Source organism: Podarcis liolepis (genome assembly GCF_965112155.1).
Source record: "Podarcis liolepis genome assembly, chromosome: 1".
Classification (NCBI taxonomy): Eukaryota; Metazoa; Chordata; class Lepidosauria; order Squamata; family Lacertidae; genus Podarcis; species Podarcis liolepis.
The window spans coordinates 94255286-94399464 of NC_139554.1; the positions used below are offsets into that span (position 1 = coordinate 94255286).

A 144179-nucleotide genomic window follows, 5' to 3' on the forward strand; every position below is an offset into this window, starting at 1 on the left:
AATGCTTGGCACGCCCTTGGCTTTCGATCCGCTAAAGCATTTTGGTAATGTGGAAATTATCAACACATTCAACAATAACAGTGGAATGTTATCAGACTATTCAGTTTAAGTTCCCTGCCTTGAGGTGGCATCCTGTCTACAGAGCTAAGCCTCTGAGCTTCTGCCCTAGCCTTTCCCCACCAGCATTATTGACACGATAGCTCACTTAATTCTTTCTGAAGATCTAAATGACATTATTCCGCAAACTATCACATTCCTGTGGAGGGAGAGGGTAGTGTTTTGGCATGAACCAGTTGGGGGACCATCTATGCAAACTCTTTCAACAAGTTAAAATATCCATGGAATCATAGAATCGTAGAATTGTAGAGGAAAGGACCCCCAAAGGCTAAAAAAAAAATCTGGATTTTCACTTTTTGAAATATGGCAATCCTATAGGATACACACATTCGTTTTGGAAGGAAGGGAATCAATACACCTTCCTGCATCTAGCACAATGATGGCGGTGACAGGGGAAAGGACTGGATGGCCTCAGGGTACCATGGGAATTGCTATGTCATTTGCAGAGGAGCTAGAGAATGCCAAACAGATTGCCAAACAGAGTTAGCACAGCAGAACATTAGATCAGTCAACAATAATCAAATAAATGTGTTCTTTTGGTGTCATCTGAAAATACCTTGAGACTGGAAAACTGTTGGCTATTAATATTAAGGGTTTAATAAGAAGTTGCCTTGTACTGTCTGATCCTTGCTCTATCTAGATAAGTATAGTCTACAGAGACTGGCAGCAGCTTTTCAGGCTGAAGTCTCTTTGTTCTCCTTGAATATACCAGGGATTGAACCTGGAACTTCCTGCATGCAAAGCAGATGGTCTACCAAAACATCCACTCCCAATGGTATAAAGGTAAAGGTAAAGGGACCCCTGACCAGTAGGTCCAGTCATGGCTGACTCTGGGGTTGCGGCGCTCATCTCGCTTTATTGGCTGAGGGAGCCGGCATGCAGCTTCCGGGTCATGTGGCCAGAATGACTAAGCCGCTTCTGGCGAACCAGAGCAGTGCACGGAAACGCCGTTTACCTTCCTGCTGGAGCGGTACCTATTTATCTACTTGCACTTTGATGCGGTTTTGAACTGCTAGGTTAGCAGGAGCAGGGACCGAGCAACATGAGCTCACCCCGTTGCAGGGATTCGAACCGCTGACCTTCTGATCCACAAGTCCTAGGCTCTGTGGTTTAACCCACAGTGCCACCTGCATCCCTACTCCCAATGGTACATATGTACAAAATGCTTAATTCCATGTTCCCACAATCCTGTGCTGCTGACCTGTGCAGGGTGAGGATTCTAGATACGTAGCTAGCTTCCAGCTCTAAGTGAAAGACCTCAACGTAGGATGAGAGAGACTTGGCCTTTTCTAAGAAGACTCTTGTGCTTTCCAGTTGCATGCTACAGTCAGGAAGTGCTGCAAATTCCCATGTGGGACATGTGGTTGGAGTTGTTCTGCAGAAGTTCTGACCAAGCTTGAGGCCGAGAGAAGGAAATTTATGCTATGCATGTGTAAAAGACAGACTTTACGTGCCATTAGGTTTCTGTGCATCACAGAGAATCATTGCAACCACATGCGGTGATGGTCTTAGATGGGTTAGGTAAATTCATGGAGGTTGGGATAACTATGGGTTGGTCCACCCTTCTGCTTTCCCCACTGCCTTCCCCTGGTCTACCTAGTCCAGCAAGGCATTTCTTAGGTGCTCATCATGAAGCATGTATGTGTGTGTGTGTGAGAGAGAGAGGGGGGGGGGGGGATGGGGGAGAGAAACACATATAAAGGCCTATCATTTCCATAAATTCTCTGGGCCTCCAAGTCCTAAACATTTAGCATGAATCACTTAGCCATGTCATAGTGCAAAAGCAAAAATAAGCAAAAAAAAAATTGTTACCCACAGGATGTGTTTAGGAAGAGTAAACAAACATCAGCTTCAACAGAAATGTAGTGTCATGATCAAGGGAAATAATAGTACCACTCTGTTCTGTCTTGGTCAGACCAATACTGTGACCAGTTCTGGGTGCCACAATTTAAGAAAGATCATGACATACTGAAACAGAGGAGGGCAACCAAGGTGATCAAAGGTCTGGAAACCTTATGAGGAACAGCTGAGGAAACTACCGGTATGTATGTTTAGCCTGGAAAAGAGGAGATGGAGAGGAGATATGATAGCCATCTTCAACTATCTGAAGGGCTGTCACACGGAAGATGGAGCAAGCTTGTTTTCACTTGGTCTGGAGGGTAGAACTCAAACCAGTGGATTCAAGTTGCAGGAAAGGAGATTCAAACTAACCATCAGGAATAGCTTTCAGGTGGTAACAGCTGTTTGACAGTGGGACGGGCTCCCTCGGGGGTTGGTGGACTCTCCTTTTGTGGAGGTTTGTAAACAGAGGTTGGATGGCCATCTGTCATGGATACTTTAGCTGAGATTCCTGCATTGCAGGGGGTTGGAATAGATGACCCTCAAGGTCCCTTCCAACTCTACAGTCCTACAATTCTGTCTCAAGCAGCAGAAAGTATGTGTTACCAAGAACAACAATAACAAACATGTGAACATTATTTCCCAATGCCAAACCCAGATACTGGGTTATATTTTATTTTCTTTCAAATGCATGCACAATTGTTATTAATATTTACCAAGAATGGATTTCTGTTTTCAAGCCCAAACTCAGTTGCTTTTTTTTCAAAGGCTCCTTCATTTGCTTAACTCCAGCGCCATCTGTTGTTAACTCGGGGAAAATAATGGCCAAATCCAAAGGGAAGCCACACCAATAGATAATGAAATATTAATTTTAACTTTCTGTTGTGAACATAAATGGTGGCACAGAAAACCATGTTTCTCGGGGGTGGAGGTGAAGGAACTCCCTTAAGTGGGAAGACATCTGCTTTGCATGAGAATGTCCCAGGTTCAATCCTGGCATCTTCAGGTAGGGCTAGGTGAGACCCCCATCTGAAACTCTGGATAGATACTGCCATTCTGTATAGAGAATACTGAACTCGATAGAAAAATCCTCAGACTTGGCTGAAGGCAGCTTCCTATGTTCCTAAAGTGAATGGAGTTGTCACCTTTTTTAAGCAGTGCTGTGTTTTTAACAGCGGACTGACCCACAAATATTTGGCAGGTGAAACGTTTCACCAGTTTGATTTGTGTGTGCCAGGCTACAGTGAAAAAGTCACAAGAACATCATAAAATCCTGCTGGATCAAGCCAATGGCCCACCTAACCCAGCCCCCTGTTGCCACAGGCAAATGGAATCCAAGCACAAGAGTCCTCTCCCCTCCTGGGGAGCAACTAGCATTCAGAGAAGCATTGCTGCTTCTGACCATGGAAGCAGAACATAGCCGTTATGGCTAGTAGCTACTGATAGCCTTATCCTTTGTGAGACAGGGTTGGAGTCCGTAAGCAAAAATGCCAACCCTTAAAAAAAAGCTTCAGGAAACCGTCATGCAATGTTCATGCCATTCACCATCATGTGAAGCCAGTGTGGTGCAGTGGTTAAGAGCGTAATCTGGGGAACCGGGTTCACGTCTCCGCTCCTCCCCATGCAGCTGCTGGGGGACCTTGCTGGGAGACACTTCTCTGAAGTCTCTCAGCCTCACTCACCTCACAGAGTGTTAGTTGTGGGGGAGGAAGGGAAAGGAAAATGTCAGCCGCTTTGAGACTCCTTTGGGTAGTGATAAAGCAGGATATCAAATCCAAACTCTTTAAACTCTTCTTCTTCATGTGGGCAATGGTAGCTGATCCATTAAGGCCCTTCTGCACCAACCTCAGTCTCCAGCTAGCTTCCACCTGCCTGCCTTTTAACCAGTCCAGGGGGGTGGCACCGCCTGTCAATTCTTCCTCCTTAGGCTCAGTGTTGCTCTTTAAGAACTCATCAGGGTGCAGGATGGGGACAAAATTGGGGAAAGTGGCTGTCATTCTCTGGCTCTATCTACTCTTGGTCTCTGAGCTGCTTTCTGCCCTGCCGGTCCCAATGGGCTCTGGCTGCCATTTGCCTCTTCACTGCCCCCTCCAAATCCAAAATTTACTTGCCAATACAAAACACATTCTGAAGCTTGGCAACCAGCTGATAGTTCTACATGAGGTGCTGTAAAGATTCCACCCCTCAAAGAATTCTGGGCACTGTAGTTAATTAGAGGTTGCTGAGAATTCTAATTCTATGAAGGGTAAACTGCCCAGAATTCTTTGAGAGAAAGAATATGCTTTGAATGTGCTTTAAAGGTGTGGCGTACCCTACACAGCCAAAGTTTATGTTTCTATGAAAGTTTCCTTTCTATGAAAAGGGGGGAAAATGGTATCTGTACATGCAATTGAGAAATAATGTAACTTCAATGTCAGCAAGATAATTTGAGTCTGCACCAATTTACCATTAATAATAATAATCGTAATAATAATAATTTTATTATTTATACCCTGCCCATCTGTCTGGATTTCCCTAGCCACTCTGGGCAGCTTACAGTACATATAAAAACATAGGAAAACGTCAAACATTAAAAGTTTGAGTCATTTACATTTGAGTATCTATCTGTGAAGGCACCCAGATATTCTACCTGCAGTCAAAATAGCTGATGCTGCTGTTACCCAAGATTACAGCACCTGAGGTTACAACCCTCAAAGGGAAACCCATGTGTGAACAAGTCTTACATTTGTTATGTGTGTTGTTTTGCTTGCCTGTTTTCCTTTGAAATGTCAGGTATCAACTGTTGCCAGGTGCAAGAGATGTTAGGTGGATCTGGCAGAACAGTTCGTGCTACCTGCTTGGCTTACTAACAAGTAATTATTATTACCAAAGAGAACACAAGTCAGCATCATTGCAGAAGAGTGGGAGATATTTTATCATGCCTCTTCCATACGCCAACAAGGAAAGTGCTATCGTGCTGCTGATTTTCAAATCAGAATTACAGGTGCCGCTGATAGCGAGCACTGAGCCATGAAGCTGCAAGAACATGGCTCGATTCTCAGATACCAAGCTGAGTTCTGCTTCTGGTGTCATTAGAAATAATCTTACAAAATGAGCAAATGTGAATATGGAGCATAACTATGGGAAGCAGAAATGATATTCAGCTGCTTTCAGATAAGCCTAGTACCCAAGTAGAAATTTCTGTACTGATAAAGCTAAGCAACATTCCGATTTGGTTTGATTCCTTTCCCCACTTTCCTTTTGCAAAGGAAAAACATTGCAACCTTCGCATCCTAACAGTGCAATCTTTTACATATTTACTCAGAAATAAATCCCAACATGGTCAATGGGTCCAGAGAAGAGTGTGTAGGATTGCAACCCAAATAAAGGACTCAGCTACATTAGTAAAAATAAAATGTTATAAATGCGTTATAACACTGTGATGCCAGATGGCGTTGTAGAGCTGAAATCAGAACTCTGTGAAATTTTCCATTGTGAGCTTTAAAGCAGTTTTTTTCCAGAGGATTTTTTTACAGCTGTGTAGATGCAGCCTAATAATCTGATACTAATTCAGAGAATAAAACATCTCTTTCTTTCTTTCTTTCTTTCTTTCTTTCTTTCTTTCTTTCTTTCCTTCTTTCCCAGTTCTATAACGTATGTAAGAACTTGCACTCAATATGACAGTGCAGGTTTACTAACACCTGAAGCTCACTACTTCTCTTGTTGAAATCGCCACCAGCATGGTTAGAATGTGGGAAAGAGTACACATTGTCACCCCACTTCTTTCCATAGGGATGAAATGAGGGGTCTAATCTTCACCAGTGATCTTGACTAAGGATCCAGGCAATGAATCCCATTCTGCATGCATTAATACAAGGTGTGATTTTGTGTACATGGCCATGACCCATACACCATTTGCATCATAGGTTATGCAGCAACTTAAACAGCAACAAGGTCATTTCTGCACACACAAACACAGCTGTGTTTCAAATTGCATCTTTACATTGCTATACACACCATGGGGGGGATATTTAGGAAGTTTTTAATGTCTGATGCTTTTAATGTATTTTTAATCTTTTGTTGGAAGCCACCCAAAGTGGCGGGGGAAACCCAGCCAGATGGGTGGGTATAAATAATAAAATTATTATTATTATTATTATTATTATTATTATTATTATTATTATTCACCCAATGCCCATGACCTGATTTGTTTCCCCGCATCTGAAACCTTCCCAACTTCTATTCAAAGAAGCTGTAACCTGCACAAACGTGATGGATGTCTTACATGTACACAGGTTTTTAAGTGAGATGGAAGCTGGTTTGAATGGGACTGCATCACAGGATGTTTTCAGATTTGGTTTATCTGTAAATGAATTAAGAGAAAAGTCCTCTGAAACCTAAGGCAGTGCTCCCAGCAACGCTTGAAAATGATGTTCCATTGAAATCAGTGGGACTCAGAACAGAGTCACAAATGCAAGCTTGCCATACAATGGCTCGCCACTGGATTAATCCACAGCATACATTGACTTGCAGTGGATGTATGAACTGCCTCAAGTTAAGTGTGTTCTTTCAAGTGGTCTGCCTCTTTGGCAGCACAGTCTGTTGTAGGGAAAAGAGAAAATAAAGCTCCATCCTCCCAAAACATATCTAGCTTGTTCCACTATCAGTATATACATTTTATGGTATTCTGCATGGTTACATGTGATGGCTGTTTCAGACATAAAAGTTACCACTTGACATCACAGTCATGAACTGTGAGCTCAGTTTCCTTAGCAATTGTGTTTAGGATTTATAGTGAAAATACTTTCATTCTTTTACACCACGTACTGTATTGGAAAGGAAATGTTGCAAAAAAGGGTCAGATTCCCTCTCTTTGCAGCAGATGGGCCTGATGCCTGCAAACTGTTTTTGCCATCATGAACAATGGACCCAGAGCTATTCTGAAGAAATGAAGACGATAGGTGACTCCTGCCTCATCCAGCACCTTGCCTAAGAGTGCAAGGCAGCATGGGGTAAGGGCACCATCAAACCTGGCTTTTTGACCCTGAAAAAACAACAACACTGCTCCCTCAAAGTGCTCCATGGATACCAAAACTGTGCACATGTTGCCATTTAGTCTGGCTCAAATGCACTCTCACCACTGGTGTTTAAAGCCAGAATTACAGGTGACGTTAGTCACAATCTATAGGTATCTTCTTGTTTCTTGAGAAATTCTGATGTTTTATGCAGTGCTTTTTTCCCCTTAAAAAATATTTAGGGGTACTCTCATTTTGACTCAAGAAAATCACCATTTTATAGTGCAAATTGGGAAAAATACAGTAAATGGACAAAAGTACAAAGATCTACAAATTGTTTAGGGGTATGCGGACCCCTGCGGACCCCCCCCCCAAAAAAAACCCACATTGGTTTTATGTGTTCTCCCTGCTGCGCCTCCACCAGCCCGAGGAGCAGTAGCCAGACCACCTGCAAAACAGCTGAAACTTTTGCTACCATCTTCCTGCTTTGCCTTGCTATTGCTTCCCCCACACCATCCGCCCAGAGACAGAATTTTTTTAAAGGAAAATTCCCTTATTCCGAATAGGATTCCTCGCAAGAAAAGGGGAAAGTTGACTGCTATGTGGAGGATACTAGACCCACCCGCTGATTTACTACAGCTGGCCTTGACACCAGACTGCGGGGGGGGGGGGGATTAGAATGCTACTTAGCGGGCTAATTGTTTATTATTTGAGAATCATCAGTGTTGTTTGTTATTTATATTGTGTGTTGTTTTTATTTTTTCATGTTAGGTTAGACAATATACTGATGATCCCCCTTTCCCCCTATGGAGGTGGGTGGGTGGGGGTGTTGCTGTAAGTGGCTTGGAGACCTTTGGGTGACAAGCGACTAACAAATTTAATAAACCAATTCCTTCAAACGTTATCCAATGGACACATCTCAGCTTCACCGTGGCTTAACGTTTTCAAATGCAGTGCACGGAAGCATTATGCCGCAATGCTTCTTGCTGAAATCAGGGGCGCCTCGCTCTGCAGTGACACCCGCAGAGCTCCATACAGACGATCACTTCCCGGGAATGCTGCTCGGAGACCAGCCCCGCTCGGATGAACCGCGACGCCGCCCGCTCCGCGTCTTCCGTTCCAGGCAAGTCACATGAGTGGTCTGTGCTCGCTCCCCCCATTCCCCCCCTTTTTTTACAAAATGGAACGGTCCGCGTTATGTGGCGTGCCGTAGTACGGATAAGGGGCGGAGCTGGGTTGCTGGCGGAACAAACCAATGAGCGGGAAAGGGGAGAGGGCAAGTTTGCGGAAGGAGAAACGCGTTTTGTAGCCTTTGCGCGCGGCGGGATATTAGCGAGCTGGGAGTCGAGAACCTGGCATGGGCGCCGTCAGAGTGCAGGAGCACCAGCCTCCTCAGGAGGTAAGGCTGAAGCGGCGGGGCTGCGTTTCCCTCTCGCAGGGCAGGCTGGCCTTTCCCTTGCGGGGGGCGCTTCCCTGCCCCGCTTTTGTCTATGGGCTGCAGTTCCCCATAGCGCTCTTGGGGGTGGGAGCTTTCCGGGCAGCGCTTGCTTTGCAAAGCGAGCCCGCAAGTCCTGTTGCCTTGCAAGAAACGCGCCCCGAACCCGTCGAGGTTCGCTTCTGCGGAAGGAAGCGTGTGTATAGGATAAGCGCAGCCAGGGGCGCAGGCTTCTCCAGGAAACGTTAGTCCTGGGGCCCGCGTTTGTTTGTATGACGGGGAGGAGAACTCAGCGAGGGGATAAATTGCCGGGCCAGTGTCACACTCTGCACATGCTCAAGGCGCTCATCATTGCTATTACCTCAGATGTCTTCCTGGGCGGGTGCTTAGTTCAGTAAGCCCTCAATTTACGCGAGGGATCACGCCTAAAGTCAAAATCGCATATGGGTTCAGTGGAGGGTGGGATTACCAAAGTAAATTTCCCCTGAATGCCCCGTCCCCTTTGTGCCCTTTTTATTCATTTATATATTTTTTTACCACATGCATAAAGCAGAATGCAGTGGTTCCCAGCGTGGGGCACACGCCCCACAGGGGGCAATTCGATTTTTAAGGGGGGCAATTTGAGAATGAGTTGCTAACAGTGAATTTTTTTGCATTGTGGTTCTAGGGGCCTCATATACAGTATATAAATATATACAGTGGTACCTCGGGTTCCATACGCTTCAGGTTACATACGCTTCAGGTTACAGACTCCGCTAACCCAGAAATATTACCTCGGGTTAAGAACTTTGCTTCAGGGTGAGAACAGAAATCGTGCGGCGGCAGCGGGAGGCCCCATTAGCTAGTGGTGCTTCAGGTTAAGAACAGTTTCAGGTTAAGAATGGACCTCCGGAATGAATTAAGTACTTAACCCGAGTTACTACTGTATTGTGACATACACATTTTAAAAATTAAAATCAGAATGCACACAGCGGTGACAATGGAGAGGTTATCTAAACAGAAAAGTTTGTCTAAACAGAAAATACACTGGGCACATTCAGGGGTAGTAGTGCTCGGGGGGGGGGGGCAATCAGGTTTTTAGAGATGCTTAGGTGGGGCATGGCCAAAAAAAGGTTGGGAAGAAACTAGTGGCTGAAGGCGAGCAAGTTAAATGCATGTAAGTTTGTGGGCTTACTGTATTGACAGGCAGTACATCAGCTTCATTTGGGTGAGTGCAGACTGAATTAAAGCTCTCCTTCCAAACTCCCATGGTGTAACTGGAGGATAGGAGGCTGCTTGGAGTTGCATATTATCTGTTCCAGAGAGTATTTCCCTGAGTGTCATGTCTTGCGCTTGAAATACCCTGTGGATCCTTTGGAGGTGGGAGTGGGGGAATGAAATACCACATTTCCTTTGCTGTTCAGAAATCGGTAATGGTAAATGTTTGTCACAGAGAACTGGATAGCTGTGTTTATTTTCTGTGAGCATTTTCTATAGAGCAGTTATATGTCGTACTGTGAATGGACAGTCCACAATGTCGCACCACATCTAGAAGGCAAAAGTTATTATAACAAATTTATTGGTACTCTGATGCGACTCAAGGCAGCTTACATATAAAATGAGAACTGATGAAAACCATAGAAAAACATTAATTAAAAACAGTAAATTATTGTTAGAAGTAAAGTTCTGCGTTTTGTCTAGCAGAGCAACCCTATGCGTGGTTTCTGAGAAATAAGGCCCACTGTGTTCAGTAGTTACTTGGTCCCAGGACTGTAGTTGCTTGTCATCCTTTTGAAGAACATCTCACAGGTTCTGGGTGATGCGGGGAGTGGCAGCAGAGAGACCCATTCTCTAGCAGTTTACTCCCATAATGTGCTTTAGTACCAGCATACATATACCAACGTCGAGCTGCATGTCTACCAACATACACATTTTTTTAACTCTGTCAAAATGTCAAAATACTCTGTCAAAATACAGCTCTGTACTGTAATACAGAGGAAGTCACTGTGGAGCTCTACAGATTTTCTTCCTCTTCTAAGACAGTTCCCATCATCCTTGACCATTGAATGTCCTGGCTGGGACTGATGGGACTCGTCATTCAACAACATCTGGAGGGCTGTCTGTTATGATGTATGAATAACATGGCTTTGTGACTTTTGCAAGCATCCAGCTTGTACGCAAGTATAGACCAACTTGTAACATCAGCACCGGTTTGAAGTGGATATGATGTTTACTACATGCATTTTTTCTCTACGACTGCTACAACTAATAATATTTATATGCCATCTATATATATGCCATCTATATATATAAATATATATATATTTATATGCCCTAACCTATTGGTATTGGGGGACTTCAACATCCATGCTGATTCCACTCCCTCCTCACAGGCTCTGGACCTGGTGTCTTCCATGGCGACACTAGGGCTCTCCCAGTTTGTTTCGGGCCCCACACATCAAGCAGGCCACACGCTGGATTTGATCTTTGGCGTCGGTATAGATGTGATCATGTCTCCTTCGACGAAGGTGCCATGGTCTGATCACTACGCTCTGAAAGCCAGGATTGACTTTCCACCCCCACCCTGCTTAGGTGGCGAGCCAATTTGGGCTCGCCCGCAGAGGCTGATGGACCCTGAGAGATTCCGCCAAGCCTTGCGGGACCTTGCTCCCCCTGGCGACTCATTGACTGAGCTTGTTGAGGGCTGGAATACCCAGCTCCTGGCAGCCATCGATGAGATTGCACCTAAGCGCCCTCTGCGACCCCGCAGAAACCGGGCTCCCTGGTTTACCGAGGAGCTCCGGAAAATGAAGCGGGACCTCAGACGGCTAGAGCGAGTATGGCGGGGTGCCCGTGACGGAGCCTCAAGAACATCTTATAGGGCTTTTATGAAAACCTACGAGATGGCGGTGAAGGCTGCTAAGAAGTCATACTTCTCGGCCTCCATTGCATCCGCTAGCTCTCGCCCAGCGCAATTATTTAGCATAATCAGGTCCTTAACGTCCCTTGAGGGACAGCCAAATTTAAATAACAAATTGACACACGGCTGTGAGGCATTTGCGAGCTTTTTTGCGGAGAAGGTCTTGTCGCTCCGCCATGACCTCCCTGCCAATTTGGATACAATAAAGGAACTGGAGGCCCCTCGACTGTCCTCAGGTCCAGTATTGGACCACTTCGACCAGATATCCCCAGCCGATGTGGACAGACTCCTCCGAGCTGGAAAGCCCACCACTTGTCCTCTCGACCCGTGCCCGTCTTGGCTGATTAGAGCGTGTCCAGACGAGGTGCGGGCCCTCCTGGGGGATATCATCAATTTGTCCCTTGGCACGGGGACATTCCCAGGGGAACTGAAGGAGGCAGTGGTGCGCCCGCTCTTAAAGAAAACATCATTAGATCCTTTAGATCTATCCAATTACCGCCCGGTTTCGAATCTTCCGTTCCTGGGTAAGGTGATTGAGAGAGCGGTTGCTGAACAGCTTGGTGGGTTTCTGGATGAAACATCGGCTCTGGATCCATTCCAGTCCGGCTTCCGCGCTGGTCATGGGACCGAGACGGCTCTGGTCGCCCTAACAGATGACCTTCGTAGACAGCTGGATCGAGGCGGGTCGGGGCTGCTGATTCTTCTAGATCTATCAGCAGCTTTCGACATGGTCGATCACGAACTTCTGGACCACCGCCTTGCCGACGTGGGGATCCAGGGCACAGTCCTTCAATGGCTGCGCTCGTTTCTCTCTGGTCGGGGACAGAGGGTGGCGCTTGGGGGGGAACTGTCATCGCGCCACTCCTTGGTGTGTGGAGTACCTCAGGGTGCGATACTCTCCCCGATGCTTTTCAACATCTTTATGCGCCCCCTCGCCCAGCTTGTTCGGAGTTTTGGGCTGGGTTGTCATCAGTATGCCGATGACACCCAACTCTATCTGTTGATGGATGGCCATCCTGACTCTGCCCCAGACACACTGACCAGATGTTTGGAAGCTGTGGCTGGATGGTTACGTGGGAGCCGGTTGAAGCTAAATCCTTCGAAGACAGAGGTCCTGTGGCTGGGACGGGGCGATATGGGATTGGGGGGGCAACTCCCATCTCTTGCGGGGGCGCAATTAGTGCCAGCACCGTCCGTTAAGAGTTTGGGTGTAATCTTCGACACCTCCCTTTCCATGGAGGCGCAGATTGCAGCTATAACAAAGGCGGCATTTTTCCATCTCCGCCAAGCTAAGCAGTTGGCTCCTTACCTCTCTCGCCCTGACCTAGCCACTGTGATCCACGCGACGGTCACCTCCAGACTGGATTATTGTAACTCGCTCTACGTGGGGCTGCCCTTGAGACTGACCCAGAAACTCCAGCGGGTGCAGAATGCTGCAGCGAGACTCCTTACGAGGTCTTCGCTGCGAGATCACATTCACCCGGTGCTATACCAGCTGCACTGGCTCCCGGTGGAGTACAGGATCAGGTTTAAGGTGCTGGTTTTAACCTTTAAAGCCCTATATGGCCTAGGACCCTCGTACCTACGGGACCGCCTCTCCTGGTATGCCCCACAGAGAAACCTACGGTCTTCAAATAAAAACATCTTGAAGGTCCCAGGCCACAGAGAAGTTAGGCTGGCCTCAACTAGAGCCAGGGCTTTTTCGGCTGTGGCTCCGATCTGGTGGAACACTCTGTCACAAGAGACCAGGGCCCTGCGGGACTTGACATCCTTCCGCAGGGCCTGCAAGACAGAGCTGTTCCACCAGGCCTTTGGCCAGGGCACAGCCTGACTCCCTCCCTCGGCAATCTTCGCAGAGCTCTGGCCCAATGGTTGCTAGTGGCTTGAATTAATTAATTTTTATAATGAATGATTTTAGAATGTTGTCTATGTTGTACTTTTGTACTGTTTTATTGTTGTTAGCCGCCCTGAGCCCAGCTTCGGCTGGGGAGGGCGGGATATAAATAAAATTTATTATTATTATTATTATTATCAATCTGACTTGGTTGCCCCAGCCACTCTGAGCACCTCCCAACAGAATATTAAAAACACAATAAAACTTTCATGAATTGCACATAATTTTGTGTTTTAAGATGGTATTTCCCTCTCTCTCCAAATGACATGGCTGTTTTATCAGCCAAATTCATCTGATCATTAGTGCAAGGGCTTCTGTCAGAAGTGCCTCAAAACACATGATAATAACAACTTTGGTGCAAACTTTACATTTCCTAGAGCTGGTGAGCTAGCAGAAGCTGGTGCAAGGACTCTTATTAGTTCAGTGGAACTTTCCCTCAAGTGCCAAGATTCAGGACTCTGAAAAAATACCAAATAGCTCAAGAGATATAAAACATTGTAAACATCAGTAACGCCACACTGCAATGGTGGTATTAGAAATGTAACGGTTGGGCTAAGCTGTAGAAGTTTTAGAATGTTTTATTAAAGAATTTGGGAACTTGGTTGTATTGTCGTTATAAGTGACAAATGTGCCTGTCTTCCTTGAGTTGAGGAACATTGGTTACTTCATTATTCTTCTGTCTGACAGAATCAGAAATCTCAGCATATGCTACTGGAGGAAAAACCTGTGCAATAGTTGAACAGTTCTCATAAGCCGGACTTTCACCATCTTGTTTTTGCAGGATTCTTTGGGGCTATGTGCATTGATATTTTTATAGCCAGTTCCACAGGATGGAACCGGCTATAAAAGTATTAAAACTGTTTTACAATGTAGTCAACAGTATGTCTACTAAAAGGAAATATTTTGCAGGAAATTTGTAGTATGTACACTTAGAAGAACATGGTTTTGTTTTTTTGAACATAGAATCAGTTTATTATCTCTTCTAGGTTGAAACCCGTGAAGATGAAGAGCAAAGTATTAAGCTGAGTGAAATCTTAGAGCTGCTGGTGGCAGCTGGATACTTCAGGGCAAGAATTAAAGGGCTGTCCCCCTTTGACAAGGTGAGAGTGTAACAAATTATGCACAAGGCATGCTTTAATTGGTTAAAAATATATATATCAGCAAGGGCTAATTTGTACAGATGAGTACAAATGTTATCTAGATGGCTGTGAATTAAGAGTGCAATTTTAAAGGTTTTGTTTTTTTTAAACAAATCTCTTTTTATGTGTCTCAATGCAGTTTGCAAAGATACCATGAAAACAGCTAAAATAGTTCAAAAACGGACAGAATGTGCAATCAGGATAAGCATTGTTGCTTGCCGGAGGGAATAAACCTCCCTCTCCTCCAGACGTTTACTGTTTTGGAGGTTCCCCTGACCACCCCAAGCCGATTTTGTGGGGTTCTGTGGGCGATGGAGAGGAATGCCCCGTGTGAGTGGAAGCCATTATACAGTGCCCAAGAGCACTGCCAGGAACTGGTATTCAGAAGCAATACTGCCTCCAACTGACACTGGAGGCAGAACATAGCCATCGTGAAAATGTGACATTGGGGGGCTGTCTTTTGTGTTTCATTTTTAAATAAATGCACAAGATGCTTCTGTGTAACTTCTGTGTTCTTCCACCAAACATCTGCACGGGATAAAACGAGTGTGCTTGCCTTGTTCTAGGTGGTAGGCGGCATGACGTGGTGCATCACAACATGCAGTTTCGACATTGATGTGGACTTACTGTTTCAGGAAAACTCTACCATCGGCCAAAAAATGTAAGTGGGAGGTGCCAGAAAGAGGTCTTACTTTCCAGTTGTGTGATGTGTTCAGTACCAGTCATATTTGTAATTGAAGCTTGCATAAGTGGTCACCTAAGCCTTAAGAATTATTATTATGTATTGAATTTCTATACCACCCTTCATCACAGGGTGGTTTACAATATAAAAACACAAAACTTGCATACCATTATAACTAACAATAAACTGCAATTTAAAAGGCCGTTGTTTGTTTAATTAGCCAAAGGCCTGGGAGAAGAGGAATGTTTTTGCCTGGTGCCTAAAGATATGTAATGAAGGAACCAGCCAAAGCTCCCTGGAAAGAGCATTCCACAAGCATGAAGCCACTGCAGAAAAGGCCTGTTCTCATGTTGCCACTCTCCTGACATCTTATGAAGGAGGCACACAAAGAAGGGCCTCAGAGAAAGCTTGCAGGGTCTGGTTTAGCTCATATGGGGAGAGGCGGTCCTTCAAATCTGTTGTGCTCTCTATTTTTTGGTCTTACTGCCCCTGATGTGCCCTCCCAGTAATAAAATCTCTTCTCATCCTAAGCCTGAAAGCAGCCATGAAAATAAAGTGAAATGTTTAAGTACAGCAGGAACATGTAGAAGCCCACACTTACTTTCTTCTGCCTCCTCCTTCTTTTTGCACTATTTAAATGTTAGGACTTTTAAATAAAACAGTGACAGTTACAGTCGTACCTTGGAAGTAGAATGGAATCAGTTCTAGAAGTCCATTCGACTTCCAAAACGTTCGGAAACCAAAGTGCAACTTCTGATTCGCTGCAGGAAGCTCCTGCAGCCAATCGGAAGCCCTGCTGGACGTTCAGCTTCCAAAAATAGTTTGCAAACCAGAACAGTCACTTCCGGGTTTGCAGTGTTCGGGAGCCAAAACGTTTGGGAACTAAGCTGTTCCAAAACCAAGGTACGGCTGTAGAGTGTTTCTATTAACACATGAATGTCTTAAACTGTTGTTACTTTACCGTGCGCTACCTTGGGAAGCTCGGAACTGATTAGATTTGTGTCCCATTGGTGCACTGGATCAAATTCACACTTGCTTAGCTTCATTCTAGAATAAGGTAATCACAGACCATTCCCTGGACTGAAACTGAAAACATTTTATGAAGTAAAGATTGATTGTTTGATAAGAAGCTTTTAACAACAGGTTTAAAAAAGAAACAACAACCTTGATTCCCCCCCTCAGTATATGTTTTTAATAAGAGTTTGCAAGCTTGTCTAAAGATGTTTAAAAAAGAAGTGCCTCCAGTCCTACAGATCAGCATTTATCAGGACAGTTCTAAATTGCTTTGTGTATTCACTTTTTAAAATCTACTATTTGATTTCAGCCACTAGAGGGCAGTTTCAGGCTAGTTAAGGCTTTCCTTCCACCCAGTTTCACCTTAAGCTCTGTCATCCTTCACCTTCTTTCCAGTGCCTTGACTGAGAAAATTGTATCCGTCTTGCCGAGAATGAAATGCCCTCATCGCTTGGAGCCTCATCAAATACAGGGATTGGATTTCATCCACATATTTCCTGTTGTGCAGGTAGGTGCTCCTTGAAAAGTTGCTCCCCCCAACACCTCCGTATAGTAGGCCTGCTGATGAAAAACCATATTGTAACCCTCTTTCTCTCTCCCCTGCAACTCTAATAGCCACTGGGGCATGGTTTTGATCAGGAAACAACCAAGTCGAATGTGTGTTCCTAATCACAAACAAATGCTGTGGGGCTCAAAACTCCCTTCAGCCCTAGCTAGTGTAACCATTGGTCAGGAATGATGGGAGTCTAGCAACATCTAGGTGGCTACCCATTCCCCATCCCTGCACCATTGATTAATCCCTTTTGTAGCCTTGCAGCATTTCCTGTAACCAAAAAGTGTATGGAAAGAGCTACTGCATCGCTGTTGCTTGCAGAGACTGTATTGGAAGTATAGTTCCGTCTCTGATTAGATCCTGAACAAGGAGCAAGTTAGAGGCATCTTTGAAACCTAGTCTTTAACTTGGGATCTCAGAGTCTTTTATGTAATCGTTTCTATACCATCTTCTGTGAAATAAAAATAATTCAAAGCATTTAACCCATTTCCAAATTTGAGTCAATTATTAGCAAGACTCGGAGTGTTCAAATGGTTTGCTATTGCCCATGTAAATGGGAATACTGTTGCTTTATAGTTTTATATGTGCTTGCTTTTCTCTGTCCTGGAACGTCATTTGCAAAATTGACGTTTCAGCCAAACCAAGCCAGGAGGGTGTATCTGTGGCAAGTGAACAGGGATGAGTTCTTTGCCTGGAAAGCTGGTTGCTTAAATAGAGAGCATGGGTCCCATCCCCCCCACCAAAGCAGAGTAAAGCATTGAGAGCTGCAGATGTAAGAGCAAGTCAGCAACTATTTTTGCCTGGTTGTCAGTTTGACAAAGTGGGGAGAAGTAGGTTGACAGCCAGAATGAGACCAGCACCTGCTACTCTTCCATGGCCCTTGTTTGTTTCTGCATTTTTCAACTAAGTGCAGTGACGACCTGGTTGCACCAAATAGGAGCTGAACTTAGCCTGAGATTTCTAGTTGCCGACTCCTGATCTACAATGACAACATGAGTTAAGATTTTCCTTTAGGTCACACGTCCCAAGCCTTGTGCCTGTGCACCAGTAGTGTGTTAATGTCCATTGGCATGCTAAGTCTTGGGGCAACCTGATAAGCAAGTGACACATCCAAACTGGGCCTGCAGATTGTCGTTCGTGACTACTCAGGTTTTGCTGCTATGCACTTTTGCGATATGGTCATGGAAAAGCAGGACTTGGAGTTTCATACAGCCCAGTCCAGGTGTCTCCAGATGTTGCTGGACTACAGCTCACGTCATCCTAGAGTATTGAGCATACTGGCTGACAATGTTGGGAGTTGGAGTCCAACAGCATCAGAAGGACGGCATGTTGGCCACTCCTGCCTCTAGTCCCTGTGAGGCAGAGTTGGCCTCATCAAGAACAGATTAACTCACACTGTTCAGAGGAAAAGCACAGCAAAGGCTGAGTGAAACATGCCAGAAATATCTACAAGTGAGAAAAACAAGGGCCTAACCTGTCTTCCATCATATTTGTGTCCTTTCAACATTTTTAGCCTCCTAATAACCCTGTGGAGGGACGCAGGTGGCGCTGTGGGTTAAACCATAGAGCCTAGGACTTGCAGATCAGAAGGTTGGCGGTTCGAATCCCACGACAGGGTGAGCTCCTGTTGCTCGGTCCCTGCTCCTGCCAACCTAGCAGTTCGAAAGCATGTCAAAGTGCAAGTAGATAAATAGGTACCACTCTGGCGGGAAGGTAAAGGACGTTTCTGTGCGCTGCTCTGGTTCGTCAGAAGCGGCTTAGTTAATGCTGGCCACATGACCTCAGCCAATAAAGCGAGATGAGCACCGCAACCCCAGAGTCGGTCACGACTGGACCTAATGGTCAGGGGTCCCTTTACCTTACTAATAACCCTGTGAGGTAGGCTGAGTTGAAAGGGAGTGGCTGGGTCAACATCAGCCACAACAGCTGGTCAGAAATTTAAATCCTGGGTTGGTATTCAACTGAGTTTTACTTTAATTAGACCTATTGAAATTAATGGACCTAACATACCTATGCCATTTAATTTCAGTGGTTTTATTCTGTGTAACGCTTAGCTGAATCTAGTCTCAGTCAGACACACTAATCTTTTATGTCAACTGAGACTCAGTGGGTTTTCTGTGATGAACATGCACTGATGGCCATGTTCAGTGTCTAAATGTTTCAAAATATGAAAGGTAAGTAGCTGTAATAAGTGTAACCCTTTGTTTATAGAGTGTTGATTTTCCTTATTTTTCAGTCCCTTTTTGATATCCAAGTCTGTCCTGAGTATATATATCCATCCAAGGCGTTGCTTTAATGCCGATGGTTTCCCTTTTTCTTTTCTCCCAGTGGCTTGTGAAACGTGCAATAGAAACCCGTGAAGAAATGGGAGATTACATCCGCTCATATTCTATATCTCAGTTTCAGAAGACACACAGTCTGCCAGAGGTAAATGTTTGGCTGCGTCTTTTGTAATTCAGAACTAGAAGTGATTCTTTTAACCGTCTCTAAAACGGATAGGATTGATGCAAACCTGCCCCAGCTGATTTGGCTCATAGGTTTTAGGACATAAGCGGATAGATCACACGTTATGAGCTGGCATTGGAGCAGAAAATATGAGTAGAGTAATTCAGTCCAACTCCTTAAGTATTAAATGCCCAGTTGCGCATCAAAAAGGTAGATGAATTTGCAGTGCATCCAAGTGCATTCATCGGATGCTCTGGGAAGCTGTTCTTGACACAAGTCACTTTTTTCTTGTAAGATCTTTTTCACAAAATTGTATTTGAATATGTTTGTGCAGTGGCAACACAGACCTACACTATGCAAGCACCAAAATGTTTTCCATTCTTAAAAATACATTGCCCACCTCTTCTTAGTGTAGAATGAGCCATTCCTTGAAAAGGAAAGTCCAGGTGTATTGTTTCTCTGTGATTAAAAGGTGACTGGCAGTTGATAATGCTATACCTTAACATGACAGCTGCCCACTGGAATAAAATAGTTCAATTTTTTTTTAAGGCTGTGTTTTGGGGGTTTTCACTCACGTTGTCGAAAGTTCAACTTACGGTTCTTGCATCTCCCTGTGTCTGTTGGTGCCTTTCATTATTTGTGCAGCTGCAAACTAGTGAGCATCTTTCGCTGCCTCATTTGTCAATAAATGGAAAGTGATGTTAAAGGTGTCAGTGCGGGAAGATACTCTGAATTTTTCTATTTGATGGGCCAAGTTCCTGCTAATGTTTTACTATTAACACCATATGTCTAAGATGTAAATTGCATTGTGGAGCTTAGTCCTAGGTAAAGTAGGAGGATCGCAGCTTCAGTGTGGTTTATGTAGCCTGAGACTATTCCTGGTTCCCACCTTTAAAAGTTGCTGCGGAGGTGCAGAGTACCTATTTCCAGCGCTGGTTGGTTCTTCAGACACAGCCATTCCTGGATTGAAGTAATCTGACCACAGTAATCCATGCTTTAGTAATTTCCCAATTAGACTTTTGTAATATGGTCTACATGGGGCTGTCCTTGAAGGCAGTTCAGAGATTATAGCGGGTGCAAAATGTGGCAACTGGGTATTGATTGCCACAGAAAGGTCTGCACTGATTATTTGCTACCATGTCCAATTCAAAGTGCTGTCCATGGAGGCGCAGGTCAATTCTGTGTCCAGGGCAGCTGTCTACCAGATCCACCTGGTATACAGGCTGAGACCCTGCCTGCCCATGGACTGTCTCTCCAGAGTAGTGCATGCCCTGGTTATCTCCTGTTTGGACTACTGCAATGTGCTCTAGGTTGGTCTACCTTTAAAGGTGACTCAGAAACTACAATTAATCCAGAGTGTGTCAGCTAGACTGGTGACTGGGAGAGGCCGCCGGGACCATATAACACCAGTCCTAAAGGCTCTTCACTGGTTCCCAGTACGTTTCTGAACACAATTCAAAGCGTTGGTGCTGACCTTTAAATTTCTAAACAGCCTTGGCCCAGTATTCCTGAAGGAGCATCTCCAGCCCCGAGGTCCTATTCCAAGCATCTTCTGCTGGTTCTCTCATTGCGAGAAGCGAAGTTACAGGGAACCAGGCAGAGGGCCTTCACAGTAGTAGCACCCTCCCTGTGGAACGTACTCCCTTAAGATGTCAAGGTGATAAAGATTTACACAACTTTTAGAAAACATCTGAAGACAGCCCTGTATCAGGAGGTTTTTAATGCTTGATGTTTTTCTTATGTTTTTAGATATGCTGTAAGTCACCCAGAGTGGCTGGGGAAACCCAGCCAGATGGATAGGGTATAAATAAAATAATATTGATGATGATATTGTAAATATGTAAACAAATTAATACCCAGCTACCTGAAGGTGTGTGCCTCCTGATATATTCCTCCCTGTTATCTGAAGTCTGCCAGGTAAGCTTGGTATGGTCATCAAACAAAGCCTTGAGTTCCCAAACTTGGAATAGGACTTTGTCATTGGTAGTTTCCTAGCTGTGTAACATGAGATTAGGCTGGAACCTACATTAGTCAGTTTTCTTCACCAGCTTAAAACTTATTTTTAAAAATCTGTCGGGCCTTCTGAAGTGTGTACATGACCCTTGATTACTTGTATTCTGCTGAAGGATTGGTTGTATTTTTTGGTACATTTTAACATCACAGCTTTGGACAAGTTGACACAACAACTTGCCAATCTTTGTTGACACTGTTGAGGTTAAATCTGTTTGTATGTTGGTATTTAAAGCTATCTAAATTGCTTTGCAGGATGATGACTTCATGCAAAGAAAAGAAAAGTCTGTGAAAGCAGTTAGTGAAATCTCTGTAAGTGTGACATTCAGCAGTGTGGGTTTTCAGATTACAAATAAATAATAATTGGATTTAGCGTCATTTTGATTATGCATATCTTTTGGCTTTAATTTACTCCCCCTTCCCTTTTAAAGATGCATAGACCATGTTTGTATGATACATCTGCATACCTGCTTCCTGGGGATAGTAACTTTTCTTCAAATGAATTGCAACTTCAAAGGTGCTCAGTTTTATCCATTGTGGTATCCATTCACTACATTCCTAGTTAGTTTTTATAAAAGAATGCATTTTTAGAAATTGATCTCCCCTGGGGTTCATGGCGGTGGGGAGGGGGCTAGAAAATGTTTCATCCCACATCATTGGTAGCACACTAAATGAGAATTTTCTGGTCAAGTTGTGGAATGCCAACAACAATCCCAGCACTTTGGCATATACAGCCCTCAAATGACTCTCTCTGCTCGGTTAGTACAAGTGGCAGCCCTAGTTAGAGTCTGTATTTGAATTGGGTGCAAGCTGAGTCAGACACACAAGATTTTAAAGCTGCATTCCTGGATAAGCCCCATTGAATATATGTATAAATACGTGTGTTTATTTATGTAAAAAAAACCTGCCGAAATAATCATTGCAACTCTACCGCATAAGAAAATGTGTACACTGTTGTGCAATAAATCAGCTCCTTTCCAACCTGCAGAGGGTTTACTGTGACAGGATTTTATTTCTCTGTTCCTTTAGATTTCATTGCTCCATTATAATACCATATTAATTTTAGTTAGAGTTGACATGTGGCTCTTGGAGGCTTGATAGATTGATATCCCATTGTGCTCATCTTTTGAATACCAGCTCTGTGTATTCCTTCCCTTGTCTCTCTTTGTCCGGTGCAATGTCACTTTTAAAACGCCACACAAAACAGAACGTTGCGCTGCTGTGAATTCGGAAACGCGGGAGTTTGAATGGATTCCGTTGCATCTCAACTGATGTTCTATAGTTGAAAAAGATTTCCCACTTGCAAAACTGCCAACATTGATCAAAACATTTTTAAAAGAAAAAAGGAAGGAGGGTAAAAAGCTCTTGACATATCTTCCTCTGGCAGAGTCAACAGAGTAGAGAAGCCAAGTCGTGGAAACAATGATCTCGTTTGTCATTGTATCTCAGGGAGAGTAAACTGCCTTTGTCATTGTGTCTGGAAGAAAGTGTGGAATGTCATCTGAAGGCACTGCTTTTTCTGAGAGTTCTTCTTAACAAAGAGTGTCTGGCATTGATGCTTCTTTCTTTTTAACTGTAGCCGTGTACAAGAACAACTTGGCTGTATTGAAGCATTGCTTTTTTAAAAAGGGGGGAGGGGATTTCCTTGAACTTAGTTCAGCAACTTTTTTCCTTGCACATTCTTACCACCACCCCAATTATGTTAAATCGATTTTCTTTTCCTATGTGACTGGCTAAAGTAGCCATAATGAAGAGAGTAGTAATTAAGCATAATTATTAAATAAGAGGCTAGAAGTGGAATGCATGAACACTAACCGCAGTGACTCGGAATTAATCATCTCTTTAATTATGCATAGTATTTTTTTCCCTTACTTTGTTTAAGATGTTTTGCAGATATGTCTGAGATCAGGTTGAATAGATTCATATGTTCTGGAGTAGCCATGTTCTTAATAATAGTAATAATAAGCTAGGAAAGTGCAAAAGGGAGGGTGAGGGGTGAGTCTAGGTCAATGAGCAGCCAGTGAAGGATATTATGTTATGACAGACTGTGTTGTGTTGTATTATGGAGCCACAAAAGCCCTGAGAAGGTCCAGGTAGGAGGTTTCTATGGAGAAAGAATGTTGACATTGGATTGCTTACTGACCATTTGTAGTTTGACACATGTTTATGCTCATTTTGTTGGCTTTCAGGAAGTTTACAAGCCACAAAGGAAATACCAGCGACGAGTAGGAGCAGAAAAGTTAGTCGACGAGGAGTCTAAAGTTCATGCTACGCTTCTGGAATATGGCAGGTATATTCATTTTGTTAAAGTGTGTTCCAGGGAACCCAGGATTTCTTGGGGGCATCTGAAGGATTCCAATAATGGCAGACAAAAGATCTGAAAGACAGCATGCTGTGGCTCTCTCTTCCCTGTAGGCAGATGCAGGAGAACCTTAAATGTCTTCTAGGGGCCAACTAAGAAGGGATGCTAATAGTGTAGCTTTGCTGTTGCTGCTGTTTCTCTTTTTTTGCAAATTATCAGGCTAGGGGACCCATTCCTGAACTGTACAGTGAGGGGTAGGGGAGCTTTTAATCTTTTGCCACCCATTCTCACTAGCTGCAGTTTGCACCACCAGCAAAGGCCCCATATGTTTAGATGGAGCCTTTGTTGGCTATGGAGTTGCAGGGGCCCTGATCCTGATTGGGAAGGAAAAGGCTAAAGCCCTCTATGCTCCATGCTAGGTTCATGATGGGGTTGGGGGGTGCTAATCACGTATTCCATCTTGAGCTTGGAAGAAAGACAGGATGGTAATGTAATTAATCATGCCGTCTGCTCAAGTTCTTGGGGGGAAATGTTGCTCCACAACACATTTAAGTGTCAAAAGACTCTGGGTTAGTGACAGCAGATTTCCATAGCTACTCTCCTGGAATAATCTTAAGTGTGTACAGAGCACAAAAGCAATGTGTTGCTTGCCACAAATAACTGGTGAAATGGTTATAATATAAAATGTATTGACATTTTGATTCACTAGCTTTTCCACTGCAGTTCTTTAGTCATACAGGTGGTTTGCACACTTACAATAAGCCTAAGTGTGTTTGAAACTGTGGCCTAAGTGTGTCTTCTACTCCCTATGGCAAGCCAGATCACTTTTTCAAGTTCTTCATCTTTTTGTTTTCATATTCCCCCCTCTTTAGTATCACTGGTTATTTCTTGTGAGTATTTTTCCTCCTGTGTACATGTGGTGTGGATCCCCCCCCCCTTTCCCAGTTGGCTCTTGGCACTTGAATTTGCATCTTTCACATTAACATGTCTTCCACATTTGGTATTTAACAGCATTGTTAAATTAATGTTCACGGGGACTGTCTTTTTTTCTCAGCGCAAAAGTCACAGTTTTCTCTAGGGGCTAAGGGGTGAGAGAGAAGAGTGCATAGGAAAAAAATCCCAACTTCCACTCTTTTCGCATACTCCCCAGGAAAATAGGTTCCTAGCTGTTACCTCCCTGATCTGCTGCTCCTTTATATGTAAATATTTTTAAGGACTCCTTTATCACATGAACCCAGCTGATCTCAGACGGCAGTGATTAAACACAGCAGTATCATGGAGCCTAGAGTGATTTTACGTGGCTTCGTTAGTTACAACAAATATAGCAGCCATTGGTATATAGCAGTCTACAGAACATAAGGCTAATCCCCTTTCAAAGCCATCAAAGTTGGTAGCCACAGTTTATAACTGCACTGTGAAGGACTTTCTGTAGACCATCCATCAGTTAGCTTCAATGGACAACCTTGGGGTCTAGTCTTATATGAGAGAGGGGAACACTCACTCTATCACCATGCCCACTTTTGCCACATTGTGCATGGTGTTCGAACCCTCATATCAGTTCCTGCCCTGCCCTGCCCCTTACTTAGCTTTTTCCCTGATCTAAAAAGCTCCAAATGTTGTGAACTTTTCTCATGGGAAAGAAAATTTCTCCAGCCAGCCCCTTTTCCTGCAACTTTCCCTTTTGCTGGGAATGGCTGTTCAGGTTTTCAGACTGGGTCCCCTGCACCAGATCAACCTGGAGATGACCAGGACTGAACCTGGGACCTTACGGCATGCACAGCGTGCCTTCCTCAGTATCCTCTGCTTTATGGGTTGTGTAGCAGCATATTAAAACCTGGTTGCCTGAGTGCAGTGGAACTACTCCCTAGTGGGAGAGTGAAATACAGCTGTAGCAGAAGGAGATGTTTAAACTAGAACTTCAGTGGAAAGGGCATATTCAGAGAAAGCAAATAAAGCTAGGGAGGGCTGGCAGATTAATGCCTTGGGGGGCAAAAGTGAAATGTTCTTGGAATGAAAACGGGCTTTCATTAGCAATTCAGTGACAAGCCTCGGAGCACCACTGTCATTAACGATAAGGCAACCCCCCTCCTTCCCCCCTTTCAGCCCCCCTGGAACCTGCTGTACTGCAGAGGTTTAGAATGCACTGGGAAGACTTTGATGATGAATTGCAGTGTTGCAACAGGAAAAATGGTTTACTTGTTAATGGCATATAAATTACAAAATGTACACTCAGAATAAAATGGTGAATATAACTAACCCCAAACTGCTGCTGCGGCTGCTGTTGTTTTTCTAAAAAGCACTGAGAGCTGGTCTTGGCATGTTTGCAAAAGCACATCTTCTGCAATGAAAGTGAATCCAGCTGCATATTCTGATTTGTTTCCCCCTCCCTTTTTACTTTTTCTAGGAGGTATGGTTTCAGCAGACAAGGGAAAATTGAGAAGGTAAGCTTGTTTCCTCATCTGGAATCCAGCTGAAAAAGTATGTGTTGGACAAAAATACTAGACACCAAAGCAGATTTTTATATATATATAGAAGTGTGATGCAGCAATTGATTATTATTTTTCATAATATTGAAAACTACTTGTTTGCTTGTTCTTTCTAGGCCACCCAATCTTACTGTGTTGTGGTCACCACCCTGATGCTGCTGTATTCAACACATTGTGGGGAAACATTGCTAGAATTGTTCATGATCCTTTTCACTGTGGGTTAAGTTCAGAGCCAGTTTGACTTTAGTCACTGCCTGTTCCAGACAAAGGGGCTCGGCAGTCTTCATTTTTGTTTGCTTTTATTTTTCAGTGTTTGTAATTAGCCCTGCATGCAAGGATCCCAGGGTGGCACACTGTAAACATTAAAACCATTGCTAACAATAAAACTAAAACAAAAGTAACTCAGCATAATGCAGTTTAGCAATTCACAGGCAACAGAAAGCAAACAAAGAAAACCCCTCTGTTATTGTTATTTTCTTGGGAACTGCTAGCAAGCATGATGTAGCCCAGTGGCGCCCTGCAAAGCAGTTTCAGATTGGCAGACTTTCAGCACACACTGTTGGAAAGAAATGTTTCCTAACATTTCAAGCTACACTCTGGTTGGTGGGGGATGTGAGTTAAATTAGTATTAGAGAATGAAGAGCACTTTACCCAAGAAAGTTGCCAGTGAAGTTAATTAAGCCGATAGAGCTTATTTTCCACTTGCAGAAATGTACATGCATTGCAATGTTGTGGAAGGCCCCAAAGTTCCATGCAGCAAGAATACTATTCCTAAAACTGCATCTCACTCCCTTTGTTGACTTCTACAAAATATGGCTGCAATGCTTCATCATATCTTATTGACCTTGCATGCTTTTAGCCTAAGACTGTCAAATGCTTTTGTTAAAATTTAGCCACTGTGATGAAAAGGAGGTCCTGTTCAGGACACTGTTTCCACTGTGTGCTTCTTCGGGGCTTCATCCGATTCTATGCAAAAGGAGTTCTGCTCATGTGGCAATACTTCCTCCATCCTCTCAGCTCCTGCGCATGCCCAAAATCTGCTCTCAAAGTCCTCCAGCCCCCTGGAGCAGATTTTGTGGGTGCTGGAGGGGCTGCAGGGGAGAGGAGGTGGGAAGCTAAATTGTACAAGCAGAGGTCTGCTGCATGAACAGAGCAGCAGTGTTGGATACATACCTGTGTGTGAATTATTACTGTAGTATGGTTTTAATGTGTCCATGAAAGGCTCTCTGGAGCCTTACCTTAATATATTCTGAAAGCATATGTTGTTCATTTCCTTTTTTTTTTTAATTCTCCCCACCCTCCCCGCCTTGTGATTTTGTAGATGCACCCTTTCCTCTTAATGTTAGACAACATCCTTTTCTTTAATAGGTTGAAGACAAGAAAATGGTGCTGCCTGCTGGGCTTCCATCATCTGGGAAAGCTGATGCCTACACTGAAGATGACCTCCAAGCTGCAGAAGAGGTGGAATTATCTGATAATTTGTGACAAGGCTCAGTTCAGGGTTGCTACTTCCTACTACACGAAATGAAACAAAGCTGGTGGTATAGAGGTTTCCCCCACTTCCCTTTTTGTATCTGTAGATTTTGCATTCTCAGAACCAACATGCACTCTTACTTGAAATTGAGTTTGGTGCTACAAAATGCATGTGGTAGGGCTTTAGTGGTGCACTTGCTTTTCAGTGGATAGCTTTATTTTATGTATTGCATTTGTGTCCTGCGGTCCTCTAAATGTCTTGTGGTGCCTTAAAATGGGATTAACCCTGTGTCAAATACGGAAACTTAGCCATTCAAATGTGTGAGTGCTGTTGACAGCTGGTGCACCACATGTATATAAACTTGGGTATATGCACATGTTTTCAAATAAAGTAAAGCGTGACTGTTCCAAGAAGAATGATGCTGTGAGGGCCTAAAGAAAATGATGTTTTCTTTTGCTTTGAGTTTCACCAAAGTAGAGGAGCAGAGACTTCAGATTATTACACAGCATTTTGTGTTATGTTTGTTTGTGAATAAACAAGTGAGCAAAAAGGGGGGGTGTATATCCATTGCTTTCTTACTAAGGAGCCATGTCTGCAGTAGCTCCCAGGCTGCCATCACAGTGTTGAGAAGGAATTTTGTATGAAAAGGGGAGGGAAAGTGTGTGTATTTGTTTTGTTTTGCTAACCTCCAAGCCTTGTCACATTTTTTCTATAAATAAAAATTAAAACGTGTGCTACATGTTTTGAAACAACTGTTCTGATCTCAGCACTTTTATTTTTTATCAGCTTCGTATTAAAACATTGATGACTGAGATGGCTGCAATGGGAACAGAAGAGGTAAGCAGTTCTGTTTGTTAGTCAAGGTTTTTTTTGGGGAAAAATATTATTTCAACCACTACTCTGGTATTATTAACAGGGTAGCACAGGCCAAAAAAAAATTCTTTCCAGATATCACTCCAACTTGATTTCTCATATCTGAAAGTTCCGTTCTTCATGGGGCTATGAATTGAAACTGGAGCAAACTGCAGTTCAGTAGAGAAAGAAAGGAAAGGATGCATATTTCTCATTGCCTAGCTGTACTCTGTACCTATCAAGCAAACTCTGCAGTATGTACAACTAAAGTTATTCACATCCCTGTTCTTTCCTCCTGCACCTGCAGATTGACTTGAAAGCTATCACAACCCGTGAAATAGGGTTAAATGGAGTCAGGCTGCCTGAGGCCTTACATTTTGCAGTGTAAATTGACACAAGGAAAAGACTACTAAGCTTGAAAGGTGGTCTTTTTCAAAAGGTGTTTAGCCTTTGTTGGTTGTGTCCTTGCCTACAAAAAGCATAAGGAGAGTTATCTCTGCTTATTAAGCAAAGATACGGCAGCTCACAGCCTTTTCACTCCTCGCTTTGTGAAAAGAAGAAACAAATGAGGAAACTTCCAAAACTCCCAGTTCCCTTTTTTGTCTAAACCACAAAACTATGGTTTAACGCAGGGGTCCCGACCTAAGGCCCGCGGGCCAGATAAGGCCCGAGGGACTCGTTTATCTGGCCCTCTGCCGCCGCCTGCTCTTACTGGCACTGCACTGTGCGGCTGCCGACTTCCTGGTCAGAGGAGCACCGGAAATAGCTTGTGCGCATGCGCAAGCATTATTTCTGGTGCACATCCGGTCAGGGGAGGCCCGTGCACATGTGCACAAGCTATTTCCAGTGCTCCTCCGACCCGGAAGTGCGCCGGAAATAGCGTGTGCGCACGCGTCCGAGCCCTCCGGCCTGCCGCGCGATTGGCTCTGGAGACACCACCCCGAGGTGTGGTAAGTTTGCTGAACCCTGGTTTAACAGCTTCTGAACAAACCAGGCTGTTAACACATAACTTAATATCTTTGCTGAAGACTTTCTGATTCATTTGCTCACCAGCAGTAAGAGAAAAGTACTTCTTGCACATCTTTTCTGTCTCCCAAGACTGAGGAACCTTTGAAGAGCCTTCTCATTTGGCTAGGTTCTAATGGAGTCCACTATCATCCTGTACACATTTTTTTTCTGCTCCCCTGCCCCACAGCACACATACCTCAGCAAAGCCAAGGTCTTCGTTCACTCATAGTAATGATTATCCCTTCTATGCACACATGCAATCTTTCTGCTGCTGCTACCTACATTCAGTGACCAGCAGATGTCACCCAAATTCTCTTCCCACCTGGCTCATGTGCATGGTGCCTCATCTACAGACACAGCCCTTTCTTCCATTCTTGGGATATGAGTCCAAAATGCTCCTTATCTCTCAAATATACTTTAAGCAAGGAACCTTCATAGCAAGGCAGCAGCAATTCCTGTGCTCTGACTTGATGTAACTGAGCCATTGCCATGGAAGCCTTGCTAAGGTAGCAAATGTTGTCCTGTTCCCATTCCTGTAGATGGATTTTATGATGAGATAAAAAGGCTTGCTAGCTGATGCCCACTCTTCCAAGTATCTCCCCACTGCCCCGGCCAGCTCTGCTTGCTTATTCTCCATCCAAGCCTTGCTGCTTTCATGGAGGACAGTGGCACTTCTTCATGGAAACAGACATTGCATTTACATCAATTCAAACTGCCCTGCTTTTTCAGAAAGCTGTCTCATGTGCCTTCATAAGACTTGTGTTCTACTTTCAGGGCAGACTGACCGCAAGCACTGTAGGGCAGATAGTTGGACTTCAGTCTGATGAGATCAAGCAGATAGTATCAGAATATGCTGAAAAGGTAGGTGATTTTTTAAAACTGTTTTAAGAAAATCATACCTGAGCAATTGTCTATTAAGTCTTCAAATTTCGAAGCGTCAGCTCCTGGTTTAAAATATATATTCTTTAGAACAATATCTACAATAATGATGCTAGCTGGTGTGCCAATGCTTCTTTGTGAAGGCATACAAATCTGTGCTCTCGTCAATAAAAATCAGTTAGATTCCTGTGTCTCTGTGTCTTCTAAACAAGTGGCTAAAAGTTGCATATGACTTTGTAGAGGAGTAGTTTCTCCCATGTCCTTGTGCGCGTGCCATGAAACAGTTTGTGAAGTTTTACAGCTGTATTATATGGAGCTATTTGATGTTGTATTATGTTGCTCATTCAGTCAGACCAGATGGAGCAATTCTCCCTCTCCTTCCCCCCACCAGGGAGCTGTTTTGGGGGTCCTCCTGACACCCACCCACACCCAGGCCAGTTGTGAGGGAGCAGAGGAGGATAAACCCCATTGCTCAGGTGGAGGACCTTGCCTGGGCTTCCACTGATGGGGTGCATTATTTGAATTTCACCCATAGTTGTTGGAGTCAAGCTGTGTTTTGTTTGCAAGAAGACAAACCCTCCCATCCTGATTTCTTCCTCTTTATCTATTTCCTCAGCCCATTCCTCTTACCTTTCTGCTAGTTGTAGGGTTTTTTTGAAAATCTGGCTTGGCTATTTTGGGCTTCTATAATAGATTTCCTGTCAGTGCACAATGAAGATTGCTTAAAGCAATGGTGTGTGTTTGTGTGCCCTTGAGTTTAGTGGTTACTATAGAGCAGTCACTTAATTACGTCTTAAATTCAGGAAGGTCAGGCTTTCCTGGTTGTACTTGGGTCTAAAGAGATGAGTGATGTGTTTAGGAGGAAAAGGAGAAAGATGCACATAGCCTTGCATGAATTGAGAGGGAATTATGCAGTTGCAGTGTTTAGGCTTAGAATCTGGAATCTGTGCCTGAATCGAGAGGCTCTTAGGGAAAAGAATATAGTTTCTAACTTTGGTAGCAGTTTTAAAATGTTCAAAGTGCTTTACCATTCTCATCTTGGCTATTTCCCCTGATTTAAATATACCAACTACTTGGGGACTCCTTCTGGGATTCTTTTTGACAGTATATAACTAATAAGTTAACTGTGTTAACTTTAACAGTGTTATGGGAATGGAAAGAGTTTCATGCATGGGGATGTTGTTGAACAGTTGTGAGAGCAAATAAGGGCAGGGGGTCAAGTGCCTTGCACATAAAGTACCTTACAAATTGCAGAACCACCTGCTCCCACAAAAATTAAATAGTCTTTTTTCCATTTTGGAAATAAATGTCCACCCTGAGATCTTCAGATGAAGGGTGGTATATAAGTTTAAAAAATAAAATTAAAGTGCTTATTTTTCTGAAATAGAGATAACTTTGTTTCTATTTTCTGGCACCTCATTGATCTGCTACTTTTTCTCTTCAGTTGACAAATGAATGGCAAGTTTAAAAGAACTTAGGTGGGTGTTCATAGCAACTGCTGAATGTTTTAATTGACAAATTTAAAAACAATTCCTGGGTTTTGCCATCCATCTGTGAATGCAATTTTGTAGTATGCAAGAGAATTTTCAACTAAATGTTTATGATCTGAAGGTAACGGAATGTGTCGGCTCTCACTTAAAACTGCTACACGTCTAGTGTGGTTTTGAAAATAAATTACTTTAGTAGAAACCTTTTGGACTTCAATTTCAAGCAAGAGCCAAGAAGCTTCAGTTGTGTTATAACATATGTCTTCCATAGCCCTACTTGCTATACCTCATGTTTCAGTTCGTAAATAGCACAAATAGATGATATTGTTCAAAACTTTGTTTTAACAGGTCAGATGTTATATCCTTCTTTCAACAGAATGTTTTTTATGAGTACAAAGGAAAAATAAATCACGGAGCAGTGGCTTGCAGCAAAAACTGCAAAGAAGTTGTTGTTATTTTTAAATGGATAACTGTTGTATTTTACTGGCTGGACTTAACCGTCCAGGGGTCCTTTACCTTTACCTTTTACCATACCAGACTGCTCTGGACTCCTGCGGGTGAAGGAGCATTACAGAAAGAATAATCATAATCATATTAATCATGATCAAAATGATCTTGATTGCTGCCTTCCACATTTGTTGTATTTTTCCATGAACATAAAACACAGAATGAGGAAGCAGCTAAATACAGTAATTAAATTCCAGTCAATCTATGTGTGCGGGGAGAATTAGTCTTGCAGCATAGTCTATCTGTGTTTACTTTGAAGTCAGTCTAGTGGCAATCAGTGGCAGGGGAGATTCCCAGTGCCGGGCGAACATTGCTCCCAGTTACGAAGAGGGTGAGAGACAAAGAGGTAGGAAACTTGGCATGGTGCTCGGCGTCGGTAAGCGCCCACTACAGAGTCAGCCCCATTGGTTTCAATGGAACTTAAGTACACTTAACATTGCAGTCCAGTCCTGGGAAGTTGGTGCTGAAATTCAAAGTAATGCTGCGAATTCTCACCCCATCCCCATATAATGATGTGCTGTTGAATTTTAACAGCATTATCCACCTGCCCTTTGCTCCCAGCACCGTATCTCTTTCTAGGATGGAGGAAATGTGTTGAGTCAGCCTTGCAGGTCAAAGTGGAACATGCCCAGTTCCCCTCACATTTCTGCCTCCAGAAGAGCTCTGCCAACTTCCACACTTGCTTACTCCCTGTAATGCAGGACATGCAAGCATCCAGACCTCTGCACACTTGTATGCGGCTGCCCAGTGGTTTATGGAGCAGTCTTAATGCACAGATTAGACAAGTAATGATTCCTGTGCGTCTGACAAAGTGCTGAGGGGGTGTTCCATTCATTGTGTCCTCTCCCCGCCCCATCTTTTTCTAGCAATCAGGACTTTCTGCAGAGGAGCGTCCAGAGAGACTTGGAGCTGCCCAGCAGCACAGAAGGAAGGTGGCATCTTTAAACAAACAGATCTTACAGAAAACCAAGCAGCTGGATGAAGTATGTGGGGATTTGTTGTTTTTGTTCCCTTATTTTGAGGGTTTGTAAACCACTTTGCCACTCTGCACTTATGGAGAAGATTATAACTTCAGCATCCATTTAGGAGAATTACAATATGAGTAACCTGGGTCTTAATAAGCATTGGTTACGTGGATTTTTTGCACATAAGTTGTAGGGTTTGTACATAAGTTTGCACACTTTCCTTGATTGTCTCTACGGAAGCAACAGGTGCTTACTGACTGCCAGCAATTCCGAATTAAAGCTGTGAGCTGTGTTTATGTACAGGCAAAGGCAGCATTTAAATTCTCCACTGTCAGAATATCAAATGTTGAGGTCAGACAGGTGCCCTCCCTGTTCTACTCCCAGTGCCTACTAGGGATTCTTAATTCCAGCAGGTTTTTTAAATTACATTCTGATATTATAGTTTTAACTCATTTTAGACTTACTGTATTGTACTGGATCTCCTGCACACTGCTCAGAGACAACCGTGATTAAGTGTACTATAAATTGCTGAAATAAATAAATAAAAATAGTTGGCATTTAAAGCTGCACAGAATTGCATCGTTAACAGAATCTTTCAAAGGAGTTGTGATTCTTTTTCTTTTTCTTTTCCAAATGCTGGAAGGTCCACAAATCATAGAATCAAAAGAGTTGGAAGGGGGACCATCAGGATCCTCTAGTCCAGTGGTTCTCAACCCGTGGGTCCCCAGATGTTGTTGAACTACAACTCCCATCATCCCTGAGCTCTGGCCTTGCTAGCTAGGGGTGATGGGAGTTGTAGTTCAACAACATCTGGGGGCCCACAGGTTGAGAAAGGCTGCTCTAGTCCAACCCCCTGCAGTGCAGGAATATGCAACTGTCCCATGTGGGGATTGAACCTGAGAATTTGGTGGCACCATGCTCTTACCAACTGAGCTATCCAGTCCTTAGCTCCTGTAAACATTACATTGGTGCTCACTTGGCTGCTGCTAACATTATTGTTTTGCCTGTCAAAATCTTTGCGGATTCGCTGATTTAATTACCTTCTGTTCCGTTCTATCTGCCATTCCTCCCCACCCCCTTTTGTACTTTAAGGAAGCCAAATGGAATACAATTTCCTAGAATCAACCTGGTTTTTTCTAATATACGTGTTCTCCTGAGTTATATTTCCTGATGCTTTTCCAATATTTGTGCATCATGTCAGTGAATTTTATTTAAAGATGAACTGCGGTGTCAGCTACGATCCAGTAAAGGCTCCCACCAAAGAAGGGTGGGGGGATGATTTTCACTTGATTTCCACCAACTGTCCCAAGTGCCACCTTCCATATTGTTGACGAGAGTCCCCTAAAGCCCAGAACAGTTTTTGGAGGGTACAGGCCTGTTGCAGGAAGTGAAAGCCAGCAAAAAAGGCCTATCTCATGCACAAATTTCCTCCAGTGGAGCATTCTGTAAATAGAGTTCCTCCCACAGTATAATTCATCTGTTGTTGTTCTTCTAAATCCAGATGTTTTGATCAAAAAGGGTATCCTGGAACTGCTACATTCCGTTCTTGTTCAGCTGATAGCTGTCCAGAGAACTTTGTTGATATACACATAAATACATGGGTGTAAACTTTATCTCTCACACATTACTTGCTTCTAAAACCTTCCAGGCTCTCAAAGTGGAAATTTACTGTAAGTTTAGACCTCAGGAGAATCAGTGCCTTTGTTTTTTCTTTCTGTCCATGGATAAGCAACCGAAGGAAGCTATAAGAGACACTTACAATAATATACTGCAAGAGAAAATAGTTAAAATTATGGCCCTGTTCACGCTTAATGCTGAAACAGGAAACATTTCATCCATCTTGGAAGCACTGACACCTTGTGGACACCAGCCCTGCCTTATTTCTTCCAAATTTTCCTGTGTTGAGTGGGGGAAGTCTGAAGGGAGCTTCTACCCATGTTTGCTTGAAACCTCCTTGTGATCAGAAACTCTTACAAAGCACCGCACTGTAGAGAAGAAAGAAGGACAGGAATAAATTTGCCAGTGCAGGGACAAGCAAAGAACCTCAAAGGTGCACAAAATTAAGATTGATTCAGCCCAACATGTTTAGGTTTAAAGAATTTGCCTGGGGCATTGTAAAACAAATGTTATCCACCTGCTGCATTGCTAATTGATTCCTCGGGACATAAAACATGAATCTGGGAAGTGGGCATGAAATGTTTTTGGTAAAGAGGTTGTAAAATATTGTCCTTTTTATTATGAATAGCTACAGTTCACCATGCAGTGTATATGGTTTGCATAGACCTATTTCTCAGATGGGGTGTTTCATAAGCAAAAGCCTCGTTTCTGAGGTTTCTCACTGCTACTTTTATAAATTTTCTTTACAATCCAGCCTGAGCAATGCTTCTGTAGATATTAGAAGAACCATTAAGTATAGTTCCAGCATGTTTCTTGGTGTGTATGTGTGTATAGGCAGTCCATTGTTAGGAAATGTTGCTGCCTTTGATTAAAATACCAGATTGGTGATCACTTAACTTGACTTTCCCCCTGTGTTCTTCTTTTGAAAACAGTTGCAGGCAAAATGTGCTGACCTGCAAGCAGGATGTAGTGAGGCTAAGAAGAAATTGAATGAGGTAAGCTCGTTCTTCCCTTTGTCCTCCCCTCTTCTACTTAGACTGGTCTCTGTCAACTCTGTGTTGGCCAGATGCAAAAGAGGCCTCTACATCTAATTGTTGTGTAGAAGAGAATTTTGGGATGTAATGCAAGCTACACCTGCTGAAATTCATTCTTCTGCTCAGTTGCATAAGAGCCCTGTCACCTTCTTCATTTGACCACCTGGACCGAAATGAACTTGAATAATTATTGTAATAATTGTAACAATGTGCACCCGCACCTATGCAAATAAGAGTAAGAGGCAGCCCGGAATATCACATTTTCCATTGTTGCTTGTTAGGGAAGGTTCTGCTACGTTAGTAAAAGCTGCCTCCTGCTGGTTATCCAAATCTGTCCCAGACAAGCATAATGCCATATTGACTTTTGTCTTGTAATGATACTGCAGCAAGAAATAGGAAAGATGAAAGAAACTTGTGCACAAGGTGTACCAGTGTTTTATCCCTTGCAAAAAAAAGGGGGGGCGGAGACCTTAACAAATCCTGTACAAGTTGGTATGAGAGGGGACCATGCACTATCCTGGTAGGCAAGTGTGCAATCCAGTACTCACCTCTGTAGGCAGCTGGAGGAGACAGCGCTGGTACAGCAGAACTGTACCGAGCCTAGGCTCACATCTCCACACTAATGCCAAGGGTTACATCCAATTGTGACGGTCAAGGGCCCTGTGAGCTACTCCTGGTGCCTTTATGAGAACAACTGGTCATGCTCTTTGAGGAAACAATAGGTAGAGCTTGCCAGAGTTTTAAATAGAACCCTATCCTTCTTAGAGGGCTTTGCTTAAAGCTTTGTTTTTGGGTTAAATTGGTTTTTATTACATTTTCACACCATGTGTTATTAATTCCAATCCTTTAGGTTAAGAATCACAGTGAAAAATTGGACAAGGAGCTGGCAGCCTTAGAAACAGTGGAATCCCAAGCAGATTCAAAGTATGTGTCTAGTTCCTCTCCATCCTTCCCTGTCCCCTTTGCAATGAATTGTGTTAATTCAGCAGTAGTCCCTGTTGGTGGTGGTGGGGTCTTTGTATCTATAGTTTATAGTGTGTGTGTGTGTGTGTGTGTGTGTGTGCACGCGCGCGCGCACACACACACACACACACACACATGCACACATTCTAGTCCAAATGTTTCCTTTCATGGCAGAATGTTCTTTATGCTGGAAACTCTGTCAGCCTTCCTCAGCTTGGTGACCCTGTATGGTTTTGGCTATAACTGATCAGCCGAACCAACAGTCAGGGCTGGTTGAAGTCTCACGTTAATTCTTGACATGGTGCAGTCACTGCAAAATGATGGTTAAACATCATTTTCAAATTAAGACTTGCATTGATTTTCAAGGATTAGGGGCTGGGAAAAACATGTGGCACTTCTTGAATGTTCAAAAACACCCAGCATCAAAAAAGGTTATTTTAAGAATTACTGTTTGCTCACTGAGCCTTAAAATAACCCTATTAAGGAAAGTCAGCGTATTTTCTTCCAGATGGGAGACTTAGCAGCACAGTCCTGTGCAGGTCTACTTGGAAGTAAGCCTCATTAGGTTCAATAGGCCTTACTCCCAGCAGTGTACTGGAAGGGAGAGCAAGTAGCAATGCTTGCACTGACAGAACGATCTCCTTAGTACAACACTGAAATCCACCTGTGTGTTTTATTGTTTTAATGTACTGGCTTTTATGTAGATGCTGTAATGAGCTGGAATTTTTCATTATGATGAGCAGTAGAAAAATGTTTCTGCCTTTTAAATCAGTGGGTATTAAGAAATGTTTAAGTTTGATTGAATCCTGTCCATTGTATCCTTCCATGAAAATGGTATATATTCAAACTGGAAGACCCTGAGATTTGCCGGTCTCTCTTTTTTCCTTCAAAATTAACCCATGAGAAACAGGTGCACTCGATTGATAATGGAGTCATCCAAACTGTGAGCAGCAATATAGGAGAACGTTTCTTCTGTGAGATTCTACCTTTCTGTTTTATTCAGCTCTGTTGCTGCCCTAAATTGCTTCTTTAAGATATTTTGTTTTCCCCACTCCCCAATGCTTCATTTTTCTTAGAATAAATGTCTCTAAATGCTCGAGAATAAATAATGTGTTGTTGTTGTTGTTTTAATTTAGTGTATTGCAGAAGCTTCGGGCACTGGTGGCAATGAATGAGAACCTCAAAAGCCAAGAGCAAGAATTTAGAGCACATTGCAGAGTAAGTTTTTTAGATGCTTCATTCCAAGTCAGTGCCTGCACACAATTCTTTTTAAGGATCCAGATTGAGGATCCATAATCCAGAAGTACTCCTGTCCTTCTTTGTATATGCAGCAGAATATATGTATGGACCATGTTTACTAATTCCTGTTGCTTAGGAATGCTTTTGCAACGCAGTAACTGGGAAAACTACTTCCATGTGGTTAGGGGCTCCGTGTCAACATGAGGACCAGAGGTGTAGTGGGGGACGCACTAAACACCACTAAACACCACGACAACGCACTAAACACCACATCATGGGAGGGGAACCCACGCTTACCACGGGGCGTGGCCTACAGTGCACCTAAGCCATATCTCCTGGGAGTGACACAGTGGCTCGGGTGCCTGCAGGCTCCCTGCTGCCCGAAACAGCAGCATGGGGCTGGCATCTGCCAACCGACTCCCCCTCAGGCTCAGCTGCCCTACAGCTGAGGCCCCAGCTCACCCCGCCCCCAGGTGCAGGGCGCATGTGATGCCCCAGACGTCTAGCTAAGCCGCTGTTGGGTACCTTGTAGTAAAGCAGAATATAATCTTTTTTTAAAAAAAAATCCATTTGCCTTGGTCACCTGGCTGGTTCCCATTCCACAGTTCCCAGGTGGACGTGTGCAGTGGGAAGCTATGAACACTGCAGTGTCTTAACACTGACATCTGTTAAGATTGCTGTGTGGAGCTCCCACCACCTAGGTGCCAAGGTAATGTATGAATTGGACTGAAACCATAATCAGTGGTTGTTGCGAGGTACCTTGAAAAAGTGATCAATATCAGGAGTTATAAAATGTGTAAACTGTATGAGAAAGGAGGAAAGAAATGGAATGGGGCAAGAATACAAATTGAATTTTAAACCCCTGTAACTTAATATTTTGGGGTGGCTATTTTCATTATAGGATGCAGTGTACTCAGTGTTGCTTCTGCAAAAGCACTTTCGAAATGGTTAGGGACAGTAGGGCTTGTGCAAGATGCTGTAGTCATGGTGGTGCTTGTATTTTGATTTTTAAAAAAACTCGAACTTATTCCCTTGCCCTTCTGACTTGGGTTCATTTGCATAAGAGTCAGACTGTGTGTTTTCCCCTCTCTCCCCCCCACCCCCTTGACAATAGAGTGTGCTACTTTACATAATGCAGAACATTCACCTCCTCTGGAGCCCTAAGCACAGAATGTCTATACGTTTTTTGGGCTCTTTCTGATGCATATTTTACGAAAAGAAAACACTGTCTCTGGCTTCTGTTTCTATAAAGAGCACACGTTGATTGCTAATGAAAAGAAACAATTATTATTTTCTTGCTGTTCTAGGAAGAGATGGCACGCCTCCAGGAAAACATTGAAAGTTTGAAAACAGAAGCAGCTGAAAATGGAGAAGAGAAGGTAAACAGAAAATATTTAAGCATTCTTACTGAGCTTTGGAATCTTCTTCCCATATATATTTTTTAAGAATTTTAAAATGCTTGCGGTCCCTTTGCTCCATTTAGAAGTGTTTGCCCTCATTTGGAATGCTGCCTGAATTTTTTGTTTTGCCAGTCTGTTAATTAAAGGTGCTAACGTGTGTGTGTGTGTGTGTGTGTGTGTGTGTGTGTGTGTGTGTCTTTTGATGTGATTCACTTTCTCTGGTTACTTAAAATGAACACTTCATTTCACTTTAACAAAACTTTATATATTTGAACTCATGTGTTTCTTATCGAAGGCAATTTCTTATACACAAGAATTGGGACTTGGAACACTGGAATACAGTCAGTTCCCAAAAGTGTATTTTTTGGAGGGGGTAGTTTGTTCTTTTATGTACACTGAATAGCAAATCTGATTCTGTTTGCCTGTGTATTTTAATAAAAGAAACATCAGGACACATGGCGGACATTTAACAATGGATGTGGCATGCAGGTGTTTTCCATTAGAGGACCTCTAAATTGTTGCCCAATTTAAAAGTACATGAGGCTTGAGTTTGGACTCCACCTTCAAGAAGATTGCTCAATTCAGATGATTCTTGAAACCTTGCAGTCCATCCTCTCTTCCAGAAAACTTCTCTTTTGTTTTGCACTAATCATAGTTGGTTGTAGTGTCCAAATCAAACTGCAGAGTTCTTGCACTCCAAGAAAAACCCACTTCAGACCTTGGCTTCTAATTTCTGGTTTGGAGGACAAGCCTTAACCATGGCAAACTGGGGTTAGTATTAAACAGGAAAAAGCAAGCCATCTGTAAACTTGCAGCTCATTACTGAATGTCCAAATAATGAACAAAAAGATACTTTGAGCTTTCCTGGAGCAAATCAGAACTCCAGGATAGCTTACCCAGGATTTTATTCTCCACAAGGAGGACTATGTTGAATAGGCTTCTGATAATCTGACTGGTGTGCTTCCCCAAACCCCACTGTCCTTCCACCTGCTAGTGTGCGTTTTTAACAGCTGTACAACAAGCAGAGCCCGAACAGATTCAACTTTACCCAGGATGGACTCGTGATGGGGAATGTTCTTCTGCTTCTCTGGGCAGCTTGCTTTTAGGTGAATACGCTATATATGTAGTTGCACAAGTCAACATGTTTGGTTGGATCCAGTAAAATATGACAGAACATAGCTTTCTTGAACCCCTTCCCCTCAGTATGTTTTTAACTTTGGTGCAGAACCAGTATAAACCCTGGGCCCGGTATGAATAAGTGACCCTTTGTCATCATAGTCTTGACTGAATTTGGTCAGCTGGAAATCAGTTTTATTTTATGTCTCCAATGTTAGGAACCCGCTAAAATTATAGACCAGCAGTACAAAACCGAGAGAGAGAAGCTGCAGAAGATCAGACTGCTTCTGGTGAGTTTTCCAAACCGTAAGTCTAGCTGGGTTGGCAGATGTATTTGCTAAATGTGTTCCTGTCCTGTGCAATGTAAATTTCTGGTTCACGCGAGACTCCCAGATTCTTCTGTAATGGATGTTTTAAAAGTTGGAAATACCAGTTTGGGGGGAATTATTTGGAAAACGTCACCTTTCGCAGTGGAGCCAAGAGGGCAGGGGTTCCACATGGCAGCAATTGATTCCGTTATCAGGTTGTTTCTAAATGTCAGTTTGTTTTTTAGAAACCTAGTCACAGTTTTTGTTTTGTATATTGTTTTCAACTCCCCTCAGGCCCGACGAAACAGAGAAATAGCAATTTTACAACGCAAGATTGATGAGGTTCCCAGCAGAGCTGAGTTAACACAGTACCAGAAAAGATTTATTGAACTTTACGGGCAGGGTACGTATATCAGGCAGAAATGCATTCCTCACAGCTAAGCACTATAAACCTATGGAGCATGGCAACCACTTCTTGTTTAATGTTGTTGTATCACTGGCTGTTTGACATTCACATCGTACGCCTTCGCAGACAAGGCAGGGTTTTTCCAAAACATGGATTTTAAAATGCCCTCAGGGCCAAAGATTTGGCGCTTTGGGGGTAGGTTCTTGAATGTCCGTAGCTGGTTCTGCCACTTAGTTCCACAGTCTATATATTAAGACACTGTTCCTTATGTCACTAGGCAGGGGGGAAAGCAATAGCAACAACCAACTCACTACATGCAATGGGTACGTCAGGGCTGCCCTCCCCACTAATACACCAGTTAATATGTGTGATGTACAGCATTCATATTTGTTTCCAATCCCTGCTGTTCTTCCACTTCAGAAACAATGTGTGTGGGGCCTGTGCACGCACACAAATAGGTGCACGCTCGTACATACGCATGCAGTGCAAGGTGAGGAAGCCTTCTCCAGGGCCATGATCCCAGTGCACTTGTAACGCGGTTGCTGCAAACTAGTCTTCATCTGCTTGTTAGTGGCTGACTACTTCAGTGGAAACCCCTTCAGCAGCAACAGCTGCTGGCTAGGGGTTTAAGTAAGCCTAAGGAAGAAGAGGAGGAGGAGGAGTTTGGATTTGATATCCTGCTTTATCACTACCCTAAGGAGTCTCAAAGTGGCTCACAGTCTCCTTTCGCTGCCTCCCCCACAACTAACACTCTGTGAGGTGAGTGAGGCTGAGATACTTCAGAGAAGATAGGTAGCCGTGTTGGTCTGCCATAGTCAAAATAAAAAAATTCCTTCCAGTAGCACCTTAAAGACCAACTAAGTATCTGAAGAAGTGTGTATCTGAAGAAGTGTGCATGCACACGAAAGCTCATACCAAGAACTAACTTAGTTGGTCTTTAAGGTGCTACTGGAAGGAATTTTTTTATTTATACTTCAGAGAAGCGTGACTAGCCCAAGTTCACCCAGCAGATGCATGTGGAGGAGCGGGGACGCGAACCCAGTTCACCAGATTACAAGTCCACCAACGAAAGCCTGCTTGTTTCCCAAATGCTCGTCCTCTGGTGAAATTCTTTGTTCTTGGAGAAATGGGGTGGGCTGTCCAAAAAAACGAGGGGGGAAAGACAAAGGTGACAGAAGAAGAAAATCAGAGGTACTGCGTTCCATAGGAACCTGTCGTTTTCTGGTACCCAGAGGTAAACTCCTCCTATTGCCCTTGGCCCTCATTTTCTGTCTGCCCCAGTTGTTCACTTAGTTTTTTCCACACACCTCCCTTAATGGAACTTTCTGCTCTGGATCCTCTATGTATGCCTGGCTCTCTGCCATTTCCAGAGATCGTGGGGAAAGTGTTCCTTTACAGTAGGTGAAATCTGCAGGGCAGGACATGTCTACCTGCTGCACCCTCTTTGGGGAGATAGGTTAAGGTTAGGGGGGTCCACTGGTAAGCAAGCCCACATGGGCATTTGACAATTTGACTCAGACTGTAGATAATTCAAGGGCTTGAATTTCTTACTCCCAGAGGTAGGCATATTTCTTGCCATATGGAACATGTTGTGATTGTTGTATCCCACCCACCTCCCCCCAAAATTGCTCAAACCATGGTGAGGGGTTTTTAATTGTCTCTGTAAAAACAGATGTCTAGTTCTTATAGTTACAGGGATGTCAAATTTGTGCTCGTCAAGATTAGCAATGTGATCTTTTATATTGAACAAGTGGTTTCCATGGCTGCTTATTATACTTCTGAATTTTTCCCGGAATAGGGTACTCATCTGCAATGTCATTTCTCATTGGCCTTTCTCCAAAACATCTGTTGGGGGGGTGCACATACATGCACGCGCACTGAAGCTTTATCAGCAGCCAAAGCAAAATAATATATGGGTTTTACCGCTCTGCCTCTTCAGGCTATTCAGTACCATTAATGGCTATAAAGAGTGTTCTGTGTCAGAAAGTACATTACCTCTCCTTAGACCGGAACCATCGTTGTATCACTGTCCCAGCCACACTTAATGTAGTGAATTGATGATTTAGGAGAATTCTACCTTTTGCCTGCCTGATCTACGCTAAATGAGCATTGCAAATCATTTAGAATAACCCTTTTTGCTTTACAAGCTGAAATACTGTCACTCCCAATAAATTTATGTGAGCTACAATTCACAGAATGTTGGTTTTATGTTAAGATATATTGCCAGCCTTTTATAGGTTGGCTGAGTACTTGGGAGTGTGTTCTTTCCCTCCTTGGATTTCTATGACAATGTTGAAAAGTTGAAAAGAATGTTTGCAAAATTGTATTTCTAGGTTTTAGCTGGGATCCAAATAGGCTCATGGAGGAGTCCTAAAGGGTTTCCCTACCCTTGGAGGATGTTTGAGACAGTTGTTTTTTCCATGAAATGGCAGCTCAAAAGGTCCTCTGGGTTTTGGGGGTGGTTTTACAGGAAGGGGAGTATGGTGTGTAGGGAAGGGTGTGAGAAAGCTACTGTGCACAAATGGAAGTCTTATCCTTCTGTTAGCTTTCAGGCCTTTACATTTCTTCCTACAGAGCTAATAGGAGCCATGGAGAGATTCTGCTCCTTAATAGGTGGAGAACCAGCCTTACATATGACAGCAGGTTCACCTTTTAACCTTTAACGTTGTACACCTTTCATGCTGTGCAATGTTCACTTATTTAAGTTAAAAATTATCATGAAAGCCAGCTTTCTCAGTCACCCAATTTTGAGTGCAGGTGACACTGGGACTTCTTCTCCAGAAGCTTCTGTTTAGGAGTGCAGCCTAAGGTTGCAACCTTATACTCACTTAACCAGAGTAAGTCTTACTGGACTCTCTTGTACTTACTTAAGAAGGCATGTCTGGGATCACGCTATAAGAATCTTCCCTTCGTTTGCAGTTTCGGCAACACACAAAGAAACGAAGCAGTTCTTTACCCTCTACAACACACTGGATGATAAGAAGGTGTATTTGGAAAAAGAGGTAAGCTGCTTGATCAGATGTTCTAGCTGACCACAAAGCCCCACCCGCAGTATAAGCCGTTATTTTTGCAATAAGGGGAACTATGGTGAATATATTTGGGTTCCTGTTTGGTTTCTTCTGTCTGTTCTGTAAAAGGTTTTTCCTTAAGGCAGGAGTGGATGGGGAACCCATGGCGCTCCTTGATGTTGCTGGACCACAGGTCCCATCTCCCCTGACCACTAGCCATGATGGCTGGGGTTGGTGGGAATTGGAGTCCAACGACATCTGGAGGGCAGCAGGTTCTTAGTGGGGGGAAATCATTAGTGGGAGACATCACTTCACAGGATTATTATTTTTTAAGAATTGCACAATGCTTTTGTGTGCCATATAGCGTTAATTAGTTCTAATGTAACTCAGCGTGGGTAGAATGTCTCCTCCACATAGGAGTTCTTGCCAAAAATTTAAATGGCAAGGTGTAATTATATTACTCTCACCCTCCACTGATGAGAGCGAAACCAGACATAAATTCAGAGATGCCTCTTAATGAGAGGCATTATTTCTATAACCGATGTGCAGTTAAAATATTCATTATCTTTTCCTTTCCTTGACGTGATTATGACAGCGCTGAGAATGTAGTTATTTTAAAAGTCGTCTTTTAAAATGCCAAGTGTTAAATTGATAAATACTGCCTGACTGTGTATCAAGAGCTCAGTGGTATCGAGCATGTGCTCTGCATGCAGAAGATCACAGAATGCAGCAGCTCAGTCCCTCCTAACATCACCAGGAAGGGCAGAGAGAAAACCCTGCCTACAGTCCTAGCGAGCCCCCTGCCAGTTGGTGACCATACTGAGCTGGATAGACCAATTGTCTGACTGTAGTAGTCTGACTCTTAAGGCAGCTTCCTCTGTCCCCAATGGTGAATTGAGATGTCATGGAATTGTGGGCCAGCTAGATTCTGCTAAATTTGCTTATTGACGCCTGATTACACAAAAAGTTGTGGTCTTCAAAGGCTAAAGCAAACATGGAGAAAAACAAGTGAACTGGAGGAATGTGTGTGCTTTTGTGTGAATGCATGGACAAGGAAGCCATATTCCTGTAACCCACTTAAATTTTTTTTGTTAAGTGGTGTACATAAATCTTGTCAAATAAATAAAAACAACCCCAGGTTGACTCCTGAATGGGATTCTCCTAGCCAAAGAGGATTTTCCCATTTCCTGCTTCAGCCCTCCAAGAAGGCCAGCAGATCCTAATTAATGGTATGGGATGAGCTGAGGAGAATTCAGTGGGGATGGAGGTCACAGAGATTGATTAAAGGGGGCTGGTCTGAAGTGCATGGATTAAATCAAGCAGTGGAGTCTAATGCGGGCCTCCTCAGGTAATCGTGTCAGAATGCAACTGCTTCAAGGCTTTTGCTAAAAAGAGGTCAATACATTATGAACCTTCCTTCAAACTGACTTGAGACAATTGGTCCATCTATCCTGATTTTGATTCTTCTGACAGGCAGCAGTTCTGCAGGGTTTTGCTTTGAATAAAGTGAAGCATGTGATTGATTGCCCTGTTGAATTTGGCAATGTGTTGTCTCGTGTCAAGTGTTATTTATAAAGGGGCGGGGTGGAGGGGGAGACCCATGGTTTCTTGGAAGACCTGCTGTGGTTTGCATTGTTATGCTGCACAAATAGGAAACTGATTGTGTTCTTTTCAGCAGCTAATGCAAGGCAAGGAAAATGCTAGCAGAGCAAAAAATGTGCAATAGCACTCTGTGAGGCAAGGAGAAGTTTTGTCTACAGCTTAGTCCAGGGTTGTCACCCTTTTTCAAATAGCGGATGCCATGGGGTGTGTGGCAAAACACAAAATAAAGAGTACAGTCATTGCTGCCCAGAATTCACTGGGGTTTTGTAACTCTGTGGTTGCATATCCCTTTGTACATGGTACTTCAATTTCTTATGAGATGGCTTTGATAATGTTTTGATAAATAGGATAGCAGCAGTCCAATATTTATTTGAACACACATGCTAGCTGTGAGGAGCACAAAACATTGAATATATGCTCCTGAAAAGATAAAAGTTAATAGGCACTTAATTTGTCTGAAGTCATCTAAATTCCCTACCAACACATGTTTGTGTGTAATGCTCTGAATACCCTCACACTGTTGTATTTCAAGTACCGTATTTTTCGCCCCATAAGACGCACTTTTTCCTCTCCAAAAATGAAGAGGAAATCGGGGGTGCGTCTTATGGGGCGAATGCCTGCAAGCCTCGCGCCCTCGGCAGGAGGTCCCACCGGGTGCGCGAGGCTTGGGGCGGCAGCCTGTCGCCCGAAGCACGGGGAGCCCTCGGGAGGGCTCCCCCTGCTTCGGGCGAGTGTCTGCAAGCCTGGCGCACCCGGCAGGAGGTCCCACCGGGTGCGCCAGGCTTGGGGCGGCAGCGGACTTCTAGCTTCTAGGTGCGCGCAAGCAGTCCGCTGCCGCCCCAAGCCTGGCGCACCCGGCAGGAGGTCCCACCGGGTGCGCGAGGCTTGGGGCGGCAGCGGACTGCTTGCGCGCACCTAGAAGCTAGCAGTCCGCTGCCGCCCCAAGCCTGGCGCACCCGGCAGGAGGTCCCACCGGGCGCGCCAGGCGTGGGGCGGCAGCGGACTGCTAGCTTCTAGGTGCGCGCAAGCAGTCCGCTGCCGCCCCAAGCCTGGCGCACCCGGCAGGGGGTGCGCGAGGCTTGGGGCGGCAGCGGACTGCTTGCGCGCACCTAGAAGCTAGCAGTCCGCTGCCGCCCCAAGCCTGGCGCACCCGCAGGAGGTCCCACCGGGTGCGCCAGGCTTGGGGCGGCAGCGGACTGCTAGCTTCTAGGTGCGCGCAAGCAGTCCGCTGCCGCCCCAAGCCTGGCGCACCCGGCAGGGGGTGCGCGAGGCTTGGGGCGGCAGCGGACTGCTTGCGCGCACCAAGAAGCTAGCAGTCCGCTGCCACCCCAAGCCTGGCGCACCCGGCAGGAGGTCCCACCGGGTGCGCCAGGCTTGGGGCGGCAGCGGACTGCTAGCTTCTAGGTGCGCGCAAGCAGTCCGCTGCCGCCCCAAGCCTGGCGCACCCGGCAGGGGGTGCGCGAGGCTTGGGGCGGCAGCGGACTGCTTGCGCGCACCAAGAAGCTAGCAGTCCGCTGCCGCCCCAAGCCTGGCGCACCCGGCAGGAGGTCCCACCGGGTGCGCCAGGCTTGGGGCGGCAGCGGACTGCTTGCGCGCACCTAGAAGCTAGCAGTCCGCTGCCGCCCCAAGCCTGGCGCACCCGGCAGGAGGTCCCACCGGGCGCGCCAGACTTGGGGCGGCAGCGGACTGCTAGCTTCTAGGTGCGCGCAAGCAGTCCGCTGCCGCCCCAAGCCTGGCGCACCCGGCAGGGGGTGCGCGAGGCTTGGGGCGGCAGCGGACTGCTTGCGCGCACCAAGAAGCTAGCAGTCCGCTGCCGCCCCAAGCCTGGCGCACCCGGCAGGAGGTCCCACCGGGCGCGCCAGGCTTGGGGCGGCAGCGGACTGCTAGCTTCTAGGTGCGCGCAAGCAGTCCGCTGCCGCCCCAAGCCTGGCGCACCCGGCAGGGGGTGCGCGAGGCTTGGGGCGGCAGCGGACTGCTTGCGCGCACCAAGAAGCTAGCAGTCCGCTGCCGCCCCAAGCCTGGCGCACCCGGCAGGAGGTCCCACCGGGTGCGCCAGGCTTGGGGCGGCAGCGGACTGCTAGCTTCTAGGTGCGCGCAAGCAGTCCGCTGCCGCCCCAAGCCTCGCGCACCCGGTGGGACCTCCTGCCGGGTGCGCGAGGCTTGGGGCGGCAGCGGACTGCTTGCGCGCACCTAGAAGCTAGCAGTCCGCTGCCGCCCCAAGCCTGGCGCACCCGGCAGGAGGTCCCACCGGGCGCGCCAGGCTTGGGGCGGCAGCGGACTGCTAGCTTCTAGGTGCGCGCAAGCAGTCCGCTGCCGCCCCAAGCCTGGCGCACCCGGCAGGGGGTGCGCGAGGCTTGGGGCGGCAGCGGACTGCTTGCGCGCACCAAGAAGCTAGCAGTCCGCTGCCGCCCCAAGCCTGGCGCACCCGGCAGGAGGTCCCACCGGGTGCGCCAGGCTTGGGGCGGCAGCGGACTGCTAGCTTCTAGGTGCGCGCAAGCAGTCCGCTGCCGCCCCAAGCCTCGCGCACCCGGTGGGACCTCCTGCCGGGTGCGCCAGGCTTGGGGCGGCAGCGGACTGCTTGCGCGCACCTAGAAGCTTGGGGCGCACTGAGCTCAGCACGCCCCAAGCTCCTGGTATAGCGCAGCGATCCGCTAGCCCTGGGAGAGCCCCGCGGCTCTCCCAGGGCTAGCGGACTGCTTGCCGGCACGCAGAAGCTTGGGGCGCGCTGACCTCAGCTTGCCCCAAGCTTCTGGATTAGCGCAGGAGTCCGCTAGCCCTGGGAGAGGCGCCCGGCTCTCCCACGCTAGCGGAGACCTTGCCTGCACGCAGAAGCTTGGGGCGCGCTGAGCTCCGCACGCCCCAAGCTCCTGGTGTAGCGCAGCGCACCTGGGGGGGAAATAATTTTTTTTTCCTTTATTTCCCCCCCAAAAATCTAGGTGCGTCTTATGGGCCGGTGCGTCTTATGGGGCGAAAAATACGGTACTGTTCTTAGGGTAACATATTACTGGTTCATTAAATGCATGTTCATTACTTCATGTCTGAAAGTATGTGTGAATACAATGAGAAATTTGTGGTAACCCAGTGAGGCCTCAGATTCAATGTTTTTGAACGAGTTGGTTCACACACATTAAACTGCAAATCAAGTAATTTAGTGCAGCAAAGCCTGTATGATCATGCATTAGCCAAGCCGCATCATTTTCTGAACCAGCCCTATTGCTTAAAAGGCATTTGCTTTTTTAAATGGAAAACTTTGCATTAAAAATGCATCCTTGTGTTTGTCTTTCCCAGGTTAACTTGTTGAATTCAATTCATGACAACTTCCAGCAGTAAGTAGTCCTTTCTTTTTTGTGGGTACAGCCTTTACTAACACAGCTTGGCCATTTCACCTCCCTTACGATGACCAGCCCTTGATTTAAAGAAACAGTCACATGTCTTTACACTCTTCCCTTTTACAATCTTCTTTCAATGGTCTATACTCTTAAGAAAAAAATTAAAGTCATGTATCCCATTCAAGAAATTATGCATGTCACATTATGCTCCTAAATAGTTCATGTAATACTTGTTTCAGTGCCTTTTCTCTGAAACTATGACAGTATGCTGCTTCTTGTTTTTGAAGGGGAAATATAGAAAACAGTCCTAAATTATTATTTCTTTTGTCAGACAAAGGCACACTTTAATAGGCTAGCCCTAAGAATTCTGTCAAAATCCGTGGGAATTGAATAAGCATCACTGGATCCAAAGAGGCCAAGTTTGTCTTTTCTGTCAACTGCAAGCAAAGTTTGACTTCCATGATTTACCATGCAGACATATTGTGTGGACTCTCACTCTTTCCTCAAGTGACTTTGGTACCCATTCTCCTTTGTCTAATGCCCTCGTGCCATGTGCACCCTATTCTCATTTCAGAGCCATGGCTTCTTCTGGTGCTCGAGACCAGTTTCTGCGGCAAATGGAACAAATCGTAGAAGGAATTAAACAGAATCGAATGAAGGTTAGTTTATTATTTTCACATAAGTTTTGGTGGTGTTTCTTCTTAGACCTCAATATAACCTTTATGATTTGTGCAATGAAATACAAACCTACAGAACATCTGGAATATGCTTTCATTCCTGCGCTGCTACAATATGCTCATTATTACCCTGTGAGCATACTGCAACATTCTAGCAATTGAAATAGAACACACAGGTTGAAGATGCATCTCTATGCCAAGCACAATGGAAATGATTTGGATTCATAGACTTGGTCCTGAAAGCAATTGCCTTGGAACATAATCAAGTGTGTGTTGTGTTCCTCCATCATGCAGCCTTCACCCGTTAAAACACATGCACAGTTCTTATCCCAGATCACATATCTGCCAAAATTCCCTTGCATTATTCTTTAAATTACTCCCTTTTCTTTCATTCACAGAGATCCTTCTTTCAAATAAATGGCCATTCTCAGTTTTTAGATTTAATGATTTGTAACTAAGATGTGCTGAATAGAACAAGGGATAACCTAAGGTGTAGGAAAGTCACTATTATTTAGGGTAGGCAGTACTACTGCACTTGATAATTGGCTTGACTCTGGCAAAGGCAGTTCAATATCTGAGCACAGAGCATCTCCGACTAAAGATTAAACTTGGATTTAAATTAATTAGTCAAGCTTATAAAGTTTCTCTAGTCTAATGGATGACATAGCAAAAGGAAAAATAAACCCAAGGGAAGTTTGATCTTCTTGCTATCTCTGCATTGAAAGGACCCCTTGTAGATGTTCTCCTGTGGAAAATGCTGAACCTTTTTTTTAAAAACCCAACAAGCTTCTTTGCTACAGCCACTCTCACTCAACAAAGTAGAAGGTGTTTCCTTCCTGCTTGCCATTTTTTAAACTCATCCCATTGGGGTGAGACGAGCACTTCTAGCACAAAGCACCAGTGTGGGCCATATACAGTGGGTTGTCCAGTAGGGAGTCAGTACACCTGTTGAAACCACAATGCAGGTATCCTTGAACAAGGTAGTGTAGGAAAGAAACATCCCATGAGCAGAAAGGCAAATTTTCACTTGGTCATGATTTTCATTTATGAATGCAAACCATGAAGGTGGGGCCTCATGAGTTACCTTACTTTTGAGATTTTAAGCAAAGGGGTGTTGGAAAAACTTCACCACAAGATAACTGACTTGTGGCACTAAAGGTTTCATAGTGATTTCACTTTTTAATCCTTTGCTATATTTCTGCTCTTTCCTAGTTGTAAACTACCAAATGTTTCTATTGTTGGAACAAGTGCAGATGCAGGGAGCACTTTTTGTTTATCTGGTGTTTTGTTTTTTTAAGAAAGAAGGGGGCGGAAATGCTGGAGGATTTCGTTTTTGGTCTTGCGCGTTCCAAGGTACCATAATACTTTCCCCTTGTTACCAACAGATGGAAAAGAAAAAGCAAGAAAACAAAATGAGAAGGGACCAGCTAAATGACGAATATCTGGAGCTACTGGAGAAACAAAGACTCTACTTCAAAACGGTCAAAGAATTTAAAGAGGTAAATGGGACAGTGGTGGTTGGGGGAAGAGAGAGAGAGAAAACACGCACACAGAGATGCTTTGTCTCAAAAGCTCTGACCATGACATGGTGGCTTCATAACACACACACTGATTCAGCACTACTTTGTGATGCCACAGTGTCCCGTCCCCCGTCCCCCCCAGTCATCTAGCGCTGTACGTTTGTGGGCAGAATGCAGATTAGCTGTTCACAACCTGGTACCCTGCAGATGTTTGGTGCTACAACTCACATAATCTCTGTTAGCCACAGGGCTGAAGAGTTAGTCCTAAACACAGAGGGCATGAGGTTCAGAAGGGCTGGTGTGAATGATTCTAGGTAATATAGTTGGTAGCAGAAGGCTAAGAACAATCAGATGCATTCGTCTGGTTTTTTCAGATATTCTTATTTTCCAGCATAATTCATACGGACCAATCTCATCCAGCACCTTTTCACTTTAACAGTAAATTCCACCTGCCTTGCCTTCCGTATTACCTACAGCATGTGTTAAAAGACAGACAGCTGATTTGGGCTGTAATCCTATATGTTTAGTTGGAAATAAGATCCATTGAATTTAATTACCCTTGCTTCTTTGTAGCCATGCAGGTTTGCACTGTTAGTATCATCATTTAACTGACATGTCTTGTTTAATATTTTAAATCTTCCTTCTCTTTGTTTTATCAACAGGAATGCCGCAAAAATGAAATGCTTTTATCCAAGCTGAAAGACAAGTGTTCTTGAAGAACTTCAGACAGCAATTCATTTATATGATTGAATTCATTTTCATTCTGATCCAGCCCAATGACTAGATGTATTCCTTTTTGAGATTTAATGCAGTATAGCAGTTCAGAAATATTATTTGTCTTTTTATATATGCACACACATAGAAAGTAAAGTGACACTGTTTTGTAAATGATTTACCTTTGCACTAGTTAACATTTCATGTGCACTAGAAAACATATATTATGTGTTAAACAATAAATATGTATAAATCAAAAGCTCCAAATTTGTTTGGCTGACTAACTTGCTTTCTAAGCTTTTTTCTTCTTCTATTCATGATAAAAAACCTTCTTCACTAACAGGGATGAGTGCAGATATTGATGTTTGCCCATTTCTCTGACAAGCTACAACATTGGCATCTGAAATTCTGCCCAAAGCATAGAAACCTTCAGCACAAATGACAGAACCTGATAGCTCTTTTAGAATTTTCTAAATCCTGAGTTCACTCTAGAAACAACACGTGTGCTAGCTGAAGACTGAAAGGGGTCACAGACTGCAGAGGTAAATGGGCTGAAAAAAGTGCAAATGCCTTTACTGAATCCAAGCGCCCCTGCTTCCAAAGTTGGCAGTAGGGCTCCTTTTGCAATGGGCTGGTGGTGTATGTGGGGTACGAAACAATACAAGCAAGGGAATCAGACGTTCCCTCTGAACAAGCAGACAGCACTTCTAGTCACATAATAGATCTCTGTGTTTCTTTGTATTCTTCATACGATAGGGACACACCTGCCTGCAGTCCCCTACATTGCGTAATATGCCTTTTTGAAGGGTTGTCTGACCAACAAGCAGCTTAATACGTGTGGATATTGAGAGTCTGCAGCAGGTAATGGTGGGAGGACTTGATATAGGCATAGTTTTCAAACCAAGCTGATGCAGATGTTTCTTCCTGTACCAGTAAATGGATTTAAAACAAACAAAACAAAAACCTCCCAGTCTCTGCTCCTGGAGAGACTAGGATCTTGAGGTAGCCTGGAACCTCTAGGCAATAGTTCAAAGCTTGAGAATTCGGTCTGCATTGATGTCACCAAAGTATATATTGCATGCTGTTGTTGTTTAAAATATATTTGACAATTAAGTTATTTTATACTGACGAAGCTATCAGACTCATTTTAAAGAGCCTGATGCCAACTTTGCATTGATCTTAAAACTGAGGTAATAGCTGAACATGCAGCTGAGTAAAAGAGCGTTACCACATTTATCCCAGCATAGTAAAACATATGTGTGATGCTGCAAGAAAAGATTGCACTTATTGTTAATTAAATACACATTAATATTTTTCTGGAAGAAAAGAACACCAAGAGTTTGCCAAAGTATGGTGGTAACCACTAAATGACTCTGAAGGAAATCAGTTGATGCAATATGTTTTCCGCTCTTTGCAGAGCGATACGCTGTCCTCCCCAGTTACCATTCAATGTTCAGAGTTATGATTTTCCCCATAAAATGCATTTAGCACTATGGTAACAGGGCTAAGACATAAAACACATGCTGGCTGCATGTAGGCAAATCCAGTCCAGTTAATAGGGTCATTTGCAGCTACTAAAGGAAAGTTTCCACATATCTATATTTTCCCCAAAACCACTGATTTGAATGGAAGGCTCTGGACTTGCTGGCTGGGAATTTAGTTTCAATGCTCCCCTGCTGTAGTCTTCAGAAAATTCCCTCCATCCTCTACCTTAACCCAACACTTCCTTGTGCCATTTCACATAATTGTTTTTGCTCAGTTTTGCTGCGATTAAAAGTTTTAAAAGTTCAGCCACCCAAGTTCAATGATTCTTGTATCTTAGCAGTCAATGATCTTTATCCTGATTCATATCTGAAGAATTACTAAAGCAAACAAATACTGTTAGGGGTTTTATTTGTTGCTGACACTTTACTTACCTCCAGGCTCTGTGTATTGTAGTGCCTTGTAACTCTTGGAATTCTTGTTTTTGGTGCCTTACTACGCCCGCCATAAATGTTTCATAGTAAAAGTTATTGATGACACTAAAACTGGCCGTTGGCAAATGAGCAGAACAACTTTAAAAATACGGTCTAGCCTTTACAAGGCAACACAGGACAGCTTGTTGCACAGGCTTAATTGTGATCGGAGTGGGGTTCTTGAAATTATTTGCTGCCTTTCATATAGGGAGCTGCAGCCAACTGGGCAGGAGGACTTTTGCAATGGTTAGAGATTTATTCTCTAGAAAACTGGGCTGCATTGCAATGGAGGGTGTGTAATGGGCTATGTTTCTGATATATCACTCGTTCTTATTGCTTAACTCCCACAGTCAAGAAAAATATGCAAACGGGATTACCTAGCAAACAAAATTTGCGTAAATGAGCTTAGTACAATCCAATAGGTCTGGCAGCCATGCCCCCCCCAATTGCTATTTTTACCTCTGCCTCACAAAAAGGTTCTTGAATGCATTGTTGTAGTTTTTGTTAAAAGCTGTATAAATCAGAGGGTTGAAGAAGGAGTTGGAGTAACCAAGCCAGAGGAAGATGCTTTTCCAGACTGGTGCTATGGTGCAGGAGCAGAGGGGGCTTATTAGTTCTGTGACAAAGAAGGGAATCCAGCAAAGTACAAACACACCAATTAAAATGCCAACCATCATAGCCGCTTTCTTCTCTTTCTGTTCTCTCCATGTTTCTCCATCTGTCTGGAAAGTGACAGTCGCATGACGAGCTGTAAACACCATCTGCGGCTGATGAGAAGCTTCTTTCACCTTGACATAAAAGCAAACAGGAATTATTACCAAGACAGTTTTGTTTAAGTAAAGGATTTCTACACACACACACCCCTTCACTGCTTTTCAAATGACAGACCAGCTGTGCCCAAGCCCAAACTCTAGACTTCAATGTGTGTGTGTGTGTGTGTGTGTGTGTGTGTGTGTATGTTGCAAGACTTCTGCTAGGGTGGAGGGAGGCAAGAAAAATAAAGATCAGGACAGAACTACGTTGCCCCGTTATTCACTCCTGCAACATACAGCACAAACTACTGCTCAAATAAGTCACTACCTCAAATAAGTCAGAATCCAAAGGCTGGTGAGGTCTTGTGCATGGATTTATGCCTTTCAAGCCATTCTGCCCTAAACCTATTCCCCTTGCTCTCAAGCAGTGCAAAGTAACATCTGATGCAGCACAAGGAAAGCAAAAATGGCAATGTCTCCAGGTGAACATCTGCACATAAATGGGCTTTTTAAAATCCTAGTCATACTGTTTGGCACTTTTGTTAAGAGTGATCCAACGTTTGGCTAGATGGGAGAGCCAAAGGAAAACTGACCCTCTCGCCTCTAACCTATAGAAATGTATCCCCCTGTCCAAAGCACACACACACACACACACACACACAGAGGGCACTACAGCAGCATCAATAACTAATGGAATAAACCATAGAATGAACAAGATGGGTTCTATCCTGTTCTTCCACTGCTAGATGTCTTTGAACTGACCGTCATCACATGAGAGCTCAGAGTGGTTTAATCTAGCAGAGGCTAACATCAACAGGAGAAAGCAGAAAGATTGTGTTTTTTTTATCAATTAACCCTTCCCTGTGGGTCCCCCTCCAAAAAAAGAATACACTTGTCTGCCTCAAAATGTTGCACCCTCTGACTTGAATCATACACACAACACTGGAATGACCCCATCTGTTTGCTCTTTGAATGGCTAATATTGCTGGAAAATGTTACTGGAAAACTAAAACAACCACAAGCACCAGCAGCAGCACTGCAGGACTTGCCTGATACTGGTTGATGAACAGTAATGAGGAGAAGCTCTGGTGCTGAACCCAGCTCCAATTAAGGGCTTCCGGGTGACATCCAATGATTTCCCCATGCTTGTGCAACAGAAATCCACTCATGCAGTGGGACGTCTGGTCTTTCTCCCACTTCAGCCCACCAAATCAGCTGGAGATGCTCCCATGTAGGGGAAGCAGCAGGGTAGTAAGGAGAAGCCTTTGTTGGATCTTACTCTTTGTATGAGGCTTTACTGACAAACAGCAGAGACCCAACATGAGGTACAGCTCTTTCTGGGACTGCTCTGGCCTAAAGAATGCTCTGTCTGTCTGTCCTCAGCTTTATTCAGTAATCCAACTACAAAGGAATGGACAAAACATAATCATTATCACTGAAGTGAGAAATTAATAGGCATTTAATGTTGCTTTGCCCAACTCAGGGTTCCATCTGTAAGGGCCTGACTGTTTTGAACCTCTTTAGTATGAGAGGAGGGTAGCAGCCCCAGAAAGGCTAGGTGTGAGCAAAAAGTAACTTATCAGTCATCAGGGTGGATAGTGCAGTCTTTTCCTACAAGTGAGAGGCATGACTCTGAAACCTATGCTAGGAAATAAAGGGCATTTATTTGCCTATTCCTCCTGCTCCTCTGCATTACTATTCTCATGATTCTCAACCAATAAATCAATGACTACAGATCTTTGCTCTGGATCTATATTAGTAGCCTAAGCAAATGCTTCTCTGTTGAACTTGCACAGGGAAAAAACCGAAATTGCTATAGTAACAGAAATTGGTAAGTGGGGCTGGGAGTATACCTGCCAGTTTCACTTCAGACTTTACTGCCTCCAGGACATGCAGTAAATATAGTCTGCCTCACTGATTTGTTCTCCTTCCTGCTGCTTCAGGTGTTTCCTGTCATCCTGGACCCTTTTCTGCAGCCTCCTCTCCTTTGTATTTGCTTCTACCTGCATCAAAAGTCCTGGCAACCAGAACTGAGCACCCTGGTCTACTTTGATCCTAACATAAAAGGCTTGTCCCTGCAGATGATTAATTGCCAGGAATGTTAGCAAACCTTATCCTGCTAGCAACCTTACCTGTAGTGATCCCATTGATGGCAGTGGGACTACATTAAAACAAAATATATTGTCCATTTTATGTCCTAATTCTGTTGCATGTGCAAGGCCTACTGAATTTAAGGGGGCCTCCCCTCCCCCATTCCTCCAAGCAGATATAGGGTTGAAGCCACAGTTACAAACAAACAAAAAACTGAATCGATTTCCTGTGTGCAAAGATTAGGGGCCCCTCCAGACAACCTGTTTATTGAGCATTCATCATGATTTGCTTGCACAAATCAGGAGATTAGATTATATTGTCTTTATTGAGCATTCATTCCGATTTGTTTGCTGCAATGAGCATTTGTCCTGCATTCCTGATTTGCTGGCAGGCTTTTTATACATCACCCCATTAATCAATTGTTCATCTAACACTTTTCACTGTGTTTCCCTGTCACTTTCCTAACAGTAGAAAGTCTGGGGATTATTATTTTTTAAGTGGATTTGTTGCACTAGGGCAATAGAACTCCTTAATCCGTTTAAAACATGCAAGCCTAAAGTTCCTATGTGTGCTTGAGCCACTCCTGTGAAATAGCGATAGCTTGCAGGTACCCCAAGTCATGTTATCACATGAATGCAGTATTATTCTGGGCTGCCCATGTAGTGGTGGGACTGTAATGCAGAAAAGTGCAATGAGAGTTTTGTAATTAACAGTGGGAGTTTCCCAAAACTGTTCTTGATAACAACTGCATCATTATACCAGTAAGCCAAAAAACAAAACAAAACAAAGAATCTGATAAAAATCCTCTCGGTTTTACAGTCATCATCCCCCGGAAAGAAACAATTCCATCTTCTTGTCCTCACAAACTACCGTGTGTGTGTGTGTGTGTGTGTGTGTGTGTGTGTGTGTGTAGCTCAATATCACACTTCATGCATCTTATGAAGTGGACTATAGTTACCAAAAGCTTCATGCAATGATACATTTTGTTAGTCTTTAATTTGCTACAAGTCTCATTGTTCTTTTTGCTGCAACCAACTAACATGGCTAACCCCCCCCCCCCCCCGGAAATTGCTGCCATGGATTTTGGACACACTTGAATGAATTAAAGCTGGAATCTGTCACAGTCATTCACATCAAGCCGTGCAAGGAAGCTATAGGGAAATCAACTGGGATCATTTATGAACTGAAACGACAGGCACTGAAGATCAAGCCCAGACAATGTAAACTTTTGTTGCTGACTTCAATGGTATGGAGACTGTGACCAGCATGAGAAATGGTAGTACATATTAATATGGATAGCTCAGTCGGCAGAACATGAGATTCTTAATCTCAGAGCTGTGGGTTCAAGCCTCACATCGGGTGAAAGATTTCTGCATTGCACCCTTGCAACTCTACAATTCTATCAACAGCAATTCCTTATGATAGCTAAATAGAACCTCCTTATTCAGAGGCAGTAGGCCTTTGAATACCAGGCGCTCAGGGAATGCAGCGAAAGAGCCATGCAGCAAGTGAGCTCCCTTTGTAGGCATTCTAGAAGCACCTGGCTGGCTAGGAAAGAGGAGGCTGTAATAAACAGGCCTGACCACCCACTCTCCTCTCCTAGCTCCTTTACGTGACATGCAAAGTTCATCCCTGCATATTCTACTTCCCCCACAATTCATCTTCACGAGTGGCTATGAGTTAAGAAATGCACACAGGTGGATTTGGTTATGTAGCTGCTGATGCATAGATGGACAGACAAATGATGACTCTAAGAGGAAGACTTCATTTCCAAACTCTTTGCCACAAGCAAGCATGCGTGACAGAACAATTCAATACATAGTTAAACCATTCTGTAATACACCAAAACAGTGCAGAGAGCTGGGGGAGATGCGTGCATGCCAGCGATATTGATACAGTGGTACTTTGGTTTAAGAACAGCCCTGTTTACGAACTCCGCAAAACCGGAAGTAGTGTCCTGGTTTGCAAACTTTACCTCGGTCTAAGAACAGAAGCCGGACGGTGGAAGGGCACCGGCGGTGGGAGGCCTCATTAGGGAAAGTGCGCCTTGGTTTAAGAATGGTTTCGGTTTAAGAATGGACTTCCGGGACGGATTAAGTTCGTAAACCAAGGTCCCACTGTAATTCCCTTCCTACCAAAGAATGAGTCCCAAGATGGTTTATAATAAAAAGCACCCCATCAAAAAAAATGAAAGGGGAGACAGACACTATTAAAGAATCTTGAGGATTAACAGCGTAATCCTAAACAGCATAATACTTAACTCATAAATTGTCCATGGAGGCGCAGGTCAATTCTGTATCCAGGGCAGCTGTCTACCAACTCCACCTGGTACGCAGGCTGAGACCCTACCTGCCCGCGGACTGTCTGGCCAGAGTGGTGCATGCTCTAGTTATCTCCCGCTTGGACTACTGCAATGCGCTCTACGTGGGGCTACCTTTGAAGGTGACTCGGAAACTACAGCTAATCCAGAATGCGGCAGCTAGACTGGTGACTGGGGGCAGCCGCCGAGACCACACTTGAAAGACCTACATTGGCTCCCAGTACGTTTCCGAGCACAATTCAAAGTGCTGGTGTTGACCTTTAAAGTCCTAAACGGCTTCGGCCCAGTATACCTGAAGGAGCGTCTCCACCCCCATCGTTCTGCCCGGACACTGAGGTCCAGCGCCGAGGGCCTTCTGGCGGTTCCCTCATTGCGAGAAGCGAAGCTACAGGGAACCAGGCAGAGGGCCTTTTTGGTGGTGGCGCCCGCCCTGTGGAATGCCCTCCCATCGGATGTCAAGGTGATGGACAACTACCTGACATTCAGAAGACATCTTAAGGCGGCCCTATTCAGGGAAGCTTTTAATGTATGATATTTTAGTGTTTTTTGGTTTCTGTGGAAGCCGCCCAGAGTGGCTGGGGAAACCCAGCCAGATGGGCGGGGTACAAATAATAAATTATATTATTATTATTATTATTATTATTATTATTATTATTAATTTATTTCTAGTGCCTTCAGTGGCACTGTGTGTTTAGGACTGCAGATGAAGACGACAGCAAACTCAATTTAATTGAACATGGTGTGGGCATCCTTCTGTGTAAACATGTACATAATTGGGCCGCATTGTATAAATAAAAATATTAACCCTTTTCCGCTTTGGTTGTGCTAAAGGATAAAACGATGGAAACCATTTATTATTTGCCTCATCTTAAAGCATTGCAAAACCTTAGAAGCACTGTACACCAAATATTTGTATTTGCAATGGTTTCTTTCTTCACACAATGAGCATCAGCTTTTGAGGCTGCACACACACACAAAAAGGAACGCATAAGATGAAAACAGATTTCAAACCAGCTGTGTAATTTTGCACCTTCCCATTCATCCTGCCACACTGGCTGTCTAATGCCTGCACTATTCTACTTTCCACCTCAGATGTGCCACTCCACTCTCATCCTCTAGCTATTCCTAGCTGAACCTTTCTGTCCTGATGTTCACTTTTGCTGTTTCTAATACATCCAGAAGTCCCTACAGCTGTTCTATAAACTCTTCCCAAGGTCAGAGCTAACCCCGGAGCATAAATAACACTGAGTAACTTTATCCAGACCCCACACCAGAGGTAGACACTCCCCGCAGCAGAGCGCAGAACTTCCAAGCAGGCTTGGAAAACCTACACTTCACACTTAAGAAGCTAAGCAAAAGCTCCGCATAAACGCACTTCCTCCCCTTTTCACTGTGGTCCCCTGAATTTTCAGCTGCATCCAGCTACAAATTTCCAGCTTACATCTTTCAAGTTTCAAAAGTTGATTCCAAAAGAAAGAAAGAAGTTTTCATTCAAGGCTGCATAGACGTTTCAGGCTGCTGGAAGCAACTTTTCGAAAGGGCGAATGAATGCCTCTCCTTCCCAGCTTCAGTTGCTTTTGAAAAGATCTAAAATTCCGGAGCTTTGAAACCAAAGTCTGAACTGCGCTGGTTCGAAATAACCCTGGCTTGCAGCAAATGCTGTCTACACCTGCTCAACGGCCAAGTTCAACAATCAAACCTTGAATTGTTTGGATGCCTGCTGGTGAAACGCAGATTGAGATTCATCCTTGTTAAACTTCTCCGACCCACCGTTCGCCCTATTGCCCTATTGCTCAACCACCCCTACTGTGTATGCTGCGCGCGACTCCCCGCTTCCCACAGAGTTGGAGGGTCATTAGCCCACCCCCTGAAAGATCCGAGGGTGGCGTTGTGAGGGAGCCAGATTCCAACGAAGCCTCGCATCTAAGCCTCGCATCTCACGTTCCCTCACCCGCTGTGCGCGCGAACCCCGCCCAAAAGTTGGGAGGGATCCCACGGGTCATCTAGCCCAACCCCTGACAGACCAGAAAGAGGCGTTGCGGGGGAGTCGGATTCCAACGCAGCCTCACATACCACGTCGCACCCCCGTCCTCCCTGCACACCAATCCTCCCCCCCCCCCCGACGGTGCTTTACCTGCCCCGTTTCTGGGAGGGGCGCGACGGCGTTCCTGCCTCCGACGCGGAACTTGGCCGCCTTGTAGATCTTCCAGTAGACGAAGAGCACGACGCCCAGGGGCAGGTAGAAAGCGCCCCCCGTGGAGAAGACGGCGTAGGCGGGCTCGGGGCTGACCTGGCAGCGCTGCTGCTCGGCGCTGTACGAGCTGCCTCCCCAGCCGAGCAGGAGCGGCAGCAGCGCCAGGAGCGCGCCCAGCGCCCACGCCACGCCGATGAGGGCGCCCGAGGCTCGGCGGCGCACGCGCGGGGTGTAGCGCAGGTGCCTGGAGACGGACCAGTAGCGGTCGAGGGCGATGGCGGCCACGCTCCAGATGCTGGCCGTGCAGCAGAGCACGTCGAGGCAGACCCACGCGTGGCACAGCGCCCGGCCCAGGTGCCAGCGCCGCCCGCCCCCCGACAGCTCCTTGGCCAGGCTGAGAGGCATCACCAGCGCCGCCACCAGCGCGTCGGCCGCCGCCGTGGACGCCACCAGGTTGTGCGGCGCGCGGTGGAAAGCCCTCACGCGCACGATGGTGGCCAGCACCAGCAGGTTCCACACCAGCGTGGCCAGAGTCAGCAGCGCCAGCAGGCTCAGCACCAGCAGGCGGAAGAGGGACAGGGGCTCGCCGTCGTCTGAGGACGAGGTGCGGTTGGCTCCTCCGGCGCCTGAGGAGGAGCCGTTCAGCGGCATGGCCGGCTTGGCGGGAAGAGCAGCCGCTCGCCGCCGCCCGCATAGAGCTCCCGGCGCGCCAAACTGAGGGAAAAGGGAGCGGGCGGAGGAGGCGGCGGGTCCAGTCAACGCACCTCGCTCCTCCGAAGTGCTTGGGAAACTCCCGCCGGCGGGCAGGTGGCCGGCAGCCGAGCCGCGCAAAGCGCAGCAGCTGCTCGCTCCGCCCCCTTCGGAAAGGCCGCTCCCGCTGCCAGCGCCACGTGCTGCTGCTGCTGCCGCGCGCGCCTTGCTTTCTCTACCCCGGGGGTGCGCAGGGTCGGATTTAGGTTTGATGAGGCCCTAAGCTACTAAAGTTAATGGGGCCCTTTATATGGCTGTCCAGTTCGTCAACAACAAATTGCCGCTGTTTTTTGTCTTGAATATATGCTATATGGTAATTTATGGACGTAATAGGTATCTAAAGCCATTTGCACATAACAAAACACGTATTTTATCAAAGTAATTGATATAGAAATGAGCAAACCAGTGATACTAGCAGGTGGCCCATTACTTACATCATAGGAGCCTACACAACACAAAACACTGCCCTGCCTCTAGGAGAGCTCTCCAAGGTCCCTGGCAAAAGATTATTTCCCCAGCTGCAGGGAGGGTGGTCGAACCTGCAAGGCAAAGCACACCCCCCCCAACGTGCTACACATCCGCCTCTACTATCTTATCTTACGGGTCTGTCATATAACAGTAATGTAAAGCACCTGACCTAGCCCCAGTGCCTAATCAGTGTGATAGGCAGGAAGAAATTCAACTACTGCAGCCTTTTTGTGCTGATAATAATTTATTATTTATACTCTACCCATCTGGCTGGGTTTCCCCAGTCACTCTGGGCGGCTCCCAACAGAATATTAAAAACACGATAAAACATCAAACATTAAAATTTCCCTAAACAAGGCTGCCTTCAGATGCTAGGGAGACATCCAAGAGGATGGTTTCCTTATTAGTTTAATGCTTCCTTTCTTCGATGGGCATAGCTGGGGGCAGGGGGAGGCAGGGGACCAAATTTACTTGATTATAAATCAAGGAAATCCATTAAAAAATACTAAACTAACTGAGGTTCTGCCCCTGCATAAAGCCTGCCCCGCCCCCTACATAAATCCTGGCTATACCTATGCTTCCTTCCTTCCTAAATTAGACTCTTGGGAGATTTGCAGTGCAATCCCATGCTGATCTACAAAAACTGGATGCCTTAATCTGCCCCAGCTGCAACAAAACATGTCTCTCCCATATTAGTCTCTACTAATATGGTGCTGCAACCTTCTAACAGCTTGACTTCACCCTCCCCCCCAGGCACACTCCTCCATTGTCTGCTGAGATGGACAGATGCCAAGAACATTAGAGGTGATTTCACCTGTTATGGTGGGAACTCCATGGAGTGTCTTTAATCCAGGAATTGGGAACCTGTGAGCTTTTAAATGTCATTGGAAAGAAAATAAATAAATAAATAAATAAAATTCTATTTATACCCTGCCCACCTGGCTGGGTTGCCCCAGCCATTCTGGGTGGCTTCCAACACATATAAAAATAATAATAAAACATCAAGAATTAATAGTAACAATCTGATCCAATATAAAAAGTTACAATAACTTTTTTTAGTAATTCATAATAATCCAAACAATCCACTTTTGAACTGCCAGAGCCACTCTGCTATACCACTTTTCACATTTAAATATTTATGCTTCTTTTCAAAAAAGTTCCATTACAAAATAAGTAATTCTCAAAACCAGCACCATAATGTTAACACAAGACCCCAAAGACATATGAAGCAGTCTTTTTCTCAACCCAATGCCTGCTAGAGACAATGCACCTTCTCTCTCTCTCTCTCTCTCTCTCTCTCTCTCTCACACACACACACACACACACAATGAAGAGAGATTATTTTCCTTTTATTTCTTCTTCTTGCGGGAAGAGGTTCGACAATGGTGAAGCAAAAATTGTAAAGCCCATTGCCATCAAAAGCTGTGAAAGACACAAGGCAATAGGACTTATATGGGGAAAGAGTTGCCTGCTTCTGGTGGCGGTGTGTGGTGTTTTTATATATATATATATAAAAGGTGTCCTGTACTTCTGCATACCTCATGTTCACAAGATGCTGATTCCTCCATCTTGTTTTTCAGTAGCCCCGTTTTGACTCCAACTTGGTTGGCATTCAACCACCGGAGTTGGTTATTAGAGGGACAGATAGCAACAACAAAGGCAAGAACAGTTTTAATAGGGCTGACTTTTGAGACAGGAGCAACAGCACTAGCTGTAGTGAGTGGGATGAAGTAATTGATCTGTGGAAGAGTCACCTCTCCCTCAGTCTCCCAATTGGTTTTCTACGCAAGAGGCCATCTCACAGGACACTGTTGTTATTTTCTTCTCGGTAAGAACTGTTTAATGTCCTTTGAGAAAGTTGCGTTTATCGTCATAGATAATCATGCTGCAGTTGCTATGGCAACTGGCTTCAGCATCTCAAGAGCAAGGCTGTAATTTAGAGAGAGAGAAGACAGATCTAGATGAGGTCCAGATTTTCATAAATTATAAGTAATGGAAAAGCAAATTGGCCCACTTAATGGAAATGGAAGGAGGGGGAAATACAGAGAGGTGGGTCCTACTTCTTCCACAAAGCAATTAAGAAAAAGAAGGGAGGAAATAAGTTGTTCGCATTGCATTTGCAATTACTATTATGCAAAATGTTGCCTCTTATTAGGCACAGGAGAATTACAGTTTGAATTCGCTTTTTCTCTGCAGTGGCTGAAGCAATAATCTGTGGAACATCCTCACTTCAATTTCCGGTCTGTCCAAAGGAGCCTGGTGCCTTGGCAGCTGATATAATCGACTTTTTCATTACTGTTTATCATTTCTTTTGTTGAAAGGTGGGAAGTGTTAAGAATGAACAGTGAAGGCAAAAGAGCAGGAGCATGCCTTCTGCGGAACCCATGTTTCTCTAGATAATGGGGAGAGGCATGACAGAGATAGCATCAGTTCATGAGAAAAATATATATGAAAAATGGGTACCTTCATTTTAAAAAAACAACTCCTTTTGTGAGTTGGTGCGTATGAAAATGTAGTGCTAGGGCAAAGAAGGTAACATAGATACAAAATGCATATAACACGTTGGGAAGGCTGAGAACCGACTTATGAGATGTTCCACCATTTATTGAAATTCTGAGAAAGGTACTGAAGTAATATTAAAATAAGGAATCATTGGTTTGAGATATTATTTGCCACATAGTTCGAAAACTTATGGGATTGCTCCTTTTCTCACTTTCAGAAGCCAGCCTGCAAAGCTTTGTGGGGGAAATACTTCAAATCATGATAAAATCATGCAGTTCATCAACCAAGTCAATATTTTTCACTGGGCTTTTATCTTTGCCTTCTTAATCTCCAATTTCTGCCCTCTGAAGATCATTGCGCTGACCTTCATGCACTAGAACAAGATCAGCAAATCTGTTGAAGATACCGCTTTACAGCACCCCATTTTAATATTGTTTTCTTTATTTCATTTTTGCTATATAGGTTTGTGGGTATTTTTCTAAATTAAAAAGTGGCCATGCACCACTTTGGAAACATTTCTTGGGAAGCAGTTTATAAATTCTCTAACAAATAACAAATAAGGGGGGGGGGAGAGAGAAGAAATGGTTACTTGTTTGTGGCTCATTTGTTCTTTTTTATTATGCATTTCATTTTCTTTCTTTTTCATTTAGTATTTCTATGTTGTGAACTTCCTCAAGATCTACAAATGAAGGGTGACACACAAAATGAACAAACCAATGAACATTTCCTCCTTGTCCCTTGTTTATTTTCCAGTTCAGCTATGGAAGAATGGGAAAGGAATTAAATCTGTGATGGGGAACCTGTGGCCCTTCAGGTGCCTTTCGATTACAACTCCCATCATGCATCAGCGTTGGCCATGTTGGCTGGGGCTGATGAGAGACCTGGAGTGACCCATGAAGCTCACTGGGTGACCTTGGACCAGTCACGACCTCACAGTGTAACCTACCTCATGGAATTTTTGTGAGGATTAAATGAAGAGGGGTCAAACCATGTACACCAGGCTTCCTCAACCTCGGCCCTCCAGATGTTTTTGGCCTACAACTCCCATGATCCCTAGCTAGCAGGACCAGTGGTCAGGGATTGTAGTCTCAAAGCATCTGGAGGGGTGAGGTTGAGGAAGCCTGGTGTACACCATCCTGAGCTACTTGGTGAGAAATGTTTATAAATGTAATAAATATATTTTGTTTTTATTCATGTCCTGCCTTTCTTCCCCCATGGTGCCCGAAATGGCACACATGTGGTTCCTTGCAGTGACAAGCTCAGCTTCAGCAAGGTGGTAGCTTCAAGGGCCTACACACTATGCCTTTAAAATATGTTTGAAACACCACCACCCCACTCAAGAGAGTTCTGGGTACTTCAGTTCGTTAAAGGTTGCTGGGCACTGTAACTCTTGAGGGATAAACTACAGTGCCCAGAATTCTGTGGGGGTGGAATGTGCTTTAAAGGTATAGTGCATATACAACCAGAAAACTACCCTTCAAGGCTTTTATAGGTAGTGTAAAACTTTCCAGCATGTTGAGACAATGAGAATATAAGTTTGGGGGAGGGCGGAATAGCTTTCTTCATGAGCCAAGGCTTTCTCTTGGTGCCCATTCACTTAAGTGGAACTCTGCATAGTTTAAGGATACGATTAAGCAGCCCATTTGCTGCTGTTGAGGCCAGATACAAGGGTTTGTTAACCCCCCCCCCGGGAATTTTCTTTAAAAAGCCATCAGTGCACAACAGGCTATTCTCATCAAACTGATGACTCTGGAGAGCTCCGTTTGCTTCTAATCAGAGAAAGTTTTGCTAACGCTATCGTTCTGGAGAGAAAGAACATTCAAGCTTATCAGCCGTGTAACAAATATCTCAGGAGTGTACATACCCAACTCCTCAGCATTATAGATGGGTTTTGGGGGATGCAAAATGAGACTAATGTGACAAGCACTATTTAAATGTTGTTAGCATCATAATAGATCCCTTTGCCAATTGCAACCTCAGTCTTTGGGGGCCAAATGTATCTCTTGGAATTGTCCCCAGGCCACAGGCTCCTGCAGGCCATGAACTCTCACTAGCCTAACTTCATGACCTCAGTCACTTTTGCCTGCTTGAAAGGTGTCCTAGAACTATGATACTGACTCCTGCTTCCCTGGAAACTAGCCTACCATAGGTAAAGGGACCCCTGACCATTAGGTCCAGTCGTGGCCGACTCTGGGGTTGTGGCGCTCATCTTGCTTTATTGGCCGAGGGAGCCGGCATACAGCTTCTGGGTCATGTGGCCAGCATAACAAAGCCACTTCTCGCGAACCAGAGCAGCGCACGGAAACACCATTTACCTTCCCGCTGGAGCAGTACCTATTTATCTACTTGCACTTTGACGTGCTTTCAAACTGCTATGTTGGCAGGAGCAGAGACCAAGCAACAGAAGCTCACCCAGTCACAGGGATTTGAACCGCCGACCATCTGATCAGCAAGCCCTAGGCTCTGTAGTTTAACCCATGGTGGCACCTGTGTCCCTAGCCTACCATACATAGGTAGAAATTACATTAATTGTCCCACCCACTTTTGCTTTCAGCCGTGCTCGCTACTGGCATGTGCACTCTCCCACCAATGGATCTTTGGCTGAAAACAATTGCCCAACTGTTTTATGATTACAAATAACCTGAGGCCAAACAGCAACAACCCACACCACTGAATACAGGTTGTGCAAAAGAGCCGTAGAGGAAAATGGGAGGAAAGGCAGGTGCAAGAGGAGCAAAGTGTGTTTCAGACTTGGTTATATCAGGAGAGAGCTGGCTTGGAAGGAAGCACTATGGCAGCCCTGTCATCTAGGAGAGGCGGCATTACAAGGTGAGGCTGAAGAGGATCCAGCAGATGAAGACAAGGTGGGGGCAAAAAAAATTAGGACATGACTGGATCTCCTTCGGAAAAGTCATGCGCCAAAGGATTAATCTCTCTCAGCCAATATTGCTCCCAGGGGTGCAAGGCTTGGGTTTACTGCCACCAGCTATTCACATCTCACAGAAACAACAGAATGGAGCGGAAATCTAGACCAGAGATACAGACCTCCAGTATTAGAAAGGAAGCCTCAAAGGAGACAAGGCCATGGAAAACTCAGTTGGGATATGTGGACAGGATAGTGCCCATCTTAGGCTTCAAATCAGTGATGTTAATTAAAGATTGGTATAAGGAAATTCCAACTGCTGCTATTATTATTATTAGACTGGATGAGACACTGCAACATTAGAGAGACACAGTACTTAAGAGTAACAACCAAATATTCCTGCCCAAAGAAGATTGCGATCTAATTTTCAGTCTAGCTTGGCTCCTATCTGGTACTTTTTACAGTATCAATTGAGGAATGGGGACTTGGTGGGCGGTAGGGGGTTCTACCGCACAAGCTGAATCCTCCTTCCATTGAGCACTGGTGGGCAGTAAGGGAATTTTACCATCAAGAAAGATGCATTATTGGGCAGTAGGTATAAAAAGGTTGACTACCCCTGTATTAGCCAATAGGAAGTATCTTACTTGTACAACATGCAAAGTGTTTCCTTGTGTTCCAGCCTTGAAACAGTGTTCCAATCACCTTCTGCACAGCAGAGGTCTTAGCCAAAATTGCCTTTGAAGGTTGTGCTGATTCTCAAAGCATAGCTTTCCAGAGCATCTCAACATGTAGTCAGCTCCTCAGCCTCAGGTCAGGATCTCTCGACCACTGTCAGAATCTGTGTGCGCGGTGCATATTCCTCAAGACTGTGTGAGGTAGTAGGCACATAATTCTGCTTCATGAATATCTCAGATTTCTTTTAAAGCAAAAAGCAACAGAAAGCCACCAGCTCTTATGGCTAACAAAAAAATCTATTTAGGCAACAGCTGATGAAATCCCAAAAAGGTGGATCAATAGCTTTAGGTGGTTTCTGAGTTTTTGCCTCTCTAAATATTAACAAGCCTGTAATGCATTTATGCCAATTTGCCCACTGTATAAGTCACAGAATTCAGCTTAATGAAGAACTACAACCGGCACAGAGTGCATATGTGTATTAGAGGTGTGTAACTGACCAGCACATGCAGCAGTATATGGTTATAGAAACTATTGCAACACATTTCATTCAAAATGACAGAAATGTAATCAGATCAGTTGGAAGAATAATGCTGACTCCTGCCGTTTTGCCACTATGGTTAGGAGTTGAAGCATGAGGAGGCGATAGAGGGAAACACTGGGAGAAACCCCAGCACAATGGGTGGAGGACGGAGGGGGGAGACCTTTCTGTTGGACAAGCAGAAATGCTTCTGCTGACCAAACCATCTCCTTAGCACATTGAATATGACCAGAAATCTCTCCTGTTGGTAGTGCCTCTGCAAAATACAATCAGATAACCTAGACAGCATGATAAAGGGCCTGTTGAACTTGGCCACTTCCACCAAGTTATTGTGATATCTTGTATTCCACTGTGAAAACAGAGCCAGTTCTTACACTCTTTGAGTCAGCTCCAGTTCACATCACAACTAACTACTCAAGTGAATGGCTCACTCTCACATGTGACATGAGAGGGAAGTATTTCTTTGTGAGTCTTTGCTAACAGAAATTTCAAGATGTAACTGGAGGGATGAGGGAACCCCAAGAATTCTTCATAGGATAACTAACTTCTGGGATGAAGTTTAGCTTCCCCTGAAAGTCATTAAAAATAGACCTGTGCTTAACAAGTGGATGTGCAGCTACAAAAATAGCAGTGAAAAGAATAGGGAACAGGCTCCAATAATCAAGTGGAACAACCAAGTAGAACAAAGTGGAACAGGAGGAAAAGGGATGAGCCTGACATTTCAAACCAAATTAGTCACAAAGGTTTGTATTCCTTTAGTGGCACAGCAATAAAAACTGCTAGCACATTTGAAAAGCTAAGCAGGGTCTGATATGGTTTCAAATTGGATGGGGGCCCAAATATTGATATTTTTGCATTGCAAAGGATTGGGTTAGATGACCCTCAGGGTCCCTTCCAACTTCACAATTCTATGGTTCAATAGAATTTCCCAACTCTACAATTCTAATAACATGGCTTTTTTTCCACATGAAAGCGTGCAAGTAGAATTTAAGAACGAATTTCACATTACAGAATATGCTGAAAACTGCACTAACCCAACAAGTGAGTGGTAGATCTCAAATTCTTGTTTGTTTGGATGCACCCATAAGAAGTACATTTTAATGGGGTTTTTTGGTGGGGAGCGGTTAAAGAAATGTTTCAGATGGTGCAAGCCATCGACATAATCAGACCTCCCAATATGGTAAAACTTAGCTCATCTGGAAAAGTGAACTATCAATCTGTGTGTCATGGTAATCTGCAACGGCCTTAAACCCCCCCTCTCCCCAGTTACTATTGTGAAACCATAGAGAGGCATAGAGTATCCAACTTGATAAACTCTGGCTGCATGGTCAATAAATCTCCCATCTGTATCACTTCATCTTGAATGATTTTGAAAGTAATTGCTATTCTATATCTGCACAAAGCAGCACAGGACCGTAGCATTCTATAAGATGTGCCTGCATCATGCCTGGCTTATTCAATTCCTATTATGGGAAGCTTCAGCAAAGCAACTGTGTTTTCTTTTATGGGTCTATAGTGGGGTTGTTTTTAAAATCTCCCCACAGCCATTTTGATAACCTCCCTTTAACCGGCTTACGACGTCCAATTTCCTCGTCAAGGTTTTCTGAGTGGGAGGCAATTCCTCAAGAAATACAGTATTAGTGTGCAAACCATCAGTCACCTTTATGAGACAATCCTTGAGTGCGCGATGGCCGAGGTCTATTAAATACCCATAAGATTGATTATGGGAAAAGTGCACAGGAAACCTTACATTTCCAGTCCATTTTTATAGTATTTACAACTTCCTGTGATACTACTCATATGAGAGCCAGAGCTCAACAGACTAAGCTGTTATCCTATCTGCAAGCTACTGTATACATTAAGTGGGATTCAAAGAGCTGCTTAAGACTTACGATTGCCCAGTGGACCCTTTCCCTTTTCTTCTTCAAACAACTGAATCGCAGCCGAAACCCTCAATGTAAGAGTTTCCATTTCAAAAGCAGCTTGCCATGCAGCACGAGGAAAGATGCCGTTCAATAAAAGCCAAAAGTCCCCTGGGACTCATGAAACTATTTTCAGAGTTTTGCAAATCATCCCGTAAGTAAAAGCAGAGGTGAAGTCAAATGCATCTGCACAATCAAGTGAGAGGCATCTGTGAAGTCAAGTCTTCCAAATAGGAGACTACAGGAAGACACTTTTACAGTAGCTCAGCCTTGCAAATTAAGCCCTTGAGTATTCCTAGCCCATTTGTTTGAGGCAGGGAGAGGTATTGAGAGGGGGAACACCCTAACTCTGCAGAACTGCTCTGCCAGTTTGCCTGGAGATAGTCTCCAAGTTTTCTTACCTGGAACAAGCTCTCTGAGCAGCCATACATCCTCTGTTGCTATTCCAGCCATCTCCCACACAGGTAGCTATTGCTGTATTAGACCTCTAACAACTGAGCATCCCTCAGAAGACTCAGCGGTCTTCTGAGATTTGACAAAATTCAAAAATAGCATCATAAGCCAACTGGCTCCAGGAGGGCAGGTGTCAACTAAGTTGTGTGACTGGAACGAGGTTCACTTACTCAGCAGGATTCTCCCCCCACCCCAACTTAAATCTGGGTTGGGGGAGCCACCAGAATAGGTTTGAGGGCACAGGGGGGAAGAGAAGGTAGAAGTCTTCTTGCATGGCCAGACCTTGTTCCTCCACTTAGCGCTTTGCTGAATTCCACCCCAAGGGTGGAATTCAACATAGCTCTACAGCAAATGTCCTCGCAGTCCAGGGATTTCTCCTTGCAGAATGGAATGTTACCCCAACTCCAGATCACGGGTTCCCACAACCCTCCGGAGCATTTGGGCGAGTCTTCAAAACTGACACTCCAGTTGTGAGAGTGTGGTTAGGACAACTGCCAGTTGCTTGTTCCAACACAACATATATTACTATATAAGCAACTCATCAGTAGGAAACCTGGCTTTCAGTGTTACTGCAAACACAACCACTTGGATTCACAAGTACCTCGCTGCTTCTGATGTTGCTCTCCTGCTGCCATGTGAAAAAGGCAGGTCATGCAGTTAAAATGCACAGGCTGGATGCCCTAATGGAACACGGCTGCAGGTCCTGAAGCCTATTCCAAAAGGGACAAAAAAGAAAAGAATCCGCTTTGGTGGCAGAACCAATAGCCTGAGAAGTGTGCTATGTGCCCAGAACTCTAAAGGCATTTATTCGTGTGACACGGTGATATATAATTTTGGTTGACCTTTTGAATTCTAACCATTTAAACTCAATTCAAAAATTCATACAGAGTGCAATACCCCTAAACTTCTTCAAAGCTTTCAATTCAAGGTAAGATATCACTTTATATACGTCTCGGATAAAGGTTCTCTCTTCTTCAAACATCCTTTATACTTCCAAAAGTTACAAAAAGGCTTTTGAAGCTTTGGAGGAAAAAGGAATTGCCACTTGGGACCGGGTGGGGTGGGGGGAATAATCACCTACAATTTCTAAGCATGGCCCCAGTGAGCTGTCAAACCTCTAAAGAGCTTCTGAACAGCCATGTGGCATAGCAGGCAGACAACCTACGTTTACTTTGTAAGAAAACACAAGGAAGAGTCTGAGTACACAAACTTAAACAGTACATAAAATAGAATTGTATTAATCACCTCTTGCAAAATCTGTGTACATATAGCCTAAAAATTCCGAGAGATGCCAAATCATTTGGGAGTCCATGGAAGAAAATAGAGCACCCTTTTAAAAGTGCCACATAGCATCAGTGGATAGAGACTTGAGCTCCAATCCATTGTAGCCACAGTGTTAGCTCCCGGAGGACCCACAAAGGGTCAGCCAAGACGTATATCAAGAATACTAATATCCTGCACTGCAGAGGGGATTAGGGGACACAGGAAGAGGCATTCTATTTTCCCGGGTAAGAGAACTGCAGCCAATTCATGCGAGCATAGGCTGGAAGAAGTGGGAAAAGCTAAAAGGAATCTTCCACGCATAGGTACAATGGTCACAGAGGACTGGACTGTGTCCTAAAAGTGTGTGCTTCAAAGTCTATACCAAATTCTATACTGAATGCACCTTGCTTTGCAGAGAACAGAGTAATTAAGTGAAGGATCAAAAGCCATTTCTGTGAACATGGAACAAGCATCTCAGCGGGAAAACTGCCTGCTATCTGATTGTTTCTTGTTAATGTGCTTGAAGATTTTGGATTTCTGGACGTTCTTTGATTTCTGATAGCCAAACCCTCCACCGCCACCTCTTTTTTGCAATCTCTTCCCGTGGCTGCTGTTTACATCTGAGAAAATGGTGTCAAGGAATGCAAGTTCATAAAAATGTAATTAGCTTAAGCTATTAAAATTCTAAGGATGGCACCAAGGCCTCTTTTTTTTTTGGGGGGGGGTGGAATCATAGCATTAGCAGTACATTTTCAAAACTAGGTTGCAAGTGTGGCAAGGGAGAAGAAAACACCTGTAGAAATTTATCTAGTGACTGCCATCGCTCAGAGTTTTCCAATTAAGTTTTTCTACAGAGAGCAAAGTTAGCCCTCTATTAGATACCATTATTATGTCAAGCTTGTGACTGAAGCAGTCGTGTTCCAAAGGATAGAATAACTGGTCCATGTAAACACAAAGTCAATGGGCATTTTAGGATGCAAAGAAGATGGAATGAAACAACAAAAGCAGACCATAATCATTTGCCCTGGCAGGCCCTCCTTAAGAGTAGTGCTATCGCTACACGCTGAAAGCTCATGCCCTCCGCCTTTTTACACATGAAAATGTCATGTTTAAAATCTACACCTGCAGTTCTGAATTTCCGAAACTGCCATTGAACCAGATCTACTACCAGCCCACAAACTGGTTTACTGACAAGTGAACAGTTGACCCCAACACATCTGAATCATAGAAAGGGGAAGAAATACTTTGCAACAAAAGGATACTAAGGTCCACAAATGGTGGGACCTTGAAGCCAAAAGAGAGTGCAACCTTGAGCAGATCCAAGTTATTGACGTTGTAGATCTGTTTCAGAGAATGGGAATCATAAGCTCTTATATAGGCTTTGTAAGCTTCTTGGGCAGATTTGTGAAGAAAGTAGTTCTTCTCGATCAATTTTTCCAGCTGAAAATTACAAAGGCAGAAGGAACGTTCAATTATACAGCCATCTAATAAATGAGGAAATGGAACATTTTGCAGGTAACTGACATTGACATTTATCATTTGGAAGAATAGAGCAATACAGTTGGAATAGTACACACATTTATCAAATTGTAGTTTTCAAAGTTAACAATGCAAGCTCATTATCAAGAAATACTGTTCTTTTCCTTCTTCTTTTTTACAAAAATATGTGGCTATAGAATTTGAAAATTAGGTATAAATTTCCTTCATAGAACAAAGTGTGAAAACTCCACATTCTACAGTGGGACTTTTTACCAGGTCTCTGAAAAAAATATATCCTGGTCTCCATCTTACCTACTGCTAAAAATATACACAGCATGTTTCCACTTCCAGGTTTTTAAAAAATATATAATGCCATAGAGGAAAGGCTTCTCAAATAACGCCCCAATGTCAACCTCTCTGATATTAACGTCTTGCAGTCAACTCAGTTTACACTCACATGCTGTCATTTTATCCTTCGTAGTGAAATTCTTGTGGGAGGAAGTGCAAAACGACATCAGGGTCTGTTCCAGCTATGGCCCATTCCTCTGCCTGCCCTGAGTCCCTCAGGCCATATACTGTCAACTGCCCTGTGGGAACTGTTATTATTTTACTCTCTTTTCTATTAGAAATCCTTCCATGAGGACGTAGAAATATTCTGAAAGGCTACAAATAAACACTAATAAGACAGACCATAAGGGTACCACTCAGGTGCCTCAACATACGTAAGACACACACTGTGCTATGTTCGTTTTATAAGTAGGTTGCTACGGTTACTTTAAATGTAGCAGGATTAAAATTCATCCAAATTTAGTTTCACTCACACCTCACAATAGCTTCAAATTTGTGCACTGTGTTCTTCTATTATGATTTATTCATTAGATTGCTTTTTGTATTTATTTTTAGTTACCTAGATATGTGGGGTACAAATTTTTCCAAAGAAATAGGTGAAGCAAGCTTAAGAATGCAAGTGGCAGAAACGCTTTTATTTTTATTTTACCTGAGATTGGATGTCAGAAATTTTGGACCAAGAAAATTCAAATTCATTTAATGGTACCTAAAAGAACAATTAAGAAAACTGTTACATTATATGCAGAAGATACTGAAAAGGCAGGTGCTGCTCAAACATCAGTTCAGAGAACTGTCACTAAAAACAAATAGCAGCTGTCTAGAACATATGGAGGCTCACCCCAAATCCTATTCTTCTGCACTTGCTAAATTAGTGTAAATAAAGCAGGGTTTTTTTTGGTGATGACAGAAATCCAGAGAGCGATTTCAACACAAAAATGTTTCAAAGAGGAATGGAAGTTCATACACAGCATGAGCAGCTGTTTTGTAATCGCATTCTGAAACACCCTCATAACCAAAGACATTTCACATTTCTATACCCAACAGGGGACAATTACTCTGATGCATTCCTGTGCAAATGCGTCATGGAAGTTTCTGTATTTGCATAATTCCTGCAAAAGATGTGTTCGTGAGTCATTTTATGGTGGGAAAACAAGCTTATATGAACCCCCTGTGGGCTACCACCAATATATGCAGAAGCACTGCCCTGACATCTTCATGGTGGTATTGCCTCCATCAAAGCCCTCACCATTCTATGCAAAACATACAAAACAAACAATTTTATTGACAACTTATGACCATCCTTGGCATCATGGGCATTAGAAGCTGATTCTGTTTGCTGGATATGCAATGGGAGCAGTGCATCCATAGCTTGTGTTAAATTTTCTCTCCTCCCTTAAACTCCACATGCATATGATGGAAAGCTTCTTCTAAATTATGCAGTTTCATTACAGCAGCCGCTCTGCAATTCTACTAAGGTTATTTAGTTAAACACTCTTTAGGCAATTAAGGCAGGTAGAAATTATTTGATTAATCATTAAAGCTTAGCTGCAGTGCTCCACACTGACTTACCCTGGCTTGCTTTAGGTAACGCAAGAAACCCAGTTCTTCCGGACGTAAAATCAGCAGAGCATGTCCTCTTCCATTGATACCCCGGGCAGTCCTACCAACACGGTGAATGTATTCCTTTTTAAAAAGAAACAATGCGAGAGTAACTAACATTTTTTTTTTTGCAGTAAACAGAGGCACAGCAAAGGGCGCTCATACATAAACAGATCCGCAACTAAACTTACATAAAAGTCTCCTATTCCCCAAATGAAATTCTTATTTACTTCAGTTATGGACTTAGCTTTGACAAAATAAATTAGTAAAAAAAAGAGGAAAAGCATGGATGCTTTGGAAAAGTATACACAATGGGAAAAATAAAGCATTGTGGGGTTTTTTTTGGGGGGGGGAGGAGTTTGGCAGCTTGACTCTTCTTGGTTGGAGCCAACACAGCTGGAAGTTAGCATCTTCTGGCTGCTGCTAAGGTCCCAACACCCTGGACCCACCACCGCCCATGATCTTTATTTCTTGCTGCTCCTCATTACTGTCACCATTTGCATGCTCAGGCAGCCAGCAGCACATTAACCAGCTCTTTCCTTCTGGGCTCCCAATGTCTCACCTAAATGCCACTCTAACTTGCTCTTGAACATCGCTGGAGCCAGCTATGATTCCAATACTCTTGCCTTATTCAGCCATTCCATGCCCACCATTATAGAATTGCCTGTGTGAGGACAGGAACATGCTAGCTAGATCTGCTCCCACCCTGGTCATCCCCCTGTTACTGGTCTCCACATACCGGAAGGCAAACACCTGCAGCATGGATCCTGCTCCAATCCTGAAAGCTACATGCATGTTTCAGCAAACTGATCATGCAGCAACAAGCAATTTAACTGGAAGGCAGCGTGAAAGTCTGGCCTCTCTCTTCCTGGGATGCTGCTGTTTCTGTGCTGATGCAAGCCACCCCACATGCCAATAATTATTGGTACTAGCATTGTGACTTTTGCTACTTAAGCAGATCTTTGGTTCAGCATAGGGATTTGACGATGGAGGGAAGGAAAAGAACAGCTGAGTAGACACAGAGGAGTGAGGAGCTCTGCCATATGCAGAATGGTGCTCTCTGCTCACTATATACCAGATTTTCCAGTTCCTTTATCTTTTTTTTTTTTTAAAGTTTCCTTAGAAGAGCAATCTTCTGCAAATAACTTCCCCCAAAAAGGGGGGGGGGGAAACATTCTGATGGGTCTCAGAAAACAGTCTGAACGTACAGGATACAGAAACCCTGCAGAAGCAAAACGAAATTGGGTATAATCACTGTATGGGACAGAAACGTATGCATGCCACCTTGCCCGCCTTGGAGGAAATGTAATGGATAAAATTTAAATGTTAAATTGTGAAGTCAAGCTTAGCAGGGATTTTATTGATGCTCTATTTTTATTCTTATACGCCGTATGCCACCTTGCTATATTATAAGTGCATGTTATAAATATGCATAAATAAATATATTAAGATTTGCGGTCTCATTGAGTTTCAGGAACACGGGGGAATTTCTTAGGTGGGTTAAATCCACAGTGCCTCTGAAAACATACATCTTTCAGGAAATCGTACTACCTTTGGATCATCTGGTGGGTCATACTGAACAATCCAGTCAACCTCCGGAATGTCCAGTCCTCGAGCAGCTACATCTGTGCACAAGAGTATTCCAGAATCTGCATTGCAGAACTGGAAAAATGTCGTTGTGCGCTTCGTTTGCTTCTGCTTGCCCTAGAAGAAAGTGAGATGTTCGTGATGAGGTTCATAAGCAACTATGGGATTCTCCAGAGAGAGCCTGAAAGCCAACACATCCCTATAATGTACATGCATCACACTGCATGAATAGCAACCTGGCTACAAATATATCAGAATTATGTCAAAAATTATACTGCCAAACAAACCCCAAATCCATTACAAAGCCATAACTAGGTGTGAACAAGTGTCAGAACCACCACTGTGTGGGAAATAACCTGTGATATATTATGCACGGCGAAATAAATAGTGCTTTTTAATTCTTACAAGAAACCTGTAAAGAAAGGCCTGCATTACTATCCCCATATTGCAGCCAGTATGACAAGGCTCTGCAGTTTGCAAAAAAACACTCCAGCAAATCCATGCCTAAGGCAAGATTTAGATCAGAGAATTGCTGGCTGTCAGTTTACACTTTTAGCCACCACATAAAATCAGAAGAAATGTCCAGCATGGAAAAAGGCAGCAATTACTGCTTTTTATGAGAAAATGCAAGAAGAGCAGCCTACAGTAGGAAGAGGGACACGGGTGGCGCTGTGGGTTAAACCACAGAGCCTAGGACTTGCCGAACAGAAGGTTGGCGGTTCGAATCCCCGCGACGGGGTGAGCTCCCGTTGCTCAGTCCCTGCTCCTGCCAACCTAGCAGTTCGAAAGCACATCAAAGTGCAAGTAGATAAATAGGTACCACTCTGGTGGGAAGGTAAACGGTGTTTCCGTGCGCTGCTCTGGTTCGTCAGAAGCGGCTTAGTCATGCTGGCCCCATGACCCGGAAGCTGTACGCCGGCTCCCTCGGCCAATAAAGCAAGATGAGCACCGCAACCCCAGAGTCGGTCACGACTGGACCTAATGGTCAGGGGTCCCTTTACCTTTACCTTACAGTAGGAAGACTGTGAGAGAGACCTGAGTGCAACAGTACTTTCCTCGCTTGCGATTCCCAGAAACTGGCATTCAGAGACACACTCCAACATGGGAGGCAGAGCATAGCCATCGAGAGTAGCAGTTCAAGACTGATTTATGTTGTATATCAAACTTTCTACTTCAGTGGGAAAATAACTCAAAAAGTATTGAACTATAAAAATCTCCAGGTAGATGGTTAGAGACGTTGTCCAATAACGCATGGTTAAGTCTGCATTCTCCTCTCCCTGACCCCACATAAATCTATGGTACACCTTTTTTGGTGAACCTGTTTTGGGGTGTAAAGAAAACCAGCAGCAGCTCATACAATAAAACATCCTTAACCAACCTAGTGCCCTCCAAATGTTTTAGACTACAATTCCCATTAGTCTCAGCCAGCATGGTGTGCTAATGGGAGTTGTATTCCAGAGAGGTTATAGTAAAACCCATACACAGGAATGGGTTCTACCACAAATAAAAAACCTCTGCCATTGAATGGTTGTTAAACTGTTGCACAAATCTGCCCTGAAGTTTTGTTGCAATGACACATTTCACTGGAAATACTCAGGGCCTTCCAGGTTAGGTAAACTGGCAGAATATGAACTGCATCAGTTGTAAACATAAACATAAACATAAACAAAACAGAAAAAGTCCGTTTATGGGAGAGAATGAAAAACTTTTTTTTTTTGCTTTCTAAAAAGTGCACAGTATTGCAGTTAATTTAGTAAATTCTACCTGAATAGCCATTTTTGTGTTAATTTAAGAAGAAACAAAGGGTGCTCTGCTTCTTCCACAGTATGGGCACTGGGGGGGGGGGGAATCACTTTACTACATTAATGCAGACACACTTAAAATGGTTAACTCTCAGCTAACAACATTCTAACAAACAACTTCAACCTTGCTGACAAAACCGAGTTCTTCACATAAGCATTTTAAAGGCAGGTTTAAGAGAAAGGTTCCGCTGATGACATTTAAAGGTTAATTTATGACTCCATTGCTGAAATCTTGCTGAGATGCTGACATTCTTGTTATGCACTCTCAGGCTTCATAAAAGGCCACCTGCAATTTACAGTAACTTCAAAGCTACATGCATTATTCAAGCTTGCAAGTCGGCTCAAAATGCCCAGCTGCAGATGCAAAAGGGGTCTCATGATAGCATAGAGCAGGGTAAATTTCTTGCCAAAAAGAGGGACTATTGAAATTATTCACAGTGTGCCCTAAAAGTCCCCTAAGTCTGAGATCAGCTGTCAGTTAAAGATGGCACGTAGATGGCCAACATTTTTGTAAATGTACTGGTTGAAAACTGTCAAAATGCCTTACAACCTGTGGGTCCCCAGATGTTGTTGGACTACAACTCCCATTATCCCTGAGCTCTGGCCTTGCTAGCTAGGGGTGATAGGAGTTGTAGTTCAACAACATCTGGGGACCCACAAGTTGAGAAAGGCTGGCTTTTAACATCAATCACATCATAATGACCGCTAAGCTATTGGTTTGCTTAAAACATGGTTCATTTAACTGAACACCAGCACCATCCTTTAGTTGAGCAGAGAAACAAACTATGGAACAGCTGGCTTAGCGCTGCTTAAACCAGCCCTTTTAGTTTGTTTCTCTCAAAGAAACCATGAATGAGCAGGGAAGCCAAGAACGAACCTTGGCATTAGTTTGTGGGAGTACTCAAGCAGCATATATCAGCATGCATCTCATGGATAGTTAAACAAATAATACTTCACAGCTTCGCATTACCTCTGAATGCAGCCAGTGAAAAGGGAGCACACAATAACGCACAAGTGACGGATTACTGCTAGATTCTGGTTTATCAGATTATCAGCTTTATGTATATTAACCCAAAATAAATCACGAGTGATCAAAACAGTCATGGATAAACACTGCCAGTTTTAAAGTAGATTGTCATTTCCAAAACATATACTTACGTGAATGGCCAGGACCGGGAGATCAATGTAGTTAAGAAGTTCATAATGGTACTTCACAGACATACATGAAGAGAAGAACACCATCAGCTTTTTCTTCCGATTCTTCTTAAGGAAAGTGAAAAGCAGGAGGAACCTCTTTTCTGAAGGGCACACTACGTAACCCTAAAAATGATTGGGAAAATGGTTTTATGTACATATAGCCTTCTATAGTGCTATGTCTAGCAACTTCCAAACGGAAGCACGTTGTACCAAAATGCACCCAAAGAATTGTGTTCTGATAACCCCTTTCCTAATCTCTTACTTGTGAAAAACAAAATTTTGACCATAAGTGAAGGTGTGTGGTTCATTCCCATTGACTAAAGGAAAGGGATCAAAAAGGGGTTTTAAAAACAAACAAATCTGATTCCAATGCTATTCATCTGCCAGTAGAAAAGGCACCACTGGCAGAATGGATTCCCCTTCCTTCTGCAACCCCCCCCCCCGCCCCCTGTGATGGCAAAATCTGCTCCGGAGGGTTGGATAACCCTCTGTAGAAGACTGGGGGCTGCAGGAAGAAAGACATCCCATCATAGAAAACAGTTACGTTTTCTTACAGTTCCATCCTATGCACATTTGCCAGCAATACAACTAAATTCAGTGGAATTTTCCAGTGAACATGTTCAAAAATTATTGTCTTAGAAAATGTCAGGCCACCTGAATAAAGATTTCAGTGAAATGTGGGTTTTACTTTTAAGCCCCTTAAATTCTATTTTCCTTACAAACAAGGACTATAAAGAGAATCTGCATGAGTACAATTAAAGTTCACCCCAACTAATTTTCATATATTCCTGCAGTTTTTGTAGGAATGACGTTTTAAGGCTGGTCACTTGGTGCCAAGCAAAGATGATTCCTGCTCCCCCCTCCCAATCGCTTGGGCAGCATCTGCCTTTAATGTGACTGTGTTTTTATCTTCTTTATCCTAATTGCAAATTGTTTTGAGACTTTAGTAGGAAGCAATATACAAATTTAATAAACCTAAGCCCAATCTAAATCTGGTATAAGACCATTCCAAGTGAGATAGTAGACAATATCTTCAGGCAGCAGCATGGAGTCCAAACTATTTCAAAGCTGCACTTAGCTGTAATTATGCCACTGCAGGTGCATAGGAATCAGGTTTGTTATGGAAGATACATGAATATTTGAAAAAAGTGATCAGCTGTAAGCTGTAATTAGAAACATTATGTACACTGGCTGAACCTGAACTTGGATTCAGATCTCAATGTTTGGGTTTGCACGTAGCACTTATTTATTAAGATCCTAGGGCAGGCTACAGCAATATAATATACAATTATATATGCTACAGTAGAATTAAAAAAACAGAAGCAAAACCATTATATCCAGAGCAGAACAATACAAATTCAGCAAGTGCTGGGTCCCACAAAACAAAAAGCATTAACTGTCCAAAGTCCAGAGTGAAGTTACAGCTTCAGCATATGGTGAAAGCTATACAATGAAGATGCTAGATCAGGCATAGGCAAACCTGGCCCTCCAGATCTTTTTGGGACTACAATTCCTCATCCTTTCGCCTACTGACCACTGGTCCTGTTAGCTAGGGATGATGGGAGTTGTAGTCCCAAAACATCTGGAGGGCCGGGTTTGCCTATACCTGTGCTAGATGCATGTCTGTGGAACTATATGTGGTCAACAATAAAAGCTTATGAAACAACAACAAGCCATGGTTTAAAAGTGTGGCCTAGTCATGGCGAATAAACCCCGGTTAAGGCACTGAGCCGCATTGGGCCAATTGAATTAAACCATAACTTAAGAGTTACATGAGAACCAGGACAATATGAAAAACAAAGGGCACCTGGAGAAAGTGAAATCTGATAAAAGCAGAAAAATGAGTGTCCAGGCCAGTAAAAATGAAACAAACTCTGCTAAGAAGCTAATGTATCTTTCTATTCCACCACCACCACCATCACTTGATAGTTACCTGTTCAAGCCCATCTACAGTTGCGGTCTCTTTATTGTCATCAACCCCAACATACAATGGCTCCTTTTTTAGAGAAATCTTGGCCAGGTCTTCAACTTTACGGGTTTGTGTAGCAGAGAACAGCATGGTCTGCCTACGCTCTGAGAGGGAGAAAAGGAAGCAACTTCAACTGAATGGATTACAGCAACAGACCTTGAATGAAATAAAACACACTAATGCTATGAGAAACACACTTGCTCTTTGTATAATCTGGATATTTCTAAAATTAGCCAGTCACGGGTTTTTTTCAACTAAGAGCCAAATAGTTTCATAGCAGTCCAGTTTTGAAGTAGAAGCACACCAAAAACATTATTTATTTATTTATTTATTAGCAAGTGTTGATGCAGATATGCCTACTTGGGAGTAAGATCCACTGAACACAGTGGAAGTAATTTCTAAGTAAATATGCATGGGATTACTCTGCAAATGTTACTATCCAGCCCGCTGTAAGGAAGGCACATCCATTTAAAATTCTGTATGGTGCTTAAAATGAAAACGCAAAAGAAGTGAGCAAGAACTGCAAAAAATAAAAATAAAGTGTTTTGAGACCGCCGCTCTCCCTGCCATCTCAAGAAAGAAAGAATGAGGACAATTTGAATGTTTGGCTTACTTGGTAGGAGCTTAATGATCTGTTTCATTTCTTCCTCAAATCCCACTTCTAAGATTCTATCTGCCTCATCGATCACCAGGCACTGCAGGTTCTTGAACATAAACCCTGGAGTATTCTGCAAGGCATTTAAACAGTGTCACCAGCTATCACAAGGCACACAAAATAAGCCCTGAGCTACACACTTCTTTTCCTACCTGCATATGGTCAAGAAGCCTGCCTGGAGTTGCCACAATGATGTTAATGCCATTTGCAAGTTTCTGTGCCTCGGCAGATCTATTACTGCCTCCCATTATCAGGCCATAAGTGTGGACGTGATGAGTCATCAATTCTTTGAGGACACCATAGGTCTGCATGGCAAGTTCCCGAGTAGGCGAAAGGATGAGGACGCCCGTTCCTGGAAGGGGGCAGAGGGAAAGATGCAGAAAGGAGACCATAATGGCAAACAATTATTCCCAAATTTATCTTCAGACTTTCAAGTGAGAATGCAGAAAATCTTACCATTCCTGGGCATGAACTTTAACTTGTAGATGAGTTCTATGGCTGGAATAAGAAATGCCAGAGTTTTGCCACTGCCGGTTTTTGCAGCTGCTAGAATATCTCTGCAGATAGAGTAAGTACGAAGAACTGAATTTAGGAGTAGGAAAGCTGAAACAATTTAAAATCAAATAAGAATAGCTTTAAAGCTAAACATTAAAAATAAACCCGGAGTTTGTGTTTATGCATGCCTAGGCAAAAGTAAGTCCCACTGAGCTTATTTCTAGTTATAGGATTGCAGCCTAAACTACATGATTACACATAACACTGAAAATCATTTGCCAAAATACATAAGTGGGACTACTTGAAACTGTCACTATTTTAATTTTCCACCACAACCTTAACTGATTTTAATGTGGCATGCTTTAATACAATGCTTACAATCCAGCAATGAGATAGATAGAAAGAAATGCAGCCTGGTCCTATAAGCAGTTATTCAAATTAAGTCCCATGGGGTGATATCCAATTGTGATGCCCCATTTGCATATGAGACTGTTGCTTGTGCAAACAGGCCCTGCTCTTCCTCTCCTTTCCCTTACAGATGTGCGTTTCCCTGTTCCATATGGTGTGTTTGGGAGTCATGCTAAATATTACCCCTGTATTCACTGGGCTCTTATCCGGCTAGTGTGCACAAGATAGCAACCCCAGTAACAGCACGTGGGGTGGGGAGGAGAGGAGAAATCATTCTGTGGCTATCCGAGAGCTATCTCCTTAGTTACTTTGCATTCATAGGAACATACAAAGAGCCCTGTCGGATCAGGCCAATGGGCCATCTAGTCCAGCATTCTGTTCTCAGTGGCCAACCAGATGCCTCAGGGCAGAATCTGAGCACATGATCACTCTCCCCTCCTGTGATCTCCAGCAACTGGTGCTCAGAAGCATTGCTGCGTCCAGTTGTGGAGGCAGAACACAGCTATCGTGCCTAGTTGCCATTGATACGATTACAAAAAAAAAAAAAGTCCATACAAAACACACCTGCCTTCCACAAGCCATTTCTTACCTGCCTTCCACAAGTGGTTTAATACTTTTATGCTGAATTTCTGTCATGTGTGTAAAGCCCATGTCAGCTATTCCTTTCAACGTGTTCTCACTGACAAGGCCATTAAGGGAAGCAAATGACGTATCCTCAAAAGCACCTGAAGGCAGAAATGATCTTGGTCAGTTTCCATTGACAACATGCCAAAATAAATAGCAACAAACCCTTATTAAAGTAGAATAAAGCTGGTCTTTCAGTATCAAATTTCGTTTCTGCACACCACGGAAAATTCTGACGACAGCTAACTTATCCAGCTCCTAAGCATTCCCAGCCTCAGTACACACAACTTTCTCTGGAATCATCTGACCACCAAATAAGCTTAGTGTATTGCTGAGATGGTTTAATTTTTCCACATATGAAAGCCACATTGCAGCAATGCCTGAAGGAGTTACACATCTGCAAGTCCCACACACAGCCTACTGCAGGGGTCAGCAAACTTTTTTAGTAGGGGGGCAGTCCACTGTCCCTCAGACCTTGTGGGGGACCAGACTATATTGGGGGGGGGGGGAATGAACGAATTCCTATGCCCCACAAATAACCCAGAGATGCATTTGAAGTAAAAGCACACATTCTACTCATGTAAAAACACGCTGATTCCCGGACCGTCTGCGGGCCGGATTTAGTAGGTGATTGGGCCGGATCTGGCCCCTGGGCCTGAGTTTTCCTACTCATGGCCTACGGCATGTGTAGCATTTGCTTGCCAATATCTCTTGGCTTGAGTTGTGCAGATTAATATGGGAAAGTTCCACATGTCTGGACAATTTAATGCTACAATGCTACATACGATCATACACAGGCTGGGAACTGGCACCATAAAGGGACATCCCTCCTGTCCACCCCACCTTCCACTCTAACCAATGTGAATGCTGGAGCTGCAGACATAGCGTGGGCTGCACTGCTCCATCAAGCCTTGCCACTGCTGACCAGAGGTTCGTGCTGCAGCCGGATGCCAAAGCAAGGATAACTTGATCTCCAAGATCAACAGAAATCAAAATCCAGAGCCCTGGAGCCCAGCCCAATAAATCTCACCAAGTTCAATGAAATGTACTCTCAAGGGTCAGTCCACAGACAATAAGTGAAACTACCAATTGACTTAATGTTCGCTTTAAAAAAGAGAAAACCCAGTACCATCTGAACATTTTGATATACAAAATCTCACTAAACAAGAAACAGAACAAAGAAGTGGGAGGGGGGTGTGAGGAGCTTGCCTGTTAGTCCAAGAGGCAAAGCAGGTCCATCGGCATCTTCAGACTCTTCTTTCTCATCCAGATTTTCACTACTTTCTTCTTTGGGCTCCCCATTTAAGGTGTCTTCTTCCTCAGTGCATTCTTCCTCCATTTTTGCTTTCTTAGTTTCTGTGTATACACAATGCATGGAAATTAATCAATGCCAACACCGGACATGTACATATGCAGCAAGAATCTATATGGCAGTCAGTGTAGTTGGTATATTCATTGAAAGGGCCATAGGAAGAATTCCACATTGTTGATCTCTGGTTTTAGCATTTAAACTATGGGAGAAAAATGTACTTATGCCACATATAAACCACCACCAAAGTTTCTGTATCTAAGCTGCAAAAGGAGGGAAAAGCTGGTTCTGCACTACGTGGAGTAGTCACCTAGAAAGCAGAAGAGAACAAAGAAGAAAACAGAGAAGGCAGAATTGTGTTGCTCAATCAGATGAACAGCCAGTTTATCTACTGCTCTTCCAATATGGACTCCATTTTTCAGGTTTCCCATTCAACAGAAGCTGCGTCTCCCTCCCTGTGCTGCTCTTTGAAGAAGCTTCACTCTTGCAAGGCACTTGTGCTACTTCTTTAAACTTTGAAACCAGACAAGGTAAACTTTGAAACAGCACAAGGCAACTTACAAACATAGGACTGGCAATCCCCTTTGCACTGTGGTTCCCAAGCACCTAATAGGCAACTGTTGGGCACCTGAGCACCCCATAAAAGGCATTAAAATGGTCCCAGGCCCTAAGGAAGTTAGATTGGCTTCAACCAGAGCCAAGGCCTTTTCAACTCTGGCTCCGGTCTGGTGGAACGCTCTGCCTCACGAGACCAGGGCCCTGCAGGATCTGATTTCTTTCCGCAGTGCCTGTAAGACAGAGTTGTTCCGCCTGGCCTTTGGCTTGGAGCCAATTTGATTCCCTCCCTCTCTTTCTTTTTTCTTTTCCTTCTCCCTCTGCGATGAGGCTACATTTTAATATTTTAATGTTTCAATATTTTAATGTTGTATTTTTTAATTTTGTTTTTAAGTTGTAATCATTTAACTTGTTTTTATTATTGCTTGTAAGCCGCTCTGAGCCCAGCCTTGGGCTGGGGAGGGTGGGGTATAAATAAAAATTATTATTATTATTATTTTTACAACTGGATAAAAGTAAGAGATACAATACCATTTTCTGTATCAGCCACAATTTTTCTTTTCTTCTTTTTCTTCTTCTTTTTCAACTCAGGCTGTGTGTTTCCAGCCTCACCATTGTTTGGTGTTACTTTAGTCTGTTCCACACCCTCTGTTTTTTGTTCTTCAGCTGCTGCTTCTGAGATGCTGGAAAAGTCTTCTGCGATGCCCTCAACTGTTGCTCCTAATGAGACAAACAATAATAAATCAAAGCAATGTCTGATAGCATTTAAGAAACAACAACAACAACAACAACAACAACAACTTCACACATGAATTTTAAGGGCCAGATCACATTCATAGCTCCTCCAGTTAATTACTACTGGTGCATACACTCTCTCTATTGGACCCAATGGACAACCTCTTCTTGCTCACAAAAAGTAAGTGTGCACATGTTTTAGATAGGATATTGTAGAGCTGGAAAAGATTCAGAGAATGCCAACCAAATACGACCAAGGGGATGGAATGACTCCTCTGCAAGGGTTGCAGCACTTGTGCCTTTTTAGTTTAGAGCAGGGGTGTCCAACCAGCAAATCACGATCTACTGGTAGATCCCTGGCTGATCCTAGTAGATCACGGGATCCTTATCATGTACAAAAAGTTACGGAGGGGAAAGCTACAAATCTCTGTGCAATCCTCCCCCCAAAAAGCTCAACAACTTTGGGCACGTCCCTCCTAAAAAAAGCTCAACAATCCACCCACCCCACGCACACTCCTCCTCCGTCCAATGCCAATGGGTAGATCACTGCCAGTTTTTTTATACTGGGAGAAGATCAGTCTCTTGGGAGTTGGATATGCCTGGTTTAGAGAAAAGGTGAGTGACATGACACATGGCATGGAGGAAGTGCATAGTGTTTCTCTCCCTCTCTCACAACTCTAGAACTCTTAGAACTTGGGGAAGGGTTACAGCTCAGTGGTAGAGTAACTAGCTGCCTTGAAAGCAGAAGGCCCTGCGTTCAATCCCCAGTACCATCTCCGGGTAGGGTTGGTAGAGATTCTAGCCTGAAAGCCTGTCAATCAGTGTAGACAATGCTGAGCAAGCTAGACCAATGGTCTGGCTCGATTTAAGGCAGTCTTCCTATGTTCTTATGACCTGAAACTGAATGTTGGAAGATTTAGGGTAGACAAAAGAAAGCACTTCCTTATGCGGTGCATAGTTAAAACTATGGAAGTCACTCCCACAGGTGGCCACCAACCCATATGACTTTAAAAGATTAGGCAAATTCCTGGAGAAATCTGCTTCTCCCTCTGTTGGCCATGATGGCTATGCTCTGCCTCAACGGTCAGAGGCAGTCAAACTTCTGAATACCAGTTGCCCCCAAACACAGGAGTGTTCGAATCTTGCTTACAGCCCCTTGGCTACCTTGAGAACAGGATGCTGAACTTACCTGGGCCATTGGCTTGATCCAGCGGGCTATTCTCACGTTCTTAAATACAAAGAAACACACTGTTGTCCCCTGATCGGGGTGCAATAAATGTGTGTGGGAGGGAGCCACGTATCACCTTTTGGCGCCAGGCAAATGCATTCCTCTTCTCCCAGGCATTTGGCTAACTCAATAATCTACAGTGGTACCTCGGGTTACACTCCGGCGGCGCGGCAGCAGCAAGAGGCCCCATTAGCTAAAGTGGTGCTTCAGGTTAAGAACAGTTTCAGGTTAAGAACGGACCTCCGGAACGAATTAAGTACTTAACCCGAGGTACCACTGTATTACCCTTTTAAACTGTTGGGGGGGGTTGCTGTTTTTGCTAGTTACACTGTTATGTATTTTTTTGCGTCTTTATCCAGCCACCCGCCCTGTGACCCCCGGATGAAGGGCAGCGTAGAAATCCAATAAACCAACGCACAAATGAAACAGAGAAAGCCCGTCCCTGGTCTCCCCTCCTTCCCTCTAGCTTCCCTTCGTGGCGCCCGTGTCCCTGTCTCCCCACCGGCTGCCGTCTTACCGGAGGGCCCGGGGCCCATCGCGCCATCCGCCGCCCCCGCCGCTTGCCGGGCCAAGTTGCGCTGGCGAATCTTGAGGTTGCGCTTGTGGAGCTTCTTACGCAGCAGCCGCATCGGCAGGTTCCCGGTATTGGCCGCCATGGCTGCGGAGACCGAACGCCACCGCCGACCCCACGTGCGCAGAGGGAAAGGGAGGCAGGAAAAAGGAAGGAGCAGCCGGAAGCGGCGGAGGCCTGTGCACGAGAGCTTCCGGTGCCCATTCGCTCGCCTCCTTCCGCCCAAAAGGGGCAGGTTACAGCGGCCTCTAGAGGCTCGGAGGAAGATGCGCAGGCAGCTGGGAAGTGAAAGCGAGCAGGATTCTCCCTGCTTCTCTGCCTCAGAGCTCCGTCTTTCAATGGCAGTTGAGCCAAACGGAGTGGGCAGGTCGTCAGAGAGGAAAGCCACATTCTGCAGCTGTCCGCTCAAGTCACTGGTGCTACAGACACACTTACCTGGGAGCAAACCTCGTCGGATTCAACGGGACTGACTTCTGAGCAGACAGACACACGCACTGGACTGCTTTTGCAGAGCCAAGACGGCATCCTGGTTTGCTTAGCGATGCTAAGATGCCCTGTGCCATCCCCGACTGATGCTGCCAATGGTCATTTTGCATACAAGCTGAGCGCCATTCGAACGGCGCTTTTTGCATTTCGTTGCCCTTTAACCTTAACCTTTCTATTCTTTATGCCCCCGTGAGCGTAGATCACATTCAATGCATCTAATGAAGTGGGTTTTAACCCACCAAAAAATTATGCCAAATAATAAATATTTGCAAGACTGACTTGTTTTTGCTACGGCAGATGAACCCAGCTACCCCTCTGCAAGGTGTCAGTTATCTTCAAACCCCAGCTATGTAGCAAATCAGGCCCCAGCATGCACATAAAGCACCAGAGAGGTATGTAAACTGGTTCAAGGACAATATTGTTCAAAGTTAAGACATATACTGGCAGGAGGCGCTCTTAATATTCATGGGCAAAGTTAATGCAGGCTAATGAATCATTTATGTTTAATATATAAACAAATTTTTTTCTTCCAAAAAGCAAAGGGAAATTTATGGTTTTTAGGACCAACGAAAGTATCAGAGAATAGTGAGGAAGCTTTTTATAGGCTTATATAAATGTAGAGGGGAAGGGACCCCTAGAGTCATCTAGTCCAAACCTCTGCAGTTCAGGAATCACAGCTAAAGAACCCCCGACCTCGGGGTCAAAGAAACATACCGTGGTAGACGGTATAGTGTAAATTGCAGCTGCTATCCAGATTAGTCTCCATCCTTAGGCAAAACTTGCAAGGTGATTTTTGTTTTGGTAGGTGGAAAACAGAAATACAGTGGTACCTCGGGTTAAATACTTAATTCGTTCCAGAGGTCCATACTTAACCTGAAACTGTTCTTAACCTGAAGCACCACTTTAGCTAATGAGGCCTCCCACTGCTGCCACACCGCCGGAGCACAATTTCTGTTCTCATCCTGAAGCAAAGTTCTTACCTGAAGCACTATTTCTGGGTTAGCAGAGTCTGTAACCTGAAGCGTATGTAACCTGAAGCATATGTAACCCGAGGTACCACTGTAAAGAGAAACTAGACTGCATTCCTCTTCAACTTGGTATAAGGCTGTAACTGCATGGCATGAGTGAAATGGCATAATTTGCCAGTAGCCAGGAAGAGATTCTTGTCCAGGCCAATCATGCAGAAATTGCTGTCTATTTAGTTAAAGAATGAGGCTTCAAAAGCGCCAGGCAGTGACAGATCACAGAATGTGGTATGGACTCTGTCTCTTTAAGAAGTATTTCCAGATTTGAAAGCAAAACTCATTAGATAGTGATATACGAATCTCCAAAACAGAGGAAATGCAGCACAATAAAAAAGAGGACCAAAATTCCTATAAAAAGTGCATATGTACATTTGCAGTTTATGAATAATGTACAGAATCAAATTTAGATATAACTACTGTAGTGTAAGTAAAAGTAGAGTATATCGCTCCACAGTTGTCTAGGGCAGTGTTTCCCAACCTTTTTTGGGCAAAGGCACACTTGTTTCATGAAAAAAATCTCGAGGCACACCACCATTAGAAAATGTTTAAAAAATTAACTCTGTGCCTATATTGACTATATATAAAGTATGTCTGTCTATATATATATATATATATATATATATATATATGCTTTCGTAGATTTTCACGGGTACAGGAATGCAGGTTTTGGTGTCTTCGGGTGTCTTCCCGTGTAAGAGTTGGGGTGTCTAGGCGACGTTTCGACGAGGTCTCACTCGTCATCTTCAGGCTGGTGCTTACGGCTTCTTGTTACTGGAACAGAGCAGGATCTCAGTGTTTGAGTTCCTATAAATACTGTTGAGGGGGTGTGGTGTATTCTGGGCAGAGAGGAAGTTCCCAGGATAGTGTGACTTTTCTTCTTTTGTTCCTTAATTACTTGAGGGATATCTTGAGTGATTTCTTGAGTGATATTCTGAGTACCACTTAGGAGGGTCATTAAGAGTGGATTAGTTGCTAAAGCTTTCGTGTCTTGACCTCTTGAGCTTGTGAAGAGTTTTTCTGAGAAGATGGCTGTACTGCACTTAGTTGTGCTCTGGCTTGGCTTCGTGTATAGGGGCGAGCTGTGGTTTTGTGCCCTGTGCCAGTCAGATCTGTGTAGGGATTGCAGGGGGGTGTAGCATCCGGAGGTGCCACTATGGTTTGGCTACTGGATGGTGTCTGTAATTTATCTGTGGAGAGGGTCTGGGTTTGGGTCTGGTGTGGTTGATTGGTGATGGCGTTCTGTGTGCCTCTGGTTCTGGTGTCGGTTTTTGTGGGGAGGGCTAATTTCCAGATGTCTGGCAGGCGGGACGTGTCGTCACGCTTGTTCATGTTGTGAGGGTGTTTCTCTATCTCGATGGCTTCCATGATTATTCTCTTGTGGTGATGTTCCATGTTAAAGAGCAATTTGGAATCTGCAAAATTAATTTCGTGTCCTGTTTCTTTCATGTGTTGGAAAAGAGAGGAAGTTTTTTCTTCTTTTTTGACGGCATTCTTGTGTTCTGCGATACGTGCATTTATTCGTCTGTTTGTTTGTCCAATGTACGTGGCTGGGCAGACTTTGCAGGGTATTTCATAGACCCCTTGGTTTTCCAACTGGATTTTATCTTTGGGGTTTCTGAGGATATTGGCTATTTTTTGGTTGGTGCAAAAGGCTGTTTTGATATTGTGTTTATGGAGGATTTTGCTAATTTTATCTGTAGTGCCCTTGATATAAGGAAGGAGGGCCATGCCATTGTTTTCTTCTGTGTCTTGGTTTTTGGGGGGTGTTTCTTTTTGGATTAGCTTCGTAACCCTGTTTTGCTGGTATCCATTGGCGATTAACACATTTGAGAGATTCTGTAACTCAGTTGTCAAGTGGTCTTTGTCAGCCAGGCGTTTGGTTCTGGAGATGAGAGTCTTGGCTACGGAGTTTATTTGTGCAGGGTGGTGGTGTGATTGTGCATGTAAGTAGCGGTTGGTGTGTGTTTTTTTCCGGTAGATGGTGTGTCCTAGGGAGCCATCAGGTTTTTTGTAGATTAGGACGTCAAGGAAGGGAAGTTGGTTGTTGGCTTCTATTTCCATAGTGAATTGTATTTTGGGGTGTAGGCTGTTGAGATGTGTGAGGAAGCTATCTAGTTTTTCTTTCCCGTGTGGCCAAATTGACGACACCTTTGTAATTTGGCCACACGGGAAAGAAAAACTAGATAGCTTCCTCACACATCTCAACAGCCTACACCCCAAAATACAATTCACTATGGAAATAGAAGCCAACAACCAACTTCCCTTCCTTGACGTCCTAATCTACAAAAAACCTGATGGCTCCCTAGGACACACCATCTACCGGAAAAAAACACACACCAACCGCTACTTACATGCACAATCACACCACCACCCTGCACAAATAAACTCCGTAGCCAAGACTCTCATCTCCAGAACCAAACGCCTGGCTGACAAAGACCACTTGACAACTGAGTTACAGAATCTCTCAAATGTGTTAATCGCCAATGGATACCAGCAAAACAGGGTTACGAAGCTAATCCAAAAAGAAACACCCCCCAAAAACCAAGACACAGAAGAAAACAATGGCATGGCCCTCCTTCCTTATATCAAGGGCACTACAGATAAAATTAGCAAAATCCTCCATAAACACAATATCAAAACAGCCTTTTGCACCAACCAAAAAATAGCCAATATCCTCAGAAACCCCAAAGATAAAATCCAGTTGGAAAACCAAGGGGTCTATGAAATACCCTGCAAAGTCTGCCCAGCCACGTACATTGGACAAACAAACAGACGAATAAATGCACGTATCGCAGAACACAAGAATGCCGTCAAAAAAGAAGAAAAAACTTCCTCTCTTTTCCAACACATGAAAGAAACAGGACACGAAATTAATTTTGCAGATTCCAAATTGCTCTTTAACATGGAACATCACCACAAGAGAATAATCATGGAAGCCATCGAGATAGAGAAACACCCTCACAACATGAACAAGCGTGACGACACGTCCCGCCTGCCAGACATCTGGAAATTAGCCCTCCCCACAAAAACCGACACCAGAACCAGAGGCACACAGAACGCCATCACCAATCAACCACAGCAGACCCAAACCCAGACCCTCTCCACAGATAAATTACAGACTCCATCCAGTAGCCAAACCATAGTGGCACCTCCGGATGCTGCACCCCTCTGCAATCCCTACACAGATCTGGCTGGCACAGGGCACAAAACCACAGCTCGCCCCTATACACGAAGCCAAGCCAAAGCACAACTAAGTGCAGTACAGCCATCTTCTCAGAAAAACTCTTCACAAGCTCAAGAGGTCAAGACACGAAAGCTTTAGCAACTAATCCACACTTAATGACCCACCTAAGTGGTACTCAGAATATCACTCAAGAAATCACTCAAGATATCCCTCAAGTAATTAAGGAACAAAAGAAGAAAAGACACACTAACCTGGGAACTTCCCCTCTGCCCAGAACGTTGGAGGCTATACACCACACCCCCTCAACAGTATTTATAGGAACTCAAACACTGAGATCCTGCTCTGTTCCAGTAACAAGAAGCCGAAAGCACCAGCCTGAAGATGACGAGTGAGACCTCGTCGAAACGTCGCCTAGACACCCCAACTCTTACACGGGAAGACACCCGAAGACACCAAAACCTGCATTCCTGTACCCGTGAAAATCTACGAAAGCATATATATATATATATATATATATATATATATATATATATAGTATATATAAAGACTATATATAAAGTATATATAAAGACTACGGATTTGTGTCACTGCCCATTTCCATGAAAGATTTATTCATGCATTTTGCACAATGCCACAATCCCACATGCAACTTTTAAAAAGGATGGGAAACACTGGGCTATGCAGCTGTGGGTGCACCGCTTATTGCCAGCAGTGCAAAATAGCTCTGCTTTGCTAATACCTGTTTAGCTGAGTAGGAAGGAGTTACAGTCCAGCAGCGTAGTCCTGTGTTATCCTAGTGCATTGGCCTTTTCAGGAAATTGGAGTCAGCGGGCACAGTTGTGAAAGCAGGGGACAGATTGGAGGTTTCAGCCTTGGGTATCTGGATGCCTGGCCTACCCAAAGATGGAAAGCAAGGGCAGAGGAGCAGACCTGGTTGCTGTCTGACTGTATGCTTAGAGCAGGGCTGGAGAAGGGGCGTGGGGCGGGGCTGACGTTGTCGGTCATCTGGAGGCCTGCCCCGGAGAGACGGAGGCACGCACTCCCCTGGACCACCTTGACGCGCATGTCGTAACCCGGGTCACCTCAGTCGTGCGAATGCGCGCCCAGCCAGGCCTCCCCCGCCGCGCTTCCCATTGCTGGGATTTGCCCGGCTTTCAATCTCAAGGGAGGGAGGGAGGCTGCTCAAGACACGAGTCGGAGGGGCGGCCTTCCGGCGGCTATGAGGGAGGATTTCGCCCCGCCGCCTCCACGACCAGGCCTTCGCTTCACCCAGGCGCCCCATCCCTCCACCTTTTGCACGCGCCTCCTTCCCGCACGCTTATGCACCCGTTCTTACGTGCAAAAGGCGGCGGCAACTGCAGCTCCTCCTCCTCTAGAGACAAGGCGGGTGCTTGCTGCTGCTGCTGCTGCCACTCGCTGGAAGCTCGCGATGGCTCTCCGTCAGCGAAGGCTTAATGGTTCCTCCCCTCCTCCTCCCCCCCGCTTCCAGGACGAATGGTACAGCCGGAGAAAGAGCGACACTCGAACTCCCGTGAGGAGGAGGAGCCTCCGACTCCCCTTAACACCTTCCGCGCCAGCTGCGGCTCTCCCTCTCTTACAACAGCCCTTCGCATTTCAAGCGGTATCTCCTACCACTTTAAAGAGTGGCGACTTCCCCCCCCCCCTAAGGAATCCTGGGAACTGTATTTTGTTAAGGGTGCTGAGAACCGTTAGACTCCCACGGCACACCAGGCAACATCTCGCGGCACACTAGTGTGCCGCGGAACACCGGTTGGGAAACACTGGTCTAGGGACTAAGCATTGATAGGCAACTTCAGGGCTCCTGCTCTCCCTTTCTTAGGGTCCCCCCTTTTTTCCTTATTAAAAAACAACAACATTATTCTCTTTAAACCAGTCTTTCAAACAGAGGGCTGCCCTCTAAAGCTAATGGATACATGGAAATAGCAGATTGGAAGTTGGAAGAGAACAGCACAGAGGGATTCCGGGCAGAATGAGGATAGCGAGAGAGGTGAGTCACTTAGAAAAGTGGACCACAAAATATAGGCATGCATGCTGTGGATATGAGAAATGCATCTTTATTCTAGCAAATATGGGCAAATGGTGCATGCAAGGATATTGCAGACTCGGAGGTGGATTTAGGGGAGCGTGACTGGTTTGCCCACACTGGGGCACTGCAGGGCGTGCTGAAACAATGATGAACAACAGAAGGCAAGAGAGGCGGGGGCACTGAATTTTGGTATAGCACAGGGTGTTACTGAAATTTTAAAGCCTCAAGTCTGCCACTGGCAGACACTAGAGTTACCTAAATACTGACCCAGTTGTTTGGCTGCTATCAAGTGATGTCATGGGTTTGATTCAACTCAATATCATTGAGAGATGTGGGCTGGCAGTGGTGATCATGCATTTCAGGTACATGTCTTGCTTTGGCCTTGCGTATCTGCAGAAGGTTGTGTGGAAAACTGCCTGTAGCTGCAAAACATTCACTAATCATGGCACTGTGGTAGAGGTGTCTCACTGCAATATTTTTGATAGAGGGCCGATCTGTTTCACTGTTGGTCCCTGGTGCTAGACAGACCTCCTGTAACATGAGCTTTTCAGCTTTGAATCGGATTATCAATTTAGGAGTTCTGGCTGCATTCCTGGGATGAGAGTTGAGCAGCTATTTTTCACTTGGTCAAGTAACTGAATTTTCCAGCTGCTCTTTCAGCAGTTGGCACTGAGTGACCTTTTGTTCTAATGTCACTTCTTTTAGTTCCCATCAGTCCTATCAAGCCAATATGTTCCACATACTTTTTTGGACAGTAGGTGGTGCAAACAGAACAGTTATTCTGTAATACTTTCATTGTCACTAGCCAAGAGCAGTGATGTGTTCTTAGAAATCGGAATAATTTATTGCTACCTTTTATATATTACCACTTCTCAATGCAGAAAGACGATGGTTTTAATGTACAGGAATGAAGAAAAAACAGATTCTTTTTAATGAAACCCAAATACATGCTTATTTTTCTTCCCATGCTTTCTGATTTCTGTTTGGTAAAGTATATATGAATGATTAAAATATATTAATGCTTTAAAAACTGTTTTAAACTTGTACTAAGTCCTTGGAGTTTATAGATTGCTTAAGAAAAACATAAATGTTTTCTCTTGGCAGGAGGGGAGACTTCAGAAAAGTTTGGGACGACTGGAATGAGTAAGGCTTGTTAGGTGACAACTTTGTAAGAGTAACCTTGGGAATGCATTTCAAGTTGTCACTGAAGGTAAGAAGCCGCTAATTGGAGGTGCAAATCCTTCATGCAGGCTTCATTCTATCTGGCTTAGAGAGACATTTCAAGCACCACTTGTCACAATTTGTGATTCTAAATCTTGACAGTTTGCTGAAGCATCCTTTCCCAAAGGAACACAGGAGGATGTCAACGAATTTAACCTTGCCTGCCTTACAGCAGTGACTCTCTTCTATTTGGAGGGCTTGGGAAGCCCATTCAGTAAACCTTGTCGGCTTGAAGAAATTGACCCTTCTGTAATGTCTAACCCTCCAGACCACTTATTAAAACACATGCAGAAAACCCTCAACAACTACACTATGTCTTCATATTTTTCTAAACCGAGATAGACACATGCTAAATTCAGATTGAGGGAGTGCAGCTGGCTTAAGATTTTGGGCCAATTTCAGTTTTCGTCCCGAAAAAGGTGAACCCTATCCCAGAAGAGCCACCAAACTTTTGTGACTATATTGTTGTGTTGCTTTCATTGCTGTTGAACAAGTTCGTGTGAATAGTTTGCTGCAAGAATTTAGCACAGTAGGGTCAAGCTTATAAAGAGATCATTTTTTCGCTTCTGCCTTACTGCAGAGATAGCCAATGAGATGCCTTCAAGATGCTGTTAGATTCCAGCTCCCACAAGCATGACCAGCGATTGCTGATGATCACAGTTATAGTCCAGCAATATGTGGAGGGAGTAGCAGTGGGGTAGGGTAGCAGTACTCACCTGACCTCTGGATGCTTGCATCACTGCAGCATATTAGGATGGAGAACTGGAAGGTACAAGGTTGGTGCAGTGTAGAGGCCAATCTGGCACTTCTGCTTGTGCAGCACACCAGCCTTGCCGCCATTTTGCTGCTCCCCATCCTGCTATGCAGCAGGGATGCAGGTGACTGGAGGTCAGGTGAGGCCTTCTGCCCCACCCTGTGGTCCACAAGGGCACCATATTGGCTGCCCCTGTCTTAATGCAGCATCTTTTGACTGAGTGCTAGTGCCAGGCATCCCCTGGACCAAACTAAGCCCCTAAGTGGTACCATCCAGCCCCTTCTAGCTGCCATCTCTAGAAGCAAGTGCAAGGTGATGAACAGTATCTGCAGCCATTCACTTCGGAAGCAGGTTGCTTTTGGGCGGGGCCTGAAGCTTCAGCGCAGACTCCAGTTTCTTTTTCAAAGTGGCCCTCCAGCAAAGCTGCAAGACAAGCAGCTAGAAAGTTTCAGAGATTGCCTCAGAATGTCCTCTCAATAGGCCCATCAGCGCACATTCCCTGTAGAGAAGCTTCCCCTGTGGCTGTCAACACATTGAGAATTTCTGCGGAAACTTGCCAACGGCCAAGGATGATGATATTTTGGAAGATCTTATCTAAGTTGACACATGTCAGTGATTTCTGTTAGATGGTGAATTTTATCCCCTTGGTATTTTTTCAGCCTGTTTTGTTAATTTGTCAGCTTGCCAGTACCCCAAGACTCAAGTGTGTTAAAACCAGGATAAAATCAACAAGTATTTAACGCTATTTATATGCTGCTTAATCAACAAAAACTTCTAAGCAGTTTATAAAGCAATATAAAATATATGTAAGAAATTATCAATAAAATCAAACTTTTGAAACAAACACACATAGGGGGGGGGGAAACCAGGTGAGGAGGGGAGAGAATAATACATAACTTAAAAGTCTCAAAATGATCTGAAAACCTGGAACATTTCCATGCCATTTGGGGAGAATTTCTCCTCACTTAAGTAGTAGTGAGTTCTTTGCCTGTATCAATATGTGAAATCTGAACCTTATGATTTATAAAAATGGTTCTCCTCTTGATCTTGCTCAGTGGGCAACAGTTTTTCTTTGATGTACACCCCCTAATTGTGTTGGTTATGCACTTTTAATTTCTGTTATTATATAATTAATTATAAAATAAAACCAGCATTTTTAAACAAACACACACAATAAAATTACATGTCTAGGCAGACTTGCCTAAACAGAAAAGTTTCTAACAGCTGTTGCAACACAATGCATTGAACGCCTGCCTAATGGCAATGTATAGGGAATTCCAGAGAGCAGATGCTGCTACATTTTAAGATTGATTTCTTGCAAGTGCAGAATGAACATTATGTGGCACTTGTAAAAGTGCCATTCTGCACGTCAAAGTGGTCAAGTGGGCAACTATGGGGTAAGGTGATCCTTTAGGTCCACTGGTCTACTTAGTTAACTGCAAATGATGAACTTGGGGAATGAATATGTTGACGTCAAGACAGGCGCATGGTATACTTTTGTGGACAGCTTACTTAAATTTCTGTTCTAAATGTTTTTCCAATGCAGTTGTCATACTGGCTCACTGCAAACCGTCACTTGCTGATTGTCCACCCCTGAAATGTGTAGCTACTTTTTATATTCCTGACCTCTCCAGCACAAATGCCTTCCCCTCCCCTGTTTACCTGAATTTATGATTTCGTGTTGCATGTAAATTCTAATTCTATGTTAACACTAAACAGGTTAATAATTCATAATCAGGATTTGTTTCAAATGCTGGTTATGGGAGCAACCCTGGTTTGTCAGGGAGAGAGTAAACATACCAAAATTTGGTCTCTTCAGACCACCAGGAGGAAAGTTCCAGTGTCTTCAGGGTTGGAACTTTATCTGACTTTGCTCCCATGACCTGATTTTCCTAGCTTATTGGAAGTGTGCCAGTTAATAATCCAATCAAGAGCAATTTATCAAATCAAAACTGATGAGTTTGAATTCCAATGTTTATCCCTTACAGAAATCTTTCCGGAGATATTTTCTCTTCTATAACTGGATAGAATAATGACTCTTGGAAATTATACTTGCTGATAAGGTAGAAAGGTTGCTACTAAACTCTATTTAAAGATATTGTTTGAAATTCAGATTTAAGGTTGCCAGACACCCAATGTTTTAATATACATTTGCTTTTGCAATTCTCCGATTATTTCCAGTGATGTTCAGGGACGCCCATACCTTATTTGCATGACTAATGCAGACATATAAACTGTTCGAAATTGAGGAATACACAAGACAGAGAACATTTATTGGTTTTCCTATGAGAATTCTAGAATCAAGTGTACTTACTCTTAAGCCCTTTCATATAAGCCTTTTTCAGTCATTCATTTCATGTATAATGAATGCACAGGGAATAACATGCAACCAAGTACATCGATTAGAACATCTATAGGAAACCCCATCTGCGCATCTGTATACAGGGAGAGCTCTTTACACACACAAAACTGGAAAGATTTGTTAAGTATAATTCTTTAATTCACACTGAAATGGAGAATACCTGAATGTGTTTAACATGGGGATTTTTCCATGGGTTAGGGTTACCACTATATAGTTGTTCTCTGCTAGGTCTGACTTGGTGTTTAACCTTAGATCAGGTGATTACGGTATTGAATTGCAAACACTCCACTTTGAAGGGAGTTGCCTTGGTCTTTTGTTTCCAGTCAAAGTGGGAATAAGATGTGATAATGGAGCTCACTCCAGGAGCCTCAGGTTAGAATGGGGAAGAGACGGGGTTTTGATCTCAATCCTGTTTGAAGTTATTTCTAAGATGCTGAGTGTGTGCTGGACATGCACATGATCTTATGGAACTGTTTGGATTTACTGTTATGAAACTGTTTAATTTTACTGTTTTTTTCATACTGTTTTGAAGAAAGTTCTGCAAGTCAAGTTTTTAATCAAACTTAATGGGTCTGGACAATGTTTCCCACAAAAAGGAATAAGTTTTTATGCATCCAGTTGCTTCATGCTGCACAATTTTAATACCGTATTGGCCTGAATATAAGCCTCACTTTCCCCCCAAATTCCAACCGTGAAAAGTTAAAGTGTGGCTTATATTCGTGACCTTACGGTATGCAGCCAGGAGCATGGGGCAAACAGCTCCAGGTGTCCCCCGTCCTCTCCCCCAAGGCTGGGAAGGGAGAGGGCAAGGAAGGCGAAAGGCCGCAGGCAATGCAACATGCCCCGCGCCCAGTATGCACCCAGGAGTAGCGAGGAATGGAGCAGCTTATATTAGGGAATTTTTACTTTTTTCTTCTCCCCCCCCCCCCAATTTTAAAGGTGCAGCTTATATTCTGGTGTGGCTTATATTCGGGCCAATATGGTATCTGCAATAATCCTACCATGAGATGGCTGTAAAAGGAGCCTATAATAATAATAAATTATTATTTATACCCCGCCTAGCGCTACAAGGCAGACAAATCCTACAAAGTCATCGTACAAAGAATGAATGACTGAAAAGGGGTTGTGTAAAAGGGAGTAGTGAGGGGAAACCTATGTCAGCCTGAGGGCTGCATTCCATTCTTGACAATCTTTGGAGTGAGGGGGTGGGCACATGCCAGCAGTGGGCAGGGGCAGAACCAGTGAATGCTAATGTTATATTCGTACAGTAGGTTTGTTTCTACACACACACACACACACACACACACACACACACACTACCCCCCATCCAAGGAAGCAAGAAGCATTGTCGGAGTTCAAGGGCACATTCCAGCCAGGCAGAAATACACAACAAGGGTGCAAAGCAGGGCTGGTAAGGGGTGTGGCCTGGGAATGAGGGGTGTGGCCTGGGAGTGACGTTGCCTGGGCCTTGTTCTGAGTGCCAGATAGAGAGGCCTTGAGTGCTTAATTCACTCCCAGGACCTGAGGTTCCCCACCACTGGCTAAAATAGGAGTACACCTCATTCTAGTTATGCAAATCAATAGACATTCTAACCTGCTGTGCTCCTGTATGCATATGCAAAGGATTGTGGCTTCACAATGGAGCTTCATTTACTTTGATTGAACAGCAGCTTCCTTACACTTCTGGGCAGTTTAAACAGCAGCTCAGAATGTAGCAAGAGATAAAGTTAATTAGAGCCCCAGCCACTGCCTTAAGGGTTCCGCCCTTCATTTCTTTGGATTAGATTTCAGAATCTGTGTTGCAACAGCCAGTGGCTTTTTATGTATGCTTCTTTTGCAGACGCTTAAAATTACTAGGATATGCAGTATAGGATATTGAGGTCTATTATATAAATACACACACACACACTCATCTGGTAATAAATGCTATGAATTATAATCATTAGGAAATTAGGTTACCCATTTATTCTGAATGATAAACATCTCCAGTGACAGCTCTGGCTGGCATTATTCTGGGGGAAGCCCTCTGTGTTGATAACTGCTATCATTCTTAGGGCATGCACATGCCAGATTTATTTAAAATGTTGGACTCATTCATTGCAGCCAAGGGGGCTATAGTACACATACTTAGCACACTTTCAGCTCAATACTGAAATATCAAATGGAGATCAAGGGCAAGCCCTGTGCGCTTCCTGCTCCATTCATCACTTTTGCATTCTGCCTTCCTAATAATCTGTGTTGCCAGTGCACATCATTATATTTAATTCTATCCAGTTTTGGGAGTGGGGGGGGGGGGAAGAACTGACCTATTTCACACCTCATTTTGGTACTGGACACAGGGCACATCAACAGAGGCCATTTTTTAGTCATGTGTATGCCTTTGAAGGCTGCCCCCAGCGGTGCATTTGGGAACCTGGGGAAAGAAGGGGTGAGTGAAGATCTACATCAGGAATCAAATCAACTGTACCCAAAAATGGGAATCAAATACAGCAGTCTCTGCACGGGGTGGGATACTCTGAAACATGCCCGGAAGGTGCAGAGCCCAGGAGACCCCCTGCAATTTCCTCCCTAGCAATGACTTCTATTTGCCAAGAAGCCACTGTGGAAGCAGCGCTGGGGGTGGGGGAAGCTGCTGATGAGGTAGCAGATCTGGCCTCCAAGGAGCACACCACAGCCGTTGCTGCCAGTGTGGGAGCAGCAGGTGATGCTCTTGTGGATTCTGCCACCTGAGGCATCCTGCCATCTGAGGCCGTCACCTCACCTTGCCTCGTGGGTGAACCAGCCCTAGCTGCTCCCATGCCAGAACAGGAAGAGGGGAAGGTTGCATTCTTTAGCCAGTGAGAGCCAATGATATGTGCCCTTGGACTCCAGTTCCCATTAGTGCCAGCCAGCGCACGATCATGGATGATGGGAGTTCGAGTCCAAGCACATCTGGAGGGTTCCATGTTGGCTACTCCTGCCTTAAATATCGGACCTGCAGCTTGACTCATGCATTCCTCAAACCAGATTCTGTTTGGAATGTATTCTTAAACTGTCTCCGTGAAGCCTCCCCTTCTTCCACTGTGTGTAAAGAGCTAAACACCCCCATATTAGGATACCACCCCTAGTGCAGACTGCGCTGTTGCAGCTGGGTCAAGTGAATAATGAGAGGGTTAATCGAAAGCTGCAGAATCGGCAACCAACTCATAATTTACAGTTTTGGCAGGTACATGATCCTTAATAATACACCTGTCTTTGTGGTAAAAGGCTTTCCTAGAATGCGGTGCCTGTACTCATTTTCAAATCTCCTAATGAAAGAATTACTGTTCTTTGTTCCAACAAAACTGTACTAATTTTGCCAATTTGTGGTGTATATCTATTCATCTACAGAAGCTTTTTCTAATGTTCAAAGGCTAGACCCAGTGCAGGCTTAGTCAGCACAATAGCTTTCCCCCTTTGTCTGAGACTTAAAAGCACTGTGTTTTTCAAGATTGATGGCACAGACCAGAGTCCAGATCATTAGTGTTCTGTGATTGCCGTCCTGCACACATACATATATTCAATGGGACCTATTTCTGAATAAACATGAATAGGATCAGATGGTACTCGTGATTTTCCATTTCATTTCATTTTGCTTTTAATTTGTATACTACCTTTCTACATTACCACTAAGAGGTTCACAAGCAAAACAACAACAACAAAAACCCCCAACAACATATACAAGATCACACATCTTATAGCAATCCAATCCAAATAAATCATAATAAAGACTTAACTTAAGCAACTTATATAAAGCAATATTCAGCAGGACTTTAGAATATAATAGTTGTGATGCCACTTTATTTCCCACCACCTAGCTGTACCCCATATTGTCGCACCCAAACAGGTATAAAACATATGTAATCTGAACTGGAGGGCTGCCATAGATGTGTGCTTATATTTCATCTGTATGAACAGCCTTCCACCAGATGATTGTACAGGACAATAGCTCTCCCATTTTTTCTGGCAAAAGCTAGCACTCATGGGCTGGAATTTGTGGTTTCATTGCATCATGTATACCGAGAACAGTATTTAACCAAATTCAAAATTGGTAGTACTGAAAAAACCACCACCACCAAATGTATGCATAATACATGGAGCTTTAAAAATAAAAAGGAAGGCAACCTGCTAGAGTGTTATGGGTGGGAGTAAGACAGATGACAAAATCAGCATTTGATTGCTCATAAGTCTTTGACTGCATGCAAGTATATTTCCCTGGGCTCATAAATTTCTCCCCCATTGCAAAGGCAGGAAAGCTGCTTCTCACCCCATGGGGGGGGGGGAATGTGCAGGGACTTTTTACGGTATGCTGTTTTTTAGCAGTGTTCATATGCCACGCTAACAAAGATTTCAGGGCAGCTCATAATAAGAGCTGCACACAAACTTTAGTTTCATAGAACTTGATAGGGTCTGGCTTGTTTCAGCTAACATACAGACTAGTCTCCTCCTACAATTAAAAAACATAGGATTGTGTTGTATTACAGAGAGCGTGCACATGAGTGCACATATTGTAGATTTATGGATGTCACAGAACATGGGCAAGGCGGGTAAGTTACATGGGGACAAATGTGTTTCTGCTGTTCCTTTCAGTGGTTATGAACAGTGGGTGAAGCATTTTGTGAAGGAGTGTTGTGCTAACAAATGTAGAGCTGATAAACTCAAGTTCCTGCTACACAGTAATTGATCCAGAGAGCCTACAAGCATGGGGTAGCCTCCTCTGCAAAACTCACAACTAAAGCCACCAGGCATCCTGTCTTCCCTTGAGTTGGGGACCGGGTGTGTGTGCTGAACATGTAGAGTTTGGGGAAATCCATGGTCTAAGTGAGGTTGCTGGGCCTTGAAGAGCAGGCACCAAGTGAGGCGAGTCCAGAAATCCCATTTGAGCAGTGCAGTGCAAAAGACCACTGAGTAGCACCTTGGAGAGCACCCTCTAGCTAGGGGCCCTAAGAACTCTCCAAGAGTGAGCTGTTGTCTCAGCAACCTTCTCAGGCCTTATGAAGACTGAATGACCCAATATTTCCTTTTAGTTCTGGCCCCCAAGGAGCTGTTTAAAAGGTCATTTTTGTAACCACTGACCTGAGGCCCGAGGGTGACAAGGACTGCCAAGTGTGTGTATGTATATAAAATTTTCAGACACTTTGAAGTCATGATAAAAGCCACTCAAGGGGCCTGCTTCCATTCCTACTGCCCTCCTCTTCTTTATACAAATAGACACAGTTACAGGAAAAGTGCAACTTAGCCTTCATTAAGCATTACATCAAACTCTAAATATTCTGATCTAGGCTGCAATCCCACTCAAGAGGTCCACTGCAAGGAATTAAGCATAGTCCTTATTTTACTTAATTCAGGAAAGCAGTTCCTTTCCTGGTAGTTCAACTGTTTTCTGGGGCAGGTAGGAAGAAGGGGGGGGGCCTCATCCAGCTGCCTTCCATGACTTTTCCATGCTTCCTGGTAAGCAGACATTGAAGTAAAAGGGTCCACTAATTTAGATTTGTTTCCCTGTCTACGCATACTTTTTCCAGGGGTTCAGAGTGGTACCTTTCTTCCTGCATTGACTGCTACTCACCGGACACCCAGGTGTCTTCTTCTCCAGGAGTTTTCTCTCCATCTTTGGTTTGAGAGGAGCTCCAGCCTGCTATTCTGGTATGACCCCTTTGTCTTCCATCAGAGCTCCTTTTATAGAGAACTCTATTTCCAAGGTCATTCCTTGCAGCTGGTTCTAGCTCCAGCTGTGCTCCTCCCACCCCACCCCATGGGTTGAGGCTCTGATTTTGCATCAAAGTAGGTAGGAAACCTCAGATGTAGCAGTGGTGGTGTCCTTTACAATACTAATTATAGATTTCCTTTAATTTTGCAATAGTGTATTTTATTTCATTTTTTAAAAAAAATACATAATCAGAAAACAATAACTTGGGTGTTTTTTGTTTTTGCATAAAATTAAACAGGAGTTAAAAGGAGCAGAAATTCCTGTGTTTGCTGCTACCTTTTTCCTTTTGGGTGGGCACAGTACTGCACAGTCACAGCTACAATGGAATCCTCAACTTCTCAATCATCTTCTTCGGGCAACAATCATTTATCTTTTAGGAAAGCTGAAAAAGCTTCAGAATGACCCAAGCCTTCAAAATGCACCTTCTCCACTGGCTGAATATAGAGGTAAAAACCAAGAGAGAGCGAGAGCGAGAGATGAATGTCAAAGAATGACTTCAGAATAAACCAAGAAGTCCCTCCTCCATTGTCTGGAGAAGAATCTTCCTCATGGGTAGGCCAACCAAGGCCCAGGGGCCAGATGTGGCCCATTCACCTTCTCAATCCGGCCTGCGGATGATCCAGGAATCAGTGTGTTTTTACATGAGTAGAATGTGCCCTTTTATTTAAAATGCATCTCTGGGTTATTTGTGGGGCATAGAAATTCATTCATTTTTTATTTTTTCCCTCCAAAATATAGTCCGGCCCTCTACAAGGTCTGAGGGACAGTGGACCGGCCCCCTGCTGAAATAGGCTGCTCACCCCTGGTCTTCCTGGATCATTTTGAAATGTGTGTGTGTGTGTGTGTGTGTGTGTGTGTGTCTTCCCTTGGGCTTGTAGAGCTCTACATTTTTCTTAACCATAGCTCTGTCTTCACTCATTGGCTAAAAGCATTGAAAGGTGGTGACACATTTTGTTCCAGAACTTTAATTCTAAAAGCTCAGAGTCAGGCGCCTCTAGGCTCTTTGGACCCAAGTACACCAGTATCCTTTGTGTGCCCTTTTCATTGGCCCTGAAAACACCCAAGAGGCACTTCAATATAGCAGCTTCAGTGGAGACAATTTAGAGTAGGTAAATATGTGGAAAGAAAAGATTAAGCACCTGGCCCCCTAACAGCTTGTTCCAAGTGTTCAAAGTAGTGAGTGGGACTAGGGTTTATCAAACCATGGTTTATCCGGGCTCTATCTAGTGTAGCTTTGATTCTCTCGGCAAACTCACGCCAAATTCTTTCTCTGGTCCCTCCAACTTAATGTTTAGGGAAGCTTTTAAAAATATTGTATTTTAATATTTTGTTGGAAGCCGCCCAGAGTGGCTGGGGAAACCCAGCCAGATGGGTGGGGTATAAATATATTATTATTACTATTATTATTATTATTATCATCATCATCATCTTCCAAAGCCTGGTTCCAAGGCTCTTTTTGTCAACCCCCTGAGCTCATCTAAGCCATACCATGATGCTCATTTAAGCAGAACCACAGCAATAGTGTAGACCCATTCAAAATAATCAAGAGAACCAAGGCTCATGACACCATATAATAACAGTGGATATTGTGTTGGCAGCAGGGAATGAGTCTTTCATAATTTAGCTGTTTAGTTAATGTTTCTGCCCTTTATATTAAGCTCCCTCTGTTCTCTAAATTAATTTTTGACTCTTATGTTGGATAATGTTGCTGCTCAGTCACTTATGTAACTCTCACCTAACCGTGTCTTCAGTTTGTCAAAACCGTACAGAGCAGAGCTATGACTATAATAACATTGCTCTTAAACTTAACCTATGTAGTACAACAATAATAAATCTGCCTATGTACTTTCAGCAGTGCACTGCTTTATTATCAATGGCATTTTCCTGTAAAAGTTCAAAGCAAGCTTAACTTTCAAGATCAAACACATTCATTAACTGAAGCGGCGCTTCTTTCTGACAGAAAGGTGCTTTAATGACAAAACCAGAAGATGGCACTGTTTTTTAATAGATGAGAGCAATATATATATAATATTTTTTTTTTAAAAAAAATCAGGATGGAGAGACAGGCAGGTCTGGGAATACAACCTGAAGCTTTAACTTCAGTAATTCTTGTTCTGGTGGGTACCTCTACAGAATTTGAAGGGATAACAGGCTTCAGAAAAGATGTGCAAGACAGAGTACAAAGCTAGCCAGCCAGAAATTAAATCATACAAATACTATGTCGGAAAAAAGCTCATGAACTGTCTAGTTCAGTTCAGTAGGAAAGGACACATCTATTATGTATTACACGCTGGCACAACAAATTTCCTGTGTGTGTGTGTACACACACACACACACACACACACACAGTATATACACACCATAATAATAAATATATCCAGCTTCTCTGATTTGGAAGGGTGGGCTGTTTGTTCCATAGGCAGCTTCCTGAGAAGAAAGCAAGTGGAGCCATTCATGTAGGCTGCATGGCCCACTTTGATTCCATAGCTGCAGTTGTTAGCCATGCGGAGACCCTGCCCACCTGAAAGAGCTGAAACAGAAGATGCAGCCCCTAAACTCAGAACCATCTGGACAGTCCCCTTAAAACAGTAATTTTCAATGGCTTCAGAACTTTTATGAAAGAACAGGTTTCTGAGGAGCCATGAATCTTATCAGAGGTTAGTCCATGAGAAGAAGAAAAAATCAGTAATGAGGGACAACTATCACAATGTTCTCCCACAATGTGCGGTCTGAGGAGAGCATTGAATCTGTTCTGGAGTTCCCCCCTCAGTAGCTGTCGCATCATGGGTGAGGTCCTGACCAGCACCCCACTTCTGTCAAACTTCAATCTTTTGACTCCATTAATCCTCTCCTGACCACCCAGCCTTAAAAGTCCATTCTTGTGTTATATGGACAAATGTGTATGCAAGGGAGAAAGGGAGCAGGAGGAGAATGGTGGAGGTGAAATTGTAACAGCTTCAGTGCTTGTGTGCGTGTGCAGGTCCACTTGCTTAATAGGTTTTAATAGGACCAAAGGAGAAGGGAACAAAAAATAAAAATTGACAGGAGATAGGGAGAGAGAGCAGAGCATATGGTGCAGAGGTTTATCACATCATTCTCCCAAAAGGGAGATCTTCCCAGCAGGACCAGGTCACCCATGAGGCAAAGTGAGGTGAATACCTCAGGTGGCAGAATTCACAGGCGCAGCAATTCTGACCTCCAAGGAAAGATTGCAGCACACTCCCTGGAAGCTAGATCTACCATCTCCTTGGCAGCACACTCCTATGCCACTCTACAGCGGCCCCTTGGCGAATAGGAGGTGCTGCTGGCCTCCTCCCACCCTTGTTGCTGATGTAGATTTTCACTCACCCCTTCTTCCCTGGTGGAGGGGAGGCACCATTTTGTGGTTTGTCCCAAAATATACTGGGCTGGCTATTCTCTTCAGTGTGGCTAGAAGGCTTGGACTAAAGACATGGGGACACCTTACTTCACATGCTGTAAGAATCAAGCTCCCCACACCTGTGGTTATTGAAGGGGGGAAAGCAAGATAAGCAGCTGTATGCCGTGTGAACCTCTAGTTTGACCCCAAGAACGTTGGATCGTTCAATAGTGGCTGGGGCAGAAACGCTCAGTTCAAACTGTCAGCCCGATGATCATCTGCAGAGGTGAGTTAAACAGACCGGAAGAGCCCAGACAGGGCAGCTCTGCTGGAGAAGGAGATATGCTGAAGGAGCCAGAGGCTAAAAGCATGGAGAATAGCACATTTGGACGGAGTTTCAAGCATGAAGGGAGTTACGACAGGGAAGGAGTAGCAGGTAAAGAAAAGAGCAATGAAGCCATGGGCAAGCTTTCATACAGCAACTTAGGACGTATTAATTCTGGGGCTAGCCACCACAGTTGCAAGTCAACTTACCTTAAGGAAAGCAGAGGCTGCTGATACATCTGGGGATACAAGGATTAATGGGGTTGCAAACTGCTTTACAAAACCCACCAGATTTCAGAAGGTCTCTGAACTCATTCAAATGGATCCATAGTGAGACCGTGGAAGCTCTTGCAATGTCTCTGAACATGCTATGGATAGATATGAAATTTGAGGAGGGGGTTATGCAGATACACTTCATGCTACATATATGATAATAATAGGTGGAAAATTACTACCAAAGACACATCCTTTGCAGTGTACTACAGCAAAAGAAATGGCATGTCAACTGTACTAGAACGCTGAAGAACAGATACATTGGAATAAAGTGACAGGATTGGGTCCCCCGAGAACTAACATAATGGTTTCTCTCAGTGCAAAGAAATGAAAAGTTATAATGGTAATAACAATTCAAAGAATCCACTGCTTCAATTTCCATTCATTGGCAAAGCTCTCATTATACACATTTATACCCCACCTTTCCTTCAAGAAGTTCAGGATTGCATACATAGGTTCTTCTATTTTATTCTTACAACAACTCTGTGAAGTATGTTAACTTGGTTAATCTAAGATCACAGAGGCTGCTTTATAGGTAAGCGAAGACTTGAACCCAACTATGTGCAGTTGGACATACTAACCACTACACTGGCTGTTGTAGTGGGTTAAACAAACCACATTCCTATACAAATCAGGGCTTTCTTAATATTTAAATCCATTTCTGAAAGGAACCTTCCAGATATCTATACATAATATGCCATGAGCAGCAGTCCCGAGGGAGATTTTCCTAGCATTAAGTAGCAGCAAGCCTTCAGGAAAAGCATTCAGGAAATATATATATATGTATGAAAAGCTGGTTCATTTTTTTAAAAAAGCCAGGCGTATTCCCACTTGAACTTTGTTGAGAGAAAACCAGTGTGGGATTTGAACCCAGGTTCCTGTTCTAAGTGCATTAAGCAGAAGTCCTGATATCCACAGCAACAGTGTGCCCAATACCCATACAATTCTTCATAAATGTGCATTAAGCAGAAGGGTGATGTAAAAGATTGCTGGTAATTATTACATAATTTCTTGATGGAATTCACTTTTTGGGAGGTTCGGGGAAGGCAACAGACATGTTATACTTTCCTCCAGGACTCACTGAGTCTTTGAGACCTTAATAACAGCAAGCTAGAAATGGAGGCAGCTGATATGCCCTGGAAAACCTCAAGACATTAAATAAAACAAAATTAAGTGAGATCCAAACCTGCACACATCTTCTCAACGGCAATAGAATAAATATTTTATAGCACGCCAGGAGGCAGAAAGTCCAAAAGAACCTAGCATTTCAATTGGTGAGATGACAACTTATTAAAGAAAAATAATAATCCTGAGCCTGGAATAATGTGAGTCAAGAGAAATAAATCCATGACAGAGATTGCAAGGATGAAGGAAGTTATTTCAGACGTGTCACGTTATGGATGAAATTGAGGCATATGACGTTTCTCATTGCATGTGCCCCGAGATAACCTGATCAACCTGGTCCATCTAATTTGTGGAGATGTTGCACAATTTCAGTGTCCGCTGATTCAGCAAGAGCATCTCAGTTCATGAATTTAAAGCCAACAGGGACTATTCTGTGCCTGGGGTTTGGTTTTCAGGTGTATTACAGCCTTTCTCAAATCCTCACAGAGAGCCTGAGCAGAAGGTTTAGTACTAAAGCCTGAGGCATATGCATACCTAAAATCCAAAATAAGCACTCAGGAGAGGTTTCACTTGTGTCAAGATTACAGTGTTTTACCCTGCCAGGCTAAGACTTATTTATTTGCTCAGGCTGTAGTCTGTTTGGGGATTTTAGCTGTTGCTGTTTTAATTTTTTCTTGTCATACGAACGGATTACATTTTGTTTTTATTATATGTTGTTGTCGATTGCCATGAGATCCGTCTAGTGGTTCAGAAATTTTAAGATTAAATAAACCAATAAGCAATATTAAATCCGTAACAAAAAGGGGTCACCAGCCCTTTGGGGCCAGTGGGCACATTTGGATTTTTGAGAAAGTGCCATAGGCATCAGTCACAAAATGGCTGCCATGGGAATGTGGCTTTGCGCAAAATGGCTGCCACATCTAAAAGAACAGAAAAAGATACAGGATCACAACGGGAACGGACATACCCATTCCTCAAAGCAGGTCCCCCATCAAGAGACACACCTACATCCACCACCACTGTGCTTGCTCACAGAGAAAAGTTATTTGCATCTCTCCTCTTTTGAAAGCCTTTACATTCAGTGAAATGTGGTCATGTTTAAGGGGCTGTGTACAATGTAGAAGTCAAGCAAGCACAACCAAGAATTGGGAAGATAGAGCAAACTGTCCCCTATGTACTGTGGATTACTGGGACCTTTTTCAGGCACTATAAAAGGTAGTGGTGCCTGTGGGTGCTGCATTGGTGACCCCTATCTATGAGCATTTAACAGATGGAAAATGAACATCTTGGACAAGCAAATGACTCAGGGCCTGGAAGTTAATTTGTGAGATCTGAATCGGATACCTCCAAAAATGTTTTTTTTATTATTATTTAAAAAATTGCTTACCTCTGTTAGATAATGAAACTCTCTTTCTCAACCTATTGTTTCTCATCTGCAGCCAATGAGAGTAATTTCAGGCCACTCTTAACTGTAATTATGTACCATTGATTTCTGTGGGATTTAAGCACATTGAACTGTATGGTGGATTGAACCAAGAGTGATTGTTCCCTTATTAACACTAAAGCCAAACTATACTTGAGATCCATGCATATTTCAGAGGTGCTCATTTATTAACAAGAAACAGGACAGTTTGCTGGGGTGATGTGAAAGATGGAGATTTGACTGAATTTGTGAAATGAAAAGGACCTTCTGAGTATGGTATTTTAGGAAATGAATGTGACAAGAAGCCAATCTTTTTCCTTAAAAAAAATGCAGAGCAGGTCCACTTATGTGCATTAAGGAACTTGTGCAATTTAAAGAATTTTGCCCCAAAAGTTATGGAGGAAGGATAATTACTTCTAAGTCAATTTCCTGTTCATTTATTCAGCCTGGATTTTTTCTCCCCCAAGTCCATTTTCAGATCAGCATGCAGACGTATATGCACATCCCTCGTTATCACTAATGGGAACTTCAAAGCAGCATATAATTTTACTGGGCTATTTTGTCTGACTTGTATTACACCTGTCAATCCGATTTCCTTCTGCTATTTCATTAATATTTAAATGCTAATATTTAAAGGTCAAGCTTAGCTTGCAGTAATATTTAAAATACCATTCTTTCCTGGTTTCTAGAAAGACCATGTGGGAAAATATTCATCAGGAGATATATATGTGTAACATGAAGCGAGGAAATGAAATCAGTGCTGCGTTTTATGTATTCCCCTCCTCCACTTCCTTGCAACGTCTTCATCTCTGCCAACTATGCACTCTCCTTCAGATCAGATCAGCCTTCCCTCTCCTACCCTCCCCCAATCCATTTAGAATACGTATTTGGCATTTAAGCAGCTAATTCCAACCAAGAAACCTCGGCTCTTGGCATTTGTGTCCTTCGCCACGTTTTCTGATGGTTCCGTTAGTTTTCCATATGGAAAATCCATATTTACCAAAATGCTTATGACATATCATTCAGTTTGTTTATGACATTTCCGAATTGCTCCTCCTACCAGAGGAGCCCAGGACAATGTACATGTACATTAGAATACAAAAGACACATTCCACAAAATGGAATGATGAGCAAAATAGCTGTAAAACCAGAACCATTAATACCCCACCCCCCAAATCTGCAGTCTTCACTAAAGGGGCAATATATCTCAAGGCCTTACATATTCACAACACATTAAAGCCATACCTTAAGAGACCACTGCTTCTGTTCAATATTTCACACTCACTCTAGAGGTTGGGGAAACCTGTGGCCTTCCAGATATTATTGGACTGCAACTCCATCACTCCTGTTCAATTCACTTCATGGCATGGACCTCACTGGTTTTGTTTATTTTGGTTGAATTATTCGGATTGCAGGAGGTACGCTCTAGGAGGCTAAGGCAGGCAAGGACCCACAGCCCAGTTGGGGCTCACTAGCTTGGGGAGGAGGTGTGTGATTCCTCAGCTGGAGTAGGCTCAGATGCTGCAATGAACATGCAAGATATAAAAAGAAAACTGTCCTGGCTGGTGTGTCATGGCCAGGCTTCAGAGCCTCAAAGCTCAGCAGGAAAGGCTCATAGCTTGGTGGCAGAGCACATGTTTTTGCATACACAAAATCCCAGGTTCAATCCATGGCATTTCCAGGGCTGCCAGTCAGTGCAGACAATATGCAACTGGAAGTGCTAACAGCATAACTCAGCATAAGACAGCTCCCTACAAAGCCCTGTGTCATTGCTGATGTGGGTTGATTTCAGATATGAAGGCAAAGCAGGGGTAGGCAACCTAAGGCCCAGGGGCTGGATGCAGTCCAATCGCCTTCTCAATCTGGCCCACGGATGGTCTGGGAATCAGCATGTTTCTACATGAGTAGAATGTGTGCTTTTATTTAAAATGCATCTCTGAGTTATTTATGGGGCATAGGAAATCATTCATTCCCCACCCCCATATATAGTCGGCCCACCACATGGTCTGAGAATGGAGGACAGGCCCACGGCTGAAAAAGGTTGCTGACCCCTGAGGCAAAGGATAAGGCTTCACCTGCCACCATTGTGATCTCCACTGACTGGCAGATGGGCAGCCCCCACCTACCTGTCAAACTGGCCCATGGACTTAGGTGACTTAAGGATCTGGCCTACCAGCTAGAAAGTATTCCCCTACGCATGAGGTATCAGGAGTGCTCCACATTCGCATTGCATAAATAAGCTTCCCCGAAGATTTGCTGGAGTGCTACCCTAAGCATACTTCGAAAGTGGTAGAAGAAGAAGAAGAGTTTGGATTTGATATCCTGCCTTTCACTCCCCTTCAGGAGTCTCAAAGCGGCTAACAATCTCCTTTCCCTTCCTCCCCCACAACAAACACTCTGTGAGGTGAGTGAGGCTGAGAGACTTCAAAGAAGTGTGACTGGCCCAAGGTCACCCAGCAGCTGCATGTGGAGGAGCGGAGACGCGAACCTGGTTCCCCAGATTACGTGACTACCGCTCTTAACCACTACACCACATCTCCTGTGTTGTCAGACGGAGATGAGTAATTTGCAGTTTATTCACTTTCGTTTACGTTATTTATAGCAAAATGTGTTACCTGCCCTGAGCCTGCAAGGGAGGGCCAGATATAAACTCAATTAACTAAATACATTTCCTGGCATCTCCAGTCACTTGTGGCTTTTGATCTGCGATATTTAGATTTTGAACAGTGATTACAAGTTGTTTTAGCCTTGAGTCTCCATTCAGTGGAAATGTATTCACAACTACGACGTCGTACATGTCTGCTCAATGTGTAGCCCTTACTAAATTCTGTTGTCAGACTCAAAAAAGGAGAATCTAAAAGGCTCATAATTTTGAACACTGGAGATGATGATCAACGACACAGCTGTTTATTCTAAATGTAATCTCATTCCTGCAAATCTAAAGGAAGGGTTGATGGCAAATCATGACTAATTTTCTTGCTCTTTCCATTTCTCCTCACTTAATATTGTTAATTAAATTAGGTTCTCCCTTCCAGCTGTTTATAAGACAACAACCAGATGCCTGCCTTCATTCCACAAATGGTAAAAGTTTCAACTAGAAAGCGAATTAAAATGTGGGGAGAGGGAAAGAAAGAAACACATTTGGACGTGTCTTCTTTTATAGTCGAATTATATACAGTACAGTATTGCAGTATATAAATGCCTGATATTGTATCATTTCTGGCATAGCATAAGAAAACAAAATATTTCATGGAATAAGTGATTGTTCTTAAGTGCAGCAGTTTCTTTGAATAACAGTAGTAACAATAAAAATAAAACATTCACATTTTCTGCTGCCATAGAAACCATTTTGGGAAACTAGCAGATTGGAAATAGAGACATGGGCCTCTGGCTTTACATTTATATTACATTTCCGTTCCCTTTTTAAATATGACAAATGATCCCTTGTTTCTGTTTGATTCACAGTTTATTGATCACATTTCTAGATTTAGGTTTGTGGTGTTTTAAGAAATGCTTTCGGATTTAAGAGACAAGATTTGCACTGAATCAACAAGTAGTGTGTATACTGAGCAGGTGCCCCCATACACAGTTTAGGGCAGGTCGCAGGTGATTAAAATGGATGAGGTGATTAAAATAAATGAGAAGTGATCACTTATTAAAAGGTGCTTTGTTAATATGGGCCATATTTCACATTATTATGGTGAGCTAGCCAATGAGCCCCTGTCACAAATAGCGTCCATTGCACCAACTGCCTGCAGTACATCATTGTCACCATGTTAGTTCTGACTTTGTTGACGCAACCATCCAACACTCCAGAGAGGACCATCCGCAGAACTCATTGAGTTGATCTTCTACTGCATCTCCATCCAAGTTTGACGCTTGTTCACCAGGATGGAGATTCAGGAGCACCAACATCTTTTGTGCCTCTTGCAAAAAAGCACAATGATCTACCATCAGTTCCTCTATGGAAGGCTTCTAGGAGAGAGGGGAGCAGGTGAAGACCCCTTCAGGGCCTGTTCCAGCAGAACAATCTCCTCCCTCCACACTCACCGCTGCATCGGAGGTGTTGACATTTTAACACATATTAAATCTGTTTATATCTTTTTTGTATTATTATTATTATTATTATTATTATTATTATTATTATTATTAAAATGCAATTTACCATATTTTTCATGCCATAAGGCACACCAGACCATAAGGCGCACCTAGTTTTTAAGGGGGGAAATCAAGAAAAACAATCTTATCCCCCCCCAGCCGCAAAGAGTCTTGCTCTCCCGGCTTCAGCAAAAGGAACCCGCTGCGCTCCAAAGTTCCCTCAGTGCTCCAAAGGCTTCAGGCATCTATCCCTGAAGCCTGGAGAGTGAGAGGGGTCAGTGCTCACCGACCCCTCTTGCTCTCCAGGCTTCAGCGAAAGCAACACCCTCTATGCTTTGGAGGTTTCGCATTGCTATCGTTGAAGCCAAGGAGCCTGCATTCGCTCAATAGGATGCACACACATTTCCCCTTAATTTTTGGAGGGGAAAAAGTGTGTCCTATAGAGTGAAAAATACGGTATTACCTCCTGGAGGCCAGATGCCCAATATTTTGTGGGGTATGAGTGTGTTGAACAGGACACTGTAGTGGAATGCAGCAACTGCAAGTTCATTAAAAAGTCATTTTTTCCAGGAATCTCCTTGACCTTAAAACACCTTTGTGAAACGTCAAACGTTGTCTTCCTCAACCTTGAAGAGAAGTGTAAAACACACACATACCCAAGTGACTTTCCCAAGGTCACACAAAGAACTGGAAAGCAGAGTGGAAGCCCAAGTCTCCCCTGCTAGCCGCTTCAAAGCGGTGCTGAAATTTTCAATTTAAAAGTGCAGCAAAGTCAGCTCTGGTAATTTTAGCTCTTTCTCCGCTTTATCTAATGGAATCCAAGTATGCTATTTCCCATTGTGAACCTGCTTGAACTTTTTGTCTTTATTGATAACTCTGAAGCATGCAGCTATAATAGAAACCCTTCCGCCAGCTTGTAATATTTGCAGGGACTCTAAAATTACATCTCAAAACATTTGGCCCCCAAATGCACGCCACTGGTGCATCTGTTCTTTGATGTAATAGGAGATTGCACATTGCAGCCCAGAACTTCTATGACCTTCTTAGTCTTGAAATATTAATGACTTTCTGGGCAGATAAGAACAGACAATTGGAATTGGAATACAGCTCTGGAAGAGGAAGGGCAACCCTTTTCAGCTCACTGCAGCTGCCATTTTCTTGCAATGGCAGACTTCCCCACTGCTTTCCTGTGCAAAATTGACGCTGGTATATAATGCAGCATCGTGGACTGAAATAAAACCCAACCCCTGATTACAAAGCTCTGGGAGAGGCAGGAAAAACACAACTCTTGGTAAAGAGTTTATCATAATGTATGACATCAGCCACGATGGATAAAGGTCTAAATTTTTGTGCTGGTGTTCCCTTAAGTGCAGCACAGCTTCCAACCTTCCTTTTCCTTCTCCTCCTTTGGCCTAGGGCAGGGATGGGGAACTTGGGACTCTCCAGACCTTGTTGGACTGCAACTCCCAGCAACTGTGCGAATGCTGACGGTGTTGGCTAGAGCTGATGACGGCTGGAATCCAGTAACATCTGGTTCCCCATTTCTGGTTTAAGGGGCTCTTGGCCAGAGAGCTGTATATAAGCCACTTAAGTGGAACAGTCTCCCTCGGCAGGTTGTGGACTCTCCTTCCTTGGAGGTTTTTAAGCAGAGGTTGAATGGCCATCTGTCATGGATGCTTTAGCTGAGATTCCTGCATTGCAGGGGGTTGGACTAGATCAGTGGTGGCCAAATACCCATCATCCCTAGCTAACAGGACCAGTGGTTAGGGATGATGGGAATTGTAGTCTCAAAACAGCTGGAGGGCCAAGTTTGGCCACCACTGCACTCCAACTCTATGATTCTTAGTTGTGTTGAATTCCATCCTTCAACAATTTTGGCCAATAGACTAGCCAACTATTCCCCACTGGTTTCTTTGATCAGCCACGATGGATAAAGGTCTAAATTTTTGTGCTGGTGTTCTCAAGTACTGAGGGATGTGCCTATGATCCTTGAACTACTTTTACCAGTAGGAGATCTGTTCCAGGAAATGAGCTTCTGCAAATGCTTCTAGCAGCCTGTAAGCTCAAAGGGGAAAGAATATACGAGCCTAGCAAATTCCCTGCATGCATATTAATAATATTTTTAATTTGCTTTTAAAAAACAAGAGCAATATTATTGCTAAGAATTTTTCCTCCACCCATACAATGCAGGGGTTATTGTCGAGCTCCTGCCTTTGATTTTGTACTTTTCTTCAGCTTGTGTACCAACCAATTCTTGTTAAATATTTATGGACAAGATTAAAGACTTTATAAAACTTTGCAGCTGGCAGCCGTCCTCGCCTAAAGGATAACACACTGAGTTTTCATTTTAATTGGATAACTATGTGACCGAAATATACAAACCCCAAGGGATATGCAGACATTAAAATATGTAATGCAGTTCATTTTTAAAAAACTGAAAAGGGATCCTTTTACATTTCATCCTTTCCTTTCCTTTTCCCTTTGGTAGCTGTTACAAATACAGACTGATTATTTCACCTTTGCGCATTTGTGGTTCTCTGCTGCCGTTAAATTTCTGAAGAGGCATTTCATTTATGTTGCACACTGAAAGAATTAACTATAACTTCATTTCCCTCCATTCAACCCTCTGCCATCATTCTTTCTCTCGATTTCATTGACATTATTAGGAACACTCACTTCAACCAGTCTCTTCTTAAGGTGGACTCTGCCATCACTGAGCCAGGGTACCATGCTATGGAGTACCTAAGCAAGCTGTCTTAGAGGTTTTTAACACACAATCTTCACCCCAGTTGCTGCAGGCAGCCATTCCACTATTATCTATGGCAGCTGTGGGGAACATTTGGCCTGCCAAATGTTGCTGAACTTCAACTCCCATCATTTCTGGCCATTAAGCATGCTTGCTAAGGCTGATGGGAGTTGTTCTTCTTTGGCGATCACCCATAGCCAAGTAAGATTGTTTTCCATAAACACGGTTTTAACAGTAAATGACTGTGGAGGCCAATTCTGGATCCACACGTCCTTCCACAGTGGGGACATAGGTTTCCGGGCAGGAGTTGATCATGGCGAGGGTTTGCCAAGCGTGCCTTCCTCTTAGCGCATTTCTTCCTTTTGTCCTGAGTTCGAGCGTCTTCAGAACCCATGACACCTTTGGTAAAGGCTGTTCTCCAGTTGGAGCACTTGCAGGCCAGTGTTTGCGTGACCAGGTGGAGCCCTCCCCCCCCCCCCGGCCCCAGGGACCACCAGAATGAATAATGACTCATGACAACGTGTTATGGAAGTAAAATTTGGCCACAACTTTATGAAACTTTCAAATGTAGGAAAACCTTGGCTTAGGCATTGGGCGTGTATCCCTCCCAGCCCCCCAGCCGGGGGAACTGGGGCTCCTCAGGGTGAATGGGATATGGGAGGTGCACTGCAAGACGGAGGAGAGTTCACTGACAAGTTTTCAGTGGCCAGTGGCACCCATTTACAACCCCTTTAAGAGGGGACCCTGGAATCGCTGCCACGCGCACGACGGTGAGTCACCACTTCACCCCCCCCCCCATTTTAGGGAAGAAAAGACTAAAGGATTCTGCCCAAGGCCTTAAACTGCCAAAGTTGTGACGAATTGCTATGGGGAAGACAAAACCTGCCAATGCAGGAAAATTTCTTCCTGGCACTTCAACAGCAACTAGTCAAAAGACCGTAGCAGCACCCGCTAAACAGGAAGTTAACCTGCAAAAAGAACATCAAACTAAGGGACAGTTGGGGGGGGTGGAGCTCCAGAGCCGACTGCCTGGCTGCTGCCGGCTCCGCCTCCTATTTATGCGACTGGCCCCACCTCCAGCAGTGCTAAATCACTAACTGAGGTTTGGCGGGAACCTCCAAAGAATAGCACTGAGAGGCAGGCCAGCCCAATCAGCCCGTAGGTCCCCAGGAGGCTGAGGCGCCATGCGCGATCCCGCAAAGGGCGCCCACAGTGTAAGGTGTGAGTTCTCATTCCCAATGGTGGTGTATCTCTTGAGGAAAATTACACTTCAACTTGTTTGATCTATATCACTTCCTGTCTTTTAGCTCCGGTCGGTAGAGCATGAGGCTCTTAGTTTCAGGGTTGAAGGTTCAAGCCCCCAAATTGGGCAAAAGATTCTTGCATTGCAGAGCATTGGATTAGATGACCCTTCTGGTGCTTTCCAACTCTGCAAACCTATGATACTATTTACCTAAGTTGGGGTAGCCAATGGAGTTTACTCTAGATGTTGTTGAACTATGACTCCTGTATTCTCTGACTATGGACCACACTATGCAACAATCTTTTTTTGGCGGCGGTGGTGGCGGTGGGGGAGGGGACACCGTGATTTTTTTAAAAAAATATTATTTGTTTGTTTGTTTGTTTACTAGATTTATATACCACCCTTCACCCAAATATCTCAGGGGAGTTCATGAGATAACAATGCAAGATAAAAGCACAAATATATGGTTAAAACAAAAACAGCAAAACAATAACTTCCCTCCTACAAACCCATTTAAAAGGGTATAGGATGCTAAGAAGTCCAAGGCCTGCTTTCAACAGCACCCAAGTGGCTATGCTATGAATAAGCTAGAACATTTTGTAACCAAAGAAATGTACCACTGCTAGGCTGCCTCCAGTCACTGTAGTTTGTGATCTTACATCTGCTTAAAATCCTCCTAGGTCGCATCATATTCTGAAGGTGGATGAGGCAAGAGGGATCAGAAGGGGCAAGGATTATTGATTCAGGTAGAAGAAAGCGTATTTTGTCGTCCCAGGATACTTAAGATTAACTGTCGCCCTAATTCAGGGTCCTAAAAAAAAAAGAAAAAAAAAGACGCCTCCTTTGAAGGTCTGCAATATGCTATTTAGAATTAATGGAGTAATTGCGTAAATGCTAGGCGATCAATTAATATATTTAATGGCTGAGCATAAAGGTTGCCATCATGCTTTATATATTGTAGAGGAGGCATCATAATAGACCTGAAGAATTATCCGTCAGGGGTAATTTAATAAGGGTTGCTTAGGGAAGAGACTGAAATGTGGCTACTTTTCTGTTCCATTAATTAGGCTGCAGTGGGTGGCTTTACAAGAGATTTCCACATACAGATTTACACAGCCGTTGGGAATAAGTCATGGGGGAAGAGCAGCAGAGAAGCGAACAGTGAAGAACTCTGTTCTTAGCAGCTGACATCCCGCTCTTTGCATTACATTGGCTGCCTGTGGTTCACTACAACACACACACACACACACACACACACCAGGTGCTGCCACCCTTGTTTGTTCCATTCACCAACCCCTCCTAGCCCTTTACCCTTAGGGACTGCTGTCCTTGCTCACTCTGCTCATGAACCCTGTCTACTCCTTTGCCAACCGTCCTCCCCACCACCTGACAATTTCCCTCCATCTACACCTCCCCCATCTCTTTTCCCCTCCCCCAGATAGTTCATCCAAAGTCCCTCCCCTCGCAGCTCACCCAACACTTTTTAAAGGGGAGGGGAGGCACAGCCCATTGCTGTGTGAAGAACCTCCCTACCCCATTAAACATGGATACAGCAAGGCTTAACCGGGAGAGTGCAGGAAGCGGATGTGGAAATGTGATATGGAAATACAAAGAGCTGCTTTGGCCCTATATGCACATTTCCCACAATGCCATGCATTTTTAATGTCATTTTCACCTGTGTATGTGTTTTTATGCACAGTTTGCCCTAGCAGTATGCTGTCGGATAGCTCAGTTGCTTAGGGCGTGGTGCTGACAACACCGAGGTTTCAGGTTTGGTCCGCATGTGGGACACCTGCATATTCCTGCATTGCAAGGGGGTTGGAATAGATGATCCCTCAGGGTCCCTTCCAGCTCTGAAGTTCTATGATTCTACGCATTTCTGTACATGCTATTTGGTTGGGGATCCACACTGCAAAAATGCACAACAAGTGTGCATTTCAAAGGATGGCTGTGTTGAGTGCTGAAAAACTGAGAGAAAGCGGTATGGAACACAGCAATTCTTTCTGTGTTTCTTTCTTTCTTTTGTCATTCATATTTTGGCACAGGCACTCACACCCCGCCCCCTCTTACCCCCTTGTCCTTGCTTCATTGTGAATCTGGAGGTGTGAGTGAAACCCAGCACCTGCTCTTCCCCCCACTAAGCCTGCCCCTGCTTCAGGCTTGAATTAACTGCAGCAGTGACAATGCTGTCTGATGCGCCTTGCCAAGCCTTTGCCACTAAGAGTCCTCTGGGGGTTTAAGCAGCCTTGACAAAAACCTTGCCAGAAAGTGATTACTTTCCTCTTCTGGCCCTCCTGCATCTCCGTGCCCTGAAATTCCAGCAGGTCTCAGCCACTAAACATTCGGATAGGAGGGAGAGGGAGGCAAGGAGAGGAGGAACAGCACACACACACACACACACACACATACACACACACACACACAGCAATTAGAGGGAAATATAGTGTGTTCTCTCAGGTCATTGCAACCTTCTTTATCTCGAGCCTTTGAATCCGAGGCTTAGAAGTGAACCTGGCTCCTCGAGAGTCTGCATGCAGAGTGGCTCTGAAACGCGGGCTTTAAGCAAGTGGGAAAAGAAATAGTTATAGAAAAGCAGCGATTACAAAAGAATCTCCCGAGGCATTAGTTTTATCATCAGCTGCCTTGAAAACCAAGCACAGAATGGAACAACTAGCCGCTCAGAGAGGAACTTGCAACAGTTTAAATGATATTGTATGGATTTAAATCAACGCTTCCTCTTTTGGATAGTTAGGATTCATGGCCGGAGGGGAAACTGTGTTGCTGTCACCTGCAGCTTGCGAAAAAACAATGCTTTATCATTATTGAATATTTGGAGCCCAGAGTCCTTTGCAAATGAGCACAGCCTTTGTCACGAACAGATCGCAAAAGAAGAACCCAGACAAATAATTTGATTCCCAGGTGTTGCTGCTGAGTTTGCAGCACAACGGAATCCTTTTGGAAGAGAAGGGGCAGTGGCGTAGCTAGCTGCTCAGGTGCCCGGGGCAGTGCGCGCCCTGCAGCCGGGGGCGGAGCAAGCCACCCATGGAGGCGGGGCAAGCCAAGGCAGGGCAGGGCACACTGCGTGGAGCCTCTCCCAAGCCTCCCCCTCAGCTGTAGGGTGGCTGAGGCAATGGGCAGATGCAAGGCCCATGCTCCTTGGAAAAGCGGTGTGGAGCTTGCAGACAGTCCACCCACCACCTCCTCCACAGGAGAGATGTGTGGCTCAGGCACGCTGCAGGCCCAGTGCCCCCCGCCTCACCTAGTTATGCCTCTGCCTTCATGCTTACCTAAGTGTGGATCTCCAAACTCTTCCCCCTCAATTCCCCAAGCCCTCCCCCCCCACCATAGGAGCTAGCAGCTGGACTGTGGCTGGACGTATGTTGGTGGAGGCGAGAGGAATGCAGCCCGCTTATGGAGAGGGGAAGAAATGGGGCCAGGTGGTGGGTTTCTGGCTTATTGCAGAGATTCAAAAGCCACTTTTTAAGGCAACGAATCTCCAAAGGCGGCTTCCACCATGCAGTCATAAAACCCAGAGCAACCCAGACCCAGCAAAAAGTATTAACTCACTCCCACACTGCCCCCGAGAGTACAGAAAAGCAGCCCTCATGGAAACCTGTCCCAAGCAGCCTCAGCCCATTTTAACCCGATCAAGCCTTGGAAACCTTCCAGGCAGCTGAAACCTGGTAGGAAGATCCCCTCTCTCCCTCCTGGCCTCCAGGGGGAGCCTATCTCTCTGCCCAGCTGGCCGCGCCAGGACTCTCCCGGTTCCTGCAGAGGGAAGTGGCTTTTCTCTGCAGAGACTTACTGTACCAAAGTGAGCAGGCAAGGAAGACGGAGAAGAGGAGGCAGTTTAGGCAGATTCATGGAGGAGAGGGCTGTCAAAGTGTACTAACCATAAAGGCTGTGCTCTGCCTGCAAAGATGGAGACAGCAATGCTTCTGGTTTCTGGAAATCACTCGAGGGGAGAGTGCTCCTGCTGTGGCATAGGAAGGGGCATGTGGTGGGTGTCGGAGTTATTTTTTGTCACCCTCCCTAGTGATGACACCCGGGGCAACCCAGCCCCCTGCACTTCCCTTCCTACGCCACTGAGAAGGGGACAACGTTAGGACAGGTACTAGGTTCTACTTTCGGGATTAAGCACCTAGAAATGCGTCCCAGTGAAGGAATGCTGAGAGCGTGCTAGGATATGAAAAGAGCTTTTGCTCTGGTTCAAATGGGTAGGGAAGGACGTTGAATAGAAAAAGCACATGCCTGGAGTACTGGTACAGCCTGAGGAGAAAGGTCTCATCCATTGTGTGTGAACATTTTCCGCTTCTTCTCATAATGCTGCAACCCAGGGCCTTCCAAGAAAGCTGAATGCTGGAAGCTTCAAGGCAGACAAAAGGAAGGTACTTCCATGCCCTCCAACATTTTCCCCATGAAAATAGGGACATCCCATTCCATAATGATAATTTTACTATTTATACCCCACACATCTTACTGGGTTGCCCCACCTACTCTGGGCAGCTTCCAACATACATAAACACATAATAAAACATTAAATATTAAAAATAACAACTCCCCTATACAGGATTGCCTTCAGACGGTTCAGAGGTCGGATAACTCCATACTCTCCAACATTTCTCCAATGAAAATAGGGACACCCTAAGGAAAAGTGGGACACTCTGGGATCAAATCAGAAACTGGGATGACCCTCTCTAAATCTGGGATGTCCCTGGAAAATAGGGACACTTGGAGGGTCTGTATTTCTACACACAGTGCTTAGTTCAAACCATGGAACTTGCACCCACAATATGTAGCATTGGCTTGGAGGGCTGTAAAAGAGGATTAAACATGGAGAATAAGGCCATCAATGACTACTAGCTACATGGGCTGTTCTACACCCACTGTTGGAGGCAGTAAGTATCTGAATATCAGTTGCTGGGAAGTGCAAATGGGAGGAGTTGCTGCAGGTCTTAGGTCCACTGTGTTGGCTTCTCATAGGCCTCTGGCTGGCGACTGTGAGTGCTGAACTAGCTGGACCTTTTGGCTTGATCTAGCAGGACTCTTCTGATGCTCTTATATCTGGCTTTAGTACTGGCTCCATGATTTGTGGGAAGTGTTAGGTAAGATTCCTTCAGTGAGCCCCACCTCCTCCAACACACATGGTCTAGAGCATCAATCTTCTACTGAATCACTCTAATAACACAAACACCATTTGCTTTTCTAATTAGGATACTACTACTACTATTAGGAGAGAGTGTAAGAGAAGCTAGCAGCTGTCCATGTCTTGCACAATGGGCACCTTCACCTGCATCCTTTGCCAGTTCCTGGATCCTAATATTCCACTCAGTTATCCTATTTCTTGATTGATGCTTGACCCAACATCATATGAAAGCCAGACATGGCCAGTGTCATGGTTGGGTACCTGTCAAAAGCTCAGTTCCAGAGCCGCCTCCTCCTCCTCCTCCTCCTCCTCCTCCTCCTCCTCTTGCCATTGTTGCCTGCTCACTCGCTGTGGCCTAAAGGGAGAACACAAAGGGCACAAGAAGAAGGAGCAGCTGTTTCTGCCTCTTCATTCACTTTCCTTTTCCTCCAGCCAGCGGTGGGAACAAGGTCCAGGTCAAAAGTGAATGGATTCAGGTGAAGGTGCCCATTGTGCAAGACATGGACAGCTGCTAGCCCTATGAAATTGCTGTTGCTGCTGCTGCTAGTTTGGACTCTGAGAGTTAAAGTGGTGCATCCCATAAGGTCTCCATGCTTTGATTTCACACAAATGGTCTAGAGCATCAATCTTTGACTGAATCACTCTAATAACACAAGCACCATTTGCTTTTCTAATTAGGATGCTACTACTACTATTAGGAGGGACGCAGGTCGCGCTGTGGGTAAAACCTCAGTGCCTAGAACTTGCCGATCGTATGGTCGGCGGTTCGAATTCCCGCGGCGGGGTGAGCTCCCGTCGTTTGGTCCCAGCTCCTGCCCACCTAGCAGTTCAAAAACACTCTTAAGTGCAAGTAGATAAATAGGGACCGCTTTCTAGCAGGAAGGTAAACGGCGTTTCTGTGTGCTGCGCTGGTGCCGGCTCGCCAGAGCAGCTTCATCACACTAGCCACGTGACCCGGAAGTGTCTCCGGACAGCGCTGGCCCCCGGCCTCTTAAGTGAGATGGGTGCACAACCCTAGAGTCGGACACAACTGGCCCGTACGGGCAGGGGTACCTTTACCTTTACCTTTACTACTATTAGGAGAGAGTGTGAGAGAAAATGAGAGAAACAGTAAGAGACACATCCATCCAAAAGTATTGTATTCATCCATACAGTGGTGCCTCGCAAGACGAAAATAATCCGTTCTGCGAGTCTCTTCGTCTAACGGTTTTTTCGTCTTGCGAAGCAACCCTATTAGTGGCTTAGCGGCTTAGCGCTATTAGCGGTTTAGCGGCTATTAAAGGCTTAGCGGCTTAGCAGCTAAAAGGCTATTAGCGGCTTAGCGGCTTAGAAAAAGGGGGGGAAGCGGAAAAAATGGCAAGACTCGCAAGACTTTTTCGTCTTCGAAGCAAGCCCATAGGGAAATTCGTCTAGCGAAGCAACGCAAAAACAGAAAACCCTTTCGTCTAGCGGGTTTTTCGTCTTGCGAGGCATTCGTCTTGCGGGGCACCACTGTATTTATGTCATATTTATATTTATATTTTATAAATTCAACAAGTGGTTTCCATTTATCATTACAAAAATCTGTTCTATGTATGTTGGAGTTTTAAAGTTATAAGGAAGGGCAGAATAGAAATTTTGAAAGAAAGAAAGAAAGAAGAATTGACCCTCATAATGACTGGATTATGACACATTGCAATTCTGTACACACACACTTATCTGGACGTGAGGCCCATTGAACTCAATGGTACAGGTTTAAGAGTAAACTTACTTGGGTTTGCACGGCTATGCTCTTTGTCCCTGGCACACCTTAACACTTGCTGCATGAACAGCAAGAAGGTCAGTGCTTTGAGTGCATCCAAAGTACTAGCAAACATATGAGCCTTCTGTCTGCCACTTAGCAGAGCGAAGCAAAGTTTGTCGAGCAGCCTGGGAAACATATGATGCCTTGGCACTATCAGAACCTACTCCAGCGCTTTATTCTGAGCTACACATCTCCCTGATGAGAACCAAGCTATTGATACTCTCCCAGTTTTGACTTATTGCCTGCATTTGTGACTTTGTCTTTAAGTATTTGTCCATCTTACTTCCTACCAGTTGCAATTACTGTGGTGATCCTCTCACCACCTCTGCCACCTGCAGTCCCTCATCCTGCTAGAAGAGAGGAACTACCATTTCTGTGAGCCTTGGCATCAAGTCCAATCCATCGTCTTTATTTCAGTGATAAGGACACTAATAATCATGGAACTCGTTTGCTTGTTTGTATTAAATGTGCTCGATGTTCTAGTTCCCAAAGTAGCATTAAAATAGAATTTCAGGTTTATTTTTAATCCTGCAATTTTCTAAATTGTTGAGGTTTTCTTTCCCTAATGTTGTTTTCTCTCTCAACTGGATAAACTTCAACCATTTTCTAATTACTGAGTAGTATATTGGAATATGTTGCCATCTGTTCAGCAAAACACCAAGAGCTTAAAATTTCCACAGCATGAAATTTAGGGGCAATTCACAGGGTCAGTTTAATTGAGAGGACTGACTGTTTTCCACATGGCAAATCACAGATCATGTACTGACTTCTTTGCATGAAGCTATTATCATGAAATCTGCTAAAAGGATTGATCATCTTATGGCTTCGGCGGGCCTTCCCATGTGAGTTAAAATAATTATTTTATTATTTATTAATTTTGTATACTGCCCTTCATCCAAAGATCTCAGGGTGATTCACAAAAGAAAAATACAAAATGAGAATACAAAATACATAATTAACAACAAACCCATAATCTGCCTCCCACAAACACAATCAAAAATCCATAGAATGCTAATCAGATGAACGCCTGGTTTTTGCCTGGTGCCTAAAGCTGTGTAATGAAGGCGCCAGGCAAGCCTCCCTGATAAGAAATTATATTTGATATTGCAGATTGTTACAGGTTGTTCACATAAACCAAAACTGTGCTCCTGGGAAGGATTTGAAGGGAGCATCACTGAAAGATTGGTACCACCAGGTAGGGCACCTAGAATTAGTAGAGAAATGGACACAGAAGCGTAGGTTCTTAAAATGTCTTTCAAAATCGAACAAATTCATTGTATGATCTATTAGTTTTATCAATACAAAAGGAAATAATAGAAGCGCTTCCTCCATCACATTATACAAGTAATTCTAAAGGTCCTGTTTCCTTTGTTTGTTTGTTTTAATCCCATATGGTTTTATCTTCACTTTCTTTTTATTGGATTTTTTGTGTCACCCACCACTGCTGCTTGTCTTCTGAGCTGTATGGATTCCTGTTTCCTTTTTAAAAAGATTCCTGGTTTTTTTCTTTTTGTAGAGGTGTTTGTTTTCTCTGTTGTTAATGTGTACACCTGGCATCTGTTTGGATATACGAAGTAAAGTGAAAATCAATAAAGACTAAATATTTTTTTCCTTTTAAAAATGAGAAAAGATAATGACACATAAGATTCCATGAAAGACATATTTTCCATGGCTACCAACCTTCCCCTACAATGTGTGAGTTCAGGCTGTAGGATCTGTTTTCAAGAGATGCAGTATTGGTTTTTAGAAGTGAGGGCCCGGTAGGGTTGCCAGATGCAGAAGAAGACAGGCCAGCTATGCAGGAAAGAAAAATTTTGCATGACAAACTACACCTGCTGAAATCCTTTCTTCTATATGATTACTGAATTCCCAGAGAGGTGGGTGCACTATTCTGTTCAAACAAAACCTACAATGCGTATATAGAACCTTAAGGACAAACACATTAATTTTGGCAGAAGCTTTCACGGACTACGGTCTTCTTCAAGTTTTATACTGAGTTACAGATGTGTGGATGCGTTCGTGCACACACACATGTGTGCGCACACATACACAGAGGTAGAGAGATATTGTAAGCAGTGAGGTTGGACAGATAAGTGGACAAGTACTGGCACTGAAAATAATGCTGTCATTATAATCACCATTCACAAACCCACTGACTTCCTGGAATTTGTAGGTCAAGTAACAAACATAGTGTTGATAAAATTCCTTTGTCTCAATTCAGATTACAGTGGTACCTTGGTTCTCAAGCGCCTTGGTACTCAAACGCCTTGGTTCTCAAAAGGTGAAAACCTGGAAGTAAGTGTTCTGGTTTTCAAACATTTTTGGGAAGCCGAACGTTGGATGCGGCTGTTGGCTATTGTTTCCGGGGCACCTGCACCAATCAGAAACTGCGCCTTGGTTTTCAAACATTTCAGAAGTCAAACAGACTTCCGGAACGGATAGAGTTTGGTGCTTTTGTTTTCGCTATTTATTTTGCGTTTTTGTTTTTGAGGCTTTTTCGGTTCATTTGTTTTTGTGACTGTCTGGAACCCAGTTTAGCTACTGATTGACTGATTGTGTGACTGCGGAAATAGATAAAAGCCCCCCATCCAAACAATGACAGTGCAGGTAAGAAAAAAAAATAATTTTAATTTTTATCATCTACAATACTGTCTTATTTATTTTATAGTACAGTACATTGATTATTGCTTTCATTTTATGGATCAATGGTCTCATTAGATCATGGGTAGGCAAATTAAGGCCCGGGGGCTGGAGCCAGCCTAATCGCCTTCTAAATCTGGCCTATGGATGGTCCAGGAATCAGTGTGTTTTTACATGAGTAGCTTTTATTTAAAATGAATCTCTGGGTTATTTGTGGGGCATAGGAATTCGTTCATTTTTTTCTTCAAAATATAGTCCAGCCCCCCACAAGGTCTGAAGGACAGTGGATCAGCCTTCTGCTGAAAAAAATTGCTGACCCCTGCATTAGATAGTAAAATTCATGTTAAATTGCTGTTTTAGGGGTTGTTTTTAAAGGTCTGGAATGGATTAATCTATTTTGCATCACTTTCTATGGGAAAGCTCACCTTTGTTTTGGAACACTTTGGTTTTGAAATGGAATTCCAGAACTAATTAAGTTTGAGAACTAAGGTACCACTGTACAAGTTATAACCCTGAATCTCTTGATGAACTGTAACTCCATGATTTCATACTGCAGTCTTCCTCGAAAGTTCCTTGTTCCAGTATGGCCACTTTACAGTCAGTAATAGAGTATTCTCAGAGGCCAAAATGTTCTTCCGTTGGTTGAGATTGCCATTTCTGATGTCAGTTTTGTGTCCTTTTGAGTAGAGACTGGCCTGGTTGTCCTACGTAGAATGCAGAAGGGCACTGTTGGCATATGAGAGCATACATCCCATTAGGAAATGATCAGGTGAAAGAACCCCTGGGGATGGATTCAAGTACTCGGTTCCATTAGTGGAAACCAGTTCAAGGAATCCTGGTAGTGCAACATGGATTCCACTTCTCTCCTTTCCCCACGGCTCTGATGTTGTAGATGAGATTATCGGGCCTTGTAACAGTTTTGCCAGAGTGGACATAGAAGCAGAGAGGGCATCACTAATTAAATAGTGTTGTACTCTTTTACATCTAGTTATCCCTAGAGCCAACAGCCCTGGCCACTATCCTGCAATAACTCTCTAGAGCAGTGGTTCCCAATTGGTGGTCCGTGGACCCCACCAACCCGGGGGCCAGTGTCACTATTCACATTACAAAAACTACCAAAGAGGTATCAAATTTTTCAAAAGTAGGGAGTTCATGGCTTCGTTTTTGAAAAACAAGGGGTCCACAGTACTTACCTAATTAAGAACCACTGCCCTAGAGCATAAATGAATTGTTTCTAGAGCACAGATATTCCTCAGCAGACAAGCTAGAGTCCCTCAACGTGGAAAGTCTGAATGAGCCTGCTGAAGCTTATCATCTGGAAAACTATAAGCCACGGGCATCCAATGTTGTGCCCAAAATTTTTTGTGTTACCTCAATTCCCACTATCCCTGGTCATTCCTGGGCAACACCTGAAGGGAACCCGACCGTGTATAGTGTGAGAATCAGCTCTTGGTCCTGTTTCTATGCTAAAGACTTGAGTCCTTCTTGAGGCCTGACTGCTTCCATTTAATGGCCTAGAAATATTGTCCTCAGTGTGCTGTATTCAAACAGAGGTAATTATCTGAGCATTCCTTGTGAATCGGTCACAGCTCAGAGCATCAGCTTTGCAAGCAGAAAATTCCAGGTTCCATCTCTTGCATGCCCAGATTGGGTTGGGAATGTCCCCTGTCTGAAACACCTTATAGAGAAAAGAAAACAGAGGGAGGGAGGGAGGGAGAATATGAATTCCTACAGCCTATCACCTATTCCTGGAAATGATGCAGATTTGAGAGTGGGGGAAATGTGAAGAGAACTTACTTGGAAGTAAAACTCACTGTTTCCCATGGACTCACTCCCAGATAAGTGTGTATAGGGTTGCAGCCCAGGGCTAAATTATTCTAATTTGTGGTGGGTTGTGATTTAAATCAATGTGAAGCAAGGCAAATGTTGACAAAGCTTTGATGTCTTGCACTTGAATAAAATCCATTGATTGGATTGGAAAGAGGTTAGCTGCATTATGGAAGGAGGAATATCAAATGCTTTGAAGTCTGAAATACCCCCAGCATGAATTAACATTTTATGGCAATATGTCAATAATTAAGAATGTGCAGTTTGATCAACTGCTATTTTCAGGCAGTCTTTTGAATGAGACAGCCTTTTCCCTTCAAATGTCTAAATCTAACTGTGTACTTGTGCCAGAAAATGTGACTGTGTGGAATTACATCAGCACAATTAAGACTGAAGGGTGGCACTGGCTGTCTTGAAGAGTTCTTGATTCTTTATTAAGCTAGATCAGAACTTGATTGAGCTGGGAAGTTCCACAGGAATGCATTATCTAGCACTACTTTCACTCTTAGGGAAGCCATCTTACAGCTGTGGACCATACAGCTTTACAGAGGTTGTTGGACTTTGACTCCCATCAGCCTCAGGCAGCCTGGCCAAGGTGTTAATGGAGGGCCTGATTTAAAGCACCCTAAAAGTTCTCTGTTAATCATTGATAAGAGAATGTTTACTAATTGCTTATATATTTTGCTCTTGCTCACATGTTCCTTTAGTTTGGAAACTACTCAGCTTTGCTCTATTCTACAGTAATTTCCCAAATATATAGGGTTTTTTTTTTTGGGGGGGGGGGTTAGGCTGAATTCTTGGATCCCCTTTTAATTCCAGGATCCAGTACAGATTCAGTTGCGGGAACAGGAAGGCCAGCCTAGTAATCACCTGGGTGATGAGCCATTAAGAAAGCCAAATAGGAGGTGCTCCTCCCTCAAGTCAGAGTTAGTCTGGAAGCTAAAGGAGAGTTTTGAAGTATTAGAGTTCAGTTCAGGATTAGAGTTTCTCATGATGTGAACTAGGGAAAAAAGGTTGCAGTCTGCTAAAGGCGGCGGTCTGTAAAATGCAGCAAGTGCAAGAGAGGGTCAGAGCCGTGGCTGAGGTCAGTTTGAATCTAAGCTTGCAGCTGTGGAAGAAGGAAGACCTTTTTGGAATATTAATGCTATGAAGCCCTCCATTGTAGGCTCTGGTTGCATATATGCATAAATAAACCATATGTAATAAAGACACAACAGTCTCTGCTGTGCCTCATTTCCAAAACGAAACACAGGCCCTGGGTAAACATAATTGGAACCCCTGGAATCTCGCACCATTTGGAGACTGAGGTGACGTGCAACAATAGATAATAGTTTTTTGTCCTTACTCTCCCTTTCCCCACTTTCCATATGCTTAAAGATTTGTATTCTGATTCATTATTCTCTGCCCTAAATATGCTTATTTCCTTCAAACACTGTTGATATCGCATGCAGCCCAAATTCCATGGCTGGAGTACCAAGCTTCTCGTCCTAAAAAGGGACATTGGTGGCGCTGTGGGTTAAACCACAGAACCTAGGACTTGCCGATCAGAAGGTCGGCGGTTCGAATCCCCGTGATGGGGTGAGCTCTCGTTGCTCGGTCCCTGCTCCTGCCAACCTAGCAGTTCAAAAGCACATCAAAGTGCAAGTAGATACATAGGTACCGCTCCGGCGGGAAGGTAAACAGCGTTTCCGTGCGCTGCTCTGGTTCACCAGAAGCGGCTTAGTCATGCTGGCCACATGACCCGGAAGCTGTATGCCGGCTCCCTCGGCCACTAAAGCAAGATGAGCACCGCAACCCCAGAGTCGGCCACGACTGGACCTAATGGTCAGGGGTCCCTTTACCTTTACCTAGTCCTCAAAAAGAGGTATGATATTATACTGAATGTTGTATCATCTTTGGTTTCCTAACTTTACAAATGCATCAGCCACCTTCTAAGACCGAGTTCTGAGATTTGATCGTATAGCTCAAGTTCTTGCCTCTTATACTTATGGTCCTGAGGTCTGTGTGTGGAGATGGCCGCCTAGGAGTAAGGATGTGTAATAGCATGGGTTGGAACCAGAAAAGAATGAATGGCGTGGGAGAGCGAAACAGATAACTGGAGGTGTAATCTGACAAAAGGGAAGGAGTGTCAAAGTGTTTTCAAATTCAATGTAGCAAGCTGGGAAAGATGAGCTCATTAAGCATGCAATCTAGAAAACTTTAAATAAGAAAGGAGAACGTCTGAGAATTGCTACATTATGTACGAGACACAGATACTTCTAATCGATACTGAAAATAAAGCATTGGGTATAATTGTATTAAATGGAACATGAATAAAAAGGCACTTAAGGAGTAATTAAAGAGCAAAAGTAACGAAATGAAGTTATAACAAATGCAGGAAGCATAAAGAGAGGAGACAGAATGAAAGAAACATCTCTACCACTCAGCTTATGAAGAAATGTGTTTGATTGATTGCTGGACTTTGGAAACAGTGAACCACCACCGCGAGCTCCTCCTAGACTCTGCAGCTTTAACAGTGGTGTCTTCAGGTTTCGATGGCCTGCTTGATGACATCTGTTGGACTAATTTCTTCTCTGTTAGGAGCATGGGTGTGCTAGGTACAGTTGCGTTTGAAGGCTGGAGGATTTATACGAATGGAGAAGAGAACCTGTCAGGAGAACTTCTGCCTGTGGTGGTGGTGGTGGTGGTGGGGGAAGCTGGAATGGGGAAATTTGATTCAAGGTTATAGGAAGGCTGTGTAGATTCTGCTACTGCTACTGCTACTGCTACTACTGTGTATATTCTACTACTGTATTTGAGTTTTTAAGGTGCATCGTGGTATATAAATAAATAAATGCTGCCTAATCCCATGCTGCCTTCTAAAACAGAGGTGAGTTCTCAGCTGGATGTGGCTGAAGTTAGACTGAAAAGAAGAAAGAAGCTTTGATCCGGCTGGTGATGCTGGTGAGAATAGGAAGCTGCCCTTGTGCTTTGGTTCTAGGATGGGTTGGAAAAGCCACACAAGGAACAAAAGTAGCTGGTAACAGCACCTAGCATCACTTGTTAGTTGCCAGGGCCTCAGTCCCCCTCCCTACAGGCCCCATTATTGCTACAGCCATGGCTCTCCCCTTTATTATTATTTTTCTGGCCCACCACTTGTAGGAGTTGGTGCCGGGTGGCTGGATCTAGGATTGCGCTGAAGCATTATGGGTGGAGCTGGGGGAGGTCAGCTAGAGAGCTCCCTCCCACTTGCACTACTTGGGACTGTTGCCACCACAGCCAAATAAGCCTGCCAGGGCTGAAGGACAGCAGCATGCAAAATGACTCCAGGTCAACCCCCTCCCCCTGCCCATTATAGGGAAGAAAAGACTAAAGGATTCCACCTCAGGCCATAAACCGCCAAAGTTGTGACGAATTGCTATGGCGAAGCCAAAACCTGCCAATGCAGGAAAATGTCTTCCTGGTCCTTCAACAGCAACCAGTCAAAGACCATAGCAGCGTCCGCTAAACAGGAAGAAAAAGTTAACCTGCAAACAAGAAAACATTAAACTAAGGGAGAGTAGTGTGGGTGAATCTCCTGAGCCAACTGCCTGGCTATTGTCGGCTCCACCCCCTATATAAATGGGACTGGCCCCACCTCCCAGCAGTGAAACTGGACTACTGAGGCTGGGCGTGAACCTTCAAATAGTAAAACTGAGAGGCAAGCCAGTCTCTGTTTGCCAGTAAGTTCCCTGAGAAATGTAGCACTGTGCACGATCCAGCAAAGTACGCCCACAATGTAAAGTGTGAGTGCTCTTTCTTTCTTTCTTTCTTTCTTTCTTTCTTTCTTTCTTTCATTGGGATAATAATGACAGGGCAGCCAGGAAGCCCTTTGGCAACAGGAAGGCTAATTACCGTATTTTTCGCTCTATAACACGCACCCGACCATAACACGCACTTAGTTTTTAGAGGAGGAAAACAAGGGAAAAAAAATATTCTAAACGAAACAGTGGATGTATGATTTTTGTGGTTCATGCTGTGGCCACAGACATGTGATCTGTCGGTGAGTTTGGGGTAGCCCAATGGAAAAATCCTGAGGATCTATGTGGATCCATGCTTTGTAACCACATTTTTGCACCACTGCGGCCCCAGGCAACAGTGGGTGGGTGATTTTTTTGGTGCAAGCTGTAGCCATGGACATGCTATGTGATCTGATTGTGAATTTGGGGTGACCCTGTGCAAAAATCCTGAGGATCCATGTGGATCCGTGCTTTGTAACCAGGCTCTCTGTCCCTCTCTTCTCCCCACTAAGCGGCTATTCTCCCGCTTTGCTGTTTCAAAGCAAGCAAAGCGAGCCACGGAGGAGGGAAGGAAGGGGAACCATAGATCCTCTGCTCACGACTGCAGCAGACCCCCCCACCACCCGTAGGCATTCGCTCCATAAGACGCACAGACATTTCCCCTTACTTTCTAGGAGGAAAAAAGTGAGTGTTATGGAGCAAAAAATACGGTACTTGCCTTGAGGAAAAGAGAACGTGTTATTTGGTGGTTCTGTGACCTCTAAGTTCCCTAGATCACTGTAATAAATAATATTCAACCGAACTACCATGCTGTTTTGAGTCAATATGTGATGGGAATGGACAGTGTGTACAATGTGTGCTGCTAATGAAATGAATGTGTTTGAAAAAAGCCAGGGTTTAGTAGTGTACCAAATAATAATAATAATAATAATAATAATAATAATAAATTAAATAAACAACACTCAAATAAGAAAAAATGAAGTGTGTCAATATTTATGTGAAATATATCCAAACAGTGCCACATTTAGGATTTGGATCCTAGTAGTTAATTACAAAAAATGTCAGCAACTGAGCAACAACATCTCTCAGATTTTTAGTTTAAGTATTTTAGCTTCTGCTTTTGTCAGCATCACGGCTGGATGTCAAACCAAGTACGGGAAGCCAAGGTTGTTGACAGTTCTATGAGCACTGCTGAGGATGGAGCACATTCTCTTCAAGATTATGGATGAGTGCATGCATGCTTTTGAAAAGAATCAGAGGCATAGCAAGGGCCATTGGAGTGTTCTGTTGTTATTATAGCCCTGTGTTGAGGGATATAATCATATTATGCCATTATAATGGGAAATCGGTGTGTGTTTGTAGGTTCTACAGCTCATAGTTAGCAAATGTTTCAACAGACTGATTTGTACGAAATGGAAGTTTGAGGATGGTCCATGCTGAATTTGGGAGACTTCGGGCCGAATGCTAAATATCTTTAGGTAGGCAGAATCCAAAAGCTTGCTTATGCAAGGCAGAACAGGCCATCTCTCCCCACTCCACATTCCAGCCCAGAAATCTTGCCTCTTTGGACAAGCTCAACTGAGGGAGCATGGTGATGTGACAATTGGATTCAGAATGATGTAACAGGTGGTTTTAATTCGGCTCACACAAGTAATGTACATAGGTGCAGAAGGCAATGTAAGAAGGTTTGGCTTGCTGGTACCGGTATGCTGAAAATTGGGTAAGGGATGACTCCAATAGTTAAGGCTAGTTAAGACATGCTGGGTGGATGCCTACCACCAAAGGGCCATGGTGTTCTTTGTTCATATCTTCTGTGCTGTCATGGAGAACAGGAGTGTCTTGAAGGGGAAAATGTTAGAATCCATGGCACAACCAATGGATATAGAGAAGGTGCTTTTAAAATTTGTGCACTCTCTTGGGACAATTTTAATTGTTGGAGATATGTCAAATTCTAAAGGTAAAATGTGTGTTTTTAACACATGTCAGAATTCGCTGTTAAGGTCCCAAGACTCCTCAGAGCCTCAGACGATAGCTGAAATTCACAGAGATCCTGGTAGGACCCTTACCACTAGGATTTGGAACCCCATGTCATCAGTGGACCCCTCTGTTTAGCTTATTTGCCTCTACCTACACCCCTTGCTATTCTCTGTAGCTGGTGGTTCCCATCCCCCACCCTCCTCTCTTTTCTTTCTGCCTTAGCACTGGGTTTACCAATCCAGAATTAGTTTCTTACTCTTCCTTCCTTCACTGGCTTCCCTTGCAACCTCTCTTCTTTCTCTGTTGAGGTTGGAACTTAACGGGTTAAGTTCTTCCCATGATGCCACACCATTCTGACGTCAATTTTGGAAGCTTGGGAGGAGCTTGGGAAGAGTATGCCAGTCCCACTCTGTACTTTGTGGGGAAAGGATGCAGTTTTGTCATGGCTGCAAATAGTCCTGGAAATTCCTGAGAAATGTTGGAATAAAAGCTGTAAATAGACAAACCGGTGCTGTGTGTGTTTGTCTGGATGCTAAGCCAAACTACGTGACAGTTTACACCACTGTGCGAAACTCTGCTGAGACGTGACTGAGAGCTGCGCAAGAGGAAGTGTGCCGGGCGGCCATAAATCGCTAATTGGAGTCGCAAATCAATTAGCGGGGACCGCGGCAGATAAATCAAATTGCACAGGTTATGGGTAACCTAAATCATCGATCGTAAAACTGTCACGGGAGGAGGCTGCCGAAAAGCTTTGAAGTCTGCGGTTTCGAGCAGGAGGCACGGTAGGAGGAGGAAGCAAGCAAGCAAGCTGAAAAGCGCAGAGATTTGCCTGTGTTGCTGAGAGCTGATCTGCTAGACCGGGAGCTGGAGAGCGGCTGTTTGTTTACGTGAGTACGCTGGGCCCCGGGGGAAGATGGCAGATGGCCAGGAGGTGTTTCAAGCTCCGTTTGAACAGCTTGAGGAACTCACCGTCCAAGCGTGGAATACCTGGACAAAAAGGGTGAGAGCGTGGTTTTTAGCCACGGAAGTTTGGGACATTTCCCAGAGGGAACCAGTGCAACTGGTGGACAGAGATGCAGGAAAGTCGCAATCTGCTTCTCTGGAGGAGAAAATGCAGAGGGAGAAAGCTGAGGTCTGCATGTTGAGAGCAGGTGTTCATGCTAGTTTGCAACATCACCTGGAGGGCGTTGAATCTGCGTGTGAGGCTTGGCGTGTGCTGAAACGTCTGTGTGAAGACTCAGCAGGGGGCCAAGGGCAGGTGGAAGCTGAAAGCCTAGAGATGGCTGGAGCCCCTGTTCCTGATGATTTAGCCACAAGGAGTGCTAGTGAGCAAGTCGGGGGGGGCGGAAACTTCCAAAGGCAAGTTTGAAAAGTTTTCCACTGAACCTGCTGGAATGAAGTGGCAGTTCAGGGGGGGCGGATCTGGCAAGGAGTGCTTTTCCGGAAGAAGGAGGGCCAGGCCAGCTGAAAAGAGCCCCAGGCAGTGTTTTTCCACTGGAGTTCGTCGTTGCTACGTGTGTAAAGCCACGGGACATCTGCGGCGAGATTGCCCCCACCGGAGCAGAGAGGCAAGACAGGATGTTGCCAAGGTCAAACAGCTGAACTCTCATGGGAACCAGTCGGGTTTCCATGGCAACCAGTCTGGAAAAACAACCAGGCGTGGGACTGAGGCTGGTGGACGTGCCAGGTGCCAGGAGGAGACTTACCAAATAACAGCTAGTCTGGCTTTGTCTGAAGACAGCTGTGACACAAGCTCAGAGCTAAGTTTTGTCATTGACTCTGCAGCAAATTGCAATTTGATTCCAGAGACACCTGCTGTTGAGAGGTGGAATTGCAAAGCAATTCTGGTTGGGAAAACTGTACTGTTTGCAAATGGACAGAAAAAATATGTGACTAACGTTACAAATCTCTTTATGTCTATTTTACAGGAAACGTTGGAGTGTTGTACTGTTCCTGGGATGCACCACTGTCTTTTATCTGTGCCTTATTTACTGAAAATGGGATTTACGGTTTGTTTTCAGGATGATGTGTGCACAATCTCCAAAGGAGGGAGGATGCTTGCCAAGGTTAAAAAGGGGCAGAATGATCTCTTCATTCTTAAAACGTCTCTGGAGGGTGGTGGGGATGCTGGAAAAGCACAGGTGCAGTGTGCTAAGGTTCCCAGTCATGTGCAGAAGTTGCCCAGGTGCACAAAAGGGTGCAAACTCCGGAAATGTGAGAGGAGATCCCAAGGGTGCAGGGCATGCAAAGGTGCAAAGGTGCTTGGTTTTCCCGGGTTTGGGAGGGTAGCCAAAGAGCCCTTTGAGCTTGTTCACACAGATCTGTCAGGACCCATGAGGTGTGAGAGTCTGGGTGGGGCCAGGTATGTGCTGTCGCTGACAGGTGACCACAGCCAGGTTGGCTGGTGTTTCTCTCTCAAATCACAGGGGGAGGTGGCGCAACTGATCCAGGATTGGGTTGCGGAGGTGGAACGAAGGTTCTCCACCAAGGTGCAAGAGTTCAGGAGCGACCGTGGGTCACAGTTTACTGGGTCTGCTCTGGAGGAGTTTTTCAAGGAAAAGGGAATACGTCACCAGGTGACGGGTGCAAAGTCTCCTCAAAAGGAGGAGAGGGAGGCAGAGGCTGATCCCGGTGATGGGGACCAAGTCCAGGGTCAGGGGTCAGGGCAGGTTTGGGCATCTCCAAGGTTTGTGAAAGGAATGTCCAGGTGTGAGGCTTCATCTCCGGTAAGCGTAATGGAGAAAGCTCACGGACGGGTTGTCAAGTCAGAGGGGGAAAAGTCTGACGGAGAAGACACAACTGCTGGCCCAAGTGGGTCAGAGGGGTTTCAGGTCACGGGTGCGTGGGAAAGTGTCGCACAGTGTGATTCTGGGAATGTTGAAAGGGTTCAACAGGTGCCTGGGAAAGATGCCGGGAAGGAGCACAAGGCAAAGGGAAAGGTGTTGAACTCAAAAGGGTCTTGTCAGAAGGTGCAGCAAGGGGGGGTGTTGAGGTTGGAACTTAACGGGTTAAGTTCTTCCCATGATGCCACACCATTCTGACGTCAATTTTGGAAGCTTGGGAGGAGCTTGGGAAGAGTATGCCAGTCCCACTCTGTACTTTGTGGGGAAAGGATGCAGTTTTGTCATGGCTGCAAATAGTCCTGGAAATTCCTGAGAAATGTTGGAATAAAAGCTGTAAATAGACAAACCGGTGCTGTGTGTGTTTGTCTGGATGCTAAGCCAAACTACGTGACAGTTTACACCGCTGTGCGAAACTCTGCTGAGACGTGACTGAGAGCTGCGCAAGAGGAAGTGTGCCGGGCGGCCATAAATCGCTAATTGGAGTCGCAAATCAATTAGCGGGGACCGCGGCAGATAAATCAAATTGCACATTCTCTACCACCTTCTCTCCCTTAGAGTCTCAACTGCAGAGTCTCAACTGTAAATGTTTTCTCCTTTGGTCTCTTTGTGTGCCTTTGCAGTCTTTTCACAAAATGTTCTGGGACCTCTCCCAGACCCACCAGAGTCTTGCCTTTTCTGCTACTGCTGCGATTTGCATTTGCATCACTCCCCAGCTGTGCCTGTCCCATTGCATCATTTCCTGATTGCCGGTGTTTTTGTTTGAGCAAGCTGGGAGAAGAATGACATGGGAGGCAGCAGCCCTGTTTGCATCCTACCAACAATGCGTCTTGGATGGCAGGAATTGCCGTTTCAGTAACTGTATCGTCCTCATGTTACTGCTATATTTGCTTAAATGTTCTGAAGCTCAGAGCAAACAATCAGATCACTGCAGCTAAATTATTCTTCTACTTCTTTTGAGAAATGTCCTGGGGGATAAGAAAAATCTCTAAATTAGCTCTCTGGAAAGCAGAATATCTGATGCATCTGTTTGTTGCTTTTTGTATGTGTGTACATGTGGGACATCTCTGCAGGCATCTTGGACTGTGTTGGATGAAGCGTAGTGTGAAAATCCAATAGTAATAAAATTAAGTGCTGAACAGGGAGCATAGGGAAGTTTCTAACGGGAAGATTTAATGGGAATATGAATGGTCATATGTCCTCTAATAACTATCCTGGTGGATAGTTGAGCATACTGACTCTTCTATTAACCAACCAGGTGAGTGCTGGGATGCTTTTATAGCAGGGGTGTCTAACCTGTGGACCTTCAGGTGTTGCTATCATCCCTGGCCATTGGTCATGATGGAAGTTGCAGTTCAGCACCACCTGGAGGTGGACAGCACTCCTGTTCTAGACAGCTGATTTCCTGCAGATTGTAACACTGAGCAGAAAACAGGGGAGGAAAGAATTCAAATAAAATATCCCACTTGTTACAGGGGGTTTAGTGCTACCATCTCTGTTTAGATTAGCAGCTTCTCCACCCACACAGTTCCTGCCCATTTAGACTCAGGGCCATCGTGAGGAATGTATGTGCCAGTGGCACAGATTTAGGACGTCTGTCACCCACAAAAGAGCTATTGTTGTATCTCAGAGCAATTCTCTGGAAACAGCCAGAGGAACAATTTCCCTCGATTTCACCATCTGTAAAACTGGCATGAATTTTATTTACTTCAAAAAACACACGTTTGGACATTTAGAGATGAAAAGCACTAGGTGGCAGTGTGTTTGTTTCTTAGGGTTGATGGAACTCTTAGAAGAATGTCAGAGCCCAGGACTAAGAGACTGGTCAGAATGATTATATTTCACTAGATCTTGAGGATATTGTGGTGGTGTCTAAATGCATGAGCCAGAAGCGTGATCATTGTCTTTGTCATGTACTCACTGAATGCAGAGGAGTAGTGGAAGAGGTGACAGGGCTTAGTGAGCAGGAAGACACTGGGGCAGAGAGCAGTTCAGAATCAGGGTCAGAAACAGAGGCTGGAGCAGAGGGAGGCCAAGAGGCAGAATTGAGACAGGCTGCTGAAAAAGGGTCTCCCCCTCCTGCTGTGACCAGTTCCCCTCCACTCTGGTCTCCCAGAGCCAGAAGAAATATGAAGAGGGTGGAGCAGAGACAGCTGTATCCCTAGAGTCTCAGGTTTCTCAGGAAGGATCTGGGGGAGGAGGAGGCTTCAACAACTGTGGGTAGACCTTCAGTCCACACAACTGCCTCATTGGCTCAAGATCTAAGAGGAAGAGTTGCTGTCCTCACTAGGCCTGGCCTCAGTGTGTGTGTGTGTGTGTGTGTGTGTGTGTGTGTGTGGAGTACAATGCCTCCTTCCCCAGCCCCACTCACAGCTGTATGTTTAATTAGGTTTTTGTTTTTGAAAAAGTATCCCAAGTAAACAGAAACCCTGCCTGCACACTACTTCAGAACTGTATCTAGGATGGGGTGAGTGGTTCCCAGGTCAGACCAGGGCTGGTCACCCTGATCCCTAGGTTGAGGCCATGGGGCAGATGGAGGGGGCTGTGCATAGCCCTAATTGCTACATTATCTCCAGTAGTGTCATTTCTTTCTTTCTTCCATAAAATTTATATAGAATAGAATAGAATAGATTCTTTATTGTCATTACACAAGTGCAACATTGCACAAAGTGCAACGAAATTGGATGCCATCCCTTAAAACAACAAAAGCAAAACAACAACAACAACCAAACAAACCACATTCCAGCCACACCCACACCACACCCATCAAACTCCCAGGTCACACTATCGAGTTACAGCATTCAAAAAGGCCACAGCTCTTGGATAGAAACTGTTTTTCAGTCTATTTGTCTTTGACTTGATGTTTCTATATCTCCTGCCAGAAGGCAGTAGTGCAAACAGACAGTGTCCCGGGTGAGATGAATCCTGCAGGATGTTATTTGCTTTCCTAAGACAACGGGAACCGTACAGTTCTTCCAAAGATGGGAGAGGATGACCAATAATCCTTTGGGCTGTGGTTATGACCTTCTGGAGCACCTTCCTCTCCCTAGCTGTACAACTGGAGAACCAAGCACAAATACAGTATGTAAGAATGCTCTCTATGGAGCCTCGGTAGAAGGACACCAGCAGTCTCTCACTGGTGATATAAATATACCACTTTATTGAAAAAACAACAACCACCACCACTTCAAATGTGCTTCTGGATAGCAGTTTCTGAGGAAAATGAGTGAAGAAAGTGCTGCTGCCCATAGGTCCTACTTGTGAGCTTTCCATAGGCATCTCTTTGGCTACTGAGAGGACAATGCTGGACTAGATGGTCTAATTCAGTGTTTCCCAAACGTTTTTGGGCAACGGCACACCTGTTTACTGAAAAAAAATCTCGCGGCACACCACCATTAAAGCCCCGCCCCGTGACGTCAGCGCGCAGCGTCACGCCGGGAGGGACGCACAAAAGTGAAAGTTTTTTCCCTCGGCAGCTCCTCTCAGCTGCGCTCAATCCGCCTCGGAGTGCAGGAGCGATGCCTCTCTCTGGCTCTCCCTCCGCGCAGGCTGAGGGAGGGAGGGAGGGGCGCGTGTGACCCGTCTCTGCTGGG

General features: G+C 44.2%; 3 protein-coding genes across 4 annotated transcripts; 1 reads left to right on the forward strand and 2 right to left on the reverse strand.

Annotated features, from left to right (window-relative positions):
- The first annotated feature begins 8059 nt into the window (after positions 1-8059).
- On the forward strand, positions 8060-52181 carry CCDC93 (CCC complex scaffolding subunit CCDC93). 2 transcript variants are annotated; one of them, XM_083490119.1, is made up of 24 exons: positions 8060-8349; positions 14165-14278; positions 14884-14978; positions 16410-16521; positions 18895-18993; positions 21277-21333; positions 23211-23311; positions 24196-24213; positions 25728-25764; positions 27178-27270; positions 28070-28120; positions 29918-30004; positions 32883-32999; positions 35531-35593; positions 36483-36556; positions 37732-37813; positions 39142-39213; positions 40569-40640; positions 40953-41061; positions 43984-44066; positions 48963-49000; positions 49578-49662; positions 51066-51179; positions 51863-52181. In XM_083490119.1, exons 1-24 carry the CDS (start codon positions 8308-8310, stop codon positions 51914-51916), a joined length of 1869 nt encoding a protein of 622 aa, XP_083346245.1. In that variant the 5' UTR covers positions 8060-8307; the 3' UTR covers positions 51917-52181. The 2 variants fall into 2 exon arrangements, with proteins under 2 accessions (XP_083346245.1, XP_083346246.1); XM_083490120.1 differs by lacking the exon at positions 24196-24213 and having other exon boundaries at positions 8115-8349.
- LOC310701036 (5-hydroxytryptamine receptor 5B-like) lies at positions 49653-62100 on the reverse strand. Its single transcript, XM_083491035.1, has 2 exons — positions 61167-62100; positions 49653-54657 (listed from the first exon to the last, which is right to left on the reverse strand). Exons 1-2 carry the CDS (start codon positions 61875-61877, stop codon positions 54325-54327), a joined length of 1044 nt encoding a protein of 347 aa, XP_083347161.1. The 5' UTR covers positions 61878-62100; the 3' UTR covers positions 49653-54324.
- Positions 62101-72607: 10507 nt separating this feature from the next.
- On the reverse strand, positions 72608-89373 carry DDX18 (DEAD-box helicase 18). The gene is made up of 14 exons (XM_083490048.1): positions 89168-89373; positions 87219-87407; positions 86033-86179; positions 84789-84924; positions 83753-83853; positions 83449-83648; positions 83255-83369; positions 82606-82745; positions 80634-80795; positions 77638-77790; positions 76057-76170; positions 75137-75193; positions 73923-74100; positions 72608-73280 (listed from the first exon to the last, which is right to left on the reverse strand). Exons 1-14 carry the CDS (start codon positions 89304-89306, stop codon positions 73135-73137), a joined length of 1977 nt encoding a protein of 658 aa, XP_083346174.1. The 5' UTR covers positions 89307-89373; the 3' UTR covers positions 72608-73134.
- Between the last annotated feature and the right edge of the window lie 54806 nt (positions 89374-144179).

What these genes read in the sequence shown, in the direction of transcription:
- CCDC93 (XM_083490119.1), top strand. Translation starts at nt 8,308, where the DNA reads ATGGGCGCCGTCAGAGTGCAGGAGCACCAGCCTCCTCAGGAG. An exon ending in AAGCAGTTAGTGAAATCTCT is followed by an intron (nt 21,334 to 23,210) that starts GTAAGTGTGACA and finishes GTTGGCTTTCAG; the next exon opens with GAAGTTTACAAGCCACAAAG. An exon ending in TATTGAACTTTACGGGCAGG is followed by an intron (nt 41,062 to 43,983) that starts GTACGTATATCA and finishes CTTCGTTTGCAG; the next exon opens with TTTCGGCAACACACAAAGAA.
- LOC310701036 (XM_083491035.1), bottom strand. Translation starts at nt 61,877, where the DNA reads ATGCCGCTGAACGGCTCCTCCTCAGGCGCCGGAGGAGCCAACCGCACC. An exon ending in CCCTCCCAGAAACGGGGCAG is followed by an intron (nt 54,658 to 61,166) that starts GTAAAGCACCGT and finishes TTTTATGTCAAG; the next exon opens with GTGAAAGAAGCTTCTCATCA.
- DDX18 (XM_083490048.1), bottom strand. Translation starts at nt 89,306, where the DNA reads ATGGCGGCCAATACCGGGAACCTGCCGATGCGGCTGCTGCGTAAGAAG. An exon ending in TCCCGGTCCTGGCCATTCAC is followed by an intron (nt 77,791 to 80,633) that starts GTAAGTATATGT and finishes ACTTTCTTCTAG; the next exon opens with GGCAAGCAGAAGCAAACGAA. An exon ending in GTTACCTAAAGCAAGCCAGG is followed by an intron (nt 75,194 to 76,056) that starts GTAAGTCAGTGT and finishes TTGTTCTTTTAG; the next exon opens with GTACCATTAAATGAATTTGA.